The following is a 132,293-nucleotide window of genomic DNA, read 5'->3' as shown; positions in this document are numbered from 1 at the left end:
ATCCTTGTAAGTAGTCGACAAAGGGACTTGAACTCAAGACTTTTCCTTTCTTGGAGATGAAACAATTTAATGTTATAATGTAAAATCAATTTTTTTTATTTTTTTTATACAGCTACTTGGCTTGTGTAATCCCTTTCACACTACTCGAGCCCCAAACTGGGAGAAAAGATGAGGATGGATTAAGATTGATATCCGATGTAAAAAAAAAATCTACCACACTTAACATTAATAGTAGAAATATTATGGTTAAAGATTCTAAAGTATTTAAAGATAGCAAAAGTAGATATGAACATGTTCAATAATATAAAACGTAATTCTAGAGAAAGTGAAATGGAAGAATAAAATTCGTTTAAAAGACCCCAAATCTTTGGAATAAAGCTTTGAGAATGATGACCAGCCAATGAGTCCCACATGACCCATCTTTAAATGCTTTCAAGCTTTAAGGAATTTATGGTTTTATGATGAGAATAAGGATATTTTGTGTAATACTTTTGTTAATTTATATGCATGGAAATGAAGGCACTTGGTTAGTAACATAAGAGAAGGGTACATTGCACTAAGTAGGTTCACAAAGCAAATATGATCTTAAGCTTAAACACATCCTACCCACTCTCCTCAAAAGAGTATTTATCATCATTAGCATGAGTAATTAGTATTTATTGTGTGAGGTTGTATGTTAGATTAATCACAAAGGCCTTGTGGTGAACATTTGTAAACTGGTGCGAATTTGCAAAACTTTGTCACACAAAGTTAACTTTGACATTTTTTATTTGCCATATATTTGCGGGATTTTTAAGTTTAATGAAAAAAAAAAAAAATTATGCAAGATTTCCCAAGGTTATTGTGAGGGTGGAAAAACTTTTGCGGCTACCATCCATGATAGACTGCCAAGCACCTGAAGAGGAACTGAGACAAACCTACGAAAATGTCCATTTTTTCTCATTTCTTTGTCGTCTTGAGGAGGGCATCCATGAAAGGGTTTGGACAAATATACAGGCGTTCAATGACTGTAATTGAATGCATATAGTAAGGTGCACCTAACTTGACCAAATCAAGAATATTTAATGTAGTGTGAGCTAAAGAACATAGTCATACTTTTATGTACTCATAAATACATTGCTTGATTGATAATACACGCAACAATATTTGTTATACTTAGACACGCATTTTGAATAATTTTGATAACTCAAAATTCATATGTGTCAAACTTGAACCACATAAAAAAAAAATAGAGCCGTGATAAATCAACGAAGCAAAACATACGTGTCTAATGGGGCAAGGGTAGAAAATCATAGATCTTTTTCTTTGAGATACACACGGAAAAATATCAACGATTTTGTACTCTCACCACGTTAGCCACTTACAGACCACGTATGTTTTACCACATCGATTTATCATTGGTCCTTGTAATATTATGTTGCTTGGCGCATATTACACACAAATATGTAACCCCCCCTCTCCTCTTAACCACAACACACATGGACAATTGCTATCGTATATCTTAAAGTTTTGGACAAAGATACCATTTATAAAACACCTACTCTTTATCATTTAAGGGGGATGTATCAGCAGAACAAAACAAGAAGTGAGAAAACAATTCCACTCAACATAAAGTTTCTTAATGAAACTTAGTAATCCTTTTAATTTTTTGAGTCGCTATCCTATACGATGTCTTATTCTTATACATAAGAACGGTGTCTACGCGGCACTTTATGGTTGAATAATTAATAGAGAGCTGATAATCTGCCTTAGGCACGTGACAACTCAATCGACTTATCTAACATGACAAACTTGGGAATTTTTTTTTTTTTTTTTTTTTTAAGAAAAAAAAAAATGCAGTGTAGATGTGCACTCGTCGGGATATAAATATACGATTTCTCATAAAAGATGCAGTTTTGTATCCCAAGGAGAGCATGTCTATGATTTTCGAGTTTGCCACATCAGATAAGTTGATTGAGTATGTCACGCGCCTAAGGCAGATTATCACGACTCTAAGTATTAGGCTGCGTGCACACGGATTAGTTAAGAGTCCAGGTATCTTAAACTCCAACTAAAGGTTGTCGAGTAGATACTGCTTCTATTTTATAAGAACGAAACACCGTATTGGAGAACAAAGATTTGCTGTCTCAAATTTTATGTGATAAGCTGGTGAACCAATGGCAATCAGGCCACGTGTCTAGAAAAAAGCAATCATTGTCTGGAAAAAGCAATAGTGATTGGGTTAGTGGAGAGAGAATTTGGGGAGACATTTTCTCAGCGGGTTAAGTGTTTAGATTTTACTTGTTTTTTGTTTCTTCTTTTCTTTGGCTTAGCACTTAAAATTCCAAACAACAAATTTGTGTCGTGCTAGAGTAGCATTAAAATTGACATCAATTTTCACATTGTTGATGTGAATGTATATACGGAATCATAGACCTTTTTCACTTGTATCTCAAGGAAATGCATCTATGATTCCATGTATACATCCATATCAGCAATGTGAGAATAGATGTCAATATTAATGTTACTTCATCAATTTTCAATAAATTTATGATCCGTATTACATATCAAGTCTAATTATTTTTAGGTCAAAGTGCCAAAACCATTAGGGATCATTAAATATTTCTAACCAATAAAATGGTGAAAGTTCAAAAAAACATAAAATCCAACTGATACTATATTTATTCCTCAAGGCAACACATTGTCTCAAAACATTAAATAAGAAATCAACACGATTCACACTTTGAAACCCTTTTCAAATGTTCAAGGTTCAAATTCCTAAAAAAACTTGTCATGACTCATAAAACATACATACGAAGCACTGTAAAAATAAATTTTACAATGAATTACGAACAAAAGGAAAATAAAAGGTAGTTCTCTCAAGTAGCAAGAACTTCCCAAATAAGCTCTGGATCGAATGATGGCATCGTTGCAAGTGAACAACCGTCGAATTCCAATTCCTTTGTGGGCATTGAAGAATCCATTGAAATTGAAGGAGACGAGTTGTCACCTTTGGACAACTCTTCTGAAAATATTTCGTCATACCATGTTTTGTCAGAAATCAACATAGACGACGATGACAATGACGGTGACGGTGACGGTGAATCCATCACCTTTCTCCTTTTCTTATTCTCATCAACATTGCGATTACTTTTACCACTACCAACCTTACTAGCTTTTTGTCTCTTCACCTTCTGGCAAATTGTTTGTATCTTAGCATCTACCGAAGACTTCAAAGCATTAAGCCTTGCCCTATCAGTCAACCCTAATTTCATTTCATCCCCGAGATTTGGAAAATTCAAGCGAGCGTATTCACCTCGTAGTTTATACGCAGCTCGATCATACGCGTACGCTGCTACCTCGGCAGTCTCATATGTTCCTAGCCAAACTCTCATCCTATTTTGAGGAAGTCTAATCTCAGCCACCCATTTGCCCCAATGTCTTTGCCTCACTCCTCTATACAACTTCTTACTCCTACTACTACTACATGTATTTGAATACGTAGATTTTTGAACTCTTTGAGTTTCAGGCGAATTTAGCGCCAAATGATTAACAGCGCCGTTAGTCTTGGTTTCGAGACTAAACTTTTGAAGTTGCTCTCTTTGATGGATATAGACGGAAGAACCTATCGACTCCCGTACGTGGATCAGATCGCCGTTAGAAGGCCAGCAACTAGAGAAGATTGAATCTAAGGTATTCGTACCTCCTGTTAGAATCAATTCTGATAAAGAGGAACGAATGTCGACACCGTCAGAGAAACAATACGGTGGGGAGGTTTCTGGTTTTCCAAACATGATTCCGGTAGGGATTTTGCCGGAAAACAGAGCAGATTTGCAGGAGTTTAAAAAGAGATTCCTTTTTTCTGCGAATTGGGGAGAGAAAAATGAAATTTTGGATGAAATTAGGGTCTAAAGGGGGTTAAAAAGTGAATTTTTGTGGCGAAATGAGATTCAGCAAAGTCGGAGAACAGAGGAGATGAGATTTATAACTGAGAAGCTAAAAGATTGAAAGAAATATGTGGATCTATGAAAAAATTACAATGAGATTAGATTTATAGATTCAAAGATTCAAATTTGAAGCAGAAGAGAAAGAATTGGAGAGAGAATTGGGGGGGTTTGCTGCACTTCTGTATACGCGTCTCTACTTGTCAATCCTTCGAAGTGTATTTATAAACTACACGGACTCTGTTCCCTCTCCGTAGTCTGTTCACATTAAAGTCTAATAAAATGTCTGATGTACCCTTTATTGATAAGAAAGGAAATAAGTTCAAACTATTTCATAAAACGGGTATGATGTCACCATTATATCAGCTTATATTAATAACTTAAAAGTGGGTGGCATGTGCAAGTCACATGTTACAAAAAAAATTTAGGATGAAATGAAACATCTATATTTAAAAAAAAAATTATAATTAGTTTATATCATAATTTATAATTTGCGATATTCCAAAGGTATTTTTATATTTTTAGAATATTAATTATGACAAATTTGAACTAAAACTAGGCCCTTGTTTAATTATAATATTGAAGATAAAAAAATAATTTTAAAACTACATAAATTAACTAACATTGTTATGAGAATATGGTAACTAAGTTCGAATTCCATAATTACTATAGAAGTAGGGATGTCAATGGGTTCCCATTTTTCCAAAATTGAATTGGAACCAAAATGAAAAGTCCAGATTCTAACTCTCTTTTTATTGGAATCAATTAGGGCTAGATTTAATATGGAATCGAATTGATAGAAATAAGGATCATTAGGTTCAATCCGATGGGTACTCAAAATCGTTTTATTTTTATGTTATATGTGATTTTAGATTTTTCTATATTTTAAAATTAACTTTTATTATATAAATTTCTTCAATTTTTCATATAACTTAAATATTGGAGTTTAAACTGAGCCATCTCTTCTCAGAGTTTATTACTAGTAAAGAAGATGAATTTTAATTATTATCTTTTTACATCATTAAATCATGTGTTTTAGTGGAACAAATTACAATTAAGTTGATACTTTGTAGATAATATATTATTTTTTTAAAGAAAATTTTTTTATAATGATTTTGAAATATTTTTTTCCCATTCGATTTTTGAGAATCAGAATCAAGAAAAGTTAAAATCGAAAAAAATATAATGGTTATGATTCTAATTTTCTAAAGAACGAAATCAAAATCGACCAATTAACACCCCTATTCACAGGATGCATGGGTTCAATTCATTAATTAAAAAAAAAAATAGAGAATATGCAAATGGTATTTTTCTATATTTTTTTTAATATAGAAATGGCAAGATTTTATTATTTTTGTAAATATCACAAAATATCATTTTAATTAATTACAGAATGTCATCGTACACTAACAATATGATCAGTTCTTACACTACAAACAAAATGAACTTGTTTTTAAGGATTTTTATAGAATAAAAGTATTTGTATTAGGCATTATTATTCCTCATTTTGAAAATATATATTTTGGAAACTCGGTTATGTTATGTGGGTCATATCTGATTTTTCCCTTGTTGGTGAGAGAAATATACACAATTAAAAATTTTAAAGGGACCAACAAGTTGTAGACCACCCATTATCAATTGCATTTCATTGCTTAAAAATTCCTACTTGCACTTCATTTGTACGATTTCACTCCAAACAAACATTAAGGTGGTGTTTGTTTGCGCTATTTTTCAGTGCTTATTGCTGAAAAAAATTAAATTCAGCACTTTTGTCAAAATAGCGCGTTTGTTTACTCGTGCTTATTGCTGAAAATAAGTGAAAAAAATTCAGCACTATTTTGATGCTGAAAAAAAGTGCTGAAGCGGTAAGCACTTCGCTTTTTCAACACGGACAAGTATGCCCTTTGTTTTTTTGAGCATGGACAACTATGCCCTTATTCTTAAAAGGATATTACCTCTTATATCCCATGGATAAGTATATAGACCACCCCACAAATTAATAAACCCACACCATAGCTAAATTATTTTGTCTTATATGGGTTAAAATTTTTGGAATGAGTTGATTTTTGGTGAGGATGATCTCTACAATGAGGAGATCATTCTCACAAAAAATCAGCACATCTTGAAACTTTTAACCCTATCAATACAAGTTCAAGAATCGTAAATTATCCTTTTTTTTTTTTTTGAAAACTATTTTTAACGAGTTAGAAGTTTCAAAATAAACTGATTTTTGGTGATGATGATCTCTAGACCATATAAATTATCCTCACTAAAAATTTGGTCATTCCAAAAATTTTAATCCATATAAAACAAAACAAAAAATGGCTATAGTGTGGGTTGCCCTTATTAATTCATAGGGTGCTTTTATAATTACACATCCTTCATTTCCATCGAAAATTATTCATAAAAAATTAAGTTCTTTTTAAAGTTGATTTCAAATTTTGGTGACTTGTATGACATTATTATTTTTAATTTGAAATTTGTGGGCTTTTATAAATAGAAATTATTATTTCTAAATCTAAGATTTGAGTATTATTTATTATTTAAAAATAAATTGTATTTTAATTTTATAAGAAATAATATATTTTATTGTGTTTGATAATAAATAAGCATTTAAAACATGTAAACAATGTATAATATGATTGTAAGGGTAACAAAGACAATTTATCAGTTTCAGCAATGTGTAACAAACATGATTCAGCATCTAAACAAACAACTTTTTTAGCACTTAAATTCAGCGCTTATAAGTTTCAGTGCTTAATGCTATTCAGCACTTATTTTTTTCAGTTTAACAAACAGCACCTAAGAAGAAAGGTTGCACTCCCATTTTTCAAATATGCCCACAAAAACCATGTTGGTTCATAAACTTCCCAACAAATCGAGACAGTTTTCCACTAAAGAAAACCATTATGATTCATTAAATAAAATAATAAATATTGAAGACTAGCTAAAGTCATTTTTTTCATTTGAAATACAAGAGATACGCATAAAAAACTTTAATGGTGGTTCATCATTATTTTCAACATAAAAATGGGCACATCCATTTTTGGTATTGTTTTGGACACCTTTTAAAGATAATTTATGGAAAAAAATATATGTGCATTTTAATATTTATTGATTTTATAAGGATATAGAGGTAAATTTATGTCCAAAACATTTTTTTTTTAATATTTATATAAAAAAATTTATAAATAAATCTTTGTATATATATATATAGGGTCAGGTTCAAGGGCCATGTGAGAAAACATGTAAGAAAACTTTCGGCGGTAAATAAAATTTTAAAATATGGGTTAGAAATTTTAGATTGAGCTGATTTTTTGTGAGGATGACCTCTATGATGGGAAGATCATCAAAAAAAAAAAAATCAGCCCAATCTGAAACTTCTAACCCCATTAAAAATGATTTAGAATGTGGACCGTCAATTTTTTTTTCAATTTTTATCACTAATTTGTAAATCACTTTTGATGGATTTAGAGGTTTCTGATTGAGCTGATTTTTTGTGAGGATGATCTTCTCATCATAGTGACCATCATTGCAAAAAATCAGCTCAATCCAAAACCTCTAACCCTTATTTTGAAAAACGAAAGTTTTCTTACATGTTTTCTCACATGGCCCTTGAACCTGACCCATATATATATATATATTTGAGCAATGAATTTACCTTTATACCCTTGTAAAGGTAAATTCAATAAAATGACTATTTAACACATCCTCATTTTCTCTAAAAGTAAATAAATCTAACACCGATAATATATTTATATATATAGCCTTTTGATAGATATTTTAAAAATATTTTTGCAAAACTATAGATAATAAGCTAGGTTTCACAAAGAGAAATCTAATTATTTAAGGTGTTTTATGTAAATTCATTGTTAGATATATGGCGGTGCGTGTGTCATACGATGAGACAGGAGTCCAATAGAGAGAAAGGAAGAAAAAAACGCGAAAAAGATAAAAGTTGAATTTGTGTCTCGTAAGTCTCGATCTTGTAAGATTTTGGTTTCCTGTTTTCTTCCAGGAGTCGGTGGTCCCACCTCATTTCCAAACTTCTGTAAAAGAAAACCCAAAACCTAATTTCTTTTTTGTACTCACAAGCACAGCTGTTATTATTCAAGTACCTTATAGTATCTATTGACACGTGTCATTTTCAGGAGAAATTTGCTTAATTCTTTAGAGATCGGCTTGGCTCATATTCAGCTGAGATTAAACTACCCATTAGAGAAGAACAACGCTTTCTTATACAAAGACTTGCTTATATAATAGCACTGCTCCAACATTGCTTGCTAGGACCATTTTTTGACCCGAGAAGATCAGACGGTTAACATCGATCGTATCCAAACTTATCCTATTTGATGTGGTTCAAAGATCAAAAGCTAATACTAAGAGTTGGTGGCGACTTTCAAAACAATCTCATGTGTTTGATTATCAAGGCATTGGATCCATTGATCATCATAATCAAAATCTAATTTGCTTTTATTTGGTATCTATAGTTCTAGATCTAGGATTTCAGATTCAAGTTCATTCAATTAGGACCAAATTTGATAATTTATTGGATCAATTTTGTACCAATCAAGTACCCATCCTATGGAGATTCGATCCAATATATTTGAAAATTGTGCAAATTATTATATACTGTCATTTTTTTTCATGAAATTTGGATCTCATCCAATTTCCATTGGATATGCTTTGGATCTAAATATGTAAATTCTATTTTTCAATTGAAAAAATCCAATTATATATGCATGTACAATCATCTTTTTTTTTTAAATCCAATTTGATTACGATCTTGGATCCAAATATTGAAACCCAACAAGAATTTGATGGGTTACAGTCCTGATACAATATTTATGAGTCGTAGCTTTTTGGCTCGAAAATGTTCACTCGGACTTTACACTGCTGACATGGCAAGGGCACAAAATCAAGATATTTTTCTTTGGAATACACAAGGAAAACGATAAACCATTTTGAACCCTACCACGTTAGCTGATTACAGATCGAGTGAAAATTTTTGAGTTAGAAAATCATTAGTAAATATTTATTAGATCAATTTCAAATCCAATCAAATTGATACTAAATTTATCTTGGTCAAATTCAATCTAGATCCATTTGACACCACTAGAGTAATGATGTGGTCATCAGTTATGATAGTGTGGCCCAAATGGGTTCGTTGCTTGATCGTGATCAAGATTTGATGATCATCTATTGTCAGTAAAAACTTCGATTTAAGTGTTAACATCATTTTGGATGTCACAGTGGAACATCCAATTATTCATAAACTACCTCAATTAAAGTATTAAATTACGCCAACCCAAGTTGGCTTGAATTCATTGATATACATGTCAAATCAATTTTTTATCCATTTTGCTATGTTTTTCAATGTCGGCCGAGTCCGATCTGACTCAGGCGAGTCAAAATAGATTTGAAAGATGTCAGCCAATGCCGTTCTTCATTCATGACGCCCTTTGAAACGGTCAAAAATTAGTTCAAATCTGTCTATTTTATGAAACTCGGTCGACACAGCCTAGTTTGGCCCTATTTTGATGATAATAAAATAAAAATTTTAATCTTAAAAAAAAATTATAATAATATTAAAACCCTTATTTTCATCTTATAAGATAAAATAAAGTTATAGTTTAAAGAATATGATTTTGAATCTTGTCAATAACACCGTTTAAAATCTCATCAGATTCTAAGATAAATCAAAAATTGTAATTTTAATATAAATTAATAAATCTTTAATAATTTAAAAACTTATCGTGAATTAAGATTGGTAAATTTATAATTAAAAAATATATAATTCAAATTCATTTATTATTTATACAAAAGTTTAATTTCTAATTGAACATCTATCTTATAATAAAATATTGTAATTATTTAATTATAAATACTTACATAAATATATTATTGGTATAAAAATAAAATTTTACCATTTTTATTTTTAACATATCTTGATACAAGCGATGAAGAAAAAAAAAATTATAATTATTTTCTAAAAACTATTATTGATTAAAGTCACTCAGTTGAGTCGGATCGAGCGAGTTCGATCCATTGGATGGACCATGACATCACAACTGACAAAGAGAAGACTTAGAAAGTAGTTGAAAAACAAAAAGGCGAAATTTAATAGAGTAGACCTTTTCTTCAGCTTCATCAAAGCCAAAAGGCAAACATCACATCAAAGTGGGACCTAAGTTTAGAAAGGACATTAAAGACGAAAAGGTAGAAGAGATAAAGTCTAAACGCAGGCAGGATCATACTCACAGATCAGACTCAAGGACATTTGGTAAGCTATTTAGTGAGAAACCAAGAAGAAAGGAGGATAAAAGGTTGGGCTACAGTTGCATGTGAACCCAACCTACTTTTGTTGGGTAGAAAAAGTCAATCCTAATATTTGTTGGTTCCATCTTTGCCCTTTTACATTTATTATTTATTTTATATTAAAAATTTTCACTCTGTCTCTACATGGTTGACGTGACACATGACACATAATCATAGATATTTTTCTTCAAGATACGTAAGAAAAATAATCAATGATTCTGTGTTCTTACTACATCGAATCCAATGAAAAATTTTGAGTCAAAAAATCATTAGTATTTTATATTTTAAATGCAATATAACAGGAAAAATTACAATATTTGATGGTGATTATTTGAGATACGTACCTATGTTTAAAAATTGATTACTTGTTTTCTTGGTCTCGATCTACTCTAGAAGGTAAAAAAGAAAATAAACTAACTGATCTCATCTTCAATCTCGAATCAAAATCAGTGCTTAATCCACTGTCTTTAATATGATTTTTCTTTCAAAAATACTATCTTGTTCGTGAGATTTGAAAGTTGAAGACAAGAATAGCAAAATTTACTCTAGAGACTAAAGGTGATTCGTCTTGGGAGAAAAATGAAGAGGTCTTTTCTAAAGATTTAATACTATCGCATATTATTATTATTATCATTATTATTAGAAGTAGTTAGCTCGGTCGAAAAGGACATACTCGGTAATTTACTCATAAATTATGACCATTGTGGCTAATTGGATAGAAACATCAAACATGAAACAAGATGAGAACACCTTTTTGATAGGCATGGATAATTGATTTCAATTGCTAAAGATTAAGAATAGTATCCTATGAGAGGACTATGTAGAAGGTACGTAGGTGCTTTGTTGGTTTTTTGAATGGTACCATCATTGCGTCATCTAGGGGAAGATAGAGCTCATGATTAATGAGATACCTAAGGGACCAATACACTATCTAACATCTCTGTCAAAATTGCAGATATTTGTGCCACGAGATCTAGGTGCATTAAATAAATACATTTTCTCCCTCTTAAGCAAATATCAAGGTTCTAGAACGGTATACCAATAAATCGACGTTCAATTTTGTAATTGCATTTTCTACTTTCTCGTTTTCCATCCTTCAACCACTAAGTTCTCCTATTCTCTTATATCACAGCAATGACTAAACAACCATTGACTTTATATAAATTAAATTAAAGCCACATTTTCATTAATTATGTAAAATTAGTGAGTTCATATTAAAATATTCAGTCGTACTGGAGTGACCTCAAGATTGTACCTAATATTGTACATCTTGACGTGAAAGTGTGTAGGAATCATAGATGTTTTTTGACTTGTATCTCAATGAAAAACATTTATTGTTTCTACTCGCTTTCACGTCGGGATGTTCGATGCGAGGTACAATCTTGAGGTCACTTCAGCAATATTCTAAAGAATAATGATGAATGCACGCAATTTTGATACGCGGTTGGATACATGGCAAGGGCACATAACCACACACATTTTTTTCTTGTATACCATGATGAAAAAGATTTACGGTTCTGTGCTCTTGCCACGTACCAAAATAGTGTGCATTCATCACGACTCTATTCTAAAACATTCTTCTCTCACTCATCACTTTGAAGTACCATTGTCTTCTTTCACATCATTCTATAATTTATTATGTATGTGCCTTACATATTTTGGTGATAGTGTTCTATTAGTATTTGGGACTCCGTACGAGAGTGATATTACGAGTCTAACTTTGCATTGAGTTGGTTAAGGGAGTAATACGGTATTTGCTCTGAGGTTTGGGGTCTTTGAGTTGCACCCCAAATCGAAATTTTGATGATGAATTTTTTTTATTCAAAGAATCTCTACCTAACAATTTTGTGTTCGTAAGATTTATTTATTCATTATTAAACTATTTTAATGATTTTATTTGAATTTTTTAATTTTTTATGCGAAAAAAGTGGGATCAAGAGGTTATAATTAGGATTTTAATAAAAATAGTGAAAAATCTCATAATCCGTGTAAACTATCTTATTGTACCTAGTAATTTATTTCGTATTATTTCGTTTTGTTTGATTTGCATTTTTGTTTGATTGTTGTTGTTTCTTACCCATACTTTTTTATAACATCGAATGGTTTTTAGATTCTTTTTCTCATTTGGATAGTAAACATAAAATCAATCAAATAATATAAGGTTATTTATGTAATTTGATGTCTCAAAAAAGTATATTTTGGAAGCTTATGTAATTTGACTTTATATCCACAATCACATCAACTCCACCTCCTCTGCCAACCCACCCTAGTGGTCCGACTTTCTGTATCATAACACGTGGGATCTTCACACATCGTTCGCTGCCCTCACCAACTACTTCTCACACGTGTTGCTATTTCATTGGCTGACGTTCTTCATGTAAAAATAACTGTCAAATCATAATTACATCATAAATAAATATAAAAAAAATTGAGATTCCAAAGAAAAGCTTTCAAAAATAAAACTTATATTGCCACCGAATTTCTTATTGCAACACACCGTTCAATGAAAACCAAATTAAGTGTCCAAAGTGGGGATAATTCTTCTATTTTATTTTATTGACCTTACAACCTTTCATTAATTTATTTATTTTTATGATATAAAGAGAATCTCCCAATAAAGAGGACAACGATGATTAAGACACCAATCAAAAAAATAAGGATGGGTATCGATCGATTTCCATCGCTTTAGAGAACGTTAGTTGTAGTGTTGCTACCATATGTAACATCTTTGCTGAGTCGAATTGTCACTTTTTCATTGAATCATGACAGGAAAGATATCTGTTATCTTCTAACTAATAGTTAGTAATTCTTCGAATAATTTACGAATTATACTTGAAATTTTCTAATTATAATTCATGAATTATAGTTTCAAGTGGTCAAAAAGATGTCTGGGCTCATCCTCTATATATACCAACGAATCTCTGTTTAAAATCCTAATCCTAATCCTAATTTTGAAAATCGCACAGAAAAAATAATGTGCTCTTTCAACTTGTTTGATGAGAATTACCTACGATATTAGAGAATAAATTATACTTTTTATTTCCCCCAAACCAAAGTAATAAAAAAAATATAAAAAAAGGGGAGGGGAGAGAGAGTAAAGAGAGATAAGTAGGGACGGAGTTAGGATTTTGCCCACGTGGGGGCAATTTATAGTGAATTTTTTTATGTGTGGGGGCAACTAAGAGTGAAATTTAATTTTTGTGGGGGCAAGTAAAAATGAAAAAAAAAAAAATGGGGTTAGTAGTGGTAGAGTTTTTATTTGCCGTTGTTTTATCGTCACAATAGCCTATACATTCTTAGAGTTTGGAAGTTTTTGTGGGGCAATTGCCCCCACTGTAAATCCGCCCTAGAGATGAGTTCTCGTTGGGTTACAATAAAATGTTTGTATTAGGACTACAATATAGGTATGTTGGAAGGTAGATTCAGACTCAACTCAAGTGGCAAATCCCTCAACCCGGGCTTAAGCTTTTAAACTCAACTCAAGTTAAGGTCGGGTTGAACTATTATAACCCAAGCTCAACTCATATTCTACGTGACTTGGCCCAATCACACCCATCAATCGGGTTGAACCCGGCTCAAGCTTGAGCCAACTCACCCAAGTTATAGCCCTATTTGGTATATTAAATAGGAAAATGCTTAAATGACACGGGTTATTTACTGCGATTCTCACAAGTTTGACGTGGGATGTGCATATAACCATAAATGTGTTTCCTCGCAATACAAGTAAAAACCATCTATGGTTGATGCGTGCATGTCCACGTCAGAATTGTGAGAATCACAGTAAATCCTATGTCACCCCAGCACGACTCTATTAAATAACTTGTGAACTATAATTAAGGGTTGGAAAAAAATTTGGATGGCACAATGAGTTCATCTCAATTTGTTTTTTAAAAACCCATTTAAAAAAAAATGATAATCCTATATAAAGTAAAATTTAGTCATTCTTACACCTCGAGATATATAGAATGAGTTCTTGAGAATCGTATAATTTATTTAATTAAATTTCAAGTCGATCAGATAGCTAATTATGACAATCCGATGCTCAAGTTAAATTATGATTAATGCAATGTTTAAACTATGCTAAGACATTGATTACGAAAGGGACTTTACTTATTTAATTAAAAGAGCTTGCGGCTTGATCTTATTTGGAAGATGCATTAATGTCTCTAAAGAAAAACTTTGAACTTGAATTTCTCTAGATGTCAAAGTATTCTTACAAGAAAATCCAAGATCTAGAGAGGGACAAAAAAACTTGATCTTCTTTAGAGTTGGAGAATCGAAGACCTTTTCGACAAATTATTCATAAACCCATAGTGGAGTTGGCATTTTAATTGTAACCCTAACTTGATGAATTTTTGTTAATTCTTATACATGTTAAATTAGTCTCATTTGAATTTTGGTGGTTTTAGAGAATTAGGATGAATCTTACCCATGTCCTTTGATACAAGACTCATGATTAGGCTATTTGGTTCTCAGGCCAATTTGTGGTTGATAACTTTATTAGCTTGCTAATGGATTGATGATCATAATATGTTTGTAAATAAAGGGTTTGGCATGGATCCCTTGAAAATGTTTGAACAATTGATTTTATGTGACCAATTTGGATATTTGGTTCCATTTATGACTCTAGAAGCATTCTTTGATTTATAAGGGATAGAAGGAATTTGTTGGGTTTAGTCCACATTTGACACAAATTGCTTGTCTTTCTTTTTATAAGCTTTTGGGCTTCTCCACTCATTGCCAACTGATTTTTAGTAGAACCCCCAAACTTATCAGAATTTTTTGCAATTTCATAATTTCTTTGTGTATATAGGTACCCTAAATTAATCACAAATATAAGTTTAATAAAAGGTTGATTGTGGGTGTAAAAATAGAGAGTAGGAATAGGGAGAATCCCTAGACTCCCTACTCTTTGATAAATAACTCATATTGTAATCCTAAAGTCTTGTTGCACTAAGGAATCTTTGATTGCTATGAAAATGTTTTCTTGGAAAAATCAATATTAAAAAAAATAATAAAATCCGGTAATGATTTTCTGACTCGAAAATTTTCACAATAGTACGAGCTTCAAGATTTCTCTATCAAGTTGTGATTTTTTGACTCCCTCTCTCTACTCTCCCGACATATGTGGATTTGTGTATCTTGAGAAAGAAAATCTACGGTTCTCTCACATGCCACGTCGGAAGAGTAGAGGGGGAGCCAGTTAATCATTATTCTTCTCTAATACAAAAGCTTGATGTTATATAATCAAAACCCTCTAAGAATACTCTTGGGCCCACTATCCTATGGGCCAATCTTTTACTGGATCTACGAACAAAAAATAACTTTGAATTATAATTTTGAGTATTTAGATTTTGACCATTTTTCGTTATAGACCTTAGTCATTGGTTCAATAAATGAATCAAAGATATTTTGAAAGAGATCAACGTTTCCGCGCCCTTGCCACATCAGCCATGTACAGACCACGTCGTGTCTATCAATCATTAGTCATTTTGAAAGTTTAACATTGGGAAAATCATGGTCTTAGGAAAATAAATTTTCTCGAAAAAAATATGCAATCAAATGCATGGTGAATTGTAATTTGCGATATTAAAATTATTTTCCCTACACAATCATACAGACCCTAAATGTTTTCTTGGACTGCTTGACATGTGAATTGGACATATAGTTTGTGAGGAATCCAAAATCAATTGTAATTCCCGATTAAGTTATCCTACCAATTATAGCATAAGATTTCCTTAAATCATGACGTCATTTTTGGATTGGAGTCGTTTTCGGATAACTTATCCTAAAAATAAATAAATTGAGTGAGTAAGAAAGGGTCAAACTTGGACTAGGCTTGAAATGGTGTGTTTGGGTGTGACTCATGTCATACCCTACCCTCTTTTTAATTTCAACAATGAGCTGTCTTAGATTGCTCCCTTACTGGAATTGGGCGGTTTGAATTTTGACGACTCCATCAAACCTATCTTAGAAAGAAAAATCTACTTTTAAAACTTTAGACTTTTGAGACTCCACTTATTATTAAGCTTTTTAAAAATCGATTGACAGACACTCACTCTTAAGTGAATTTGATTTTGATTTGGAATCTTTAATGCAAGTATGGATAGTTTCAACTTTATAACACTTGCCATGACGGTAAGTAAAACCCTGGAATTAGGGCAAGTTGACTGATGGACATTCCATGTGGACTGTGGGGGTGGTTTTGTGTGTGGTGCACATGAAGAGAGAGAGAGAGCTTTGAAAAGGATTTGGTTCTATTAAAAGGAGAATTTTGTTATTTTGAGTAATTTAATGGTTTTATCTTTTCTTTGATTAGTCTTTTTCATGAATAATTTTAAAACTTTGACTCGGATAATTCAGAGTAGACCCAGTATCGATCGAGTGAGTTTCCTATTGTGAATTGCTTGACTCGGATAATTTGTTTAAAGGTTTGTTCGAATTTTTTAAAACTCGGTCGAGTCAACTGATTTAACCAGTTTTGATGTTTGTATATGTTAATGATTTTTATAACACATAAAGTTAGGTTTTATGATTTTAGCATTTATAATATTAGATTATATTAAAATTACTTTTGAAATATATACATATATTTTTCAATTTCAATCAACATTTGCCTCAGCCAATTTGGGAAAATTTGACTAGGTGGTTCGTGTCGGATTGGACTGAACAAGTTAAAATGGACTCATAGTGCACCAACCGAGTTTTTAGGTGTGTATTGGTTGCCTCATTGACTCATCCAAAAACCTAGACGATTTGTTCTAGTTTTAAAAATTATCCGGTCAAATTTGAATCAATTTTGGTGTTTTTATTTTTTTATATACTAACTATATGTAATAAATTAAATGTTTATGATTAATAATAACATAAGATTACGCACACACACACAAAAATACATATAATTTTCAATAAATATTGAAACTAATTTAAATTGATTTGGGAGGTTCAACTTTCTCGAGTTCAATTGGATTGGCTGAGTCAAACCAAAGTTTGCGGATTCCAATCCGACGTGAGAAACCTGGTTTTAGAAATATGTTGTCATGACTCATGTTTAAGAACAGCTCCTCTCAAAATTTCAAATTTTATGATTCCTTAATTATCGATTATTCCCAATAAAAATAAACCCTTTAATAAGAATTGAAGGGGAGAGAAAAGAGTCTCAAGTCTTCGACAAGCTTTGGATGATCGCGGATTGTACTGGAAAAGTGGATGACTCAAGTATTTAAAGATGGTATTATCCTATTTAGTTTTTGCTATTGTGGGTATCCCCACCTTTTAGGTGGGAGTAATCCCGTCGTCACACACACTGCCTCCTTGAAAAGTCTTACGTGCAACAGGTTGAGTCGAGGCTCAACTAGACCTTGGAGGGTGTCCCCAATAAATTCATAGTTTCTTGGGTTCAAACACTTGACCTAATTATTTTAGACTAATTATTTCGTTTATGATTGATTTGATTAGGGCACGATTCCAAGATTCATTTTATCTTGATTTTGAGTGTTGTTTAAATCACATATGTATGAATCTACATATCGTATAATAGTGCATGGTTATGGGACGTCATCTATGAATTTATATATATTATTACGTTCAAAATATTTAAGTATCTAACAATGATGTGTGTGGTACACAAATTGTAATCGAGTCTCACATGATTTTAAGATTCGTTCCATTGTATGTTTAAAATTTATTTAATATTCCCCTTCCTGACCTTATATCTTTCTTGACCAAGTCTACCTAGACATGAAAAAATATATCTTTCAAACGTATATCTTTAAATATCTAAGTACCAAGGTTGGTAAGTTGAAATAGTTTTAAGTATAATATCGTACTTGGTTCAATAAATATTTCATTATTATTAATGGGACTCATGGATTCCAAGTTGATTCATCCAAGTCATCTCAAAGACTTGAACACCTCAAAATTTTAAATCGATTTATTAATATATATTTATATTTAAATAATTATAACTTTTTTTTTATACGGATTAGTAGATTCTCAATTACAAAATTTTATTTAATATGGATGATATATATTTAAATTATTAAAATTTTCATCATTATATATATAATGAAAATCCCAATGGATTCAGTTATATTCTCAAAATATCAAACAAGTTGTCTTGGATGTCGGAAGAGGTGACAGACGATTCACATTGACCTTTTTGCCCCATTGCCTCTGAGATTGAGATGACTATTTCGAGTTGTATTGGGTTCAGATTAGTTTTAAAATCGTCGTCCAAACATCAACACTACCAGACCCGAAACCCATTAACAACTCGACTCATATTAATTTCAGAAAAAATAATAATAATATCTCCTTAGGTACATGTCTCAAATTTGGTTTTTAAATAAAGAATCATGCTGGAGTGACCTCATATTGCACATTCTGACGTGAAAGTGTGTGGGAACCATAGATGATTTTTATCGAATAAAAAATGCATCTATGATTCTTACACACTTTCACGTAAGGACGTGCGATATGAGATACAATCATGAGGTCACTTTAGCATTATTTGTTGAATAAATTATTGTCTAGCCAATATAGAGATGTATAAATTTATTAGGAAATTATGAGATTTGACATATTCTCCATCTAAAATAAATTCATCACAAATCTAAATCCATATGGTTGAATTCTATCTTAAATACCTTAGGCACGGGTCTGGTTCAGGTCGGTGCCACCACATCTGGGCCTTAATTGCACAAAGTTGGAATGGTGCTTGAGTGTTGGACTTAATTGTAAGAGTGGAAAAAGTATAGAATTACCTGGGGCATAAAATGGGTCAATCTTGACCCGAAAACTGAGTGATCCGAAAAACCAAATTTAGTGGTTTGGATCTTGGAGTACTCCAAATAAAATGAGTCGAATATGGTTTAATGTTCCTTCTTCCAACTTGATTGACCCAATCTAGGGATGATTTCTCTGAGAATCTAAAGACGTTTCTAATGTGAAATACAATTTAACCCAATCCGACAGATTCGGTACGATCATGATCCGGATCTGAGTCCGGATCCAAATTTATATCCAGATCTGAATATGGATTTACTTAGATCTGTCCTGGATCCGACCATTCTATGCCCTAGAATTACCTTAGAAAATTGGATCAGATCAAATCCTTTGAGGGATAAATTGGGATGTTTATGGTTCGGATCAGATACTTTATTTTGACCCATTTAAATGCTTCTTGGTAGAGGAAGAAAGACAAGAAAGATGATTGCGAATGAGGTAGGATTTGAAAATGGGTGGACCCATAAGATGTTCCGGGCTTGAATTAGAATTGAGCCCTCAAAGTATATGGGCTTGGGCCTGTTAAAATTTCAACAAAGGTCGAACCCAAACATGATTTTTAGAACCGGATTTTGAGATCAGATCGGTACCTGTTGGGCATGGTTTGAACCCTTTGATTCGATCCACCTTAACCGAGTCAAATCGGTTTGAACTTTGAATTGATAAATATATATATATTTTAATATAGAAGTAATAGGTTTTTCATGCTATAAATTGGGTTAATAGATTTATAACAATAAAATCTCATTTCATATAATCATCAATATTACAACAAAAAATTATTGAAATAATAATGAAATATTTAATAATTATTATTAAAAAAATTACCAAAATTTTGAAAAAAGATAACACTCCCCCCCCCCCCCCTCTCTCTCTCTCTCACCCCACCATGTCATGCTCTGAAAACAGACGGTTGAAATTAGGGTTGGATTGGTTCAATATCAAATCAATTACATACCATTATTGATCTGAAATCTTTACCTTATGAACCAAATTTGATCTGATCAGATCAATTAATTGTTGAACTGAATCCGATCCAAATCGAACAATTTTTATGTAAGAAATAACGTTTTAGAAAGGAAAAAAAAAAAACCCTACGATTTGGGCGAGAGAGAGACCTCATTGTGTTAGAGCTGTGAAACCCTAGAAGGGCGCAAAGGTATATATGGTGCCAAAGTTATAACAAAGTCAAAATCTTGGTCTTGGTTGTGATGGTTATAAGAAACCCACTCATTATCCTTTTTTAGGCTCTTTATTATCAATGGAAGATGGATTTGATCAATCTCCTTTGATGGAGAATAGAGAAGGAGAAAGTTGAGGAAAAGAAGAGAATATAAAAGTGGGATTGTAACCCAAAGAAACTTTGAACTCCATTGACATGTTACAGGAAGGAGAGAGGGAGAGATTTACGATCCTTAAGACTTAAAACTTTCCATTCCAGTAACACTTTGATACTTTTGGAGCATGGGTTTGAGTCTTAGCATTTGGTATCAACCATAGGGAGAGAGGTAAAGAGTACATGTGACTTGAAAAGAAGGTCAAGGGGCTTTCCATATTATTATTAGGGGTGAAACTTGGTTCGATTTGGGGCAATTGGAACTGAAAGTTGGTTCCACTAAACTAAACAAAAATGCCATTGGAATCAAACCGAACTAAGGTCAATTTGATTCAATTCGATTCTATGGGTTATTAATATTCTATAAATTGGAAGTAACATTTTTTTTTAATGAAAACATAAAAAAGTCATTAATTTGTCCATAAAAATAATTAATCTATATCCTTAACTCCAAAAATAATTCATAAACATAATGGTTCAGTTCTATACAGATTTATTGGCGTGGCATGTACAAGTATCGTAGATTTTTTCCCTCGGGATACACAATTAAACATCCCCATAAAGATACGCAATTGTGTATCCTAAGGGAAAAAATATACGGTTCTTGCACATGTCATGTCAGTGAGTTTTTGAATTATTTTGTTGGATTGAGAAGAAAATCAGCACCCGTGATAGTATTATAACATAATAACAATATTGATTTATTTAATATTATAATACTCTTATACCATCATTATATAATATTATAATAAAGAATAATACAACATAGAATATTATAGTAACTTTATAATATATAATTGTAAAACATTATTATACGATTATAATATATTATTATACTATTACATAATTATTTTTTGATTGATAAGTTTGACGGCTCAAACCCTACCTAACCCGACCTGTAATTATTTGTCTTAATGGGTCAGCCTACCCCTACCTGAGCCTAGTTCTTTAAGTCCTACAGGGTTGATCCGAACCCATTGCTAGGATGATTGGACCCATTTGGATACATATAAAAAATGTTATTTATTTATTTTTGTAAAATTGAAAAGTGAAATAGTTGTTTGAGTTATTATTAAAAAGTAAATAAAACAATTAATTACTTTCTTATTTTTTTAAAGAACCTTTTTCCAAAGTTAATTTCTCGTACTGCTTTCTACTTTAGTGATAATGATTTTAGAAAGGCTACTAATGGGCTGGGCTAATTAAAATAATATCCAAAACTGTCCAACAAGTATTCGGGTATTTTAAAGGCCACGATATTCATTGAGCCAACTTCCCAAGCCTGGCCCTTATGCTGTATCGGATCTAGTCCACTTATCTCAATAACCTAATGGGCCTACCAATACTATGCAAACCCAATCTATGACGGGCCAGGCCAAAATCTGGCCCATAGACCACTGACAGTTCTAAGCACAATTTGCTTAACATAGGAAAACAATTAAGACTGCAACATGTCAGCTAGGGCTCACTCCACATACATTCAAAATCTAATCTGAGGCTATGTTTGGATTAGTGGGGAGAAGAGAAACTCGTTAAGAGAAGAGAAGAGAAACTCAATTTCTCTCCAGCATGTTTGGATCGACTGGAGAGAACTTGGGATAATTTTGAAAATTTAAAATATCTTAAAAGAGATCTAGGGGCATAGTTGGAATTATAAAATATATTAAAAGGGTTTCTCTCCTCTTCTCTTCTCTCGAATTCTTTTCTCTTCTCTCTCCACTTAACAATTCAAACAAGAGAAATTCATTTATTTTCTCTTCTCTTCTTTCCATTTCTCATAATCCGAACGACCATAAATAAAACATTAGTTGGGTAAAATCTTACGAACACCCACTACCCATCAATTACTTGATAAAATATACAAGTGTTTTTTATAAGAAATAATAATAATAACATGTAATTTCTTATTGAGAATTGATAATAATAATAATAATGAATACTTTGAGCAAATCACATCACATAATGGTAGATCTTTTGCCTCGGGATAGGTAGAATCATAAATCTTTTTTTATGTATCCCGAGGCAAATGATCTATAGTTCTGTGATGGGAGCATATGTCAGAGAGAGCGTCAGATTATCACGACTCTTTTGCCTTTTATCAATAATTATTGTAATATCCCCAATTCCCCATTCTTCTAACCATAAGGTCTCGTTCTAATAAATAAGGGTGAAGATGGTCTATTGTTAGTCAATTATGGTGGACCCTCAGAGATATGATCTAAAGATTCGTGAGTGTTACTACAGTGAACTATGTGCATAATATGTGTAGATGTTGGAACTGGGACCCATATTTTGATCGCTATAAGATGTCTTAAGTCAACTTCAAAAGTTGATTATGACCATTGATCTAGACCCATTTTATGAAACATCAATTATGTTCTTTTACCTTCTGAAAGTATAAGGTTTAAAATCAATTTCAACCTAAAATTGAGAATATTAATGTTTAATATTGAAAATTTGATGTGAAAATGGAGTCATAGACTTTATTAATCCAATTTTAACTTTCTGAAACGAATTGATCGTTGTATTATTCTCCTTGAATTACTAACCATGGACCACAATCCTCTGGCCAGGACTCAAAACTATCGAAGCTTATCAGATTAGATCAAGTCAATCCTATGTTGTCAGGGTTGGCTCTAACTATGTCGAATCGATACAAAACAAATTGATTCTTCGATTCACTCATGGTTCGTAAAACAACAAATCAATGTACCCCTTTATTTTGGTCGATATTACTTATGCCCCTCTTTTGTTTTACCATTAGAGATATGTTTTAGAAAAATTACAATTTACTCCTATTTTTGTCAAATTCTTAACCTAAGTCATATTCCTTAAATAATGTAAATGATCTAAATATTCTTTATGAAACTACCTCTACTAAGAGTACTACATACTCAAATTCAAACAGATTTATTTTTTTAGTTAATTACATAAAATATTTATGAAATTCCAAATATAAAATATATTAATCGAAATTCCTACCAGGTCGACCTGATCCACAATAACCCTTCGTTTAACTGTTTACGGTCTACCCAACTATTGGGAAACGTGAATCGGATTAACGAGATAGAATAAAAAGCGCGGGAATGATGGCGCATCGTAACGGTCAAAAGGGTAAAAGGGGGAGAATAAAATGGTGCGGCCCACATTTGATGCGGACCTTTAACCTTAGCCGGTATTTTGAAAATCGTTCCTTTCCAAAGGACAAGGCCCTATGGGAGCCCATACTTTAAATGGTCATCTGCAGGCCACGCTCCGCCGCTTATTTTATGACACTTGTCATTAAGAGACAGTGCGACTTGTCGTTATTCTGACGTGGACGTTAGGATATATGGTAATCACCCTCATTGGAAGTCGGAAATTTAAAAGATTAAATATTACACGTGTCGTTCTTCAATAGGTTTTCATTCATTTTAGTTTCTTTAATGTTTCAAATTACTTTTTTATCTGACTAAAAGGGTAACGCGGGTAGCACAACCTCTCGGCTCGTGAGCCGTCACGAGCTAGCTTGTGAGTAGCACGTGAATTACGCTTATAAACGCACAGGTGTAACAATGGGCAGACAAATTTGCTGTCGTTCTAAACAGACTTCCTTTGACACTGCGCTGATATGGCAGTTTTAAGAAATTCATAAATTCTTTTCCTTTAGATACACATTCAAAATCTATGGTTATATGCACACTGCCACATAAGCACAGTGTTGAAGGATGTCTGTTCATCATTTTCCCTTGTAAATTTTAGTGTATAAAAATGTATGTGAGACATACTAGTATACCAATACATGATCCCTTTTTTAAGAATAATGATGAATGCATGTGATAAATCATACGCAATATGTAGCAGCTGATGTAGCAAGAGCACAGAATTACAAATCCTTTTTTCTTGTGTATCTCGAAAAAAAAGATCTATGATTTTGTGCCCTTGCCACATCAACCACATACAAAACGCATATGATTTATCACATGCATTCATCACGAATCATTTTTTTTCAAGAGTTGTGTTGGAGTAACATTGAAATGGACATTTTCTGAGACATTGGTGTGCACAAAACAATAGATGCTTCACACTCGTATCTCGATGAAAAATATCTATGATTCTATAGACACATCCACATCAGCAATGTCTGAAACAATGTCAATTTCAATGTTATTTCAGCATTTTTTTAAAGATGACTCGTGATAATGTTTATAGAGGAATTTCTAGAGTAGGGCGCACTGAATGATCGATTTGGTACTTTATGACTCTATTCCTACCATACATTTTGGGCCCACTAACCCATTGTTTGGCCAACTTTCCGTGGACCTACAAACACAAAATGTCCATGATGGAAATGGCTCCAATCCATGTTGGATAAATCACACTCTGTGAAAATTCACACACTAGGATTCCTCTGTATCCTAACACGTGCATGGTTGATGGGTCATTCTCATGCATCTGACGTGCACTTAAAATGGTGATCCCATCCTTCGTGATAGGGTCCCACCAATCAAATGATGGTTCAAAATGAACAGTGTAGATTTGAGTAAACCAACAACAATGGGTCCATTCTAGTCATTTTCCTAGACACTAAGTTAGAGTAAGACCATTACATAATATTTTCTTTCTTCTCTGATTTTTCTTTCCTTCTTTTTGCCTAGAAGTGAATATGTCCTGTTTGAAGGAGCTATGTAGGCTCTTGACCTACTTAATGCATTATTAGTGATTGAGTGATAGGAGTGGTCTTTTTCAAAATACGCTTTAAAGTTTATATTTGTTAAAGTCCTTTCTTGAAAACAATCTTTTCTTAAATCTACGTAGAAGTGCAAGTTTTTTATCAAACAAATTTTTTTCTTTATTTTTACGACGTAAAATTATGATATCTTCATTCGATAATAGAATCAAAACATAATTGTATGGAAGAAAAAGATTCATTCAATCAATATCAAATAATTGGGACACATTAACAATGATGAATTGTGATTGTTGGACTCACTTTGGTGTGACCTATTGGCCTCCACAATTCGCACAAACACTATTTTAGTAATTTTGAATTCTAACAAGAGTTGCGATTGGTTAAACCGCTAAATTACGACAAATTGAAACAAGAAGAAAATGGGGGAAAATTGGGTTTATCCAAGCAAACTTGACACCAATGCAATATTTGCATAGCCCACTAGCATGTTTTTCTCAATTCAAATGTTATTAGGTATGTATGGCTCGGTCCTCATTTAACTCGAATTGTAACTTATTAGTATTATTAACATTAACGATAAGTTTATTTTTACAGACTGTAGACAATATCATCCCTATCCTTGAGATGGGCACAAAAGTCTCCCTACTGCAACCTATTTATATGATAAAACACAACTGTGAATCTCACAGTTGCTCAGGTTATGATCATAAACACCTTTGTCACCCTTTTGTGTGGGTTCCACTTTATTGCCTTCCTTCTTCATCCTTAAACTTTATTATCCCCCCCCCCTCCTTTCTTTCCCAATAATACCCCCTTCACTACTTTTTTTCATGTTTTACCCCCTTTGACTTTAAAGATTTTATAATAATACCCATATAAATTTTTTTTTCTTTTACCCCTTTAACCCCCAAAGAGGAGGCAAAACTCAAATTATTATACATGATAGGTCTTAGTTCCAATCAATTTCTATATTGTAAAAGGTGATTCCAAAATTAGAATAATGGATTCTGGAACATACACTATATGGTTGTTGTATTTGAAAAACGAAGGGGGAAAGATATATTGGATGAGAGCAATGTGGATGTGCGATCAATCAAGTAAGGATAGGATCAAACCTGAAATTTATCAAATCACCGTTGGTGTATCTCAATATTGGGAACCAAATTCGATTCGATAACATAGTTAGTTCAAGACCAAATCGAGTTTGAATCAAATCAAATCGTATTTGATATGCATAATATAAATAAAACTTCATTTATTTAAACAAAAAATAATAATATAATTTATATACTATATCACAATTTAGGGTTGATTTACAATTGATCATATATATGGATCCATATTAGACCCCAAATGCTCGATCTATATCCCAAGTTAGCGGAATTGGTCAGATTCTAGCTTGGAATTGATTGGATTCTAGTCTTATCCAAGCCATCGACAACCCTATTTGACATTATTTATACCTAATATGAAACACAACTATTGGTTTAGCTCTATCTAGCTCATTTTTTTTAACTTATTTATAACAAAATTCTATCATATTCAAATTGTTTTGTTTTTATTTGGTATCAATTAATAAAGTAAACCTTGCGAGATTATAATCTCAAGATGACATAGATTCTAACAAATGAGTGATCTTATATCTCTACATCGTGTCATATAGAAAGCTCTGAAGTATGTAAATTTATCATTCGACAGATGTACTAGATATGACTCATATGTTTAATTATGAAGTCAATGAACTTCACCCTTAGGGGTGTTAATGAGCCGGTTCTATTTTGGTTTCTAATGCACTTAGAACTATGATCATTATATTTTTTTGATTTTTGGTTCTTGTTGGTTTCAATCTTAAAATAAATAAAATCAAAATCGGAACCACTAAAAATCATGGGTACCCATTGGTTCTAGTTTTTAAGAATTGAATGAGGAAAATAGTATTTTGAATTGTAGACACGAGAATGTTCATCTTTGAACCTCAATGCTACATTGTTTGGAGTCGCCACCATTCTTTTTTGGAAATTTGTGTGAATGGGCACCCAAATTAATTATTTTGAAAATTATTTTTTCATGGCATTGTAGTGACTCTTAATCATGAAAAAGGTATGGTCTACCTAAGATTTAGGTAAGGGGATTCGATTAGAGAATGGGGAATGTGTTAAGTATCTCATTCTCTCCACCTATGGTGGTTACATTTAGATTTGGCCATTTTTGAAAAGATTAACATAACAAGTAAAATGCATGATATGCATAAAGTGGGTGGGTGCACATAGTGTATATGTACCCCTTTTGAAAGAGGATTTAATGTTTGTGTAGACATGAGGAATATCCTATAGGAGAGGATATCCCATAAAGTCATCACATTTTTACATGAATTGGAATGTTGGTTTAGGATTTTAAAGAAGTTCCATGAATGGAGTTCCCTTTAGACTCACAACCTTAATGTATGCATGCTTAGCTAGAAATTTAGTGTTTTAGTCCCATCAAAAGAGTTACACAATTCTTCATCATAGCCAAACATGTGTGATGTGTGTGCATAGTGTACATTATGATGCATGACATGAGAATAGGTTAAAAAGGATTTCAACCTCCATCCTTTCAACCAAACCGCCTCAAGCATTCCATGCCCAAGGTTGATGTTCAATCTACTTAGGATAAAGGAGGGTTCTCCATTACATCCTAAAGGCTTCCAAAAATAAAAAGAGAGGGTTAGAAGAAGAAGATGCAAGTTAAAAGAAAATAAATAAATAACTATTATCCCACCTTGTCCCCTTGGAGGTCTTGAATGAACTTGAGCTTGAGAAATGAACTTGAGAGTTGAAGGATGTAGTTGAGGGTTGAGAGATGAGTAGAAATTTTGGTAGAGTTTTAGGTTGAAGGATGGGGGCTTGAGAGCATGAATTGTTCTTAGAAAATGATGGTATTTATAGAGTTTTTTGAGAATTTTTGGGGATAAAGTGGTCCAACCCTAAAAATAATGAGAATAGACATAAGATATAGGTTATTTCTTTTTGGATTTTTCATTTGTATAGGGGTAAAGATGACATTTGTGAAGAAACCCTAAAAGTATTATTTAGTCCTTGATTTTTTGGTAAATAGATGTGAGAGAACAAAAACACTTTTGGGAGGGCGAATAAGGGAGTGACATATGTAAAGGTGGAGTGGTAGGTAAAAAGTAGACCTTAGTTCATTTGTAAATAACTCATAAAGCAATGGTGGAAGTGTATTTTTGAAATGGACCAATGGGAGAACAAAAGTACTTTTGAAAGGGTGAATGGGAGAATGACATGTGTAAATGTGAAGTGGTAGGTGAAAAGTATTACTTGGTTCATTTGTAAATAACTCATAAAGTAAGGGTGAAAGTGTATTTTTGAAATGGACCAATGGGAGAACTTCATGTATGTACTTGAAGATTCCCACCTTTTGAGGGCATAATGGGAAGTTCTCTCACCTTTTATGGACTATTATTAAATACTAAATAACCTTTTTGGTTTGACTAAACTTTTTGAGAATGGCATTCTTGAGTTTTCACAAAAGAAAAGTTGACCTTCCAATTAGATGATACATTGGGTATTGGGGACTTATGAGGTATCAACATGTGTCATCTTGTGAAGGGGTGAGAGAATAGACTTGGAGTGGGCTTGGGTTTGGGTTAGGATATGGACTTGGGTTTAGGCTTAGAATGGATTTGGCTTTAGATTTAGGATATGGACTTGGGTTTTGGACTTATAATGGACTTGGCTTTGGATTTAGGATATGGACTTGAGTTTTGGACTTGGGTTAGGTTGGATGAGGAAATGGACGTGGGTTTTGGACTTGAATTAGGTTGGAGGAGGAAATGGACTTTGGTTATGGTATGGGTGATGGAACGGTGAATGGAGAATGGTTACGGGTTAGGGACAAGGTTGAGCATGCAAACTATATGACACGATGTATGTATGTATGTATGCATGAATAATGATGCCAAGTGGCAATGTGAGTCCGTCAAAGAACTTGAGCTCTAAATCAGAATCAATTCGAAGAAATTTGGATCTTCCTAACGGGTTCATGCAAATTAGGGTGTCTACACAAATCATTATACAAATTTTCCCCTTTAAAAACACTAATATATTATACTAAATATATAAGTTAATGATTTTTTTGGAAAAAACAATTTCTCTAAAAATAATAAAATTTTAGAAGGAATAGTTCATTTTAAACTCCAATACATTGTTTATATGAAAATTTGGAGAACTTTATATAACATGCATTACTTTCAAAATAAAAGAATATCTTAAATCATTTATACTAAAAAAAAAAATGACAAAATAAATCGATTCCGGGAATCCACGGGTACTCATGGAATATAACCTAATGATTTTGGTTCCTATAAGCTTGTTTTCATTTTAGATCAAGCTCTAAAAAGGGAACCCAAATGGGTTTGGTTTCGGTTAAATGGGTAGCCATGGACACGAGTGTGATTTTGTTGACGCACGATTTGTCGACATACTATGACCGCCCAATCCTATTGAAGGATTTTGTGGGATTATTTATTGAGCACACCTTTTTTTTTTTTTTTCTTAAAGTACTCTAACTATTAACTTATTACAAAAAACTTCAATCACGGTGATGTTGAATTACCCATCTATCTTACAAAATCTGAAGAAAAAATAAATTTTTTTATTTTTATTTTTTAACATGAATCTGTATTTGCAGTTGAAAGAAAATGAAGAACCAATATGTGGAGGACTTCTACCAAGGAATAAAATTTTTTTTTGTATTACAAGGATTCAAAGCCATGAAGATTGCTTAGTCTATTATATCTTAGAAGACATTTTGGTCTTCTCTTTTTTTTCTTTTTTCTTTTTATGAATGACATTATTTCACCAAGCGTTATTTTAATTTATAATATAGGTAAGAGGAAAAAAAAATGTTATGAAGTTACGTCATATACATTGAAAAATAAATATTATTAATTCATGTTATGTTTGGTCAATTGATTCATGATTTTGGCATTTTTGTGAAAGGTAACTAACATATTGAAATGATATCCTTTATCATTATCCAATTTCGAGTCCTGGTGTTTTAACAATTATATCCTTAACCATAAAGGGATCATATGAATGTGTTTATATTAGATTCCAATCCCAAGTGTTTTTGCACCATGATCGAAATTCAAATGGAATTGATAGCACCTCAAAAGGCATGTATAATAGGAAAATGTCAGGTGATGCTCAAATACTAATAATGTTTCTTTAATGGGAAAAACTAAAGGTCCTTGGGCTCACCTTGTGACTTCCAAAATCATGATCTGATTATTTATTATTGTAGATAACAAAATTCTATAAATTTAAAAAAAAGAAATTCAAAAATAAAAGATTATTTTTTACTTTTGAATTTCAATTTTAAGTTTGGAAGTTATGAAGAATTTTGATACCTGTCCATTTTCAAAATCTTAGATCAAGTTCAAAACAAATTTTTTTTATAATGAGTTTTTTTATGAAACTTAAAGGGATGTAATGTTGGATGGCTAATGTGGTAATCCATTTTAGTCGAACAACCTTTAGGAAATACTAAATCTTACTATGTTAGTAAAGAAAGTGTTTCTTATTTCAATTTGAAATCATGCTATTTCAAATCAACACCACAATTGATTGGAGTTATTCGTAATAAATTAATAGTTGAAGTACTTAAAAATAAAAAATCAAGTGTGCCCAATGAATAATCCCACAAAATCCTCCAATACGATTGGGCGTCAATAAAATCGCACCCTAGTCTCTAAATAATGTGTCGGTGTTATCAGCATCCACTGGATCTAAGCGGCGCAGAAGCCGAAGCCGAAGCGGAAGCCGAAGCGGAAGTGGGGTTTGTTAAACTATTATTTAATGGTACCTCGGTAGGTCGTATGCTTACGTGGAAGCGCAATATGGGGGACTGAAGGGAGCGCTTAGTACTTTATAAAAAGAGCTTTCCTCTAATTTTTTAGCTCCTAATTAGCAAAATTAAATAACTTTAACATCTAACACTTTTTTTTGAAAAAAAAAAAAATCACCATGACATGAAGAGAGAAAACAGGGGAGGATTATAGAAAAATAAAAGATGAGAGAGATAAAAGAGAGAAAAATACCACCAAAGAAGAACTGTGAGGAAAATGAAAAGCATTGCAATCAATCACTATCATCACTGTGGAGTGTGGTGGTCCTAATTACCACTGATTTAGACCCCTATTAAGAGGGAATTGGCAACCAATCACCCCACCACGCTCTGTTGCTCTATGATCTTTAAAAAAAAAAAAAAAAATCTTGGAATCTACATGGTTTATTCTATAAGAAGATGTTGGTGACTTTGGAATCTTTAGACCCCTCATGAGCTATCATTGGATTAGACCCCCTAACAGGGTTCTTTGTGTGATAATCTGACTACCCCACGTGACACACTCAATCGATTCTTATGATGTGATAAGTTTGAGAACCATAGATATGTATGCTTCAAAATACAAGATTGCACTTCTCCATAAAAATGTGTATCACGATAGAATCGTTGTGTATCCAAAGCCATATAGCTCTACAATTCTCAAATTTGTCACTTCAAGAGAATCAGATTATTATGACTCAATTAGAAATGTAGGAAGGACCCCTTTTATCGATATTATTTAAAGTTCTCAAGGGGGTTGTTATTTTGAACATGCATGTTAGTAGTATTTTTTTGTTTTTCTGATTGGCAGTTTGATAACTTGTATCAAGAAGATCTAATCTCTTGAAAAAGAACTCAAATCCAACGATTAAAAATCATTATTAAGACAATACTATTATAAATGGATGCATATCACCAATCAAACCGATTTTTTGTGTGTATATTCATCGAGGGATGGACCACAAATCCATATGCCCAGTGGAACACCAAAAAATGCCGTGTGGCATAAAATGGAGTGCCACCTAACCTTGGTTAGAAATAAGATTCTACTAATTTTTTTAATATATATGAAAAAATAAATATAAAATTAGTTTGACTAAATTAAACCAAAGTCTAACAACATTTCGACCAATTGATTGATTTTTGGACAAGTCTTAGTTGAAGTATGAAAATATTCTATAAAACTAAAGAGAGGCTCATGTGTTGTATATACTTTCCTCCACTTTTGGGCGAGTCATACTCTAATTAAGCTCCCTTACCATCTTATATTTATAATTATCTCATTTTCCAACAGATCAGTCTTTTGGAGTAGTTGGTTGGTTAACATCATGAATGGATAGTGTAAATTAACTCTAATTCTAACATTTTCTACTCTTTTCATGTATTAGTTCCAATTGAAAAATGCTAAAATGACAAAAAGAATTTACTCTGACTCTCACAAGTCTGACATGGGATGTGCACATAACCATAAATGTGTTTCCTCGCGATACAAGTAAAAATCATCTACAGTTATATATGTATGTCCATGCCAGAATTGTGAGAATCACAATAAATCCTGTGTCACCCCATGACTCCAAATTAATTCCTAAAGGAATTAGATTTAAAATCATTAAATTTCACTAGTTTCAATTATCAAATTAATGAAATCAGAAGTAGAATCATTAAATATTTTATTCTTAAACGGTTCCAATATGTAGTTGCTATTAATTTTGATTCTCAATTGATTCAATCCCAAAATATTTTGAATCAAATTGATTCTAAGAAAAAAGGATCAAAACTAGGGTTTTCGATTCCGGGTTAAATGGGTACCATTGACATTTCACACCCATAGCCTATATATATTTTTGCTAAATTTAATAGTTAATTAATTAATAATAATAATACCCTGTTAAAGTTTAAATTTATTTTTTCGAAAAAAAATAATTAGAGAAGTCTTTCGAAAAAAAGAGTATAAAAGCCAGGCAATGGTCTAGTTTGGTGAGATTTTTTAGCCTTTCTCTTCGTCGTCTCTTTCAACTAGGCTTTCAATGAGGTCGCAGAGAAACCTGACACCATCATTCGCGCTGAAAAGCAAAAAACCCTAAAAGATATCGAACGATTCCATTCACGGAGCAAAGAAATTCTCTACTAATCTCAACTTCGACGACTGTAAATCTCGAATTCACGTTTTCTCTTCTTTATTTTGATCTAAATTTCGTTAGATTGAGTAAGATAAAGCTCTGGAACTGTAATGCACTTGTATGTCAATGGAGATAGTGTAGAACAGTAGTGAAAGTTACATATTTTCGTACTTTTTATCGTTTTTGTTTGATTTTTTGCTGGATTTATGGATTCTGTATTCGTAAAGCTTGATTTCTCCATCTCGTTTCTGAAACCGGAAGCTCTGATGAGTTGAGGATTCTGTATTCTTCGACATGAAGTTGTTTCAGAGATTTCTGAGATTTTGCTGTAGATGATTGCTAAATCCTATTTTGCATGTTTTTCTTCGTCAATTTGGGAGCTTTAGGAGTGCTTTTTGGTATTATTTACAGATTTTGTTGAACTAGAGTAGCTCTCGGGGCATATGAACTAGTCGTTGAATTTTCAAGCTTGTTTCTGATGTGGGAAGTTGTAGAGTTATGGAATTAAAGAAATCTAAAATTCTCACAAAGTTTTTGTCAATGTTACTGTTGAAGCGGTCAGAATCCAGACTTTGGTGTAGGGTTTTTCATTTAAATTTTTTTTGTTTGACAGAATATCATATGTTATATCAAACTATCAATTCTGTATCTGTTGTCTGTTATTATATTTTTTTTGGGGGTATTTGCTGTCAAGTAGGCCATTCATGCGGAAGTGAAGATACTGTTGGCTTGTAATTGTATTATGTTTTCCTCTCTATTTGGATAGTTGGGTATTTCTCGAGTTTCTATAATTGCTCTTGTTTTGATTGGTTTATGTGCTTTACGATATTTGGACGTGTGGGAAAGGATATCTGTTTGCATAATTATTATTTAGATTAATTCCTTTCAAAGGATATCTGTTCACATATTTATTATTGAGATTAATTCCTTTCGAACGTTCAATCCTTGTTAATACTTCACATTGTATCAATTTGTCCTATCGCAATTAAGCATGGTAAAATCATGCTTATTAAATTAGATTAGATTCCATGTTGCATTTTGTTGTTGCACTGAATGCAATAATACATGACTTGATTTCCTTTTTTGACAATTACCGGATAAAATCTTTTTGAACATTCCATTTATGTCGCATTGTTGCTAATTGGTGCATCCACATAACCATGATTTTTTGTCAGATTCATTATATAGTTTTTCTGTTTCAACACTTCTCTGTTTATGATATGCGGGTTTAAGTAGAAAAAACTTTTTCTTTTTTCTTTCATTAGTTTTCCCTTGTGCATGGGATTTTAGTTATTAAAGCAGTATGGTAGAAAATCGTGGAGATTTGGGTTGTTCTATGATTGGAAGATATGTTGAAAAACACTTTTAGTCATTTTCACTATTCACATGGAAGGAGCAAAACATACGTCTATTCGATGGTATCCTGCAATCATTGCAGGAGGTTGTCATCAACATTCTAGTGATTATGTTAGAGGTTCAAACCCTTCAACTAATTTAAAGGTTTTCCATACGAGGACTTCTTATTTAGATGGTAATTTCAAGAAAAAAAAAGTTAAGAAAGGAAGGGAGGGAATAGGGCATGTTCTACTGCTAACATATCCTAGCCCAGGTCACATAAACCCACTCCTCCAATTTGCCAAATGATTAGCGTCTAAAGGTCTCAAAGCCACCCTTGCCACCACTCATTACACTGTGAAGTCCATTTGTGCCTTAGGAGTCCAGGTTGAGGATCCAAAGAGGCTAGAGATCCTTATTTAGTAACATAGATGTTTGATAATTAGTGTACAATAATTTGGGTTGCTAAGTAGTAGTGAATAGTCACAAATCTCATCCTCTGGTAGTTTTTTGACAAGTTGAATTCTCAAGAAAAATGAATGGAGGAATATGATTTGTTCTTCCAACTCCAATTTTTTGGGGATTGGGCTTTGCTGCTGTGATGAAGAAGAATTTTCAAGCAATTTATTTATTGGTAATTTTCAAGCGATTTTACGTGTTTTTATTGAGAAAACCTCAAGAAAATTTAGAAATGGCAAAAAAAAAAGTACATGTAAAGAAAAAAAAATTATATATTTTATTCATTGAATCATAAGTGTCAAAATGTGATGATAGGTTAGGCAAGTCTTTGTTAAGATACTACTAAAATGTCAATTTCTTGTGAGATATTAATGTCCTAATTTGGGCAAATAAACTTACCGAAGAGTTTTCCTCAGGTTTCACCAAATAATATCATGGGATTCTTGAAAATATTGAAGATATGTGTGATAATTGAATCTTTTTACAGTGCAGATTATAGCCTTCCACAGTCAATCTTCTCTCTTTTAATCTTTAATAGCGCATGTGACTTGGTACCAAATTTTTTTGTCTTTGTTTCCCTAGTTATCCAACATCAATGAAGCTGCTAGGTGTTTCCTTAATATTTCACTTCTTAAAGTTTCGAAACATATTTAACTTATCAGATAGCAACCCTTTACATCACACTGCATGTACTAGCATTTCTAGACTAAGAACTATGCGCTTGCTAGGCCTATTTAATTGTGTAGTTGCAATGCGCCTGCTACCAGGACTGCATTCTTGAGACGAGCCTTCAAAGAGTTGAATCCAGCTTGTTTAGGATAGTTTCTCCAATTCAAGCACTTCACACTGTTTTTATCTTTGATGAATGGTACTAAACAATGTTATCTTAAACGAGTTTCAAGAAAGAAGCATGCGCACTGCACCCCATGTGATAATAGACCATCACAATAGGTCCAAGATTGTCTTTACTGGCAAGGTTCAAGTCATCTATCTCACCGTCTCAGTGAATTGATGGAGTGAGACGATCAATTGAAATGAAACAATGCAATGGAGTAATATTTCTTGATAAGATTAAACCAAGTTTAGTGCTTAACCAAGTGAAAAATTGTTGTTTGTCTATAATGAGTTATAAAAGACACATTATGAAAACAAGATTCTAAACATATTAATATTTCTACCATAAGACCATCTGATACATGATGATAAGTACCCTTGTGTATAATCCGGTTACCTTACTGGAATGAGATTGCACCACCAAGATGGCCTGAGACGAAGCAAGATTTTTAGCCATGTTTAAGGCAATGTCATGATGATCATTGAGTCATATTGAATTAATCTCAACTCTCTAGTTTCTTAATGGGCCTGCAGCTTGTCACTTAATTTAAATCTAATGGCTGAAACACAGACTTCCATTAGTTTTCATTCTCATTGAAATCCCATCAACTGCCAACACAGAGATTTTGCACTGGCAATGAGCTTTAGTTTTTTCCTTTTCCCGATTAGTCATACTGCATGTAGTATTACTTGGAGATGGACTCTTCCAATTCTGGTTCTCTACTAGAAGATTTTCCTTTCGTTTAAGTTAGTATTGTAATAGATACACGCTTTTAAAAATCTTTGAGCACATTTGCTGTAGGATGATAACTTAACTAGACTAATCCTCCTTTTGGATTTCTATTGTTTTCTTTCTCAGATAAAAACTGGTGCAAGCTTATGCATATTTTAAATCCGGGATCGCATTGGTGATGAAGACATCTGAACTGAACCAAGTGACTCCTATCAGTATGCCTTGAACTGAAATGAAGACCTTGCAGGTGTTGATACTCACTGTAACATCACACTTTACTGAGAAATTTTTTTTCAGCATTTCTTTTGTTTATAATATTATCTTTAGGGAAAGTTGTAGAAAGGGACAACTTTTGAAAGTTATTGCAACTAAGAATGGAAATTTGAAAATATGGCACCCAAGGATTACCTTTTACATAAATAATTGCACCAAGCCCTTTTTTCTCTCAAATCCAACTTTTACATCTCACTCTGCCTTCTTTCGAAATATAAAAAAGGGCAGTCTACCAGTCACTGTTCGTATAAGAAATATCCCAAGTGCAAAACAAAAGGGCATGATTAAAAAATAATTGAAAAATGGAACGTGATTACGGTTGCTAGTTGAACATAACTTCACCATTTTATTTTTTTCAAAGTAGTTTGTATATAGAAGGCCAAAAATGGAACTTAAGTTTGACTTGAGAGGACTTTGGTGCAATTATTATTTTTTGCATTTTCCCATATCTTTATCTCATTGATTCATTAATTTTCTGAAGGAAAACACTAGCCACAACCCATGTTTGAGAGTCTCCATTAAACAATCGTTTAGATGCTAAGGATTCCCAAGAAAAATGTATCCCTAAAAGGTTTATGTTATGCCCTAGAAAACAAATACTGATCTCTAGAAGATTTTCTTTTTCTTTCCCTTTATCTATTAATGGAGAGCCTCAAATGTGGGCTGAGGCTAGAGAAGTCCTTTTCCAAATCTTATCTGACTTGCTTAATGCGGAGTTCAAAAGCCCAGATTTCAAAACTCGCAAACTGCATCAAACTATACAAGTTCTATTCAAATTAGGGGTCATGAGTTGTTAGTACAAGGTAAAATTGTTAAGATGAATCTTGACATACCATAGTGACCAAAAAATTCCGCACATGTTTGACTGTGGCTAGTTATTACAACTTGAACAAGTCTTAAAAACTTTTTCATCATTCACCCTATCTTGAACTGTTGTCTTCTTTTCAAATTACTCCTCTAAATTTCAAGAAATTTGAGAGTGATTCAACAGGACCCACAGAGCATGCAAGAAATACAACCCTCATCACAAATGTCACATGAGTCACAGGGTGACCAACAGAATAATGTTACGAGTGAGGCTCCTACCGCAGACCCGGGTTCAATATCCATTTCAGGCAATGAAGGCAGGAAAATTTCTCATGATGATATTGAACTTGTAAGACAAACCATTTAAAACTTGTTTTTGATAATTTATAAGTTGGTGTTGCTTTTTTGAATGAATTCAAATGAGCTTGACTTTTGTCTAATCAAAGTTCAGTTCAAAGTTATAATGTCTCCTGGGTTTATTGGCTTTTGTAGGTTCAGAACTTGATAGAGCGGTGTCTACAGTTGTATATGAATAGGGATGAGGTGGTAAAAACTCTCTTGAATCGAGCAAGAATAGAGCCTGGTTTTACAACTTTGGGTAGGTTTCTTAAGCTTTTCCTTTGTGAAGTATCTTGTTTTGCCTACCTAGAAATCAAGATAAGGGCTTTGCCAGGCAGGTATGATAGGGTATAAGCTAATTTTGTACATGAACTTGTATTGAATAAAGGAACCGGATGTGGTTGCTGAGGTGAGATTATAATTTTTAACACCCTTGATACCTTGCAATACATGTGGAATCACCCATCAATACACATGTGACACAAGACTCCAACCAGATTCTCTGATTATCGACTGTTACTCCCATCCTATTTATTTATTTATTCTGATACTTTTGACCACATGTAAGTAGGCTACTGGTTTTGCTTGTTAGAGAGAGCCAGCCAATCTGAGTCTGGACTACCTGCACTCCAGGAGGTGGCATATCTATGAATGGTCCAGATGGATAATATGTGTGGCATATCTGATACACTTCTTTTTCTTCCTTTTTCTTCTTTGTTGTAAGTATGGCAGAAACTGGAAGAAGAAAATGCCGATTTTTTCAGGGCCTATTACATAAGGTTAAAGCTGAAGAAACAGATTATCTCGTTCAATCATTTACTTGAGCATCAATACCATCTTATGAAATATCATGTACCACCCAAAGTTCCATTGGCCCCAATACAAAATGGGATTCATCCTATGCCTGGTAAGTTCTCACTTCAAAACGTCCATTATGTTTTAACAAAGTAAAAGAACAGGAAAACCAAATATTTTGATAGATGCACAAGCACTCAGTTTGCAGTCATATTACCTACACGAGTTAAAATAACCAAACTGCCAAATAAGTTCTCAAAAATGAAATTGAAAGTTAAAAAATTGAAAAAAGATCAAGTTTCACTTCTTATCAGTGTTTTACCTTGGCTGATTTATTTTGATTGGCTACAGCCATTTTTTTTTTCTATGCCTTCGGTCTTGTTTCGAATCCCCAATAACTTTAGCAATTTTTTTGAGCAAATACCTAGTATATTGTTTTGTTTGGTAAGCCTGTTTTTAATGAGGTCAGCAACTCAGTGAAAGCAGGAATTGAATCCAGGCCTAGCCTTTATTTTACATTTTTGAGGCTTTGGCTTTGATTTAACTGACGTGCTCATTTTTATCTGTTGCCTCTAGTCACGAAATCTTATGATAATCTAAATTCTTATTCATTTTCGATTTTGAAACTGTATGTTCATAGTTATCTAAATTCTAAAAAATGAAGAAAGAAAATTATAGATATAGAAGATGACATCTGTAATGTGTGATCATAAAAATAAAGGGTCGTTCGGCTAGTCTGCTATGTCAAATATAATTTTATCTTTATCATATAGAGATTTTCTTGGAGTTGTATAAGTATCCAAAAATGTATTAGTAGCTATTTGTAGTCATCTTATATCATTAGTATCATTCTTATTCAATGCCAACCCTTTTGCAGTGCAGTTAACAATTTACCTATGGGATACCCCATACTGCAGCAGCCTTCAATTCCATCTGCTGGTCAGCTCCATTTTGATTCCATAGGTTGTGGTATTTCCAATTGTCATGTGGTAAATGGAGTCCCTGCACCAGGAAATTTCCATCCCATCCGGGTGAATACTGGAAACGAGTAAGAACTTTTTTTTAGCTCCTGTTCGTTTTGTCTTTTATTTCCATTATCCTTAATTTTATCTTTGTTTTTCAATTCCAATCTTTTAATTTATTTTACTTTCCCATTATGTATGAAACCGATGGTTGATGGATTGTAATTACCTATGGGAAAAAATATTTTTTTTTGGTTCTATATTCGAGTATTATCCTGCATAGTAGTTGTATTATATATATATATATACATTTATGTAGATAATTCTTTATGTTTAATAATATAACTTCGAGTGCTAATACACAATCAGATTACCATACAGACTATATACATGATGTATGTTGGGTTGTTGTATCTAACACCAAATGTGTGTGTCTAGATAATTATTTATGTTCAATAATATATCTTTGAGTGCTAATATACAACCAATAATACCATACAGGCCATATACATGTTTGAATGTTGGGATGCTGTGTTTTACACCAAATGTTTGATGACTGGATCTTCCAAACTTCTAAATTAGAGCAGGATATGTCTTTTACAGTGTTTAAAGAGCAACATTACCTGGCCAAATTCTCAATGTTTTCATTGACTAATTTGACTTACCAAAATATCTTTAGTTGACTTACTTTACAATTGATCTTTGTACCTCTTATGTTTGTTTCGTTTTTCTAAATAAGTAATTAGAGAAAACTAGGGATGTTTTGACCATGGTTCAAAATATCATATGATATCAGAATGTGTCAGCTGGTACATACTGATTTTTTAAGATTCTGATACGAAACATTCGTGGAATTAAATGTTTTTGTTGGTGATGGTTTGTATTTGGAATGTTTTGGTTTTGTATTGGTATGTGATGTTTCTATCGAATCATTTTGAAACAAACATAAATTAGATAAAGAAACAAAAAATGTTTATAACTAACAATGGAATCTCTCCCAAAAAAAAGAAGGAAAAAGCAACAGTCTGTAAAAAAAAAGTATTTTATATTTGTCCTTTCGAATCTCTAATTTTTTTTTTTTTTTTTGAATAATGCTGAAGTGACCTCAAGCTGGAACCTCATACTGCATATCTTGACTTGAAAGTGTATGGGAACCATAGATGCTCTTCATCGAGATACGAGTGAAAAAGTATCTATGGTTCCTATCCACTTTCACGTCAAGAAGTGTGATATGAGGTTCCAGCTTCAGGTCACTCCAGCACGACTCTTTCTTTTTTTTCATTTGCAGAGAAAGAGTTGCATTTTAAAGAGCCATTCTCAAATGAAATCCAGAAGAAAAGAGCCCAAAATCTTCTGATAAACTCCTTTCTTTAAAATGATCCCTGTTGTATTTTTTTAGTTGGAGTGTGTTGATTGAGTGTATTTGCTAATGAAAGTTTCTTTGGTCTTTTGTTGAAGTATGGTAATGGAGAGCAGTGCTGCTGAGATGGCACCTGTTATCCCACGAAGCAGTGCCATGTCATCCATTTCAGAGATGGCTGTAAGTCCTGCATCAGTGGCATCTAATGGCCATTTTCCGTTCACCCCTTCAGAGATATCAGGAATGAGTGTAGACACATCAGCACTTGACTCAGCATTCACATCCGATGTGGTGAGTTCAGTAGGGTTGCAGCTTGGACCGGATTGTGGGACTGGGAATGGAAGGGATTCCCTTAGATCATTGGCCAATATCCCTTGGAATTTCAGTCTATCAGATCTAACAGCTGATTTGTCTAACTTGGGAGGTAATCTTGCTAATCTTTTTCTGTGTAGAATCAACATTTGGACGTTCAGTTTTGTGCTGCAGTGGTATACGTTGTCTTATATTTTTTTTGGGATAACTGGGTATCCCTGTAGACAGCGGACCGGGCCCGTATCTGGGCTTTGCCCAGTCCATAGACCATGGTCTTGTCCAAGGACTAGTCCCGGGGCATGTGCAACGCCCACACATCACACACACCAGGTAAGTGAGGGTGCGCCCTCGCTGGTGGCCCCTGAGGAATTAATGCTCATACTGGGCATCGAACTCACGACCTACGGGAATTAACCTTTTATCGGTCCGAAATTGCCATTTAGTCAACCCCTTGGGGTTGAGATGTATATGTTATCTATAGTAAGTATAACTTAACATAGAAACATAAAATGCTATTATGAGCAAATGTTTTCTGAAAGTTTCACTTTTATGCTATTTTGGAATTATTCTCAGATCTTGGAGTTCTGGGTAACTATCCTTGTCTACCATTCCTGAATTCAGATTCAGATCTTTTGCTTGATTCTCCTGAACAAGATGTTATAGGTATGGAAAATTGTATATCCTTTTATGTTTCCCCCTTTATTGACTGTTCTACTAAATATTAACGGGTGGATGTAAATCTTTCTCCTTTATTTTTCTTGATTATTAGTGCTTGAAATATATTGTACATGGACTTACTAGGTGTGTGACATTAGTACATAAGCAAGCTAATTAAAGAATAAATGTAGCATATACCTTTGGTCTGATTATCCTACATCATATGGAAACATTTGAACTGGAAGAATACTTGTAGCTGCATTTGGCACAAATATAAAGGGGACCAGAACCAACATAGTTTTAATTGCATTGAAACTTACAAGTGTGCCACAGTAGTGCATGGGTTCGTACCTTGAAACTTAGCTGAATCGACACAATTTATTCGACCCTTAAGTACCAACTTCACGCCCAGAACTTCGGAAAACATCATGAAGATATGGGACAAACTTTAAACTGGAAGAAGATATCATTACGACATGGACATTAATTATCCCGACATTTAGAACATATAATGAACTTTTATAGATGCTATGCTATCTTTCCTGTTTCAAAATTCAGAATATCTAGTAGTTTTCGTTGTAGAAATTCAGTATGAAAATAGCTTAGTTTTCTCTTGTTTTGTATACTGGAATTAATATTAATTTATTCCTTGTTTCAGTAGAGGATTTTTTCGTTGATTCCATCCACGGGCAGTGCTCTCAATCTGATGAAGAGAAAAAAATCCTAGATGACTAAGGTGAGCCTTTCCGTATTTGTTTAATCTTAAAGCTTATATGTTAGATTTAATGTAAAATGAAATGCTAAAGAAGCTAACTTAGAGACTATTTCGTTGCTAATTATTAGTACATTTCGGCAGTTTAGTTCGCCTCAATAAGATTTACACAGTAGCTTGTGGATAGAAACTAAGTCGCGTTGTTATTTATATTGTTTATTTTTATTTTTGTAAGTAAAAATTTCTTGAAAGAGAACAGTTATTTCTTTCAAACCCATAAAAAAAGAAAAAAAACAAAAGAAACAAATTGTTTTTGAAGCCAAAGAAGAGGTTCAATTTGAATCCCAGATACGTATAAAAAACTGTTGGATGCTATGAAATGGATTGCCCATATTCGAGATTGGCCCTCCATTGTTTATTTCATTCTAAAAGCTATCTTTTTTGTTGACTTCCCCAAGTCTAAATGAATGATGCCACATTCAAAGAGGGAATTTATTTTCAAGAACGGTAAGATTTAAATTTAAAAGCTTATTCTTTAAATTCAGAGTTTATAGAGAACCGATATTTCTTAGGACTTGTAACATGGCAAATTAATGAAGACTAATGATTTTCTGACTCCCCTGTAACCTGAGGCAAATTTCTGTCCCAGACAACGTCAATTTGAATGTTACTCCAGCACGACTCTTAATGGAATTATGTACAACACATCAAATACAATTGTAGACATACCAAATATGGGAACCAAAATATTGCCAAGAAGCAAAGAGGAATTCCTGGAGAACCGTGGATTCATCTTTTGGGGGATTTAAGAAGTCTAGAGGATCAGAAAGTGACCCTCAGGATTTAAAATGATTACTCAAGAAGGTTAACACATCATCATTCAAAAGTTTGAATAACGATGGAAATCAAGGGATTCATTCATGTGCAATTTAATTCTCTCAAGAAGAATACAAAGAGAATTTAGATAGTCAGATATAAATTGAGATAAAGCTTAATTTTTTATTCGAACGATTCCATTGAAAATTTCTGTGGATCTGATTTAGGCATCAGTGTTTCTTTCGTACATATCATTTTGATGTTTAAACACGGATTTTTTTTTTGCAAGATTCAATTGACAAGGACGAGAGAGAGAGAGAGTAAACTTGTACTTATTAATTTGAAGCCTTAGTAAGCAATCCAGCACCTAGATTCGTGGGAAAACTCGAATTGCACAACCGAAAAATACAAACAAATTTTTTATTTTGAGTAATGCTGGGGTGACGTTGGGATTACTGAGAATCTCACATTTCTCACATGGAGGCGTGCACATTTCCATATATGCTTTTTTACTTGTATCTCGAGGAAATACATCAACGTCTATCACATTGATGCAGTGAAAAACAAAGTCCCCCCAAGGATTTTTCATTTTTTTTTTGGTTGTCTTGATCCAAGGTTTTGAATATAAACTGCCACTTAGCTCCTAAAATTAAAATTAAAATTCAAGAAAAATAATTGTTTTTGAATTTTTTTTCCCCAAAGTCCATAGAATTTGCTCTACAATTAAGACTGCAACTTGAGAAGGCAAAACCTGCATCCGTTGGGTTAAACCTGACCTTCGGTCAGGTTTGTGCATAACTAACTTTGGGTTCAACCTTGAAGTTTGAGAAATATAAAAAATGCTCAATTCAAATCGGGTTAGGTACAGATGAAGTTATCGGCAAACTCGATTTACCCCAAATCCAAACTTAATATGATTATAATTTAAAAATATTTCTTATCTTCGATTTATTTTACACTCATAATTCATATTTCAATATATATGTTTTTATTTATCTATACATAAAAACTAATTTGTGATTATTTTGATTGCATAAATAATAATTGTTTTGTTATTAATGCACTCAGTTAAATGTAATTTTACATTGTCATTACAACTTTAAATGTTTTTCTTTTCATGAAAATTATGATTATTAATAATAAATAATTATTTTAATTGATCTTATTTTTCTTCTCTATGAATTTGCTTATAATTTTATTTTTATAAACTTTTGAAACACAATTTTATTATAAATTTCAAGTTCTTTTACACGTCACTTATCTTTATACAAACCATTACCAATACTAAATTACCTAGTATTAATGAGGGATGAATTAACTTGACCAACCCAACTTGGCTATTGTTCGGGTTGAGCATTTCATGTCTGAGTTGCAGCCCACCCTTGGTAAGGGTGAAATCTTTTGTAAGGCCTTTCAGACTCTTTGGATAGTTGTGCCTGGATCAAATATGGTCATGTCCTCTTTAATTTAGTAAAATCTGGTTTAGGAATAGGTTATGAACAGGATGAAGATTGGTTACTAATCATGGACCAAATTTTCATCAATGAGAGTCCAAAAATGATTTTCAAACAAAAAAAATGACAAAATCATGGAAGTAAATCACTTGCAAACATAAATAAGAGGAAGGACGAAACAAGATTTAGCCAACCCTAAATAATTAGAACAGCTTCTATGGCAATATGATAGTCACATAAACGAACAAAGAGAAGCTAAAAAGCGAAAGAAGCTTCAATTTTACGAAATTAGAACACCAGGAAATAAGGTGTCCCTACCAGGTCTCCATACACACATATAGACAAACAGCAAAAGATATAAGAGGTCCATGTTTGCCCCCCCAGTATCACCCAAATTAGAGAAAAAAAAAAAAAGAACTTTAGAAATAAACAGAACACCTGCCTCGCTGGTCATATGCATGCGGGCGACTATGCACATGTAGATTTCCTGTGGAAATGTATGAAATACTGGATAATATTAGATATGGAAATGAACATGTTCTTTCTAAACCTGAGCCAACCCTGGGTCCAACTCTGAGTCTGATTTTTCACGGTGAAATCGCACCACTATGCAGGTGATGTTGTCAGCACTGCCCCGGGTAAAAGCAGTCTCTGTCAACTTTCGAGCTGCTGCCTCAGCTTCTTCTTCTGTTCTTGCAAGGGAAACAGCATCCTGACATTTGATAACACCAGAAAATACAACCAACCATCATAATGGATCAACCTTATGAAAACTCTACAATAACTGAAACAACATAATTTCCCTTATGTCACCAACAACAAGTCTACATGTGAGAGGAAAAATCAGTAAAACAAGACCAAAAATAGTATAATCAACAGCTTACCACATGTTTTTCTCCATTTCATATTTCTAAGATGGGAAAAAAAAAAACAGCACATGTGTGAAATGGGTCCTTTATGCGCATGTTGATCTACTGAGTGATGAATGATAAGTGAACAACCTGGAGTAATAAAGAGAGATAAAAAGAGGCGGAACTTATAGTGAGTAGTGACAGACCAGCCGTTTTATAACGTACCAAATAAAGAAATTAATTGTGGCTTTTGAGGTATCCAATCATTCTATTTTTCAATAACCTCACCTCCTTTCCATTTCTATCCTCCAAAGAATCTCTTCGATTTGGGTTCGTTTCTACTCAACGTGAGACACCCTCTTCGAGCTCAAAAGGGATTGCAGGCAAATTGCCATCACAGCTGCTGCTCCTGCCCTTCTTTCTTTTGTTTCAGAACCCCTTTTGGTGTGTCTATCTTTGTTTTTTGTCATATTATTTCATTAATTGGTTGTTATAAACAGGTTATTGTGACAATATAAGCTCTCTAAAACAAAACTAGTAACAAAGCCATGTCGTATGCATGTCTGAAACACCCCAACAAATGGCCAATACTCTTCATTTTGGTTCTAGATCCTAGCCCCTGATTTCACTCAAGAGTTTAAAGTCAGAGAGTCAATTCTGGCAGATGCCATGGTTTGCCTACTGAACATAAGGAGAAAATTATCACTCATTTGAGAGAGAGAAAAAGAAGAAGGAGAAGCTGACCTCATTCGGAACAACATCCCAGAGTCCATCAGTAGCCAGCACCAGAAACTCAAGTTCATCATCAATCTCTTGTTCCTGAAAACAAGCAATTACTACTAAGTTATACTCTTATACCTATTAGTTTCTTCGTGATATGCAGCTCCAATTAATAGGCAAACTACCATATCATCCTAAAAATCCATGGCAAACATTTTTTTTTAGTAAATAATTTTTTTTATAAAAAAGAAGATGAGATGACCTCACAAAGAAACAGACAAACAAAGTTAACTCCTTTTACAAACTAAATAACATCTGAAAAAGAAACCTCTAAACTCTCTCAACTGCTCACACCACCAAAAAATGAAGCCTAAGATAGTTTTTTTATATTATTTATAAGCAAAGAGATTTTATTAAAGAAGAAAGAAAAGGGAGGTCAAGGTGACCAGCCCGAAAGCACAAGAGCAAAAGAACAACGAAAGAAACATACGACCCCCAACACAAAACTAACTTGCTTCTAAGTTACACACCCTCTCCCATCTTACAAGAAAATCCTCAAAAAAGACACTCCTAAAATCCTTGAAAAGCTTACACAAAATATACAACAAAGCCAACGAAGAGACAATGAGATCATGTAAAGAGGACTCCTTTCCATAAAAAATATGGTTGTTTCTCTTGAAGGGAGAGCTCTTTCCCCTGCTCCTTTCCTTTTATAAACCCCAAAAAATGGCAAAGGGAACATGATTCCAGATAATCCTCTCCGTGGATAGAGCGCCGAGGAATTCCAAACTTGAATCATTTGGAGGATCAAATGACGATGACACCAAGAAATATGGAACAAAGAAAGAAAGAAAACAGACCATACTAAATGCAAAAAATAAAACAGCTGTATTAACTATTGGCTTCATAACAAGCAAGTTCTAGTTTAGTAGGCAGGCCATCTCATCAGCAGCCCTGGTGTACGGATCAAGGTGCAACTTATTGATGGGAGGCAGAACAGTGTGCAAACATTGACTCGGTGAAGATCAACCATGCTATGAAGCAGATCATTTTTTTAACACGGAAAGTCAAATATTCCTCATTATCCAGGGGAGGTCAAAAACTCTTTTACTATCATATATGGCATATATTTAAGGATCTTAAATTTCTACTTTCACCATTGAATGGAGCAATCATTTTATAAATCATATAATGCCAACTCCTAAGGTCAAAAGCAAACCCAAGTGGATAAAATAACAAGAATTTGAGGACTTTTACCAATTGTTCTACACATTTTCTCACTATCCAAAACCAATGATAGGATGGTTGCATGGTTTGGATAATCCAATCAGGTTGTTTTCCATATAAGTCCTTTTCACCCATCTAATGGTGGGTCCACCTCCAATGATTGGTGACATTTATGTATGAAAATTTATACGAACATAAAGGATATTGTTTGTTTGTTACTTTCTTTATGCTGGTTACTTCAACCAGTTTTTTCATTAACCATATATTTCTCTTTTACTAATAAAAAAGAAAAAGAAAAAAATATTTTGTTAGTTTGTTACTTGCAGAAACCAAAGTGAGGAAAGGATTAAGGTGAAGTATAGATGCAATCCAAGACTATGAACAGGGGTAGAGCAAGGATTTTGTTGTAGTGGGGGAAAACCATAGTTAGTGCTAAGGTTGAAGAACTTGAAGATGAATGGTTTTGGGGACAAAATTGGAAGGTTTTTGTTAGAGGTAGAAGAAAATGGTATTTAGATCATTTCCAATTAGTCTATGAGAGAAGGCCCAAGTCAAGGGGCAATGTCATCTTCAAAACATTGAGAGGGGGGAAGGGGGAAGGGGGGGGGGGGCAAAAATTGGAGGAAGGTGAGGGAGTGGGGGGCAAATGGGTTGAAAATGCAGGGGTATCTCAAATTAAAGCATAGATGCAAAGGTATCCAAAGCATCCAAAAAAAAATTGAGTGGGGGAAATTGCCCCCACTAACTCCTAACTAACCCCACCCCTAACTATGAATTAAATAAACTCAACACCTCAAAGTACCTGAATCTCAGGATCTGCCACAACAAACTGTTTAAGTAAACGGTTCCCAAAAGCACGGGACATTGCCAAAACACCTCCCACCCTCCAAGTCCCTGAAAGACACAAATTAGAAACAACCAACAAACATATCTTAAACTAAGAGATACCCAACGCTTGATTATTCATCTCTCTTTATGAGGAATACTCGAGAGAAAAACCATGCCACACATGGGCTGCACCTTAATGTCCAAAACGAAGGAAGACTCACCAGCCCACATGACAACTCCTCCAGCACTTTCAATTCTCTTCCTCTCATCACTTCTATTTGGTTTATGATCATCAGAGAGAGGTATAGCTGCCAAGTAGTAGGAAAAATGAAAGGATTTATGTTGCAAAGAACCACTCCATTTCAGTGCATACTCATCATAACAGAATAAAACATTAGTCATACAAGTGTCTCAAATACCATAAATGACAAATCCTGTAGACAAATTCCAGTAGATTTGGAAAAACAAAAGAACCATGAATAACATGCTTGCTAAGGATACGAGCAACAATATATATATATATATATATGAGTAGCGTTCAATGGCCAACAGTTTGGCAAACATTTTGGCAAACACATTTTTCAAAACATGGGTTAGAGGTCTTGGAATGGGCTGATTTTTGGTGAGGATGATCTCTATGGTGAGGAGATCATCATCACCAAAAATCAGCCCATTCCAAAACTTCTAACCTCATCAAAAATGGTTTACAAAAAAGGACGGTTCACGATTTTTCAACTTGTAAAATGGGGCTAGAAGTTTTGGAATGAGTTGATTTTTGGTGAGGATGATCTCCTCACCGTAGAGATCATCCTCACCAAAAATCAGCCCATTCCAAGACCTCTAACCCATGTTTTGAAAAAGTGTTTGCCAAAATGTTTGCCAAACTGTTGGCCACGGATAGGGACCCTATATATATATATATATATATATATATATATATATAGTTTGGGGGGGTGGGGAAGATGCAAGCTGTTATGGTTCCACATTTTCTGTGTCCATCTTCGTTTATTTCAGTCCATGCCCTATATATGCATGCAAGCATAACCATTTTTACTCCCCTAAAGTAGACAAAACAAAAGCACTTTTTTTGCCTCGTTTGACCAATCTCCATATACCTCGCCAAACTTTGGCCATTATAACATAAACTGAAAATTCCAAGAAACAAGTACCATTCCCATGCAATGAAGCTATTGTTCTTTTTCTTTTCTATTTTCCATGCACCGAGCAACTTTCCAATGCAGAGAAGCTCATGGTGGACATATTTCGATAAATATTACCCTATATATAAAAGAGTTTAACATCGCTGAAATGTACATCATCCAAGTTGCCTTATAAAACTGCATCATCCAAGCTTCCCAAGATCATGCACCTTTCACGCATCTATGACCTAACATTTAAACTCCTCTAGCAAAGATTACTAGAAACGAATAAGTAATCTAAAAAATGCAACATCCCATGTTCAAGTATCAGCCTTATAAAACTGCGTCATCCAAGCTTCCCAAGATCATGCACCTCTCACTTATCTATGACCTAACATTTAAACTCCTCTAGCAAAGATTACTACTAGAAACGAATAAGTAATCTAAAAAATGCAACATCCGACGTTCAAGTATCAGCCTACCTGACAAATTTATTTAAAAACATTCTCAGTTACCCCAACAAACTGAAATACAAAACCTGAAGAGTACCTTTGCCTGCCTTTGATATTATTGTCCTCGAATCTCCAACATTTGCTACATATAGATGGTTCCCAACCATCACTGCTGTCGTGGCTGTTGAACCATCATCTCGGTAAGTATTTCTTTCAGTATCCAAGAAGTCCATATCAGTCCTTCGATATGTTTCACCTGCAACTTGCCCAAAATTACCAAATAAAATGAATCAAGCATATATTAATACAAGGACAACCAAATCCCTTCCAATAAAAAATTTATTACACGCATTTAAACCGATTACTGCACTTAAATTGACACAACTTGTAGCAATATGGTGTTGGAAAACCTTCACTCACTTATGGCTAATTTGGTGTCCGTCATAAATTGTGGGTGCTTCATGAGATTCTCAAATAAATGCTCTTTCAAAAACTCCGCAGCACGAGAACCGCCATGACCTGTCAGACGCGTCATAATAAAAAAAAAATGTGGATCTCTGTTGAAGGTTTAATATAAGTTCATGTGAAAGAATATAGACGATTTCCGTCTATAACTTGAACATCAGGATAAAGTTACACGCAAAGGCTCGGGATAGACCCTTCGTAGGGTCCTCTATAAGAGAACTTTTAGGTCAAACGTCAAACTTACGTTATACACATGATCCCAAGGTAATGTATATCTTTTAGGATGTTCACCTGATTTCTACTGACTGCCCAAATGAAATTGGAAATCAGATGGTTGTGATCGTCATATCAGATTGACATTTGGCCTAGGATATCTCCTAGGTTTGACCAATCAGATAGTGGTTGCACAACCCTGATATCCAAAGTATAAATAATTACAAAAATGTAATACTCAAGATCGAAGATGACGAGCAAAATCTAACCATCAAAAATCCCAAACATACAGACTGTTTGGCCATCAATCTTGGTCATTTTAACATCATAGAAGTCCTCCATGCTAGCCCTCTTTCCTCTAAAACTCGAAAATCCACAGCTGAGCCTTCCATCTTCGCTGCCAAACAGTCCAAAGATCCATTTAACAAACTTATTGAGGCCCTCAAAATTAAGAAGCACATCACAAGAATACAGAACTTTAATTCATGGATAAAATCAGACGAGAGACGTATCACAGATCATAATTGACATCTATCATTACCATCCAATAAATACACCCGCATATCAATTTAGACAGACCAGTCAATGGGTCGTTAGTTTTCAAGGAGTCTTTGATGATCTTGTTTTAAAGGGTAATGGTTGTAAGTTTCGGATCCATAATTCATTAGCTTTCCTTTGGCGCTAGTTTTCTCGACCTCATCATTCTTTATGTATTATTTATTTTTCTTTAATGAAATCTCCTTTTATCTATAAAAATAAAATAAAATAAAAGATCTGCCTAGATTGCCTGCAAGAAATTTTTTGCTCACGAACTTTGTCCTCATAGGCTCTCCACTGCGTGACATGACCCCTAACGAGGGTAGTTTTGTAAATTCGGGGATACCTCAATACATGCGGCTAATGTGATTGGTTCATCTCAGATCCTGTGAGGAAAAAAGTCTCTAAGCAAAAAAGAAAATCATTAGCCCACTTGTCCTCTCACGTCTTGACATCCCTCAAAACAAAAACAGCAGATTCCCATGCACGTATTTCACTCACTCAAATTATATAGTAAGGCGATCCTAGCTTGTTAATTTGTATTAACAGCTCTTGACAAATATAGTTGATCAGGGAAATTCTCAATCCCTATGTTCATGAATCTTTCACCGTATTACATCTCAAAAACACCTCATACTAAAACAAATCTCCCAATTTCCACACAAAACTGTGAATAAATGGTGGAACTCACAAACCTCATACATAATTACTGTAAACATATAAGGAAAATTCACAGCTGAAGATGCATCCAATGGGCCTTCCAAGGAAAGGTTGGATAATCACCATGCTTAAAATTATTCTAAGATTAGGTTATTAACAATGGGTGTATATTGAAAATTATGCAAACGTAATAAAAATTCTTCAAAACTAAAAATAAATCATAAAAAATACAACTAAATTCGAAAGAGAAAAATATGAGCAATCAATTGTTCGTTCATACATGCAGAAAGTTATGGAGGGATTAGGTTATTAAGAGGGTGCATTTTGAAAAAAACATTTAAAAATCAAAAAAATTCTTCCAAACTACAACTAAATCATAAAAAAATACAGCTAAATTCAAAGGAGAAAAAAAATGTGAGCAATCAATTGCTCCTGCATAAGGTTATGGAAAGATTAGGTTATTAAGAGATTGCATTTTCAAAAAAAAAAAAAAAATCATAAATCATAAAAAATTCTTCAAAACTACAAAAAAATCAACTAAATTGCAACATAAATAAAATGTGAGTACCTTCTATATCCTCCGCTAGCATATCCACCATCTTCGTCATCCTTCTCGGACAACAAATCAAGGGATCTTGCTCCAGCCATTGAACCGCTATCAACCATCATTGTTACGAGTCCTCTAAATTTTAATGTTTGATTCCAAGTATACGAGCTACTCAATCTTGCCTTCCAATTCGTCCCAAAATTCTTCAATTGTTCTCTCCCATTAGAGAAATTCCCTATACGCCCAACTTGAACAACTATATTCCTCAATCCAATGTTGTATAACATCTAAAATCGTAATGCTGTGGATCGATCACCACAAAAACAAAGTAAATCTACACTGAAGAGTCCTGTAAGAAAATCAACAACTAATCAGAGAAAAAAAAAAAACGAAATCCAACGCACTTAGCTTACAAAAACACGGTTTCGATCTCTAGATTGTTAGAATCATGTTAAGAACCGGATCCATTAACAGATTCGGCTAAAATCGATTCAAATTATAAAATAAAATAAAAAATTAGATCAATCTCTCTGGAAAAAATTCTTCGAATGAGTCCAGATTTCTCACTGATATCTTCGATTTTTCGTTCAAAATATGATCGGATCGAATCAGAAAGAGTTAAAGATTTCGAAATCCAAAGATCTGGTCAGGATGATCGAGAGATCTCAGCTTCCTGGAGATTCATTTTTTAGATCCAGCTTGAATTCGCACTGGCTTTTCGGGCAAGAAAGGAGGAGAGAGAAGAAACTTTCTCTCTCTGTTACAAATCTGGAAACCCTAGAGAGAAGAACTCTTTATTTACAGCGAAGAGTGAGAGAGAGCCGCATAGCCCTATGTTGGTTGGCACGAAAGACAACTGCAACGTGGCACTCTTCATGCAATTTTCTCTCTCTACTCTCACGTGTATGTACCCACGTGTATTGTACTTCTGGGTCCCAGGAAAATGAAAAAGAGTCTGATAAACCTTATTAAGATAATGAGGAAAAAAAAGACCTTACTAAGCCTCATCCACTGTCAAAACGACCTCGAGATGTAATTAAAAAGTCTTCCAGATTTTAATAAATCCCGAGGTCTTAATGTTAAGGTCCTTTCGACGGTTGATGAGACTTAGTAAGACCTTTTTCCTCACTGTTACAGTAAGGAAAGGGTTTCTCAAAAAAAAATTGAAAATCCGACGTACTATATTGCGTGTGGGTAATGTACGTAGTGTGGTCCAACGACATGAATGGTGAATTCGTATAACGGGGCCATTGAAATTGACCAATCCTCCCATGCCACGTGGCACTTATCCGATTTGTGGATCGCAAAAAGGACCGGAAAAAATAAGTAAGGGACTAGTGCCTTGTTAGCATTCACCCATTTAATTCTTGAAAAATTCATTAATTTTTTATTTTTTATTTTTTCCGGATTATTGAATTATTTTGAATAATTCACAAATTTTAAGTTTATATATATATATATATATATTATGATTTTCATGAATTTTTATAAAATTGACGGAAAATAAAATGTTATTATAACTTGTAGTATGTTGCAAAGTGTAAACTTATAAGTTGTGACGTGTAACATAAGTTGACTTTAAAATGGCTATACTTCAAAATTTTGGAAGAATCCACATTTTTACGTGACAAAGGTCCTTTTTATCTTTAAAAAAATAATGACACGACTCTTTACATTCATTTGAGATTACACTTTAATTTTTTAAATTAATGATTTGTCCCTTGACTTTGGTCTTTAAAAAAAAAATCAATAGAACAATAACCTCGATATCCTCATTATCACTCCCATCATTATTACCATCACCAATTTTATCATTAACATCATTATCATATGGCCGGATTTTTTATTTTCGAATTTTTGAAATAAAACGGATAATATATGTATGGAACATATGTCATGTATTTTCCATTTATCGAATTTTAGATCGGATTTTTGCAATCCAAAATCAAATAGAATTCAAATTTTTCACAAATCAAAATTTTGCCATATTCTGAATTGCTAACAAGGGACAAGTGTTACTGAGTTAGTAAGAATTTCATCTTTATTTAGCCTTTGAGCTCTACTTGTAGTGTTAAAAAAAAAAAACATGATATGATGCTTCAGGATTGTAAAGGATAGACTTCAACGAACATTGTAAAAAAATTCACTTTTGAATTTTAATTTCAAGTTTGAGAGTTAGTAGAAGTTCAATAGCCGTCCATTTTCAAAATATTGGATCAAGTTCTTTAAAAAAAAATTTTGGGATATTAATTTTTCGATTGAAATTTAGAGGGTTGTGGAGTTGGATTTCTGATTTGATTATTCATTCGAGGAAAGTGTTTCTCAAAATATAATTGAAAATCTGATGCATATATTACGTGTAGGTAGTGTGTACGTCGTGTGGTCCAACGACATGAATTGTGATGTCAAATAACTGGGGCCATTGAATTTTAGTGATCCTACAATGCCACATGCAAGACATAGCCAAGATTTTTAGTCAGTGGGGGCTATGCAGGGGTGGAGTTAGTAAGGAGCCTGTGGGGGCAATTTGGCCCATATAATTTTGAGATAACCCTGTATTTTCAACTAATTACATGCCTCGTTTACCCCCATTGCCTTACCTCCCTTTGCCCCCATCCCCTTTATCTCCTTCCAATTTTTGCCCCCTCCCCCTCTTTTAGTTTTGAAGACGACATTGCCTCTTGGTTGAGCTTCTCTCATAGACTAATTGAGAAAGACCTAAATATATATATATTTCCAATTTTTAATGGTAGTTTAGAGAGAGAGATTATATAATAGGTATTTGATTTAAATAAATAAAATATATTATAAGTACATAATCTTTAAAAACACTTTCCTTACTAACTTAGCAAGGTTTCAAATCTTAGTAAGAATTGTTGATCTCAAATGGATTACCAAATTGGCAAATCCAACACCATAGGCCTCTAGATTTCATGGAAAAATTAGATTAAAAAATAAATATTTTTGGGGAGCTTATACAAGGTTTTGAAAATGGACAGCTGCAAAAATCTTACCAAACTCCCAAATTTAACAATGAAAAATAATTTTTTTTATAAAAAAATTCAGCATCTATAGAATTTGTCCCCTACATCCCATGGCATGAGAATATGTTTTTTGAATGCCACAAGGTGAGATCAACAACCCTTAGTAAGATTTGAGATCTTACTAAGTTAGTAAGGTTGGCCTTACTCTTTAATCTTTAGAAATATTTACAAACCTAATTGTTGTATTTAAGTACAAAGACAACTCCAAGGAACCTTACTTTATCAAGTCAGTTACCCAGCAAACCTTTGAGTGAGGATCTACGAAATATTCAAATTGATTCATTAATTTGTTACACAAAAAACCTTAGGAATTTTTTTTCCCCCTTTTGAATTTGAGTTTCACTATGAAATCTAGAAGGTTGTGATGTTGGATTGCCAATTTTATAATCCATGTGGGCCCAACAACTTTGAGTAAGAGTTGAAATCTTACCAAGTTAGTCTTGCTAGCTTGATTCATAAAGTAAGGTTTGTTCGGTAAGAAACTTGATAAAGTAATGGAGTTGTGTAATAAAATTGCAACATATATGTTTGTGGAGTAAATCTCTCTAATCGTTAACTATAATTCCCACTCCAAGATTTGTTGAATAATAAACTTGATAGAATAAGATTCCTTTGGAAGTTGTCAGAACTTCAAAGAAGTCTTTTTTTATTATAATAAAAATGAAACAAATAGGTCTGCTCAGTAAAACTCTTTGTTTAAAATCAATGGAGACTTGCCAGTCTTTTATTTGAAGAACAAATGGGGCATCTCTAATATCAATTAAAATATAGGGTGTTAATCATCAAAAAAAATTCTTCAAGAAGTTCAATGGGAGCTTTATATCCCCGCTCATCCCTACTTCGCTTCGTCCTTGGACACATGGCACCCATATCAACCCATCACATAGAATCATCAAGATGTAAATTTCCCAATAAAGTATTTGAAAATGAAATCTCGAAGGAACACTCCGTTGAAGCCAACTTGCATGTTAATGTAAGAATCGTACCCTCTTGATACTCCTACAGTTCCCATGACAGTGCAAAAGAGAAAAAAGTATGATATTTAGTATTCTAAGAGAGAAAGCCAACCACTAAAAACATCCATAATTGACCGAGCCATAATTGTTGAATATCCAGTAAAGACAATAGACAAGTTACATTATTAAATGAAAATGTTACTGATTGATTCACTATTGCACATGGGACAAAAAAAAAAAGTGATTAAGATCTAAGTAGAAACCTTCGCAATGGCTACACAAAATCCAAAATAGTAGATGGTCTTTGGGATTTGAGAGCGTGAATCGTAGGATGATTTATAGTATGTCGTCAAAAGCCGCCACAATTGAGTAATAAAATATAGAAAAATACCTGTCTTAGTAAGACTTTAAGTCTTAGTATACTAACTTACTTTTGTTAAAATAAATTACCACAGTAACGATCCAACAACAACTCTCTAATTTCATGAAAAAATTCAAATCCAAAAAATAAAAACTCAATAAATAAATAAATAAATTGGGCTTCATCCAAGGTTTTGAAAAAAGCCACTATCGAATTTTCACGGAACTTCAAAATTTGACATTAAAATTAATGGAAAAAATATATATAACATATATATTTTTTTTGGAATTTTGTTGAAGTTCATAAAACGATGATAGTTGCAAAATATTTCACTGTAACTGAATTTGTGAAGAATCATTTTGACTAGTACGATTGATGCGAAGACCTCCTGAACACACAATAAAATGCCTACCATATAGGCTTACTATCTTTATTAATATCACAATTGAGGTTTAGTGGCACTTAGTTCGTGGATGGTTATGACTTTCTGCAATTTTCTCTTTGGAGGGGATGGTATTTTAATATTTAAAAACAATATTAGTAATAATTTAAGAAATGATGCTTTTTGATGGTACCAGGGGTGGCAAAAGTGATACTCCTTTATTGACTTATGTAGGTGAAAGTTATATCAATCTGATGGAAAATTTGCAACATCCTAGAAGGGATTAGAACAGCTTGCAAGCACAATACAAGGAAGATTGGCATTAAATCTACTTGGGCATGTAGTTCTTAAAAACATAAAATATAAAATTAAGGCTTTTGATATTGGCTTCTAAATTCCAAGTATAATTTTGTTTTTTGGATGATTTCGTATCTATTTTTAAATATTTCAGCAAGTTGTTGGGGATGGTGGCAAGGTTGTGAATAATTTCATTTCATTTTTTTTCTTAATTAATTTATTTGATGAGTCTTGCTCCATCCCAACATACCCATTGTTTCTATCATAGTCAGATGTCAAGTTATAGTTGTTTCTTTGGAATAATCATTTTTAGTCATTCACTTTGCTCTATTATGAGTAATTAGTCATAGTACTCCAAAAAAGAAGAGGTATAGAATTCAACTCTTCTCGATGGCCACCTACAAGGATTTATCCTTACTTATTTGGTATGTGTGGTTTGTGGGATATTACATGTACTGAGAGGATTTGGGCAAATATAATATTCTAAGAGGCCAACTACCTTGTTCCTACTAGTTGGGTTTACGATTCTGGAATCTTGTCAATTTTTTTTTTTTTAATTATGGTGAATCTCATCTTAGGATAATGATACCATTTCCCAATTTTCCAAAACACAAGGATTGCTTTGGGTCTCCATTTGGAGGAACTTACTTTTGTTCGACCATAGCTAAACAATTGATGATGCTTTCGCTTCCTTGAGTGCTTTCTATTGATCTAGTTTCCAGTACGTAAGACTCTACGTAATTTTTAATCTTAACACAAGCATTTATAGTTAAGATTTATAAAATATTAGAATTTGCCTATGCCTACTAACACCGACATCCTCTTTGTATTAAGGGGGCAGAAAAGAAAATATAATAAAGTTGGAGGTATACATTGAAAAAGGGGAGAATGGATTTAAAATGCAATGCATAAAATTGAAAGGGAATATTAAAAAAAGGAGGAGATGAAAGGCAATGTACAAAATTGAAAGAGTATTCTTGTAAAGAAGGGGGAGGAGAAGAGATCAAATTAGATGTTATCCTCGAGATTTGTGTCACAATTAAATCTCAAACCCCTCTTAATGAGAGGGGATAAAGATTAAAATGAAGGGGAGACAATTGTCCTTTTCTATTATATATATAGATTTTTTTGGTATTACAATCTTTTAAAAAATAATAGGGAGAATATACTAAATAAGATTAATTTTGATGGAGGGCTCTTTGGTTAAATTCATGAAAAGGTTGGTACGTATGCATGTGGACCGAAAGAACACGCACAGCCTGGACAGATGTCCTCATTTGATCCACATGAACTCTCATGTTGGCGCAAAACAAAACTTTTTTTTATTAAAAAAGTTGCCTAATCGATTACGAACTCCTAAATTTAAAAAATTCTTAAAAATTTGTGCTCTACTACTACAGTCGAGCAGCACGTGACCATGTTTCTTGTGCCACGTCGATGAGCAGTCAGGATAGATAGGTGGTGTTTCAGTCCACACGCACAAACCACATTAGAGGTCTTAATTGGAGAAGGCTGTGCGTCCTCCCATTTGTATGCCTTTTTTTTTTTAATTTAATTTATATTGTTTTGGATTATTGCCACTATATATATATATATATATATATATATATATATATATATAAAATTATTTTTTTTACATCAATGATGATTTTTTATATCTAAATCTCCTAAATATAAATTGGAGAAATTACAAATGTTAGAATGAGTTGAACAATATATATATATATAATTATTTTTTTTACATCAATGATGATTTTTTATATCTAAATCTCCTAAATATAAATTGGAGAAATTACAAATGTTAGAATGAGTTGAACAATAATTTTATCGTGTGAAATAAGTAAACCAATAAATAAAAGATTTGAAAAATTGTGAATTCACTACTTTGATATCCATAGGTTGTGTGTTCAATACCCAATACAAGCATTGGCTTCTCAAAGTCACCAGTGAGAGTGTACTTTCACTTACATGGTGTGTGTGATGTGCGGGCATTACACGTACCCAGGAGAGGGATCCATATGCTTTGGTCTAGGCCCTGGAACACTCGATCCCACTAGTGGGACGTAAGTTCAATACCCTGTAGACACCCCATTTTTGCATCCGCCTGATTAATCAACTCGTCAATCCGATTGCAATGATTCCCAATGATGGATGTGTATTTCATTGTTTTATTTTGTTATCAGATGTGTTTCAGAAATCCGGATGAGGTATCTTAAACTAACAAAACCTTAGAAACTATGCTACGCTAGGAAAATACGACCCCAAAAATATAGAAATCATCATCTTGCAGACCAAAAAGAAGCTTCACGATAGAAATCACTAAAAATTGACCAAATTACCAAAACCCCCTAACCTCAAAACAACCTTAGAGCCTACGTTGCGCTTAGGAAAACTCTCTCGAACACATAAAATAACAAATCGAAACCAAATAAATCATTTCACCATTTTAACAGAATTTAACAAAATTACGAAAATGCCCCTCATAAAGTTCACAACCATTTCACACAAAAAATTTCATAAATGACACAAACTAATATTTCCATTGAATTTCTTACGAAAAATTGATTCTAAAACATCCTAAAACATTAAAAACCGACTTAAAACGTGAAAAGTCCTCTCCGGGGGCAAAACAGTAATTCACAATTTTCATAATTAAAAATTCGAAATTAATAAATAAAAATGAAATAATTAAAGTGAAATATTAATGAAATTAATTTAAAATTTTGAATCAAAGAATCGATAAATCGAGCTCTCAAGCAAAATTGTTGAGGGTTCGTGAGATATCTCTTTAAGGACCCCTCCATTTGGGGGTCCAAAGAATTAAAGAAATAATGGAAAGGGGTTCTCTAAAAATTAAAAGTAAATCAAGCAAGACTAAAGTTAAGGTATTAAAGTCAATCAAGTGAGACTGAAGTCAAAATTAAAGTCAATTAAGCAAGACTGGAGTCAAGATATTAAAAGTCAATCAATTAAGACTGAAGTCAAAACATTAAAAGTCAATCAAATAAGACCAAAAGTCATAATAGAGATCTAATTAAATAATAACTTTATCTAATAGAGTTCTAACTAAAAAACAAATCCACCTAAAACAATTCTAACTTAAAAACAATTCTACCTAAAATAATTCTAATTAAAACACAATTCTACCTAAAATAAGTCTAATTAAAACACAACTCTAATTAAAAGATCTCTAATTAAACACTAACTCTATCCAAATCAACCCCTAAAAACATCTATAAATAGAGGTGCTCACACCCTATTTTCGTATCAAATCATAAACCCTAGGAAAAGTAGGTCTAGAAACTGCCCTAGCCCCCATAAACCCTAGTTTTGGAGCCCCAACTCCTTACCTAACATCCCTCCTTCAATTTTAGTCTAGAAAACACCTAAAATCCCTCCAAAAACACCCCCAAATCCGCAACAAACTTGAAGAGTTCAGATTAAAAAACAAGGAGATACCTTGATCTAGGAGATCCGAAGTCAAATCCGGAGACAGAACGAAGCAAAGGAGTACAGTACAATGAGTTCTTTTTGTCAGATCTGAGGGAGCAAAATCCTTGCTATCGGAAAGGTATCAGTTTTTTTTTTTATTTTTATTTCTATCTAGGTTTTTAGCAATGTGATTTACTTGGAAAGTTAGTAGAGACCGGCTTTGGTCGGGCGGGGTTGGTGCCTAACACCTTCCAACCCCGCGAACATGATCCCCGGACTCTTTTTCTCTTTCGTAGATTAGTTTGCCTTTTTTAGAGTCAGTTTGGTTCCTAGACCTTAACAACTAGGTGGCGACTCCCAAATCTCAAGGGTCAAAAGCGGATCCGAGGGCGCTTTCATACCCCGCGGATCGAGGGCGCTTTCATACCCCATTAACACAAAATAATAATAATAATAATAATAATAATAATAATAATAATGAATTCATTGTTTGTGGTTACCAAGTAGTGAAATCATTATTGGTACACTGAGTTTTGTTAATATCAAGGAGACATAATTTTAGAAAGAAAAATTTATAAAAATATTTGATTAAAAATGAATATTGCACTTCATCGTGGAATATTTTTATGCGTTATTCTTCATTCACCATTAGAATATCTTTTTAGTTAAGAGATACAATCATGGACAAGTAAGCTTATGTAAATACCTTTTGCTAGTTTAGATTTTCTTGTAAAGTAAAAGGGCATTAGTTGAAATTTTTATTAATTAGATTATTAAGTTATCATCCAAAAGTTAGGGGCATTAAGAAAAAAAATCCTCACATTGGAACATATTACATGATTTTACTTTATCTTAAATCAAATCGACCAACTTCATAACCTGCACCTCCAATCTCTCTTCAAGTGAGAGCAAGTTTTGAACCTAAGGTTGTGGTAATAGAAGTCATACACTTCGCACATTTATTTTTGTTAATTAAGATGTCAGACATATTGACTATCGATCATGCTCAACAAAACTAATGTCAAATATCTCAGATGATACCAAGTCATTGAACCTCTCGATTGTTTTAGTTAAGACGTTGGATTTGTGGAGTCCATTTCCATCACACCTAAAGATAAAGACACTCTCCCTGCCTAGACCCACAACTCCAACCTTGAATTCAAGTACTTTAGCTTGGAAAATACCTAAACAGTAGAGGAATCAAATTTTTAAGGACCAACACATGGGATCAACCTTGAATAGTTGAAAAATCAAGAACAACAGGAACAAAGTGACGCAAAAAGACAAAATAAGGTTCAACAATGAAGCTAAATCTCTTCATGTAATGCATAATCCACAAGTACAAATCGATGTGACGCTGACATCGACGTCTTCTGACTCACCAACTCTAAAATAGTAAGTTCAAATAAGTTTAGTAATCAATGCATTGAGACACCTCAAATCAAAATTAAGTATAAACATTAATGAAACGTGAGAACAAAATTCTAGACTTCAACTAGCTACATTAGCCAACTTATAACCTACAAGGTTGATACACCTAGGTAAGTTATGTGGTGACATTTGTCCAAACATGGGACTATAAAACCCCCACTCAAAGTAAGGCAGGGGAGAGATTCTAAAAGGAAAATCAGGCTTAACAAAATCACCCTTCTAAGATCGCCATTCATGATCTCCTTTAAACTATTTGAATTCATGTTTATCTTCTAGTATCACCCCAATCTAATTTAATCTTTAGAGAATCATTGGCAGGCACCACAATGGAGCCCTATTCTTCTCACCTTCTTCCTTTCACTCGTCCTAAGGATGTCTAATGAGCAAGGGAAAGTCAAGTCGTCGTCCTGATGCAAAATAAAGAGGAAAATATGAGAGAATTGAGGTCAAATCCAATAATAAAAGAAATCATTAAAGTTAATACCATCAACATGGGAAGAATGAGCTGACTAGCTAGAGGTGTGAGCCGAAATGGCAATGAGATAAAGAGAGTCATTCACTTGAAGGAGGTAGAAAATTGTATGTCAAATCCAAGATTTCCAATCGAATAAGATAACCGAGCCTGCACTTGCAACGAAGGGATCTAGCCTACTTGCCTATTATAGAGGGAGGATGGCATCGATAACAAGCTAAAAGTGAATCAAAACATCTCCCAAAAGAAAAGTCAAGGACTCAAACAGAAATCGAAGCCTTCAGTTGAGGAAGTTGGTCCTATTGCCAAATATAAAAGACCAACACCTTGGGTCAACTAAAACGAATGAATAAAAGAGTCGAGGATAATCAAGTCAACACCAACCAACGACCCGAGGAAAGTCAGTCAACCACCACTAGACGAAAAGACCAGAAGACTGAGCCCGACCTCAAAAGACGGCTTATATCTTAAGATGAAAAAAAGCGAGCCGCTTGAATTGAACGGGACCTATTATCTATTTTCTTAATGGGATAGGAGGCAAAGCTAAATAGGAAAGGAAAGGGGGCTGAGCTAACTGATGAGTGCCTTTTTAGTCTTTAGAAAAGACTCTCATGTGAAGCTAACATGACTGGCTACAAGTAGAGCCAAATCAAGATGAGACAAGATGAACGGTTAAAGGCCACAACGGGATTACCATAGGAAAGACCGCCCCCGCTAGCTAACATAAATATTTATTCCTGTATAGCAGTAGTGTAGACACCCCATTTTTGCATCCGCCTGATTAATCAACTCGTCAACCCGATCGCAATGATTCCCAATGATGGATGTGTATTCTATTGCTTTATTTTGTTACCAGATGTGTTTCAAAAATTCGGATGAGGTATCTCGAACTGACAAAACCTTAGAAACCATGCTACGCTAGGAAAATACGACCCCAGAAACATAGAAATCATCATCTTGCAGACCAAAAAGAAGCTTCACGATAAAAATCACTAAAAACTATCAAATTACCAAAATACCCCTAACCTCAAAACAACCCTAGAGCCTACGTTACGCTTAGAAAAACTCATTCAAACACATAAAACAACAAAAATCGAAACAAATAAATCATTTCGCCAATTTTCACAGAATTCAACAAAATTACGAAAATGCCCCTCATAAAGTTCACACCATTTCACACAAAAAATTTCATAAATAACACAAAATAATATTTCCATTGAATTCCTTACGAAAAATCGATTCTAAAACATCCTAGAACATTAAAACCGACTTAAAACGTGAAAAGTCTTCTCCGGGGGCAAAACGGTAATTTCACAATTTTCATAATTAAAAAATTCGAAATTAATAAATAAAACATTAAATAATTAAAGTGAAACATTAATGAAATTAATTTAAAAATTTGAACCTAAAAAATCGATTAATCGGACTCTCAGGCAAAATTGTTGAGGGTTCGTGAGATATTTCTTTAAGGTCCCCTCCATTTGGGGGTCCAAAGAATTAAAGAAATAATGGAAGGGGGTTCTCCAAAAATAAAAGTAAATCAAGCAAGACTGAAGTCAAGGTAGTAAAGTCAATTAAGTGAGACTGAAGTCAAAATTAAAGTCAATTAAGCAAGACTGAAGTCAAGATATTAAAAGTCAATCAATTAAGACTAAAGTCAAAACATTAAAAGTCAATCAAATAAGACCAAAAGTCATAATAGAATTCTAATTAAATAATAACTCTATCTAATAGAGTTCTAACTTAAAAACAATTCTACCTAAAATAATTCTAATTAAAACACAATTCTACCTAAAACAATTTTAACTAAAACACAACTCTAATTAAAAGATCTCTAATTAAACACTAACTCTATCCAAATCAACCCTAAAAAAACATCTATAAATAGAGGTGCTCACACCCTATTTTCGTATCAAATCATAAACCCTAGGAGAAGTAGGTCTAGAAGCTCCCCTAGTCCCCCATAAACCCTTGTTTTGAAGCCCCAACTCCTTACCTAACATCCCCCCTTCAATTTTAGTCTAGAAAACACCTAAAATCCCTTCAAAAATATCCATAAATCCGCAACAAACTTGAAGAGTTCAGATTCAGAAACAAGGAGATACCTTGATCTAGGAGATCCGAAGTCAAATCCGGAGGCAGAACGAAGCAAGGGAGTACAGTACAAGGAGCTCTTTTTGTCAGATCTGAGGGAGCAAAATCTTTGCTATCGAAAAGGTACAAAATTTTTATTTTTGTTTTTATCTAGGTTTTTAGCAATGTGATATATTTGGGAAGTTAGTAGAGACTGGCTTTGGCCGGGTGGGGTTGGTGCCTAACACCTTCCAACCCCGTAACATGATCCCCGAACTCAGATTTTTTATGGTAGATTAGTTCTTTTTATCCATGTTAGAGTCATTTTGGTTCCTAGACCACAATAACTAGGTGGCGACTCCCAAACCTCAAGGGTCAAAAGCGGATCCGCGCACTCCGCGGATCAAGGGCGCTTTCAAGTAGTCTCTATTAGAATCTCTTCCCGACTAGGCTAGGTCAAATCGGACCACCACTTGGGATGGGAATAGCTCAACCCACATGCATCATTTGATGAAAGCACAATGGCCTAAAAAACCACGCACAAAACTCGTTAGCTATCGATTATGTTCAACAAAATTAATGCCAACTCATGAAAATTTTTTTAGTTGAGATGTTAAACATAAACACAAATATTAGCATGACCTAACATGATTTTAAATCTTGTTCGAGATCGAGACAACTCGTTTGAGTTGTCTCAATATTATTTACCAATGATACGAGTTGGCAAGTTGTCTTAAAGACATGATTTGTTCTAATTCTAAGGTTTTTTTTTTAAATCTAATATGAGATTGTAGATACCCCAATTTGTTTGGGCCCTACTCGAAAAAGGTAAAAAAAAACGTATTTTTATCAAAATGGGCCTAAGGGCCCAAAACCCTCAATATAATGGTTTTATTTCAAATAAATGCCTAAGATCCATAGTTTGACCCATGGGCTAATAAAAACGATAGATCACCCCCTACCTCATCTTTCAACCCAACCCAATCTTATACATACCGTAACCTAATCCAATCCAACCCCTAAATCCATTTGACCTAAACTAATCCAATCCAATTTAAATCATTATCATATCCTAAGCCCAAGCCCCTACTCAAACCCATACCCATGTCCATGATCACCACCAATCATCATAAGAAATCAAAGATCATCAAAATAAAACACATGTCACTACCACAACTTACCTCTCTAATCTATCTACCAATCCCATTACCTTTCTTTAAAAAACTAACATGCCCACATCTCAAACCCACACCCATGTCATAACTTACTTTCATCATTCTCTCTAAATCTTTCATCACAAGCCACCCCCACATTTTTTCTCCCTAATCAACTCACCTAACATACACACCCCATATTTTTAGGACACATGTCACCATCTTCTTTACCCTCCAAAAAATATCAACAACCACCCACTTACATCACTATTCTTCTAACCAAAATCCTCTCCTTCCAACTTACCGAACATTCAACTAAAATGGATTTCAAAAGCTACCCATTTACATCCCCTTCAACAAATACTGTTCTCCCAACTCTAAATTGCACACACCTTATTCATAAACCTCATACCAATCTACATTTTTTCACAATTTCACATCATTCTACCATTAAAAGTCACCTCCAAAATCCTATAAACCCTTATTCCACAAAACTAAAAACTCCTACAAGTCTCAATTCTCCCTCAACTCTCTCTCCATCTCTCATAATCTCCATACCTACCTTCAATCGCTAAAAAAATCCAAACATCAAGACTAAGATCAAGGCTCATCATTTGAAGGTCAGGAAAAAAGATAAAAAAGAAAGAAGAACATGGTATAGGATAAGAACTAAAAAATAAATAAATAAATAATTCTCTATTTTTTCTCCTCTTCTACTTCTCCCCTCCCCTTCTTTATAATTTTATTTTTCTTTTAGATCAACCTTAAGATGTGATACACACCCTTCTCTACTTCCGATCGATTGGGTTTCAACTCGATCAAAAAGATAGAAGTTGAAAATCATTTTAACAAGTCCATGTACTAATGCATCCACCACAAAAAATGTTTTGAGATTAAAGCCATAGGCCATTTCCCTATGGAAATGGGTCATTGACCAAAGAGTCCAAAGTTTTTCAAAATATCCAAAGGTATGGACCATAAAAAGGGCCCTTCCTCAATAAGAAAATTCTTAATGGTTTAAACCGAAATCAAAGCCCCTCGCACTTTAAGGCACAAATAAGATTTTTTAAACTTTTTTATTTATTTTTCAAATTGACCGAATCCGAGGTTACTACAAATGGTGGAGGGAATAAGATGCATAACACCTTCCATATTCCTTAACATGGATCCCTTTATTTAGATCTTAGATAGACCAACATGTTTATTCTTACAAGAGTCACTACAAACAAAATAAAATTTTTAAAATTATTTTTCAGGTGTCCATTCACATCATTTTCTAAAAAAGAATAATGACGATTCAAAATCTAAGTGGTCGAGATATTCAGATTTGAAAATCTCATAGCTACAGAAACTACTCAATAAATTGGATATCTCATCCGAGACGACTCGATCTCATTCATGGACGAGATGTCAAAACGAATTTTTAAACCATGTGACCAAGACTCCAAGAGATGGCTGGATGGGCCATTCAACGGGCCTCACTCCTAACAAGCCCGAAGCCGCCCCATCTAATTTATTATTCGGGCATGATCCGATCCAACTTTAAATCAAACCGAGCCTTATATCCATACCGGCCCATGTGGAGCATAGACATCTGAACCGAAACCCGACCTGTTGACCGACCCAGACTCTTCTCGCCGTCTCGCTACGTGCGCATCACGCAAGAGCATTTCTATGACTGTCTGACTGATCCTGGTCTTCCTGGTATCACTCAGTCGTTCCTTGAGAGAGAGAGAGGTGAGAGACCCTAATATATGAATTCGACGCAGTAAAAGATCGAAGAAGTTCTTCAAATCTGCATACCCTAGAAATGGAGAACGAAGCAATCGAGATCGAGAGCGGCCTCGTTCGTCTCTGCATTAAAGCTGCAAGTGAAAGCAGTGAGAGCATTGAGAAATGGCGGAGGCAGCGAAGGACTCTTGAACGGATGCCTACGCAGCTCGCTGAGGCTCTTCTTCGTCGTCTCCTCCATCGTCGACTTCTGTCTCCTTCGTTGCTCGAGTAAGTCTTGATTTGTTGTTCAAATTGTTTTCATGATTGCATTTAATTGCCTCTAATATAAAGATGGATATAGTTCGGTGGATTTTAGTTGAATTTCGATGTTTTTAGAGGTTATTGATCGAAATCGATGTTTTTTCCAGGTTATTGATCGAAATTCTGCCATTTTAAAGGAAATTTAGGATTTTTTGTGGTTAAAAACTCAAAATACACTTTAATTGACTGGTAATTAGTGTTGAACATGAATTAGGAATTGGATCCTCGATTTTCTAACTCGAAATTAGTCATATTAATGATAATTTGAGTATCTAAAATTGTTCCTAAATTCCTAGTTGAGGATTAAAATTAGAATGTGTGATTTTTAGATCTTAAATAGCTATATTTTCTGCATTTCCTCTAGTTATTTGTAGGGAAATGGCTTTTTCCCCCTCTAAAAGCTGTAAATGTAGTTTTTAGGACAATGAGCTCATGTGATGCCACCTCAAAATCACTATAATTCGGTTGGAAAACATGCCTTGAGATGCATTTTTTCAGCTTCCTGACCTTGATAGAGATGAAAGTTTGATTTCATTATAGATCTATAACTCATTATTTCTGCATCCTTTGTAGATTGTAAGTTTCTACAACGATGCTCTATCTTGGAATTTGGGGAACACGTAATGTTCATGGAGTTTAGACTAGATTCTAGATTTAAGCATTTTATGTCAACGTGGTTAATGTAGGTGAGATGACTAGAGCTTAGTCATTTGCTTCTAACATAGAGCTTGTGCTTAAATAGAGTTCCTATGTGATACTAGCTATGATGCTTGGATGCAGATACAGATATGGTTATGGACGCATATGGGGGAAGTGGGGGGATGACTTGATTTTCCTGAAATGTAGGCATTTGTTATTGGGTACCCTACCATTCCCAAAATTCTATGATATAGATACCTTCACATGTAATGTTTTAAATCATACATACATACATACATAAGAATACAAACGTGTATGTATAAACATACAATAAAAAGTCTATGATATTTAAATGAGTGTTTTAACAACTTTATTTTAGAAAATTAACAAAGTTGAAATATTGACTCAATATGATACAAATATTTATATGTTATTTTGTTGTAAATAAATATCTTAAGTATCCTTCCCATATCCAGGTTGGTCCTACTGATATTGGTACTTTGATCATACATGCGGATTTTATGTATGATGGGATACCAGGACTTATTGCAAGTGAACCCATAGAATAATGACCGATACAATGTTTTTAGATGTTGAAGTTTGCATTAACTTGCATTTATACTTCTATTTTGTATTCTCCTATCCATTCTTACAAGAATTGGATTCTTTGCTTTCCAGCAAGATCTTGTTTTTCTTCCTGAAGGGGAGTTGGCTTTGGCTTGTTCTTTTTCGATTTATGAGCTTGGTTACCCATTATCCATATTTGTGTATGCAGAGTTTTTCAACATTGTGTAGAGGAGATTGATTTCAGCAGTGTGAACACCGTGGATGCAGAATGGATGGCTTACTTGGGTGCCTTTCGCTACCTGCGTACGTTGAATATATCCAATTGCCGGGGTATCAATAATTCTGCCCTTTGGGCTATTACCGGTAGGCACTTTGTGTTCTACTACGTCAATTAATGGGTTAGATAGGAAATTCTCTTCACTAGGCTCTTACTGATTCTCTTTTTGATATTTTCTCATTTTGGGGGAAAAAATGAAGTTTTAATTGGATGGAAAAATCTTTCTTTGATTGTCTATGTTGTCAATAGCTGCTTGAACTAAATTACATGGTTCAGATACATCATGCATCAGTGTCTAATTTGCAGCTTGGATCTATTTTTTTTAATTGTTAAATGACCCGTTTCTTTAATTCTCTGACAGACAACTTCTCTGCCCGTTTTGTATAAGACATGGCCTTGGATGTAGTTCTTGGTGTCATTTTTTCAGATAGAAGACAAGTTGGTTGGAGTTTGACTGCATATTTACCTCTTTTCTGTTTTCCTGGTTTTAGGTATGGATTGTTTAAAGGAACTGGATCTTTCTAGATGCTTGAAGGTTACTGATGCTGGTGTTGAGCATCTTCTTTCAATTTCAAAGTTGGAGAAATTGTATCTTTCTGAAACTGGTCTGACTGTGGATGGGATTACACTGCTCTCTTCGCTTAGAAACCTGTCTGTATTGGATTTGGGAGGTCTACCTGTTACTGACCTGGCACTGCAGCCACTCCAGGTTTGTTGTTTTTTCTCTTGCTTTATGCAGTTTGCTTCTAGTGTCCTTCATTGATTGTTTGATTGTAAACCATCGCTTTTTTCTTCCTTTTGTTCATATTGATGCTGGCCATGAAATTTTTGTTTTATGTAGATCTATACTGATTTTTTTTTTAATTATTTTTTTGGGATCATTTATTGGGTATTTTTAGTAAAAGTTTTAGCTTTCTCTAAATTGTGAAGTGAGTTAACCTGTAATATTGTTACCAAGCCAAGTGTAGTGGATGGGAATTTGGGACTCGCTGTTAAATAGGTCTCCACCAACTGGATTGTATGATCACAATCATCTGATATGAGATTGGTAGCAGTCTCAGTTAGAAGTAACGTGCAAGTTTAAGATTCTAAAAGAGCGAGAGGTAGGCAAAAAGGACGTGGATTGAGGTTGAGAGCGGATTGATTACACTTGAATTGACAAGAGGTATGGCTTTAGACAGAATTGAGTTGTGGAACAATGCTTGTTCAGCAGATCCCCAAAATTTTTGGGTAGGGCTTTGAGTAGATCGTCTCTCACATGGGTCATCAAATTTTGGTCTTGATCTCCACATGAAAACCATGATTTCTTGTTTGTTATATCCAATTCCTATACTAGCAATTTATCTTATATAATTTCTAGGGAGTGAATGATAACTTGATTGACACTTCTCTCTACTTTTGGTATTTCCCACTCTTGTTGAGTATGAAAGGCATCACTTCCTGAATATCTTTTTTTCCAGTTGAGATTTTATATTGCCGTTACCCACACTGTTTTTCAACACTGAGATTCTTGAAGGTAATCTATCTTGCTTTTTGTTGTTGTTAGGTGTTGACAAAACTGGAATATCTGGACTTGTGGGGAAGTAAAATATCTAACGAAGGAGCTATTGTTCTCAAAATGTTCCTGAAGTTGACTTTCCTGAATCTTGCTTGGACCAAGGTTACAAAGTTACCATGCTTGCCTTCTCTTACATGCTTAAATATGAGTAATTGCACCATCCATTCTATATTTGAAGGAGATAACGGAGCTAAAGCTCTTCATCTGGCAAAGCTTTTGGTCCATGGAGCTACATTCAAAGATGTTAATGAAGTATTTTCTTCTATTGAACCAAGTCTACTGTCCCTCTTGGATTTATCCAAGGCTTCATTTTATGATTTCCAGTTTTTGGTTAACATGGAGGCACTCGAGCATTTGGATCTCAGCTTTAGCAGAATGGGAGATGATTCAATTGAATTGATCAATCATGTTGGATCAAACTTGAGAGTTCTGAATCTCAGCAACACAAGAGTTAGCTCTGCTGGGGTAGGAATTTTAGCTGGAAATGCTCCAATTGTCGAAATCTTAATATTATCTCACACATTGATCGATGATGTTTCTCTGTCATATATTGGCATGATACCTTCTTTGAGGGTTATCGACTTGAGCAATACAAATATTAAAGGTATGCCTTCTCCACTGAAACAATTTAGGATATCCACTTTATTCCCATAATGTAATATTACTGCTTTTGGGTACTATCTGCATTGTATGAAACGGAGAGAATGAGGGGGGAAAAGAGGGGTGCTTGTCTCACGTACTGATGGTTGCTGTTCGTATTTGCTAGTCTCAAGATCAGGCCATTGGGACGATCCTTGCCATTTGATAGTCTATTCTTGATCATTGCCTATGTTCTTTGTAAGGAAATTGAAGGTATTTGAGGTTATACTGTAAGGATCTATGTTACCTGGTTTGTTGATTTGCTTCGTTCAAATTTGGGTTTGTGGTTCACCACTCTTGAACGAACCCAGTTTGTGGGGGTAGGGAAAGGTAATTTTTACCGGTTCATGGGTTCAGTCTAGTAGAAATCTGGTAACACAGGTTAGGATAGTATATCAATGGTATACTGGTATTTTAGACATGTAAGTGAGCTGTGGATCCCCACTGTTTTATGGGACAACATGGAAGATCCCTTACACCAAAAAAAATAACAAAGGAAAAATCACCAGAATAGATGCTTGTACCATTGGATATGGCCATGCTTTTGGGAAGAGATAATATATGGACAAGGGTTTATTACAAGGAGACTCTGTTTATAAATCATATCACTAATGGGTTCACTTTGTACTGGTTCCCTGTTCAGTCTAGTAAAAAAATCCGGCAACACAGTTTAGGATACTATATCAATGGCATACTGTTTTGTTAGATATGTAAGTGAGCTGTGGGACCCTGCTGTTTCATTGGACCACATCGAAGGTCCCTTACACAAAAAAGATCACCAGAATTGATGCTTGTACCATTGGATATGTTAATGCCTTTGGGAAGTCATAAAATAAATGGACAAGGGTTTAGTACAAGAAATACTTTGTTTATAAGATTTTTCTGTGTTGGATTCTTGCAACGGAACCTGTCTAGTTGGGATAAGGCTTTTGATGATGATTATTATGTAACATGGACGCTGCCTTTTGATTCCAGGGCAAACACATTTTAACGCTCTTTTTCAAACAAATAATTACTTAGGCAGTTATTTTATTTTGGTTATTCATATACTTTTTATATGTTTTAGCTTATGTAAGAATATTCTTTTTATATTGTGGTAAATAGAATACAGAACTTCTCTGCGTCCACACTATGAATCTTGAATCATATTATTTACTCTTCAACAAAGGAAACATGGACCTCCTCCATAGAAGAACCATTTTGTATACGTATTAGTTTTTTATTGGTTGTATAGTCAATAATCATCATTATTTCGATAGGTTATATCCTATAATTAAAATGAACTGAAGAATATTATAAAATGTAGGGATGTGTCGATGGATCAGGTTGGGATCAGTGTGTCTATCAATTTGCAGTAGTGTCTTGACGTTGATGCATGTGTCCACTTTATGTTTTATATAAGTTATGATCATTCTGGGGTTGGTTTAGATTGTGATCGTTCCATCGACTTCATTTTTTGGTTGGGTTCTCTCTTGGCCATGAGTTTTTTGACCGACTATTTGTTTGTTGGAATCATTTACTATGAATCATTCATATAGAAACAAGTTTGGCACTTGGTGCAATAGTATACCATCAGTCAATCTCCTCCAAACTACAGACAACTGACTCATTTCTTGCGTTTATAATCAGGTTTCACTGACTGGGCAGGGCATGAGCCTGATAGGGTTCTATCACTAACAACATTACAGAATCTCAATCATTTGGAGAGATTGGATTTGCAAGAAACCCAAGTTAGAGACGAGGCTTTGCAGCCTCTCTCTAGTTTGCAAAAGTTAAAGATTTTGTCTCTCAAAAGTGATTTTCTTACTAATATTTCATTGCTTACCTCATCATCCCTCCTAAAGCTAAAATTTCTTGGGATTCGTGGTGCTGTATTAACCAATGCTGGACTCCATTCGTTCAACCCGCCACCAATGCTGGAGATTCTTGATCTCAGGGATTGTTGGCTTTTAACCGAGGATACCATCACAAATTTTTGTGAGAATCACCCTCAAATCGAAGTGAGACATGAACACGCTAAGAATTGTTCCAAAGATCAAAATGCCAATGATCATTCTTCTCCATCTCATCGAACTGTCAGGACTCCTCATTTGAGATCAAAGAGGGGCAAAATGTCTCCAGCCCAGTGTAGTTTCCAAAAGGCGAATTTTTTAGGTAAGTATTCTCTGTGATTATTTCCTTGAGAAAGCAGCTTTACTAACCCCGTCTAATTTTCTTTCTCATTGAATTGAATTTTAATAGATGAAAGGCTGAAGTATAGCAGGCAGGAACTACTGGAGTTGCAGTTCTCATCTTTATCGCTCGTTTCTCCTCATAATAGCAGTATTGTGCTACCGAAGGCGCTAATGGAGTAATTCTAAATCTTTGGTACCTTTATGTTTTAATTGTTTGAGTAGTTAAAACATCGATTGTGTTTTCGCTCTAATGATGTTTCCACCATGAATCCAATTTGTATTCTGTTTCATGTTTCTGTAACAAGTTTAACTTTTCAACAAGAAGAGCAGCATTAGAAAAATGAACATAATGTTTTAGTTTTTGTATATGATTAATATATGGAATCTATTTTCATTATTTGATAAATAAGTGGAACCATTACTATTCACTTGTACATCATATCAGTATTTGTCCATCGTTTATTATAGCCATCACCACATTCACTATATATTGGTCATTTCTTACAACTATATGATCAGTATTTATCGGTCATCATTTGCATTACTGGTAAGTTGTCTTTTAGAACAAATATGGACTTCCTTCTCACTAGGTAGGTAGTGATCATCTTGTTACGTACAAGACCAGTGGATGGACAATTTGAATATCAATGAAAGGTTCTCTGTGATACCGCTTGAATAATGATAATCAGAGTGAAAGGCCTTAAAGAGAAAGCTTTAGCAACACCACCCCCATTTAGAAAGAAGGGTCGAAGGTACCTTAATGGGCGGCATGGGGGAGTGATGAACCAAGCTCTCGAGGTTTGTTTAAGGCCATAGATAGCCTTATGTAGGTGACATACATGAGATGGATGAGTAGGATCGGCGAATGGCTCTTCAGTGGAGGAGTAGAAGCGCTGGTCCCCTTCGGTCAAGTTGCTTGTGCCTGCTGTTACCTACCGTAGGACCTCCGTCCCCGAAGCGAAGAAAGAGGAGCAGGAACAACAGGTTGTCCTCTACCGGCCCAGTAGTTCCGCAACTACTACTGTCCAATGGGGAAGAGGGATGAAGGAAAACAAAGAAGGAAGAATCAGAAAAAAATAGAATTGAACAAACGTACAGATGCATATGGTTCTGCAATGGATTATTCAATTCAGGAGGAGATCTGGTTGGCTAAATACGGCCCTTTATTTCAAGACTTCAGTACTTGCCTGCCCTCTCCAAATCTCCAATTCCATTTCCCAAGAAGAGTCACATTCATTTGTCTAATGCTTCTAATTCCCAATCCTCGATTCTTTGCAGAGCAAATTTGCTTCTAATTTACCAAATGATATATATATTTTCTCTTAGGAAATCGTGAAAGAATTTTTCTAAACAAAGCTCAACAGACCTGGGAATTGAGAACAAGGAGGGAAAATTCAGTAAAATGGTAGAGTGCTCTTAATGAGAGTAGGTCCCTTCCCTCCTGAGAGAGATCGCTTTCGAGGAACTTAACCTTTCCCCACTCTCTTTGAGACCGGATCCCAATTTTGAAAGCTTGGATGTGGAATGATTCCACTTGACAACCCAAACAACCTGTCAAGACAAGAATGCTAGGAACCACTTTCACTCTGATGATCTTACGCTTTTGTATGTTAATACTCAAACCAGAAACAAGTAACCTCAAAACAAATAAGAACACTAAAAAATCCATCCTTTTTTTTTTCTTTCTTATCATGGGTTTCCCCACCCTTTAGGTGAGACTAATCCGAGTCACACGCACTGCACCCTCGGGAAGTCCTACGTGCAACTGATTGAGTCAGGGGTCAACTGGACCCCGGATGGTGGCTCCAAGGAATTCCTAGTTTCATGGGGTTTCGAACACATGACCCACCCTTCCTGAGGAGCTTATCAAGGCTCTGCTTGCAAAAATGAAACACCAAGGAACCCTCAACAACTTCAATTCCTGACAACTCCCTCATCTACACTGCTCTCCGCATTAATTTACCGCTACATGTCAAATAAGATGTAGTAAACTGTGAAAAGAAATCACATTAATTGCGAACCAGTTGAACTTCGCTTAAAATATTCCACAACTAGTGGCAACTGATCACACACAACTATTTTCCTCCAGAATAAAAGATTTTAAGAGCGGGCTTACATGTCAATAAATCGAAGATAGTGAGTTGTTAGTGGTGAAGCATGGTTGCCATTTCTTAGGCTTATGTTAGGCAAATGCAAGCTACTTGGGTTTCCTCATTAGGTCTAAGTACAACCTTTGATGTCACAGACATCCTTGACACATCTGTTTACACCAAAGTTGAATCCGACTAACCTTGCTGGACCCATGAAAGTTCAGCTTGATCAGGCTCTCTCCACTAGTGTCATGGTTGTACTTGTTGTGATACTAAATTGTGCAGTAGCACTAAAAATGTTGTGACTCTCGTGACTAAGAGTGAAGAACCCACACACAAGGCACACAAACAACACGAGAGGTACAATGATGGACAACTGTGTCCTAAACACAACTTTCAACATCTGAATGTCAATTTACAATGCAAGACACTGTACACAGAACTGTTTCAAGGCTTAAACGAGGTTGACCATCACCAGCAAACCCCTCTTATTTGTATCTTTATCGGTTCACTGATTGGAGTTCAGGTTCTGCATTGAGCATGGATTCTATCTTTAAGAGTTCAATTTGATTGAATAGCTTTTAGGTGTTGAGGACGACTGATTCTGAATAATATGAGCATTACTAGGGCTGTAAACAGATTGATTTAGGACCTGTCCAATAAGAAGGACCGATCTCATATTGGATTGTATCTCAATATTTTGATCTAAATCCATTTCTTAACAAATGGATTATATCCGAAAAGAAGAAATAGGAAGGATCCATCCAAAAAAACCTTTCCCTTACCTTGTTCCAGATCAAAGCTAATTTGATATACTAAATACAGGTATATAATATATCTAAAGAAATTATATTATAACTTACAGATGCAAATATGGTTGATCCAAGCTTTATGTGTAGAAACTCTCGACCCAAGTTTTTATTGGATTGAAACAGATCAGGGGTATGTATTTTTGAAAGAGAGAATAAATCCCAAATCCTTGATTTAGATCCTAAGCGATCCAAGTATCAGATTGGATCAGAATGGATTTTGGGCCATGCTTGATTCATTGATCTGCAAACCATGAAATATACCATAAGACCTGTTTGTAGTTTTGTGATTTATGTCCAGCCACTTCTTTCAACGCAACAAATTATTCATGTTTACTTTCCCTATCTCTGCATGTAGTCACCATCTTTTCAAAATCATTAAAGCCATAATCAAAGAGTGCATCCACTCTACCAAATGTAATTTAATTAACAAAAGGGTTGTATTGGTTTACATGAGAACATCAACATTGATATTCACACAGGAGATTTTTTGCTATACAGAAACTTAAATGGCAGTTACAAATGGACTTGAATTTTTAAAAACATATAATTTATAAATATTCTAACAAAGTTTTGCATCTGAAAGAACTCCGTCGCCGTCGCCGCCACCCGTGAACTCCCAACCAGCATCAGATGGCTTACTTGGCACCTTTGGCTTTGTACATGCTGCCAATGACGCTCTACAAGCACACACAGTTCTTCAGTCAGTACTTAATTGCCAAAACATAAACATAAACATATACAATCATAAAGGCATGAATGCATGCATGTGAACTAATTAAGCATGTCATTATGAACACTGTTAAGGGTCAATGAAGTGTGTCTGTGATGAATCATCAAGGCCTTACCCCAAAACTTAGGGTCCACTAAAGGAATCTTCTTGTTCCTCTGCTCAATTCCTGACTAAAGCCATGTCTTCTGTTTGTTCTAATGCATTCATATCCGTTCGCACCATCTCAACCCATGCGGCGTTTCTTTTTTGAGTTCCTCTCTCTTAGAACCCTTAGACTTGCACATTACCTTCTATCTGGTTTTGTAAGTGGCCTAAGTAGCACACACATACCAAATCTCAATTAATTTTCCATTAGTTTATCACCAAATTTCCCGAATGAGCATTTCATTTCTCATTTTATATTTCCCACTATTTCAACTCAAACCATCTCAGCATCCTCACCAAAGTACAAATTTTTTGGCTAACTAGGTCAGTTGTATCATCCCGTTAAATCCAAAACAACATCAATGGGATGATCCTAACCCTCCAATATATGTTACACTTCTCCTAAGCATAAAAGAAAATTTCTTAAGATGACCAAGTTTTAACTCTAAATTGCTAAGTTCAGATTTCTCAATCATTATACCTCCACAGAGTTTAACAGCCATGTGCGAACCTTTATGGTGCCAGAAGCCCCACAATATTTCACTTCCAACTAATTAGCAAATAGAAATTACAAGGTTAGGTAGAAAAACTATTAGGATTTTTGTCATGTCTGGCATGCAACGATGCATATGTTTGACACACATCCTAACATAAGGTGGTGATGCCCTTTATTTTCATGGTTTTCTCTAAAATTGACTTCTGAAAGAGGGTTGATGTAATCTATCTACATATGGATATTAATTTGCTACAAACAACCATGAATTCAGATTAACTACTTTTATTATTTACTTATGGTATATCGAAATATCTTTTCTTTAATTTACTTCCCATATATTTCTTTCCTTTTATTTTAAATAAATAGCTAACCTATGTAATGATCCAAACCCAATAAATTTGTCGGTCATCTTGGATGGTGGATAGCAGTAACACCAATGTTAGTTAGATCATTAGCTCACTAAGATCTAGTTGTGTATCAGATGGTCAAGATTGTTTTGGGGCTATGTTCCATCGAAGAGTCAATCCTGAATTGATACAAGTCCAGAATGATACACAAATTACAAAAAGGACCAAATTCATGGTTATAGGATGCGTTCTAATGTTCCCTACAAAGGTATAAATGTAATTGTAGCTAACCTGATAGTATTTGAGCAACTGAGGCCTCTTCTTCTTGAAAGTTGGGGTAAGAAGGTCACGCTCCATGTCAAATGGCACTGGGTCAAGGTGTACAGCTCTGACAAACTCAAAACCTTTTAGCTGTTGAAAGAACAACATATTAGATCACCAAGGTTTTAAGAATTTTTTGGGAAATTCAATAGCAAGGATAAAGTTTAAAAATACTGAGAACAAGAAAACAAAACCTTCTTTGCTTTTCCAATCTTGCCGAGTTCCCCAATGATGTATTCCTTGGACTTGGGATTCTCACAGAGAGAAGCAAAATCACCAGTTATTCCATTCTCTTCAGCCCAACGCTCAAGGGCTTGCTTGTTAGGGTTGACAACAGCAACAAGGAAGGACTCAAAGCTGTTCCCATATATCCATATCTGAAAAAACTCTTTACCATTAATTCAATGATGTCTTGTGCAAGTCAAAGTGGATTATTTGATGTAGACATCTGCTGTGCTCAATGTTCTTAAAAACAGCTAGTGTTCCAGGTCTAGAAACAGTGAATTAACAGAAAAAGGAAAAGATGGAGAGAAGTATTAAAATAAAAAATAAAAAATAAAGATAGCTATCAAGGATCTCTATCTAATAAAGGATAAAATTGGCCTTTTTTTTGCCTACCTCTTAGATCTCATTCATATCCAAATATCTGTGCACAAGAGTTGAGATACATACCGAATCAATATCAGAAACAAGACCATAAATGTTCTCTAGGTTCTCAACCGCAACATATTCTCCTTGTGAAAGCTTGAAAATGTTCTTCTTCCGGTCAATAATTTTCATGCTTCCATCTGGTTGCCACTCACCAACATCCCCTGATTACAGAAATTTATTAAGAGAAATGTTAATGAAAAACCTTTGGAAATAGAGGGCCCACATGTAATTGACAAATGACAAACAAATGCTTAGATGGACATATACCTGTGTGGAACCATCCATCAACCAAAACCTCTTTGGTGAGGTCTTCACGTTTGTAGTATCCTGAGAACAGTGTATTTCCCCGTATACAAATTTCTCCGCGTGGTGTGCTTGAAAGGGCATCATAACCCATTTCGGGAACAGACTCCAAGCACACATCCACATTTGGTACAGGAGGGCCAACTGTACCAAGCTGCGATAATTCATTTGGAAGCGAGACAAACGTCCCCGCACAGCTTTCTGTCAGACCTATATAAACGATGACACGTGTTCAACCATCCAACAACATCATGTACTAATGCTGTTATCAATTCAAAAGACTGGCAGATTGGATAGTCATTGCTGCTGTTTAAATTAAAACACCAATAGCTGTTGGCCACCATGTTTAAGTCTCGGGTGGGGAGCTAATGGCCTAAAATATGAGGCATAAGTATCAAGGCATAGGGTGTAAGCATCAAAAGTATGCTTGATGCACCTAAGCTACACTGAATCAAACATCTCAACAGACAGTAGGAGAAGAAGAAAGAGAGCGACAAGAAGGTTCTAGAATATATGTATGGGAATGCCAACATCCAAGACTTCATGAGGATATTAGCAACCGGTGGAACCATCATTCTTCCATAAATGCCCCTAAAAAGAGAATTTTCTTTTAGTGATAATGCAAGGTTTTTCTTGTCACTACAAAAAGGCATTTTTGCAAATAACTTTAGGAGATTTTGTAATATTTACAAAAATGTCATTTCACAATGATAATTACACTTGCTTTTTTGCACTAAAAAGACAATAGTGGACTTTTTTAGGGACAATTATGGTCTAGATTGATGGATGTTTGTGTTGTCTGTATCAAAACCACGTCATGTGTGGGGAGTTCTTTGCACATCATGTACAGAAAACTTTAACCTCAATACTCCATTTACATAACATTAATAATAGAAAAGGCTTTGAAATAATCAGCCTAGATTTTATGCTACAAATTCCACCCAAAGTATCCAGATTTCAGCAAACACTCCTACCATCCAAATTGTTAAAAAGAAAAGAAACAAAATGGCATTTCAAAATAAGGCGATTGAAGCTAGCAAGATGCCTAAATGGTGGAGAAACATAAGCGGCCATCCCTAATGATTCTTCTTTTTACCTTTTTATTAAAATGATAATTGTATGCACAAGAATTTACAATAATAAAATCAGAGAAACTACATTTTATACAAAGTAATGAATTGCTTACTTTACATACTAAGATATGCATTTTATTCGAGGTAATGAAGTGCATACAAAGACATGAATTTTAAATAGAATGCATACCGTATCCTTGCAGAACATGAGCACATGCTACCACTCGTAGAAAAGATTCCACATGGGTAGCAAGAGGTGCTCCTCCAGATAGAATAAGCCGTACGTTTCCTCCCAATCCTTCCTTTACCTGAAGTCACAAAAATCAAGATTAAAGTGTACCGAGTAGAGCTTAGATGAGTGCACAGTTTAGAAGGAACCGGCTACTGGTATATATTTTGCTACCTTACTGAAAACAACTTTGTCACAAATTGGAGCCGCTTCTTGATGTTTATGACCCTTTTTCATGTTGTAATGTTTACTGCAGCATTACCAAACAGTAGATTAAGACCACATATGAAAAAAAGGCAATTCAGTAATATACTTCACAGTGCAATAGGGTACCCCCAATAAAGTCTGTCAGGCTGATCAATTCAGTAATACATGGACGCAATTCCACTTTGGGTAGGGGTTAAAAATCGTGACCACATTTTAATTTTTTGACTGCTAAACATTTGGATGGTCTGTGGAAGATCACATGTTCAATCATATTTTTTTATGGTTGGCTGAATAGTTTGTCAACGATCTAGTTACCAAGTCAACACAGTTAACTTGAGGGCGAGTTTTATACCAGTTCTCTTCAAAGGATTTATCCTTATCAAAACTTTGAGACAAAGAGTTGAACTTACTATGAGTATGCGAAATTAAAGAGTTTGTTCTTCAAGAAACCCCCAGAAGAGATCTTCTCCGTCAAACCTGAAAATAAGAGCAACATCTAAACTATTAGTATACACTCTTCTTACCTATCAAAATTTTCATTGATCCTTTAAGGTTTAATGGAGGTATACACTCTTCTCAGTCCTTTTTGTAAGCTATGAACAAGAAATAAGACCCAATTGAGATCAAGAATCCGTTGTCTAATATGTTTACTTTCATAAACAGTAAATAAATTTGCCTGCACATAAAATATTCACTAATGCTGGGGTGACATTGGATTTACTGCGATTCTCACATTTCTGACATGGAGGAGGACACATAACCATAGATGCTTTTACTCGTATATTGAGGAAACACACCTACGGTTATGTGCACACCCCACGTCAGATATGTGAGAATCGCAGTAAATCCCAATATCACCCCAGCATGACTCTAAAATATTTCAGGGAAAGCAAATATTCCCATGTATTCACTTGGGAGTTGGTTGCCTCAGGAGGGAGAATGTCCCTGCCTCAGTGGCACAAATGGACATTGTCTGGAGTCTGGACCGAACACTTACTGGGTCCCAGATAGGATATCTACTACATAAATTGACAAAACTAGAAAATCCAAGCCAACCAACCTACCCCAATTCTTATATAGTCAGTAAGATATGAGAGAGAGCCCAGAAACAAAGAGGCCTAAAAAGTTCTGAACTTCACCTGAGTAGATCCTATCCAACACACGTGGAACCGCACAGAAAATAGTTGGTTTTAGCTCCCCAATGTCTTCGATCAATAATTTGGCATCCTGAAGATGCAACCAGTGGACAATATTAAGTTGGGATCTTACTCAATAGGGGAATATTCCATACTCAACTTACCCCACGCCAGAATCCTATTGAGGCACCGTGATTAATAAATAACTCCTCAATCACCCGATCGAATATATGCGCCATAGGGAGATATGACAGATAAACATCTGTTTCGTGCAACTGTTTCATATGAAAAACATAATTTTTATATGATAAAAATCAATTCCCAAACCTCGTACACCCAAGCATGTGAAATGAGTTTACCCCTTCATCGACGCTCTCTAGCAGTCGTTTTACACCAGCTATAAGAGTAACAATGCTATCATTGGAAATCATTACTCCCTTGGGGTCGCCCGTTGTTCCACTAGTGTACATTATTGTGCATATGTCAGTTTTCTTTGTTACTGGAAGATCAAACTGCTTGTTCTCCCCCTGTAAACAAAACACATACATACAAATATGCTCATGGACAATCTTACACCCAAAAATACTCATTGAGAAGAAAGTGATATCTTGAATGGTATGAGACACAATACTAATAACCAACCACAACTCAAATATCTAGACAAAATCCTAGGATGAGTTCTGCTAAATGGAAATATATGCAAGTAAGAATGCATATAGAAAAAATGCAGTAATATCAACTTGATGTTAACAGAGGCAATAAATGTAGCAGAAAAGAAATTTTTTGCATCCAAATGAAGGTACTCCAGCAGCTGACATGATGAGGCTTTTTGATTTCAATCTTTTACATTAGCCATACTATTTAAGAACCATAACATGTAGAGGACCTTTGAACCATTAACTAGAAGGAAGAAAGTTCCAGTGTAAAAGAGAGAAGACTTGGCACTATAACATGGAAGTATAGTGAACAAAGAACAAACATGTTATTTTCATGTAATTTTCTACTGTTATGCTGAATAAAAAAAAATAAGAGTAAAATCTCCCTTGAATCAACGTGTTGCGGAGTCAGACCCTCCTATCTGTCCATGGGAGGAGAATAAGATCTTTGAACTCGTATCCCCCGTGACCATAGTCACCAACTCAGGGTTTGGGATAATAAACATGGGGGCAATTTGGAAAATCCAGAATTTTTTTGAGAAATAATCGGCAAAAATGGGGCTAGTGTAACTGTTCTTATTAAGTTGTGTTCTCATATTATATCATCAAATCTCATATTAAGCTACAATAATAGATCACCTAATCCCATATTAACAAAAATTAGCCATGAGTCCACAACACATTCAAGGTTTACATCGCTTATAATATAAAAAGATCACAATCATGAAAACCTGTTAGAATTCATCAATTGATAAAAAATAAAATATATATATATATATAATCATCATATGCAATGCCATCCTAAATTGCATCCTCATCGCTTCGTCACTAAAATGGTCACCATCATCTTATCAATATCATCCCCTCTTAGTAGTGCATCATATGGGACTGGATAAATTTTATCAAGACTAACATACTCCAAATTACGAAAACAATACTAAAATGCCTCTTTTTCATGTTTTTCCTGATTTAATCCCGTAATTCATAAAAATCAGAACTTGTTAAGAAATTTGCAATTAAATTGTGATTTAATCAGCGAAGGGAAAAGTCACAAGTCAATCACGGCTTTTTCAATAAGTGGTCAAATTTGGTGACAATGCCCTTGGCTACATCTCAATTACCTTCACAAAAGAAGTCCCATTACATGTGAAACTGAAAGAGTTCCCTTATGATGGTTCACAATTAAATGAATTACAAAAACAAAGAATTAGATATTCTAGTTGCTGTTAAGGTTCAGAAGTCCATGCATAGTTCAGATTTTTTTGTAATACTAAAAAGAAATGAGAAATGTATAGAGATGCAATAACGACTACTAAGCAAATGGTTTTGAAAAAACATTCAGGTATCATATAAACAAAGGCATCTATTACATAGAAATTCACCATGATTAACAAACCTACACGAGTAGACTTAAAGTTCATGGCAATCAACGTACCAGTAGCAGAAATTCATCCCAAGAATATATTGCCACGCCAATCTTTTCAACTTCTTCTCTTTGCTCATGTGTAACCTTGCCAAAGCTCACAAGTGCTTTATATACAAAGGTAAAATATCAAGACTTTATGCCACATACACCATGTTCAAGAAAGAAATAGAAGAAAAGCTTTTTAATCATTAGGAAAGAACTGAAAATGTGCAACTTACTTTTCAAGTATTCTGTTGTATTGGGAAGTATTTTGAGCACCTGAAAAAAGAAAGGATCAACTAAGAATAAAATAGTACATTATGGTAAATAAAACCAAGTTTACAACCTATGGAATTGTACCAGAGATTTACTGTAAATTATCCACTACATCAACCAGAAATAAATGATTCTAGAGTAGAAACATGTGATATGTCCAGCTCTTGTACCATATGAAACATTCTCATCAGCAACAAAAGAAAATTTATCGTAAAAAGACAAAGAATATTGAATAACACATACCTCAGAAATCTTTTTCTCTTCTACAAAAGCAATAGAAATCTCTGCATGACATATAATGAACTCCACGGCAGTGGCACCTATATCCATAAATGTGAAGCAGTCAAACAGTAATTTCCAAAAAGAAGATCCTATCATGTGCACGGATGAATCTTCAGATCAGTAGGTATCTATCCTATATTTTGGGAAAGAAGTTAAATCACACCAACTTTTGCTAACGCTACCCCCAGATGTGTACCAATTCTTTGGTGATGTACATAGGAATTGCGGTGGCAATAGAATCTCTGAAAAAAGAGAGCATATTTTTAAGAAATCAATTTATTTGTGATTTGCCAACCCTAAATCTTTGGGATAGGGCCTTGATGATGATGGTGCTGATTTATTTATGATTTAAGGAAATGTCAACCACAACTAGTTAGGAGAAAGCTTGGATGATGCAGATGATGATAGTACTTTGAAAATAATTAAGTCAATCAACGTGAAAAGTTACAAAAATGCATACCGAGAGTATCATACAAAGGAACACAATAAACCCCGTGAGCATTACAGGCCTGCAGAAATTTTATAGTGTTAGACTACAAAATAATTTCGTAATTGTCCTTATATAAGAACTGCCTGAACCTAAAGCTCAACGCACCATGGATATAGTTCACTATTGCTTTTGCAAACAAAATCAACTTCATAGAAAGAAAACTAGTACCTCCATACTCATAATCCACTCTGGACTATTCACACCGTATATACCACATCGCCCTCCCTAGAATTGAGAAATCAAAAAAATTAAATTCCAAGTTGTATGTAATGAGCATGAAAAATATATGAAGCAAAATATTACAGACAAATGATTTGTCTAATGCTAATCTGCTGAAACCAAAGAAAACAACAAGATACAAAATTCAAAATATTGCCAGCCAAACAAAAAGTGAAAATTATACAAGGACTCCCAATAATATAACTCGCGATGAAGACATTAATGATCAAACTAATATCAGCTACAAGGATATAAGAATATTGCAAAGCCATATTTCCTCCAGAAACACATTGGTATGACCACTTTCTTTTCAAAATACTAAATCTGGGGTCAGATTCCATTATAGCGACACACAAACCCTACAAGAGGTATTAGCGTTTCTTGCTTCACCGAAATGACTCCTCATAAGAGCACACTAGCTGATCATTTCAAATTTAGTAAAAATGTTTATTTCAAATGCAAATTATACCTCTACAATCAGATTATGAAGACCTAGACAACAACTGAATCTCTTCTCTCAGACCTAGATTCCCAACCCCTAAACTAGGGTTCTAGTGGTTCATTATCAAGTTCTTACACATTCATCTAACAACTTATAGTAGGTCTTCCTATTTCATCTTATGTCCTTAAACTAAAGTTTAGACCTATATTTCTTATGAAAATAGAATATATATATATATATATAACAGAAATTGTTAAACAGGAACAGAAAATTAGGACTAAACTTTTCATTTCTTGGCAGAACATCATATGACTTCTGAAACCATTGACTCTCTATTTTCAGCCTCGATGTGCAAAACTTTAATAGGATAGAGTAATGAAACTTACCTTCTCAACACCGCAACTGCGAATGGCAAATCCAACTTTCATTACTATGTCGTATACTTCCTTATAAGTTAGCCACACATATTTACCTGGCTGCACATACAGATAGAGCAATATTATAACAATTATTAAGCCTGGAAAGTTTTAAACAAAAGTAGAAGTTGTGGCTTCCAAGAAGATTAACCTTCCCATCAATAATCTCACGGCGACCGAGCATTCGGTTTCCTGGACACTTCTCAACAGAAATGCTGTAACAGAAACATAATCACCATGGTTATCAACCCTCAATATGTTGTGCAAAAATACAAGATAAGCTGAATTGATCGAGCAACGTGCAGATGGGCATATAATTTTCAATGGATATATGACATTCAAATCAAATAACAAATTCAGTCAAAAATGCAACCCTATTAATTAGGCACTAAAAGCGATAAAATAGGTGCAATTTGTGCAGATGGGAGGAAATTGAATCACCATTAGAGAGCTTCCCATCAACTGGTCCAACAGGATAATTTTAATTGAAAATTCTAAATGACTAGGGGATATGCGAGCATAATTTTCAAAGGGTATATGACATTCAAGATCCTCTATAACCAGTTGCACATCAACCAAACTTAATGCAACCCCATTAAGCTTAAGGTGCCAGCTAACTTAGTTGGTAAAATCTATTGGTTACGATAACGTGGACATTAGTTCAATTACCATCATGACTGAGTTACCGATCTCATTAAAAACAAGCTTACGATCATTATCCCAAAAATCTACAAATAAATAAAATTTAAAACAAGAATTATGTATTATTATCAACCCAAAATCCAGCTGAGAACAATTTATTCAAATTCCTTTAACCAAAGCAGTAACAAATGAATATACAGCTAATGAATCATGAATGTTACCATCTTCTTTAACCTCTCCCAACACTTAGGATCACTTACACATAAACGCCAAACTAATGTCTCTTGTTGACCAAAAAGGAAGAATTTTTTACGTAATCAGCAAAACAGTGTATCCACACAACACAGCAATATACTCAATTTAGCACAAATTTTTCCAAGTCAAACACTTAGGTTCAGAAAAAAAAAATCTAAATTTTTCGATTCTAAAACACATGAAAACAAATCCAATTCATCAAAAAATCTAAGAATTTTCGATTTTAAAAAAAAAAGTTACCGAAAAACATCCCAACAATTCTCCATTCCTTCGACTGGCGGAGGAAATCCATTCTTTGCGAACACACTCCTGTAAACAGGTCCCATCGAATTCCTCCCATCCTTCGATTCCTTCGCCTTCTCGATCTCAAACACATATTTCTTCTCCGCCATCTCTCTCTCTCTCTCTCTCTCCTCTCTATTTCTGAATCTCTGAATCTCTGAAACTCCTGGAACTCTGCTATTTGAAGAGAAGACAGAGAAAAAGTCGAGTCAAAGAAACAATATTTTTAATGAGTTTTGACAACGAAACACGATTAGAGAGAGATTTACAGAGCTTTATTAGGCTAACTCTATAATTGACTTGCAGAGACGAGAGGACCTTTGGTTTCTATCATACAGATAGGTTAGGTTAGGTTAGTTCAATCTAACTATGGTAGAAAAGACTTTTAACCATGGTTAGGTGAGAGTCTGATCAACAACTTGTGGATTTCATCTTGACTGTACGATCATGGGCCTACACTATCGATGTCCGAATAATCAGCAAATATGGAAGTAGTCCACTCAACGGACTTTTGCTTCCTATATAAATATGACTTTGAGAGAGTAGTGTCGATCTTATACATCGAAGTTCACAGTTTTAAGTAGCAACCAAACTCTTCATACCTCTATGGAGCCACGTGGCACAACTTTGCTTCAAGAAGTGATTCTTTGGCCCATTTTGTGCGCTCTTCTTCTATCAAAAATCAGCCCTACTAATAATTTTGGCAACTAAATTTAAGTTTGAATGGGACGATTTATTTAATTATATATACCCCTGACATTTTGGCAAATATTACATGCCCCTTGACCTAGGTTTTGTATGAAAGACTAATATAAAATGACTTATATATTCTTGTCTCCATCCTTTAGTCAAAATTCCTTGTTTTTCCTTAAAGAAATTTATCATCTTCGAGTGGTTAGTCATTCAGGATAAATTATTTTTAACCTAATCAATATTATCTTTAATTTAACCTTAATTTTCTTTTTTCTTCCCCAAAAATCATATCTTAGATTTGAAGGTTAAAAAACTTTACCCTAAAACTGAAGAAAATTAGTTCTGTGAAGAAAATCTGGGAGTTTTTGGATAAAGATTAAATAGGGGTATTTAGGTCATTTAAGTTAGTTTCTCACAATAGACCTGGTTCCTCCTCGAATTCTAAGAAAGCCTTCTAGATGAAATTGAATTTGATTAATATTCAACCACTTGTGGTCCAAGATCACAACTCCTTATAAAAATAGACAATGTTGAAATTGTTGTCGGCATACGTTTGCATAGAATTTTCATCATCGGAGGACTACTCTAGGGATCATATAGTTTAGGATTAGAAACAGATTGATTCGGTAATGGATCAGTCCCCACTCCGATTCAATCCGATTTTTTAAAAAATATACCTAATCCAAATGGATTAATGAATGTGTGAATCGAATCCGATCCGTTTCATTTCACTTTTAATTTAAAACTCGTTCGTTTCAATCCGAACACATGCATTATTTTCAAATTATTAATGTTCAAAAATTTTAAAAAATATACTTTCCTACTACAAATATAAAGGGAAATAAAAAAGACTCAAAACATTTTATCTATATGTGTTTATATAAAATTAAGAATAATAACAAAAAAAATTTATTGAAATATGTTCAGATTGAATTGTGATAGATCCGAATCCGATCTGAAATTATTTCGGATCTAAGATTTCAATATGAATCTGAATCGAAATTCCGATTTTTCATGTTTTTTTGAATCAAACCGGATCGGACATTGAGTATATTTCGAATCATTGTCAGTCCTAATGTATGCTAGTTCTTTAGTGATTAATGTATCAATTGGGGTGGCGTTAGCAAAAGTTGGTGTGACAATGGTCTCTTTCATATTAATTAGTAATAGATATTTTAACGCTAATGGTTTTCTAACTCAAAGGCACAGAACCATTGATCTTTTCCTTATGTATCCCAAAGAAAAATATCTATGGTTTTGTGCCCTTATCACATCAGCTGTGTACACAAACGGAGTGAAACCTTTCGAGTAAAAGAATCATGACTCATATTTTAATTATAAAAATGTGATGATCACGTGATTAAGAAAGTTATAGGGGTGTGAATGTCAATAGGTTGGTTCTGGTTATGTTCTTCAAGCAATGGGAACTCCTAAATTTTCTCCTTAAATGGTTCAATTATTGGTTCCAATGGATTTTTATTGATTTCAACTCTCAATTGGTTGGATTTCAATAAGGTTGTCAATGGATTGGATCAGGGTCATTTTGGTATCGATCCAATAAGGATCGGATCCAATCTCGGGCTGATCCGATAAGAATTGAATTGAACTATTATCGGAATGGATTTTTATTGGATCTCTATATTAATATCTACATCTGATCCATTAACAATCGAATAAATAATGGATCGGGTCAACTTTGATTTTATATAAAATAAATTTTCTACATCTCAATAAATATATAATATAATTTATATACTTTCTAGTATATTAACTAATCAGGTCTTTATAGGAATCCAAAACATCGTCATCCAGACCCAAAGTTATCAAATTAGAACAAATCAGATTTTGAATCTGATCCAATCCATTGATAGTCCTAGATTCTAAGAGGTATAATTTTAATTAATACAAATAAAATATCAGAGTATTTGAATTCGATTTCGAACAAATGGGTACCATTGATACTCATAAAGAGATGACTTTTTTGGAGTCCGCTTCGGCCACAAAAATTTTCTCCTTCAACCACAACACCGTAAAAAAAATTAAGATTCCGAATTCTTTGATGAAAATCTCAAATCAAATAGACAAAAACCATTAATCACATTGACTTTCGTAATTAGGCCCACCAAAGTGTATGGGACCAAAATGATCGTGCAATTTGGCATGACAACCACCACCAATTTAAAGGGAAAAAAAATGCAGTAATAGTCACTCAGCAAGGACAAAACATGCCACAAGTCACACTCTTTTGGCCCATTGATACATGAATGTTTGGTCCAACATTCATTAAATTAACAAATTACGTGCGCGTATAGACGATTATTAGTCGCTGATTTTGACCAACTCTGATCAAAAAGTGTTTATTGTGGTTAAAATTAATAGGATTTAAAATCCTCGATGAAAGATGTGTCATAATCAAATCAATTCAATGTATTTGTATTTGTCTTCCTTCTGGATTTCTGGACCATTTAGAGAAAAAGAGAACAACGGTCCAAATTGAATTATTGACCTTGTTTTATATCTTTCTTTGTATCTATTAATATTTCCAACTTCAAGCAAGAATGGTCTCATAGTAGTTGTGATGTTTCTCAATATTTATTTGTTAAATTTGTTTGGATAACCTCTAGTCTATTTTAATATTTCTTTTGTTTGACTAGCGAAAATAATTTCTGTGATTGGTCTATGATTTTTCTTAATATTGGAGATTTGAAATTATTGCACTCTTTTGATTTTGACTTAGCGGCACGTAGTTTAAAAAAGAGTCGTGATAATATGGCGCCCCCTTGACACACACCCCCATCACAGAACCGTAGATCAATTGTCTCGGGATGCACAAGAAAAAAATTTTGCAGTATGAGTATCTCGAGGCAAATGATCTATGATTATATGATGGAGGTGTGTGTTAGAGGGAGGGAGGGGGGGTGTGTCAGAAAATCATTACACTTAAAAAAAATGAGTCGTGATAAGACATGATATATGTACGCGGTTGATGTGGCAAGTGCACAAAATCATAGATCTTTTTCTTCGGGATACACAAGGAAAAAGATCTACAATTATATTCACTTGTCGCGAATAGAGCGCGTATGTTTTAACGTGTCATTTTATCCTTAGTCTTCAAAAATTACAATCCGACTCTTACCACAATGCCTATAGTAAATGCATATATCAACAATCTAATTGATTTCTGAAGTCTATGTCCACCAAAGGTCCATGGTAGCATTCTCGTTTTAAAGATCCATTTTTTCGAAAAGTTTCGCTGGCTACCCATACCATAGCCCAGGAAAAATTTCAGGAATAATTGGGGGAAACTTATGAAAAATATTGATGTGATGAAATCAAAAACAAGTGGCAAAAAAAGAGAGAAATTGGATGGTTATAGTTATAAGAGATCAAATCGTTTGATTATCAAAGAATAACAAATTGTATTAGTAATAGTAGGGGTGTTAATGGTTGGTTTCAAATCAATTCCTAAAGGAATTAGAACCAAAATTGCTACATTTTGTTAGTTTGGGTTCCTATCAATTCAAGTTCGGAAACTAATGGAACCAAAACTATAATTAAATTCATTTTCTCTTTAAATGGATTTGACTCTCAATTCCTACACGTTTTTATCAATTCTTGTTCTCAATTTATTCGATTGATAGAGACCTGATTCTAATTGGTTCTAATAAAAACGGGGGGCGGGGGCTCATACACTTTGGAAATTGGATTTTGTATCAAAAATGCCCTTACAAAAATACCATTGGATGCTTATTCTCAGGTGTATTTATTGCACTTTAACATATGCCCTTAGGCCACACATTAACAATACCCTAAAAAGGGATCCAAAACCAAGGTAGTGTGTTATGTATTTCACTAGGGATTACCATTCATTCAAGAGTCAAAGCTGAAGTACCATTGATATTGACATCGTTTCACACATTGGTGATATGCTTCGCACTCGTATCTTGATGAAAATTATTAATGGCTCTGTGCACACATTCACATCAGCAATGTATGAAATGATGTCAATTTCAATGTTACTTCAGCATTTTCTTTCATTCACTGAGTCCCATTTTGATGGTTTTGAAATATTAGATTAATTTCATTGTCACGAGTTTCTTAATAAAGAATTTGGTTGCCCACATAATAAATAGAGGTCATGTGAACAATTAATGTAAAACATGTAATTGACAATTAGTGTCCCCTAAGTCTTTTCTCAATTTAAATGCCTCTACATTTAGTATCATTATCTCTATCTACATCTTTATAGATCTACCTTTCTATTTTCAAAACTTCGACGCGTATGCTCCTCTTTGTTAGTACTATCATTTATTTTTATATTTTTACATAATTAAATAAGGAAAAATTACTTAAAAGACCCAGGCGAAGGATTTTTTTTCTTCTTCTAAATAATCCATAAGTTTTAGGCAGTCTCCCAATAGTCCATTTAGCAAATTAACTTTTCTTTCTTAATGGTCACTGGACCACATCTCACCTGCATAAGGCTTTTGAAATACCCAAACCACCATTTTCTCATCTTCTTCATATAGTTAGGTTTCCAAACGACAATTACGATTATTTTCAATGATCTTCGATCATGAATAACGAATGGAGAATAATATTCTCTTAATTTTGAACATTTAGACTTTTTTTTTCGATGATTTATAAAAGAAGTTTAGATTCATTTTTTTTTTTAATGATTAAACTGTAATTTTTTATTTGCAACTATGATTTATGTATTTTGGGTGTTTCGTCAAGATTTATCCAATATCGAACTCAAAAAACAAAAATAATAAATAAATATGATTCACATTCATAGTCTCGAGTTCACCATTTAATTACTATTGAGTTTGACAATAGTCTGGATAGTAATTAAATAAAAAGTGGTGAACTCGACACTTATTGTCGAATTAACCACTTTTTATTTTATTACTGTTGAGTTCAACAATATTTTCATAAGAAAAAATGGTCGAACTCGACAATAATTAAATGGTGAAATCGACATTGTAGTGTGAACTAGATTTATGATTTTTTTCTTATGAAAATATATAAGTGTCGAGTTCACCACAGTTCGACGATATTAAATGGTGAACTCAGTGTTGTGATTTGAAATAAAATTTTCATTTTTTTCAACTTTGATATTTGGTAAATCTCCTCGAAACAATCAAAATGCATAAATCATAGTTGCAAATCAAAAGTTACAATGCAATCATATAAAATAAAATAAAAAATTCAAATCTTAATTTTGTTCTTCATTTTTTTTATTAAAAATCCTCAAAATAAGAAAAATACGTCTAGATGTTCAAAATCAAAGAATTACATTCCCATTTGTCAGTCATTATCAAAGATCGTTGGAAATGATCACAATCGCCATTATAAAATCTAACTATATGAAGAAGATGAGAAAATGATAATTTGAGTATTTCAAAGACCTTATACAAGAGAGATGAGGTCCAAATACCATTAAAGAAAAGAAAAATTTACTAAATGGACTATTAATAGACCACCTAAAACTTAAGGACTACTTAGAAAAAGTCCCTTTGCCAGAGGCCTTTAAGTAATTTTCCCATTAAATAATTACAACCAACTTTTCATGACAAAATAAGTGAAGAATTATATAAAGGGTTCAATTCCGTTGACATATGAATAAATACAACATCAAACTGCCAAGAATTACCATAAGGATACGTGGTACAACCCAATTGTTGTATTTCATACTTTAATGATCAAGATTTTGTCTTTCTTTTTTCACGAGACTATATTACCCTTACGTATGCGTGCAAAATGCATTTAATGTATCTAACAAAAAAAAAAAGGGAAAATGATGGTAATTTCGAATCGATAACAGGTGAAAGTCCGCAAGTCGTGAGCTCGATATCCAGTATGAACATTAATTCCTCAGGAATCACTCAAGAGGGCTCACCCTCACTTACCTGGTGGGTGTGATGTGCGGGCGTTGCACGTGCCCTAGGAATAGTCCTTGGATAAGACCATAATATATGGATTGGGCAAAGCCCAAATACAGTCCGGTTCGATGTCTATAGGAATAGCCCGTTATATATATAAGGAAAAATGATGGTAAAAGCCTCTTTATTGAGAATACGTACAAAAAAAAGTCTCCAAGCAAAAACTACAAGCCATTAAAGACTCATTTAATAAAGGGTCAGGATCCCTTAACTCCTAAGAATGACTCAAGAAAAAACACATGATCTCAACCCTTTAAATGCAAAATCCAATGGTTTGAGATTTATTATCGGGATAAGTATTTTCGAGATTTGTATTATCAAGATACTCATAAATCTCAATCATTGGATTTTGTGTTTAGAGGGTTGGGATCATTATTAGGAGTCATTGAATCCCCTGACTCTTTAATAAAATATTAGTCTACTAAGAATCTTTTAAGGATTTTTTTTTTAAGGAAGATATCATAAATACCCTTTAACTACTTTAGAAATTCAGGGAACTGTGCTTTTATTGAGAGGTCCAGAAACATTTAATCTAATAAATATTTTATTATTAATTTTTATTTTTGAAATATTCGTAAATTTCATTTGACTCAATTGAGTCAATTTGCAAGTTCTTGAGTTGATTCAATTCAAATTTTAAAATTATGTTATGAATATTTAAAATTATTATTATATATTTTAATAAATCTAATGTATATAAACCAAATCAGTTTGATGATGATCCTCATCATCATGGTTGCCGTCGTCATTATCAAAATGAGTTGAAGATGACAATTTTTTGTAAGAGCAAAGAATTTTGTTTTGTTTTGTTTTGTTCATTTAGATGTTTTTTTTTTTTTTAATTAATCTATAAGAGATCATTGTAATCAAGGGGCATGTCAATGATTTTAAAACATAGTGGCACCTTAAATATTCATCAAAATGTGGAGGGGTAACCTCTCACAGACTCACACATTAAGGTATTTTTGCTTCAAAATCCTTCTTAGACTACTATTTGATAAAGTGAGTTCTAAGAAGTCCAAATATTTGTAGAGGATACTTTTTGGTACATATTTTTAAAAAGAGTGTTGATTTTATAACTCAACCTGATAAATAACTCAAAACTCATTGACGTTGCTTGTGCAAGAACCGTAGATTTTTTTCCTATCGGAGTTCTGAAGGCAGTCTTTTCCGTATCCACAGGGTTCATCTTATTTGGTTGTAGCCGCTATACCCATCCATGAATGAGAACATCTCATGCCCTGCTGTTGCGTCTATGAGCAGATCCATGTTTGGCAAAGGCAAGTCATCTTTCGGACAAGCTTTATTTAGGTCTAAAAAATCAACACAGCAGCGGATTTGCCCATTCTTCTTGACAAGGACTATGTTTGTCAAACAAATGGGGTGTTGTATGGGCTTTATGAAACCAACCTTCAATAGCTTCTCAATCTCTTTTTTAATTTCTTTCTCTATTTCAGGCTTGAAGGCTTTGCAAACGTCACATCAATGAGTTTTTGAGTTATTATGTTAGAATTGAGTTGGAAAATCATTACACTTTTTTGAAAATAGGCTCGTCGTTGTCCTTACGAAAAAAATCATAATTTAAATATTTTCTATATTTAAATCAGGAGAGCTGATAATACGATGGACTTGATGCACGCAAACATGAAAGCACATGACTTATTTAAAAAAAAATAAAAAAATTCTCTCTCTTACCCGTTCTCTGCTCACGTATTTATTTTTTTTTATTATCACATTGACAATCCAACAACACATACATCTAAATTTCATGAAAATATTCATGTTAAAAGAAAAAAAATTAAAAACAACTTTTTTTCGTACTTTATCCATGGTGATTAAAATGGACGGCTACGAGCACCCACGTTTAAAAATAAAATTTAACGGTGTAAAATAATTGTTTATTTATTTATTTTAAAGGTCATATTATTTTATCTTCTACAACATCATTTCATCAAATCATGATTTTACATGTCACAAGGTGATCAGATTTGAAAGTTTCTTTTTTTACGATAGGTAGGAGAGAGAAACCCTCTTTTAATTTTTTTATATTTTTAATAAATTACGTGCTTTCATGTCAGCGTGCGTCAAGTCCCTCCATCAAAAGTATGATCAGATTAGCTGTACTCTTAGTTTAGAGAATGTAGTTGTCCTAACAAATTAAAAACAATTTTGATATTCTTAAGGTGTATTTATTGCATTTTAATGTGTGTCCTTACGATACACGTTAACAAATGAAGACCATGTATGAAAAGCAAATTACACCTGTTTTTCTTTCCTCTTTCGTGCCTTGTATGCCTCGTCATTCAATACCTCCTCATTAAACTCAGAAATTTAAAGCTGAGAGACTTTGCGTCACAATCGCTGCAATCAATTAAAGAACCCTTCTCAATACGTTTATCACCTTCCCACTCTCTCCGATAATTAATTATTTAACACCACTCAGATAAAAAAAAAATAAATTAAAAAATAAATAAATTTTGACTTTGATCTAAGATTTTGAAAATGGACGGCTACTGATCTCCCATCGAATTTCAAATTTTAAAACTAAAATTTAAAGGGTGAGAAAACTTATTTTTTGTAAGTGTTTTTTTTTTTTTTTTGTCTTCTTCTTTCCTGGGTTCATTATATAAACCTTTTTCATTTTATTTTACATATTATTTTGGATTTATTCTTGACCTATAAATTCCTATACTTATTTGTAAATTTTTGTGTGGGACTCACTTTAATCATTTTATCCCTCAACTTTATATCTTACCTAATCATGTTGGTACATTATTTTTTCTCTTTGCCCCTCAATTTTACTTCATTTAATTAATTTATTTATTATTTTTCATCTTTTACCTCTTTTAATCTAAGGGTGCACATGATTCGGATTTATGACAAAATCAGAACTTAACTAAATATGATCGGTTCTACAAAGTTGAAATCGAACCAATCCAAACCAACCTTGGTTCGGATTGGTTCTCGGTTCTCATACTTATTATTTATAATAATAAAATTAAAATTTAAAATTAAGAAAAATAAACATTAACAAAGCATCATACATAACATATAATATATATAAACAAAGCATCAACATACTTATTATTTGAACATAAACAAAGCATTACGCATAAGGTATTAAAAATAAAATTCATGAAAAAATTAGAAAATAGATGAAATAAACTAAGAAAAGTGGCGAGGTGAGAGAAACAAACGGCTAGGTTTTCTTCAAAGAACTTGAAGAAGAGAGAATAGATGAAATAAACTAAGAAAGGGATTTGATACTTTGAGTATTGTTTGAAGATTTATATTTTTTGCCTTTTAAGATTATATTATATATATTATAATAAATATAAAAATTGGTTTGGCTCTCGGATTAGTCCGGTTCTATTATACCTTTAATTCGGAATCGAACCAAATCAATTGTTTTTTTACAATCCGTTCCCGAACAAAACCATACTCAATCCAAACTGAACCAATTCAATCCAAAAGATTTCGGATTGGTTCGATTCTTGGATTTACCAGATCTAGTGTGCACTCCTACTTTAACCTCAAAATTCTTTAATAATACCATTTCAACGTTTTTTTTTTTTTTTTTTTTCATTTTTTATGCTCTCAACCCTCCCATTAAACTATAATTTTGTGGGACACATTTCATTTCTTTTACACTTCACCTCTGTAATATTAATATATTTATTCTTTTACCCATTTAACTTATTTTATTATTTTTCATATTTTACTTCTTTAATTTTAAAAAATTTCAATAATACTTTAGACCCAATTAGACTTGACCCAAGCCCAATAATTTATTGTCATGTTCGTAAGTCATGTTAAAATTGTCACTACGTACTCTAACTTTATTTTTTTCGCCCCTTAATCCAAGAGAGGATGTTCATGCCATAGGCACAAGTGAATTCTAGTTTTCTATGTTAAAAGACTCAGAATTGGAAAAAACCTTGAAGCAAGCAGGTCACTACAAAATTTTGAAGAAATCCTTTCCATTGGCTTAGATGTGACATTTCTAAGGAGGTATTTCAAAATTTGATGGAAATATAAGGGTGTAAAATAAATTCTAAATGCCACTTATTCAAGAGGTTAGTTGGACTGTTAAATATCTAAAATGAATCACCAACAACCAAAACTATTACATGGGACATCTTATTATCTTTCTCACTAAAGTTTAGTTGGCTTTAAATCTATTTTTTCTAGATCAGATGAAGTTCACTTTCAAATTGTAATTCATTTCATATTCTAATTTAGAAAAAGAAAAAAAAAAACATGAATCAAAGCTTTGATTGATTAAAATTTTGTGCATTAGTCTTTTTATTCCTTTGTAGATAACAAGATTCGTTGGAGAGGGGATTATGCTTTATGTGAAGGAAATAAAGACAATTTTGGATCTGTTGAAAGGACTGGCTAAGGATGGGAATCATATAATTGTTTTTTAAACTTCTATTGTCACACCAACTTTTACTAATGCCACACTAATTCTTATAATTTACAAAAAAAATTGCACAGAGTTGGTGTGGCATTAGTAATAGTTAGTGTGAAAATAGTAATTCCCTTTTTAAACAGATTTTGATATAAGGATGAATTTGATCGATCCTTTAAATGACAATTAGTCTAGCATGTGTAATGCACGTACCTTTTACTAATTCTTTAAAGGAAAATTATATCAAAAGGATACGTCAAATATTTTATAAAGTGAGTCTTAAATAGATCGTATTCTTATTCACGAGACTGTTTGATAAGAACTTTGACAATGTGTCCTACCCAAACTTATTAAAATTATGTCCCTATTTAGTGTGCTTGCAAATTATCAAAAAATGTTGAAATTGCATTTTTGAGGACTTTGTTATTTGTGGGTGCTTGGTTACAATATTGTAAACTGAGTTGCATGTAAATTATCGTAAAGCCCTGTAAAAAATAGAGAAAAATGCACGATTTGTCACAATTAAAAAAATAATCTTGCAAAAGGTTAAAAAATAGTCCATTCCTTAGAAAAATTGGTAAGTGGCCAAAAGAATATGTAAAAATTATTATAAAAATCAATATTATTTAATTATTAACGTTAATGATAATTAATTTATTTAAGTACTAATTAATTGAAAATTATAAATAGTAGAGATATTGTAAATTTGAAAAAAAAATGGCAAGGGAACAAAAAAATGGGTAAACAATTTCAAGCACGAAAATCCAAACATTTACTTACTAATCATTATTACTTTGTTTAAATAAAAATCAATTTAAATTCATAAAATGGTAAAAAAATTATCATAAATCTCGAAAAAAATTTGGCGAGTAGTACAAAATGTTCTTGCAATATTTTCAACCAAAACATTTGTCAATTATGTTGAGCTCGTCTTGTATAATTTTTTTTTTTGCTAACCGAGTGTCCGGGCCAGCTTGCGCGCACCACGACTAATCTCAGGGAGGACTACCACAATTACCTACCGCCATGGTCCCCCAGTTAAAACTCGTCTTGCATGTTGAACTCATCTTGGAATGAAATTTTCAAAAGATCCACCTATAACATTACCTCATCGACCATGCGTGACACACCACCAAATATGCATGGCTTGACCCTATTGGGCCAAGCAGGACAGAGCATGTTAGGACTTTGTCATACTAGGTAGTTACTCTACTTGTATGTATCTAATTCGGTATTCGTCTATCATGTTGAACACCACTCAAAATAAGTTTTCCCGAAAATTTCCCATGTGATTTTTATAGATGTGTGAATTTCGACTTCTGCAAACTACTTTGTATTTCAGGATTTTTGGTTCTTTGGAGTCACTACCATTCATTATATTTTTTAATTGTGAATGATCACCCAAAATTAGGACTCTTTATTGAGTCTTCGATTCACAAATCTGAGTAATGTGGTTCGGTTGAAAAATGATTGATGGAATTAAACAATCCTTTCATTTCGAGCCCGCAAAGCTAGGGTCAGATTTAATAATTTTTAACCCATTAAATCCGGGTTGGACTAGGACCTTACAGTGCTCAACCTGGTCTGACCCGCTACTTAATCTTATAGAAATATTTATAATATATTTAGTTATAAAAATATTTTTTTAATATAAGCAAAATATATTGTCTAATTACGATTTAACTCTTATCTATAAATTTTATATAGGTTAATAAGACATTAATTTGAACTTCGATTGGATAATCTTCAAACATGCACAATTTTTTTTTTTTTTGGAAAATACATTTTTTCATTAAAAATAATGAATTTGAGAAATCAGCCCGAGTCAAATCTGTTAGGGCCGGTCTAGGGCTTAGTCGACTTAGGCCCGATGTTAGTATAGAGCTAGTTTAGGTAGTACCGACCTCCTCTTTAGGGTCGGGTTAGGGCTCAAGCAAGCTTACTTAAACCCGCCTATTTGAATTTTAAGGTTTTGATTAGAATGATGCACACTTATTTTACATTGAACATCTCAAGTAATGATATTTAATGTAAATAAATGATTATCCCTTTTGGATCAAATAAAAATAGTCCTAAAACGGATAAAATCTTAATTTTTCAATTCTAGAACCAAATACAAATTTTAGCGACATTGCCAATATTCCAAATTTCAAATGCTTAACATTTAAAAAAAAAAATCTTAAAAGCCCATCAATTTTTTCATGTTAGAAGATTACCAAAATATCAAAAACTAGTAAAAATATTTTATTAAAGATGATATTCAATTCGAGCTCTAATACTAATTGTTGGATTATAGAATCAGATAACAAGAATCATCCTCTAATGCAATTTAAATAAATATCACATATACTTGAAAATTAGAAGAGAATGAGAGATGATCTGAATAGAAACTGAATTGAGACCTTATAGCTTGTTCTTGCTCAATAACCTACAAAACAAATCAATGATAGTGTACCTCACTCTTTAATGGACTGTCACGACGATGGGAGCAAAACAACAATGCATAGGAGGGGGATGACTACCTATTATTATGAATATTCTCACACCTGTGACCATCGTGGAGGTAGGTTCAACTTCTTTGATTCATTGAGATCACTCCCACATAAAAGAAATCTAAAGATTGCATTTAGATTAATCTAAACCTTATCGTTTTAGATCACTTAATCAAGGGCTTTTTTTATTTTATTGCAAGCGCATATGTTTGAAGGGTTTATTTGTAATTTAAAATTAATTAAATGGTGATTTTGAATTTTTGGATTTTTCCTGACTCAAAATTTTCACTCGGTTGATATGGCAAGTGCATAGAATCATATATTTTTTTCTTTGGGACACACAAAAAAAAAATCTACAATTCTGTGCACTTGTCACGTTGACCGAGTGAAAATTTTCGAGTCAGATTATCACTGGTCAATTTGAAAACTAACAAATATGATCTCAAGGACTTTGAAATTGTATTTTTCTAAGATTTTGATCAATCTGACTTTGATTACATTAAGTTTAAAGAGTTATGATAAAACGACATGCTCTCTACGCGATTAACGAGGTAAGTGTACAAAACCATAGATCTTTTCCTTTTTCTTCGGGTACACAAAGAAATGATCTATGATCATGTGCACTTCTCACGTACAGACTACATCAAGTTTAACGCCTCATTTTATCATTAGAATAATGTTGAAGTGACCTCAAGATTGGACCTCATGTTGCACACTCTAATGTGAAAGTATATGGGAACCATAAATGCTTTTTTTGAGATGCGAGTGAAAAAGCATCTATACTTTCCAATCACCTTCACATCAAGATGTGTGATATGAGGTCTAATCTTAAGGTGACTCCACCACCACTCTTATCCGTATTCAAGTTTAAATGTTAGGATGGGGCATGTTTGGAATCCAAATTTTGGTGTCCAATCACTTCTACTCTACCTTCTCTCGTTATAATAGCAAAGATATGGAGGTTTTTATAATTATGAAATTCTTTTAACCGTTTTACAAGAAGTGACAAGTGACTCAATCGGAATACAACGTGGGCCAAGGCCTTATGATCTTGATCTGATTAGACCCAAAATCTGATCTGAATCCTTAATAACAATTTTTACACTTGAATCTAGACCCAATACAATTGGTACCCGTTAGGGTCGGAAGAACAGGACCCAATCTAACTTTTTGTCATATCCGTTTCAGTTTGTCTAAATCCGATCCATTAACAGACCCAGTCGGTGCCATGTGTAATAAAATCCTTTTAGGAACAGAATAAGAAGCTCGCACCATCAATCCACTAAATCTAACTGTATAAAGAATGCTTCTATTGCCACAACAACTTTTACTAAGAGCACCCCAAGATACATGCTAATTATGCAGTGGTTTAGTTGGCACACCAACTTTTACTTATTACATCTGAATTTAAAAATAAAATAAATGGAGCAAATCTTTAATTTTGTGTGTTGAATGTGACAAAATTCCTAGTTCGATGCCCTATTTATTTTAATTATCAAAATGTATTTTTTCAGTGAATTCGTCACTTTTATAATTTACTTTTAATATCAACGAATTCATAGATAAAATATCAATGATTTTGCCATAATAACAATCTTGTTGATTATAAAAGTGAGGAATTCAATGGAAAACACATGTTTTGGGAATTAAAAGGAATAGCGTACCAAAATCAAAATTTTGATATTAATTGCACACATTTTGAAAAAAATCCCTAAAAAATAAGTGAACTATTATTAAGTAAAAGTTGGGGTGTTGATGGAAGCTCTCTCATTTTTATTTTTTTTTGCTTTGAGTGTTAATAATGTTTTGTTATAATTATAAAAGGAGAGTTGCTATTGCCACACCAACTTGTGTAATGCTTCTTGTGATTTATATAAGAATTGATGTGGCATCATTAAAAGTTGGTGTGGCAATAGTAATTGTATTGTAAAAAACCTAATAAAATTATTTGAAAGAGTGTTATAATGTTTAGTGTTGAGAATTGAGATTAAAATTTGAGCCAAACCATTGCGAGAAATTGAGTGTAATAAGTAAAAATTGTTTGCTAATTGCAGTTTTTTTAAGATATGGATTGGGATGTTCTTAGCAAAAGTTGGCGTGAAAATAGACTCTCTCTATTCAAAGAGTCGGTTTTTTTTTTTTTTGTTTGATGGCAGACTCGTCGGTGTTTGCGACGTAAGTATACAAGGGTAGTTTTGTAATTAACAAGGGTACTTTTGTAAATTGGGTATATGTGATTGGTGGATCCCAGATTCCTGGGAGGAAATTTTTTTTCCTATTCAAAGCACGAACGCTCTTTATTATTATTATTATTTTTTAAAGATTATCTGGTAAAGGCAGACCCAAACCAGCTACAACCTCACAACCAGAGAGCTCGAAACCCTACACTAATGGCGATCTTCCAAACCTTCGTCAAACTCTTAGACGGAAAAACTGCAACCCTAACGTTCTCTTCCCCAACCATATCCGGAGAATCAATAAAGAAACATCTTTACAAGATAACTCAAATCCCTCCTCATTACCAGCGATTAATCACCGGTTGTCAACAAATCGAAGAAGAAACCCTAATTAACGCCTCTAAAGATGGATTCTTTCCCACAATTCATCTCCTTCTACGTCTTCATGGAGGTAAAGGTGGATTCGGATCTCTCCTACGAGGCGCCGCAACGAAAGCTGGACAGAAGAAGACCAACAACTTCGATGCTTGCAGAGATATGAGCGGTCGAAGAATTCGACACGTAAATGCGGAGAAGAAATTGGAGGAGTGGAAATTAGAGGCAGAAGATCGGAAATTGGAGAAGATTGCAGAGGATTTCATCAAGAAGAAGGTGAAAGCTGTGAAGAAATCAGGGTCGAAGGATTCGGAGAAGTATATAGAGAAGTATAGAGAGGATTCGGCTAGGTGTATGGAGGAGGTCGAAGCGTCTGTGAGGGAATCTTTCCTTCTTTATGAGAATTCGAAGCGGAAGATCTTGCCTGCATCGGGTTCGGCATCCAAGAGGTTGAAGATTTGGTAAGATTTTTTAGGTTTTGTTCGTTTCTTGGTTTTCTAGGGTTTGATTTTGCTTTGTTTTGAGTTTGATTTGTGGAATTGTGGTTGATTTTGTTAGGATGGAGAAGGAAAATGTAGACGAAGGGGATAGCGATGACGAGGATGAGAGTGATGAAGAGAAATCTGTTGTTTTGGATGATCAAAGTCATCTGGTGCGAAATAAAGACGGTGAGGGGAGTTCAGGTTCGGTTTCTGGATGTTCTTCAAATAACAATGTAGAAGAAGAAAATGGGATTGTTTTGGGATGTTTTGAATCAGAGGAAGTTTGTGGAAATGGAGCAATTCGTGCTCAAGCAGATGTTGTAGTTGAACCAAGTTTGACAATTCACTCAGAAATGGTTTCTGGTTCTGAGGTGAATGAAGTTTCTGGAATTGAAGTTGATTGTGCTAAAGAAGATGGTTCTCTTCAACTTGAAACTGGAGTTTGCCATGAAACACTTGGCAAAAAAAATGGTTCTGATGAATCTAGATCGGGTGTTTATGAGGAATTGGCTGTTAAGAGCACAAACATTTCAGATTTTCAAAAGCCCTTGAATTTTGATGAGTTTAACACAGCGGCAGAGATGGAGGTATGTCGATTATGATCTTTTTTTGATGTCTTCTGAATTTTTCTTTCCTTGTGTTTGTTAACACAGTTCGATGTTAATGTCTTACATTACAAATTTCTGTTCTTTCGTACTAAGGACCAGTTTTGGGAGTGTAAGAAACAATATCAATCCATCAAAACAAATTTGGCTACCAAAGAGATAGAAACTGTGTTCTTAAGGATGTAATTTATCCAAATCATTAGAGGTTTGTCTGAATTTCTGGAAACCCCTCTAAATCCCAAGGCAGTACAAACCAAGTTTGAACTTAAAAATTTGGACATTTGTAAATTTAAGAATAGGTCTAGTTATTGCTGGCTGTAGATCTTGGCAATGAGGGAAACAGACAAAAAGTAGTACTGATTGAATATATGGACAGCTAGTTTTTCTAAGGTTCATAAGGTAATTGAGGCTTTGTTTCAATGCTGGTTCAATAGGATATGGTGATGTTCTAGTGTTTGGGCAGGCTAATACATTTTTTTTTTCCTTCTTTGTTTGATATGTAAAGCACATCAAATATATTAATAAGAAAATAAGAGAAAAGCGAGGCCTTTAATACAAAGGTGAAAAAGAACTTTGTAGAGTTAAGGACCACGATGAAATACGGCATGTTCTCAGCAGAGTTAAGGACCACTTTGAAGAGAGGCATTTGATACTGAATGAGGGTAAACTCAGATTCATGAGGAAGCAGAGTTTCATAATAGTTTTTTAAGAATATGTTTTGTTAGCCTCAACTTCTCACTATTTGATGTTGATCACCCGGATAGGTAGATGTGCTCAACTGAATAATTTCAGCAGTTCAATCACATTCTAGAAGGTCAAATTAGTAAGCCTTACACCTTATGAGAGATGTTATTCCATGGTTCTGTTGGCTAGAAAAAACCATGTGCAAACTAACATGGCCAAAGGTTTCCATGTGCATTGTGCATGCACTTCGAACCACCTGAAGCAAAGATCTAAGTGGAGAACATCCTTTGTATGCAGTGATCAAACGTAGTTTAAACAATTGGTTAATCACAAAGTTCGATTTCCCAAAAACTAGGTCAATTTTTCTTTTTCTCTGGATTGTTGGATGACATATGAGCTGGAGTCAAGATTTTCTAACCACAGTAGCCCACACGGTTGATTTGGCTTTGCTTTATACGGAATCCAATGCTACTTAACGACATTAATCATGATTTTATTTATCTAATCTTGTGCCATTGACAAAAACCATGCCACCCTACTCCAATTTCAGGGAAAACATCAACTGAAGGCACAACAAAGGAATATTTTTTAATTGTGATGAGAGGTTCACTCCCAGCAATAAATGTAAGATATAACTTGCAATACCTGAAGGGTTTGAATTGGATTAAATTGACAAATAAAACATGAGTCAAGTGATGTTAGGGTTCTTAGATCAAGAAGAAGAAGATTAAGAAGAGAGAGCGATAAAGAAGAAGAAGAGTTTATTGAAATTGAGAGGAGGAAGACACAAATTTATTATTATTCCTTGCTTCATACTAAGATCAATCCACTTATACGTAATGATCTAACACAACTACTTGCCAACTTTGGCTACAACTCTAAAATAGAATAATTTTAATTTAACTCTAAAACCTAATTAGACTCCTACTAAACTTCTAATAACTTAGAAATTGCAACTCTCTAAAATAATACTGAGTCGAATTAGAAACTAAAATAAATAGGAAACAAAATAAAATAAGGTCCTAACAAGTGAAGACAAACCACCACAAATTTTAGGCACACTCTTTTTTAAAGAGCCGCCAACCCTAGGGACAATGGTTGTTTGAGAGGAAGGGGATGTTATGCACCCCGATTAGTGCCCTGCAATACACAGTTTTAGAACATATTTTCCATGGCAGAGCACTACCAAATTAGAGCACATTCCTTATCAAAGCATTCTCCTATGCTTAGCAATATATTTAGTAAATGCCGTTACCATCTTAGTTATTATTTTGTTACTATTTGGGTGATTATTCTGTTACTATTTTGGATAATCTGCCATTTTTTGAATTGGAAGAAAATTAATTATATAATTCATGTAGTCCTTGAAGAACTTAGGCTTGAATACAACTGTTCCAAGGGAACTTTATGAGGACTCGCCTTCCTAAAGAAAATTATCTTCTCTCTTCTGTTCTTTTTCTTAATTTTTTTTGCTTCTAAACCTTTGTGATCAGAGGATCACACTATGGAAATCCTTGATTGCATACGAGGTATAGCGTGTATATATGAGTTTGCTTTTACTGGGTTTGTTCTGGTCTCATTTGGGAACTTTTGTTCTTTCTAGGACGGTCTTGTCGGCTTCCTTCTGATTGCATTAATTGCCTGATTTTAATGAAATCTAATATTTATCGTAAAAAAGAAATGAAACAAAGAGAGGATAGATGGACATGAAGTGGAAGAATGGTAAATTCTAGAAAGCGTTATTTGATGAAGATACCATCGAAGTGGAAAATCTCTGCTCCAATTGAACACCACACCTGGCAGCAATGCTACCAATATGCATTTTTCTTCTTTGACTTGTTAAAACAAGAATACATGATTTTAAAGCTTTACGTAGACTACTAGTGTTTCGCATCACTTACTCTGATAAATGCAAGAGAAACAAAAGAAGAAAATATCTATTCTTGAATGGAATTTGGATCTTGATTTTAAAGTAAATACACATATTTGCAGAGCTTGAGGTTGTGTGATTGGAGGGGTTTTAGAGTTGAACTGAATATCTATGAGGACAGCCGATTTGTAGGTTAGGGGATGTGGAAGATTCCCCGTGTTGAAGATTTTCTGGTCATATTTCTTCTTCTTCTATTTTTGTTGAAGAGGAGTAATGAAAGCTAACCTACGTTTTAGATTTAGATCTGCAATTCTAATTTAATATGGTAACTGTTTCAATCTCTTGTTTTCCTCTTGTTGTTGTTGTTGCTAATGTCAATTATTATTGGTCTTAGGATCTTGGTATGGAAAGGTTAAAAGCTGAGTTGCAAGCACGGGGATTGAAATGTGGTGGTACTTTGCAAGAGCGTGCATCCCGACTTTTTCTTCTCAAAACTACACCTGTAGAGATGCTTCCCAAGAAGTTACTTGCCAAGAAGTGACTTAATTCAGTATGCTTTCTCTGACTTTATACTGTTACAGACATAAAAGTATGTATCTTTATGGTCTTGACACCCACTCCACCATATAGCAAGTTTAAAACACTGATATGCTTGAAAAATAGCTTCTTTTTTATGATTGGAGGTTGGTTTCAGATCAATTGCACAATGAATTTTATCATTGGGTACGGCAATTCTGTTTGGTTTAGTAATCAAATGAACATATTAGTAAATATGCTTAGTAGATTACTAATTCAATCTACTAAGTGCATTAGGGAGGGTTTCAAGTGCAGTCGATTCAAATGTTGATGGCAACAACACTTTAGGCTTTAGGAGACATCGCACTCTGAAAAGAAACAAAAAATAAGAGTAAGATGTTTAGCTTCAAGTTTGATAGGTCGTTACATATTGGACATGCTTATCTTTTGTTTTTTTTTCGTAATTAGCACAATCTTGTCAATTAACCAAAAACCAAGTCGCTTTTTGACATTTTTCTCAGGTAGAATCAAACACCGGCAAACTTTTTCTGAGGAAGTCCATTTCCTCATGATTATTTTCCCGCGGAATCATTCTCTGCTACCATACACACCCGTAGTGTCTCCCTGTGGTCACTTTAGTCTTTTTTGTTGCAAGAAAACCAGGCACTTAAGTGATGAGTTCTGGAATTAACTCGAGAAATGTACATCAACATGACATTACCGGTGGGAGTATTGTTTATAGAAGAAATAATACCCGCATTTCCAAGAGAATCTTACATACCACAATGATCCTCTTTTTCTTTTTTTCATGAATTCTCTTTTGCCATTCAACTCTAGATAATTCCATGAGTATTTGTTTATAGAAGAAATAATCCCCACGCTTCCAAGGAAAAAGCTCTAATACATGATGATTATCTCCTGCAACAAGGATTCCTTCCCATCAAACACACCACTATTCCTGTTACTTCAAATATCCGAGCCCAACAAAGTTGTTTAAGATCCACTGAAACAATTTCTATTTATTTTACGAGTTATTTAAGAATTCTTGTTTTTGAGGATTTCTTCCCATCAAACACTCGACTATTTGTTTCACCTCAAATATCCCAACACAGCAAAGTTGTTTAAGATCCATTGAAACAGTTTTTTATTTTTTATTTTACAAATTATGTAAGAAAAGTAAAGATTTCTTTTTCAAGTGTTTGTTTGTTAGGTGGGATTTTGTAAGTAGTGAGGAGTCTTAGTGGGTCTTCTGCTTCTTAGACTCATTGCTATTGACTTCCTCTATCTTTTGTTTTTGTTTTTTTTTATTTTTTTTTGTAACTCTACAGATTGGTCTCCTCGATTACACCTTCCTTGGATGTGTTTTTCCCTTTTCAATTAAATCTCTTTAGCTGTTAAAAAATACGAAAGTAAAGTGTAAATTATAAAAAAAAAAAAAAAAAAAGTCGTGATAAAAGGACGCGGTAAAACGTACGTGGTTGACATGGCAAATGCTCGGAAACGTAACTGTCAATTAATGATTCAAAATGCACCCAGTTTTTGGGCGGTCAGTTAGTAAAATCTGTTTCTTAATACTCCTCACCTCAATGAAATGACCAACTCAAATAATTGAGATTGTCATTTCAATGATTCATGTTCAAACGCTGAGATTGATGTTTGTAAAAAGTTTGATCTTGACAATTTGAATCATTAATCTCAATGATTCATATTAGAACGTCATTGATTTATTATTGTTAATCTTGACTGTTGTAAAAGGTCGATCTCAATGATTGGATCAAAGGTTCATATCAATGATTTGACTTGTCCATCTTGATAATTTGAATCATGGATTGCACCAATTGAAAGAAGGGCGGTGAGGAGTATTAAGAAAGCGGAACTTTACTAACTATCAAGGGCCTGTACACCTTTCTGTGCAAGAGCAAAAGCTCAATCACTCCCTGCAAGAGCAAAAAATCTTTTCGCGGAAGAACAGGTTTTTAGAGCTTTTCAACAAAGAGTAAAAAACCTCTTCCCGCGAGAGCAAAAATCTCTCTACGTAAAAATAAAAATCTATCCAAACGTTTGCTAGCTCTCCACAGGAGTAGAAGTCCTCAAGAAGCTTTATCCAAACGCAGTGCAAGTAATCAAGTTATTGCTGAAAAGTTGGGTGTGTTTTAGAAGGAAATCCCTCTGTCAAGGTTCATTAAGTAATAATTTTTAGACCGTTATTACCACGGCCCACTCCCAAAATTAAAAACTAACTCTGTTTTTGACATTTTTCATCGTGCAATCAAACACCAACAAACATATTTTATAATGAAATCAATTCTTCCGAGACAATTTTCTTGGGAAATTTGTTTTTCGTGAAAAACATTTTTCTTTGAAATTATACCCACTAAGCTCGCATTAGACAATTGGAAATTCAAATAATAACTCCAAAACCCATAGTAAATAAAGACGGTTTCCAAATCAGGAATTATCTTATCCTAAATGTAAACAGAACAGATTTCAATTTCGTTACCAAAAACTTCAAGAGAATACAACTTCTACACCCAAAATTCTAACTGTACAGTACACAATGCTACTACTAAATAGTACAAGAAAGATTAAAAGCTAAAAAGACAAGAATCCCCATTAGTGTTTCTAACTTAGAATTTACAAAATCACACAAATAAGAAGGAAAACCAAATAATAAGAAAGAGTCGTGCATCGTTTCACACATAGGCGTGCACAGAACAATAGATGCTTTTCACTCGTATCTCGATGAAAAGCATCTACGGTTCTGTACACACATCCACATCAGTAATGTGTGAAACAATGTCAATTTCAATGTTACTTCAGCATTTTCGTAAAAGAAAACCAGCATGAGATTCAGAGTGTCAATATGACCCTCATCAGATTGGGTTGGTTTTGGCCCATTCATTACATCATGTAGCATGGTCAAGACGTGGTGATGCATGGGGAGAAGTCCGACAGATGGGACATGTGGCATTCATACGAAGCCACTCATCAATGCAATCTGCGTGGAAACAGTGTTTACATTCGGGCATGGTCCTTAGTGTCTCCTTGGCCCTGTATTCCGAAAGGCATATAGGGCAAGTGTTGTCGTCGGGTTTGGGCAGTCGTCGACTCTCACCAAGAACCACCTTCGGATAGGATTCGATCGTGGGCTCATCTAGGCCCATCACGATGATTGTGGGTTGTGGCATCACCATGGAAGAGGATTCACTATTTGATTGGTGTTGCCCTCGACTAATTGTCTTCACCCTGGCACAGGCATAGCATGCTAGTCCAATGGCGCACATTAGTGCAGGTATGCCCACTCCAATGGTGATCACGTAGCGTACACTTCTAGGAAGACCTGGAAACAAATTTGGCTTAAAAAATTGGACAAATGACTGCAAAGATCATACTTTTGAAAATATAAATCAGACAAATAAAACAATACCAGCCTGTTTAATTGACTTAGGATCTAAGCTGAATATACCAAATCCAATTTGAAAATTTATTGAATCGGACCCCTATTGGATAGAGACATGGTTGATCCAGAATTGATCTCATACTAACTATCATAACAATCTATTGGAACCCAAATCCTCAATCCGGATAAAATGTTATCAGATCAGAATGGATTGGATTCTGGGTGTTATCCGATCCGTTGGTCGCACTAGTTGTAATTGGGACCACCATGTTATGGTTCCATATAAGAGCTTTCCTGAATATTGGCTAACAAAATTTTGATCAAACGGTCCAAAAAAGTTTACAGATATGATGATTACAATCATGGTGATCAAAGTCAACTTCAATACTTTAGAACATTATTAGACAAAATAAATCTTGCTTATCCAAAAAGTTATTAGAGAAGATAACAAAGTCCAAGTCAACTACTCAAAACCCTCCAATAGATTACTGGGAGATTGCTTTTCTTAGTGGAATGATTTGATGCTTAAGTTTGAACCAACACACATATCAATCAAGAAAACCTTGACCATTTCCTGATCGATTATCAAATTGATTAAAAATCATTAAAAATTAATAATATCTTATTTTATTAGACAATCCTATTAATTAAACAAATTAAAAATTAAATCAAGTAACGTATTCCATGACATCTCGATGACATTGACACGCGAACTACTCACACGGTTTTTTATAATGGCGTTTAGAAGTCTATAACAATATAATTTAAGTTGTCCGACTCCTGAACCCTATCATACAAAGAGATTAAGTAGAATGTTATTTATTGGATCAAATGTACTTCTGTAAGTACTATGAGATCAGCATATACAAATCAAAATTAAAATAAAACATTTTTAAGATAAAATATGATCGGTAAGTATATCAAATTAATAGAGTAAATGTAGCAAAGATGAAGCTGTTGAGATTAATGAATGGAGTCACTAGAAATGATAAAATTAGAAATGAACGCATTTGAAAAAATTAGAAATAACTCTTAAACTAAAAGAAAGTCAATTGATGTTAAGTTGGTAGGATAAACAAGTGTCGATAATATGACATGATGCCATGACATGGGTTCAAACCCATTGATACATTATAGTACTTATGTGAATAATTTACGCTTTGTAGATTAAATAAATAGAGTGACTAGAAACGATAAAATTAAAAATGAACCATTGAAATATGAATAAATTGGAAATAACAAGGGGTTTTGAAAATAAATATAAATAAAAGGAAAAAATAATGATAATTATAAGGAATTAGGTTTGGATATAGAAAATTTAGTTGAGGAGAATACTAGCGTCAATCAACGACGGAGATGTAAGGATATTCTTAGAGATTCCAAAAGAACCCTATGTTGATCTCTGTGAACTCTCTGGTTTTCACATCAGGTTTAGTGTATTTTCCTAGAACTAAGGTCAACTATATACATAATATCAAAAAGTCAACCTCCAATCAAATTCAACTATAATAGAGAACACTAGCATCAAACAATGGCTGAGATGTAAGGATATTCATAGAAATTCCAAAAAATAAAAAACCCATATATTATTCACTGTGAACCCTCTGATTTTCACATCGAGTTTAGTGTATACATAACAAAAAAAAAGTCAACCTCTAATCGAATGTCAACTATAATGTAGAATATGAAAAAGTCAACTCACTTATAATGGTTGACCAAATAAATCTTCTTAAACAAATTACGTTTTTTTGACAAGATTTTTAACAATAATTTTAGAAGATTCTATTGTCATGCCAACTTTTGCTAATGCCACCCAAGTCATATGTAAATCACCAAAGAATCATTCCACATTTGGGGTGGTGTTAGCAAAAGTTGGAACCATTTAAAATATATCGAATCTCATCTTCACATAATCGTTTTCAACCTCGCCTTAGTCATTTAAAATCCATATGTGATATATAATTCTTTTTTTAATAAATAAAAATAATTTTAAAATTGAAAATTATAAAATTATTTATATAAAATAATTTTAATATATTTTATTGAGTGGTTGGAACCAACTCATTGGCTGAATCAAGTTTTCTAATTTTAAAACCTTGATTTTAGCCAAGTTTATTGAACCAACCAAATAATTGAGTATGTTTAATCTACAAAACGTAATTTATTTATTTTTTGTTGATGTTAGTCAACTATATAATTAAATTTTTATCTCAAAATTTTAATATAAAGCTTTGATGTCTGTTGATGACCACAAATATATTCAAACCTATAAAATAGTTGTTACTTAACTCCTTGGCATGATCGTCGAGGCTTAACGACTAAACAATATTTTAGGGGCGTGAACCGTAGACTCGTGAAAAAATTATATTTATTATTTATCGAAAAGGAATATCAATATAATACATAACTTGGTTGAGCTTCTAAGCCAACTTGGTGGGATTTGGAGGTGATACTATACATAAACATTTTTGAGTTAGAATCAAGTTACCAAAATTTAAAATGTGTTTTGGAGAGAAATTTCAACTACCTCGAGAGAAACATTTTCAAATATTCCAAAAGAGTAATGATTTTCTGACTCCCCCACGTGGCATATCTAAAATACTCTCTAGAACCATAGATTATATGCCTTGAGATACACATCTGCACATCCCCATATATTTTACGCAAATGTGTATCCCGATGCATAAAATCTATGGTTCTAACACATGCCACGTGAGGGAGTCAAGTTATCACGATTCATTCCAAAACATTCTGAAACAATTTAAAATATTTAATATGTCAGTATCAATGTTTAGTCATGGACTCAGTCAAAATCGAAATATTCCATTAAAACATTTAGAAATGGCACCAAACTTTAACCATGTGAATCACCGAAATTTCTATATATGCGAGTTTGAGGCAACTCAATGTACGCTATTTTATTTGATTAATTTAGAGACCCCATGGAGCTTAATATACAGCACATCTAGAATTTTTCAAATATACATAATATGATCAATGAGAGAATTTCCAAAAATTATTCAATTTTTGGTGCATGTTTTGATAAATTAGCCTAATATAATTATATAATAATATATATTATCTTTACAGATTTAGAAAGGTTGGAAATAAAATACGAAAGTAAGAAGGAAAAAAAAAAAAAATTCAAATGTTTCACAGTGAAAAGGATCCAACACCTTGACTGGTAATATTTTGATTATTTTAAAGCCATCCTCTTCTCCATTATCAATCAAAGTTTTCTTAAAAGAAATAATAAAATTAAACACAAAAAAACAAAATCGTTTTATAAAAAAAAAATGTAATAAATATAGGATCTCATTATCAACTAGAATTTATTTTGATAATGGAAGGAAGAAGAGCAGTAGGTCCCACCTAAGAAGATCCCAGGCGCCAACATTGACCTGATCAACTGAATCTGTTTACTCCATTTTGTTTTATTATTATCTATTTATACTTTTGGAACAAAATAGTTGGTTATGGTCATGGTTTTTAAACTTGGTATCGCGTCTCGTCTCGTTTAGCTCCGATGCCATGTTGTCTCGGACGAATTTTCCGATACGTTTGAGACGTCTCATGAGATAACTCAAAAAATTACACTGTGAGACATAAAACTCGGTCAAAAAATGACTTTGTGAGTTGGTCTCATTCAGCTCTGATACCGAGTTAACTCGGGCGATACGTCTCGATCTCGAACGAGTTTAAAAACCATGGTTATGGTAGATATTTAATAAATATATATATTTGTAAACAGCGGACTGGGCCCATATTTGGGCTTTGCCTAGTCCATAGATCATGATCTTGTCCAAAGACTAATCTCAGGACATGTGCAACACCCGCACATCACACACAGTGGGTTAGTGAGGGTGTGCCCTTGAGGAATTGATGCTCTTACTCGGTATAGAACTCAATCGAGCTCAAAATGAAACATGAATGTTTTAGATTGTCTTGAATTCTATTAAATAATTTTAAGTTTTATACTACCTCGAAATGCTTCAATCGAGAAATTTCAATTGAGATCAGAACGAAACATTGAATGTTTTAGATTGTCTTGAATTCTATCAAATAATTTTAAATTTTGAATTTTTTTTAAAACTTTGTGAAGGCTAAGGAAGGAAGTTACCTCGTCGACCAAGATTGTAACACCCGACTTCACGACTTACATTATTACTCTCAAATCCACATGTCCCACCTCGAGCGACACAGTCTCCACAATAGGGTTCAGTCCATGTAAGAAGAAGATCTCGATTAAGGTTGGGTATGTAGGAAAACTCTCGTACTGGCCATGGAAGTGGAAGAGAAAATTTCCCAATTAATTGGCATCTACCAGTCATATATCCAGCAAGCCTCGAAGAAAACGTAACAAACACCGAATAATTTGTGCCACAAAGACAACTAATTTGTCTAAATTGAGATGTTGGAATCTCCTTGGACGAGCAATTAAGGAATGAGAAATCTCGATATTCAACACCCTTGAATGGAGTATCCGACAGATTAAGATTAAGATTAAGAAGGCGTTTCGGAATGCAATTATCTTCATCATAAATCTCGATCTCTTGTGCAACATAATTGATGTCTCGAACTAAAAATTTCCCTGAAGATCCGCCAAGATCAAGAACCGTCTTATCCTGATTAGAACAAACAAGATCAAATCCTGGATAGCCACAGCTTTCATGTTGACGAGCTTCTAATCTGAAAGGAAATTGAATTAATGGGCTTTCCTTACCACACATAGAATTTGAACAATATTCTTCACTTGATGCCATGGTTGAAGAAAGGAGGAAGAAGGAGAGGAAGATGAACAAGGTACCCATAATTATTTGATTGGTGATTGGTAGGTTTGAAGTAGATAAAGATGACAAGTAGAAGAAGAGGAAGAAGAAGAATAAAGAGTAAATAGTTGGCTTTCACTCACTATTTCATGCAAAAGTCTTCTCTTAAAGGTTTAGTGTCTCTATTTGCCTTTTAAAAAGGTCTTAAGGATGTGGAATTTATTCAAGAGGGGTATATTGGTCAAAAACGTGTTAAACCCACATCATAATTTGTTATACTTCAATGCAATTCCTTTTTTTTTTTTACAGAAAATTTTTTGGTGGATTGTGAAGAAGTTCTTGGTTTTTGAGTGATTTATGCATAGCCCTCCAAAATATGGTGAATATTTGAGATAGCCCCATATTTTCAAATTGAAGACATACCATTGACCATGATCTTTATAAGAGGACTAATAGAAAATAACCGAAAGAGCCTAGATGTGAACTTTGCTTTATTTGACAACCCTTATATTTTTTCCTAAGATTTGATTTTTAACTTAAGAATTCACTTAGTATTTGTAATCCTTGAATTATTTTTTTTCCCGGTTGATTTATAAGACAAAAATAATGTAGAAAAGTTGAGTAACTAATCAAATTGTATGGTGAGCAAGTAGAGATATTATTTCCAAAACCCATTGAAAGAAGGGTTTTAGAAAAATCAATCGTTTAATTTGTCAAAAGATTGAAGATAAGGGTGTTTCAGTCATTTTCTGTTAATCTCTCATAGAAGATCACTGTCAAGAGGAATATGCCATCGGGTTTGAAAATAACAGGATATCTCAAATATTCACCAAAATTTGGAGGGGTACGTCAGAATCTTTGCCAAATATAGAAAATTCTAACGTCCCAAAGCCTCCAACAACAACAAATGGCTGACATCTTAAAAATATTCTAGGGAAACTGATCCCTAGGAAACCTGTTTTTTTTTTTTTTTTCTTCTTCTTATCTGTGCAATTTGTTGAACGCACAGCAACCTTGTTGAACTTTGAACACTAACTTCTTGAATCATGATTATATATTACCTATACTGATTTTAAAATTTGATAGAGAAAATAGACTTGGTCAAGTAAAGGAGAACAGCTCCATGTGAGATCATCCTATAACACTTTTTCCTCAATCAAAAAAGCTCCACCCTGAATAAAAAAATGAGTCGTGATAATATGAACCCCCCCTCAGACACACATCCTTTATGTTTCATCATATAATTGTAGATCATTTGTCTCGAGATACATAAGAAAAATTTAAGATTATGTATATCCTCAGGCAATTGTCTATGGTTCTGTGATGGGGGTGGCAGAAAACCATTATACAAAAAAATCTCAATCCTTTAGAGTTCATGGTTAGGTCAGATAAAAATGATACGGATTTTTATTTTTTTGCCAGATCAAAGATTTTGAAAATTGACATTCATTTTATATATATATATATACATTACAATTCACCCATGCCTAGAGCATGGGGATTCTCTTTGGGGTTTAAGGTGAAGGAGGAAAGACAATAAATTTGAAAGAGTATTATTGGAAAATGAGTCATAAGAGTGAGGTCCAATTTAGGATTAAAGAGATAAAAGAAGAAAGATAATGAAGTTAGATAGGATATTATTAAAAAAAGATGATAAAATAGAAGAGATAATAAAATTAAAGGGATATTATTAAAAAAAAAGATGAATAGGAAAGGAAAGACGAAAAAAGTTGAGGGGTGAGCAGAGGAAAGATAACATTGTAGATGAGAGGATATTTATCCCTTCACAAGAAGGCCTCACCGTCATGTTTTATTTTATATATACATAGAGGGTCGGGTTCCGTAGACAAAGTGTTTTGTCCCATATGGGCTAAAAGTTTCGAAATGACCTAATTTTTTGTGAGAATGATCTCTATGGCGAGGAGATCATCCTCATAAAAAATTAGCCCATTCCAAAAAAATTTAGTCATATAGGACAAAACTTTGTCTATAATTTTGCTACCAATATATATATATATATAGATTCTTTCGAAAGAAGTATACTTACAAAAAAACAAAAGATTGGTGGAATTTTTTTTTGAAAAAAATACGATTTGCATGTGTATGATCGCATATTTTGAAGGAAATCTTTCCCAAGAGAACAATTTCCCTTCTCGGTGGTAACATATTTTACATCCCAACAACTCCTTTAAGAATGATTTCCTGATTTGCATAAGAAAATTCTAATGTTATCCTTTCATAATTACTCCTACCAAAATTAAAAAAACAATTCACTTTTTGACATTTTCCTAGATCCAATCAAACACCAGTAAATATATTTTTTCATGATCATTTTTTTTTTCAAATTGATTTTTAAGAAAGTATTTTCTCAGCAATTATTTACACCCTTATATCCTTGAAATCTTTTGCAATTTTATTGTTGCAAACGTGTACGCTAGAACATTCAAATTTTGATATATACTTTCTAAGTATCACAATGATTTCTAGTCATGTTTGGCCTTTTTTTCAGGAAAAAAAAAAAAAAAAAAACATACTTAGTTTAGGTAAATTAATATATATCAGTTTTAGAAGGATTGATATTTGTCCAACAACCTAACAAATCCTTCTAAATCAACTTTCCATGTACACGCCATTCTAAAGTCCTTAGAAGAAGATTTCAAGTAGTCACCTACCTCTTAGATTACTGTAGATTTGTTCAATGCCCTCAAAGCTATGTTTCAAAACTCCAAAAGTCAGTGTTGGTATGTATGGTTGAAGCAAATCAACTTTATTTTATTATTTTAATTTACAAAAATAGGATAAGTTGCACTTAAATTTTTTTGATGAAAATCATTTAACCCTTCTTCAAAGATGTTATTCTTTTTTATGGACTATAAAATTGAGGGGTTTAGGGTGAGAATGCATAGACAGGGAGCGAATCCTCTCTGGTACGCTTTCTTTGTAGTTCTTATAGTGGTATTTACGGTTGAAGGAGAGCCACGTCACACACCATAAAAATTCTCTTTGCTTAAAAATTGGAGGTCATGGACCATCCATTTTCAATTTGATACACAACAATCCATACACGACTAAAGTGGCAGATTTTATTTTCAAGATGTCAAGCTCTACTACTTAATTGACACTATAGGGGACTATAGGAAAAATGTATTACAAGGAGCCGCTCCCTACATAAGGAAAGAAGATCTATGATTCTCTTCACATGTCACGTTAGAGAGTGTACAAAAAACGTCAATTTGTCCAAAATAATATTTGAACATTACTGCTCTATTTAACAGGAATGGTAAGTGCAATTGTCATAACGTTAGATGATTGCCATAAAATTATGCCACATGAGGGAAGAAGAATGTTATTACCCTGTAAAATATTATAATGAGAGAAAGATGAGTAATTTTGACACAAATTCACAATAATTAATTATTTTAAATTATACAAATATCTTTATGTATCTTTGTCCAGCAGTGTTGTAATGTTAAATATTACTATCAACATAGGTGGGTAGGGTCCACATGAATGTTTGTTTACCAGCCCAAAAGAGAAGAATTAAGGTGATGACTTTGGGGGAGTGTGAGAGAGATATGTAGAAGTAGAAGAGAATATTCTGAGGGCCTTAGATAACTTTCAAGGCTCTCTGCTTGTATTACTCTATCTATATTGGGACTTCAACCACATTGAACATTATGTGTCTAACAAATTACTCAGATGGGGAAAGATTTTCTAGAGATCAGTTTCCTTGGGAATTCTTAGGAATCTATTACCCATCTCAGCCGTCCTTGTGAGTCCAACATGTCATTATTGGACGTTGGAACCTTTCTTCATGTGGAATTCTATACATGTAATCCAATATCAAGAGCATTTTTCTATTGTCTGAGTAAGATGGGAAGAAATTTCAACGTATTGTCACATTCAAAATAGAAGCCATTGTTGAAAAAAATGGGGTAAAGGTTCACTTCGAATTGCACAATAAATAAAAGACAAAATCACAAATATGTTACTCTCTTGACTCTTGAGCATTAAATAATGGATGTGAATAAAAAATCCTAGATCTTGAAGCTTATGTAACAAGTGTGTGAAATACAAGGGGAAAATGTTGTAGTAAGTTTAATTTACAAGGGAATTAGTGAGTTCTCAAGATTGGATAACCTAATATTCGATTCAATGTCTCTAGACCAAATTAAAAAAATAAAAATAATTTTTTTTGGGCCTAATCAAATGTTTGAAAATGACGGTCAAGTGAACTCTCAATTTAAATAAAATTAATATTGTGTACTAATGATATGGCACACTCTTACGTGATGTTTGATTCATCTTTACAACATCGCTCATGCATTTTTAAGGGTCAAAAATGTAATTTTTCAATGTGATTATAATTTAATAATAAATAAAAAATCACATTTATATATCCTATATTTTAACGCGATTTGGACGAGCAGGATATCAATAGCTTTTCATATACACGTTTGCGAGAGAAGTAACTATTGTAAAAAAACGATTCCAACGAAATGACTAAAATAACCTTCGAGAAATCAAAATATTACAAATTATATCCTAATTCTTATACATCTTCTTCGTCCAAAACCTACTCATCTTTTTCAACATACCCTAAAATCGACAACCAGATGTGATCATCTAAGTTGAGCCTTTGATTGACGACAACCGATCTCGCATCTCTCTTTAGCATATCTAACTCTGATCAATGCACCAAATACAGGTATTCTTGAATAAATTAACTGAAATTTTCTCGGGTTTTAGGTCGACTGAATCTTAAGGGTTTATAAATTTATGAAAAAATCTTAAATATTGTGATTTTAAAGTTCGATTGATGGAAAAAATCTGAAATCTTGTGGTTTTAATGTTGGATTCCAAATTTTCATGGGTTTTTGATTGACCAAACCTTGTGGGTTGTTTCATTGATGAAAAAATCTAAAATCTTGTGATTTTAATATAAATTTATAATATATATAGTGTAATTATATATTTATTAGGGTATTATAATCATTTTACCAGAATATAATAGGATTCAATTGCTGTATCAAACAATAATTATCAAATTCTGATAAACATCACAATACTTTTATATGAATTTATCAAATAAATTTTTCAGTATTTTAATTTTTTTATAGTTGTTTCTAACAATTGTTTTTAGTCACAGAATTCGACAATATTATCACACAGGGCCTTAATCATTCATAAATGCTATAGAAAACTATAAGAAAAAAAAATGCTAGAGAGGACTCACTCCCTATGAAGCTCATTTATTTTCTCAATGACTTAGAAACTCTACTTTTGGATACTTATCACTTTGAGTCTCAAATAATTGGCATGGGGGGGTTGAAAGGCATAGTAACGTGTTGACTGAAAAAGGGTATAAGTGAGGCATGTCCATGTAAGTCCAAGGATGAAGACATTAACAAGCTTCCAAATTACAATTCCAAAAATCATAATCTTTCCAACCAGCCTTCCTAGCAAGTTCCCTCCACGAAACCTGTCCTGTCAGTTATCTGTCTTGCATCAGATCCAAGTCATCACCGCGGCTCCCCAGGTTTACGTTAATTGATTGCTGATTTTGAAAATGTTGGAAAGGTTTGATATTGACCACGACCGATTCTCATGTGTAGAAAATAGGTTGATAACAATCAAATTAAAAATAAAGATAACGTGACACATAACCATAGGTGATGATGACATCCTTTCATTACAACCATGAAAACTCCAGGGTGACAATCTCTTAATTACGACTGCCTTAAGAAGGTCAGTTCTATCTAAAATAGTCTTATACTCCTATCGGGCCTATGGTGACTAAGCCTAAGCTTGGTCCTAATTGGCTTGGCTAAATAAAATGTCTATAATTCTATTTTTTTAAATGAAAAATTTGTATGTTTTTTCAATATATATATATATATATATATATATATATATCAACCGAATTCACAAGTCATGTTTTATCACTCTACAATTGTTATAAATGATAGTTAAATTATAATTATACAATATATTTTATTTTTATTAAAAAAATATTAATCTAATTAAATATTTTATGAATATTTCTAAAAGATATAATAACTACTCTCAATCTCATTCCTCTTGAAAAAAAAATGCTGAAAATCACTCGCAAAAACAAGTTAGCGATAGATATATGATCTGTATAAAAACGAAATAACCACGGTGCCACGAGTTACGAAATTGAGTAAAACTGGACCTGTGGAATCCGATGTAGCTGATTTACAGCCTCATATGCCAATACAAAATACTTCCAACAGAAGACAAGGCACAGACATAACACCATGATATAGGCAATTCAACAATTCCTTTGGTACTTAGCAATTCAACAATTAATAGTATTAATGTGAGGCTCTTAGCTCCACTTTTTTTCGAGCACGTTTATCTTTCTTAGATCCCCAAATCAGGACACAAGTTTTGTGCTGTTTTTAGTTCTTCGATTATATCATATAAGGCACATGAGTGAAAAACAAAAATTGTGAATTATGTCTTGTAAGTTGAAGACGTTAAAATTATTTTACCCCACGTTACTCTAGATGTTGAAGAGGCTGAAGATCTCAACTATGGGTTGAAGTTGAAGTCATTTATGCCATTTTTGTTAGTATTTTAGAGTAGACTGAGGTCAAGGGATTTGTAATTAGTTTAAAAATGCAAGTTAACTCAAATATTCAGCACAAAATGGAGGAATATGTTTAAAATACTTTTTAAAATTTAATAAGTAAATCTAGTTTCAAGGAAGAAAGTTATTTTGGTAAATTTTAAAATTAGTAAGTATAATATTCGGGTGGTTTTCGAATTTTAAAATTGTGGTCCAATTGGACCCATTAAATTTCAGCCCACTCCTTGGTGGACCTTTACACCAAAAATCAACTTGATTGATAATTTCTAGCCGTTGAATTTGAACACTTTTCATTAATGAGTTAAAGCCCCAATGCTTTATCCACCAATTATAGTTTTTATCATAAAAAACAATCGAAATTTGATACCAAGAAATCATCAATTATGTTTATTTTTGGTGCAAAGGTCCACATGAAGTGGGCTCAAAATACATGGGATCAATGAGTTATGAACCCATGTGACAAGCATCTTAGCCCAATATGTCAAGTTTTGTCGTTTTATGCATGAAGAAAAATATATCCAGTACAATTATCATCGTGAAGATTGGCGAGGAATGGTTTATGATTATAGCATTTTGTCATTGAACCAATTTATTGACAATGTAGTAATATAATGATATTGTTTGACTATATCATGATGAAGTCATTATCGCCATCATCATCGCTATCAATGCTTTCTTCCAAAAAAATGGAATCAATTAAATGAATCCCTATCTTCTATTTAATGTTATCTAAATCTATGCATATTAATTCAACTGTGTACACATCCGCTATAATTACTTCAAAATACATTAATCTTTCGTTCATTCTTATAGAACCTTCATATTATAGGTTTCCACACACCCTTTTGGGATGGGACTAGCGCTTACCATTTCAAGTTGCACGCCCCAACCCCAACCAACATAGTTTCCCAACATACAATAGGGTGAGTAAGGAGGCTACCCAGTCTCGAACACACGATCAGAAGGAGCATACCATTATCGCTAGTTTTCTCATTGAAACAACTCATAGGGATTTTTTAGGGCATTAGAGCAATTCCAACTCACGTCTCTAAAATTTGACTCCAAATTGGCATATTCTCTAAATTTAGAGAATATGCTTTCTTCCGAACCAATTTGAACTCTAACTATTCCCTCTTTAAATCACTATTTATTTTCTAAATCTAGGATTTAATGAAAAGCAATAAGGGTAAAAAATGATTAAAATATATTTTATGGAAAGATAGAAGTCAAAATGATATTTATGTATTTTTTTTAAAATTGAGTATTAAAAATAATGAATAGTGATTTAGAGACATACTCTAAAATTTCCTAACATCTCTAGATTTAGAGCCATGAATAGTGAATTAGATGGGCGGTAAGAGATTTAGAGACCGATTGGAGCTAGGTTCTGATGTCTCTATCCCTAAATTTAGAGATCGATTCGAGTTGCTCTTATTCAAGGCTCTTTCTAGCGGTAAGCACTTCTTTTTTTTCAACACGGACAAGTATGCCCTTTGTTTTTTTGAGCATGGACAAGTATGCCCTTATTCTTAAAAGGATATTACCTCTTATATCCCATGGATAAGTATATAAACACCCTACAAATTAATAAATCCACACCATAGCTAAATTATTTTGTCTTATATGCGTTAAAAGTTTTGGAATGAGTTGATTTTTGGTGAGGATGATCTCTACAATGAGGAGATTATCCTCACAAAAAATCAGCACATCTTAAAACTTCTAACCCTATCAAAACAAGTTCAAGAACCGTAAATTGTCCTTTTTTTTTTTTTTGAAAACTATTTTTAACAAGTTTGAAGTTTCAAAATAGGTTGATTTTTGGTGAGGATGATCTCTATATCATATAAACCATCCTCACTAAAAATTTGCTCATTCCAAAAACTTTAATCCATATAAAACAAAACAAAAAATGGCTATAGTGTGGGTTGCCCTTATTAATTCATAGGGTGCTTTTATAATTACACATCCTTCATTTCCATCGAATCTTATTCATCCAAAATTAAGTTCTTTTAAAATTGATTTCAAATTTTGGTGATTTGTATGACATTATTATTTTTAATTTGAAATTTGTGGGCTTTTATAAATAGAAATTATTATTTATGAATTGAAGATTTGAGTATTATTTATTATTTAAAAATAAATTATATTTTAATTTTATAAGAAATAATATATTTTATTGTGTTTGATAATAAATAAGCATTTGAAACATGTAAATAATGTATAATATGATTGTAAGGGTAACAAAGACAATTTATCAATTTCAGCAATGTGTAACAAATATGATTCAGCATCTAAACAAACAACTTTTTCAGCACTTAAATTCAGCGCTTATAAGTTTCAGCGCTTAATGCTATTCAGCACTTATTTTTTTCAGTTTAACAAACAGCACCATACTCTAAAATTTCCTAACATCTCTAGATTTAGAGCCATGAATAGTGAATTAGATGGGCGGTAAGAGATTTAGAGACCGATTGGAGCTAGGTTCTGATGTCTCTATCCCTAAATTTAGAGATCGATTCGAGTTGCTCTTATTCAAGGCTCTTTCTAGTTGGGGTTGTTAAATAAGTTAATTTATGATAAATGGATAGTTACCTTCTTTTGATGAGGTGACAATTTTTATTATATTTGTAACTTGTGAACCTCTTGTAGAGCCATCATGTAATATTTAAAGTGGTTGGATATATTTGGGCTATTGGGCTGGGTTGGTTATATATATAGCTATTGGAAAATTCAAGGTTTCTGACATGGATAATTTTCACTAAGACCATTTGCCACCTTGGTAGGGGATTTTTGGGCCAAAACTGGGAAAATCATACGTACCCGTACCCTTTCACGTTCTTGCCTATCATCATTCCACGCATGAGGAAACCAAATGGTGAACACTTTTTTTTTTTTTTCTCATCAACTTCTACTTCTATCGTTTGAATAGATAATTAACACTTTAGTGGGGGAAAATGTTGCCGAAAAGGTCTACCAAATAGATTGCTGATTCATTGATTAAGTTGAGAAAATTGGCATTTAAAAAGAAAAAAGAAAAGAAAAAAACTCTGTGATTAATATAAAATATTGTAAATTTTCTCAAAAATTCAAAAAAAAAAAAAAAAGTCTGAATTTATCTAAATTAACCGAACTGGCCCCTCGTCAAATAATTGCTGAAATCCAAACTTGATTTTTATGCTTTCGAGTAAGCCAACTAGCCAAGGGAGTCCATACACACAAGCAATGATAGGAAATGTTATACAGGTTACTTTTATTAGAGCTTATAAGGCAACGTTTTGTAAATAGAAAGTTTTGCAAGTCAATAATGAATTTCATGTTGAGCAACTCTTAATGCTCAGTTTCAATCTTTTTCTTCAAAGGGGATGCTAATCCTTTCACTTTGAGATAAAATATGAGAGTTGCTATTGCACCTCAAATTTTTACTAACACCACACCGACTGTGTGCATTTTTTGATGATTTATATAAGAATTGGTGTGGCATTAGTAAAAGTTGGTGCGGTAATGGTAGTCTTCCAAATTGGGCTTTTACAAGATCAACCTGCAGGTATGGCCGACTCGTGCGAACTCCCCAACCTCGAGTTCTGCATAACTTTTGTGAGTGAAATTAAACACCTTAAGGATATTGAAGATTTCCTCATTAATTAGATGGAAGCTTTCTTTATATATATATATATGTCGGGAGAAGTATGCGTGTGTTGCTTTCTTTGTGTTTGTCTTGTTGGATCTCGGTGGTTGTTTTTGTTTAGGAAGGTCTTCTCGGTCTCTTTCTTTTGTGCACTTATTTTATGATATCATTAGAAAAACATGTACAGTGGGACGATTAAATTGACACCTCGACTGATCATTAACTTGGCACACATCTCGATGCATAATCATGTCACATGAAATTATTAAGATTTGGTTGGAAAATAGTGATACATTAATCTCCACCTTTGAGAAAGAGTTATTATGGGAGGATAAAATTGACATCTCATTTGAATCATTCATTCGACACACATCTTGAGGTATAATCATGCCACATGGAATTATTAAGATTGGTGTTTATTTCATTAGGAAATAATCCCGGTAGGAAAAGATTATTTCCCTGGAGGTAATTGTTATAATAGGATAACTATTATACTTGAGTAAGGGCAAATCGGACAGTTATAATCTAAAGAAGATTTGGTTCATTTTTGGAATTAAGGTTTCTTGTTTATAAAATGAGGAAAAATTATTGTAAAAGGGGACAAAGAAATATAGGAGAAATCACATGGAATGATTTCCCAAGCCCGTGGATGTAGGTATATTTGTCAAACCACGAAAATTTTAGTATTCTTCTTCTCTTTCCCCTTTCTTTGGTTATTTTTATGTGGTTTATTTGTTATATCTTAATCCAAATCAAGATCTCGAGGTATATAATCAAAAATGGCTAGTACATGTATTAATAAAAATAAATAAAAGAGTCGGACTAGCCTTACTAAGTCAAGAAGGATTTTACTCTTACTAAGGATCCTTGGGTCACCTTGTGACATCCAAAAATAGGATCTAATACTTTAGTGTTCTCGAGGACAAAATTCTATGAATTTTAAAAAATCTAAAAAAAAAAAAAAGGTGTTTTTCACTGTTGAATTTTAATTTTGGGAGTTAAGTGGAAGTTCAATATCCCTCCATTTTCAAAACCTTGGATCAACCCCAAAACAAATTGTTTTTTTTTTTTAAATGTTGGATCCGAGTTTTACGATAAAATTTAGAGGGCTGTAGTGTTGGATTGTTAATGTAGTAATCCATTTGAGTAAAACGACTCTTAGTAAGTTAAAATCTTATTATGTTAGTAAGGAAAGTGTTTTAAAAAAAAAAGAAAAAATCCCTTAATATATTTTCTAAGAGTGGTGATAATTTGACAGATGAAACACATAACTTATTAAAAAAAAAATTTTCTCTCTCTTGCCCATTCTCTGCCCACATATTTATTTTTTTAGATTTCAAATCTTAAAAAAGATCGTTGGGCCTACACTAATTGTCACATTGACAATCCAACAAAACAACCATCTAGATTTAATGAAAATATTCATATTCAAAAAAGTATATTTAAACAATTTTCAAGTTTAATCCAAGGTGTTTAAAATGGACAGTTACCGAACACCCAAATTTAAAATTAAAATTAAATAGTAAAAATTAATTTTTTTTTTCTTTTTTAAAACTTCATATAATTTTATCCTCTACAACCCTATTTCATCAGGTCATGATTTTGAATGTCACAAGGTGATTAGATCTGAAAGTTTCTTATTTTCACTATGGTATATATATATATTCACTAAGGTGGTGTTTGTTTGCGCTATTTTTCAGTGCTTATTGCTGAAAAAAATTAAATTCAGCACTTTTGTCAAAATAGCGCGTTTGTTTACTCGTGCTTATTGCTGAAAATAAGTGAAAAAAATTCAGCACTATTTTGATGCTGAAAAAAAGTGCTGAAGCGGTAAGCACTTCGCTTTTTCAACACGGACAAGTATGCCCTTTGTTTTTTTGAGCATGGACAACTATGCCCTTATTCTTAAAAGGATATTACCTCTTATATCCCATGGATAAGTATATAGACACCCCACAAATTAATAAACCCACACCATAGCTAAATTATTTTGTCTTATATGGGTTAAAATTTTTGGAATGAGTTGATTTTTGGTGAGGATGATCTCTACAATGAGGAGATCATTCTCACAAAAAATCAGCACATCTTGAAACTTTTAACCCTATCAAAACAAGTTCAAGAATCGTAAATTGTCCATTTTTTTTTGAAAACTATTTTTAACGAGTTAGAAGTTTCAAAATAAACTGATTTTTGGTGAGGATGATCTCTAGACCATATAAATTATCCTCACTAAAAATTGGTCATTCCAAAAATTTTAATCCATATAAAACAGAACAAAAAATGGCTATAGTGTGGGTTGCCCTTATTAATTCATAGGGTGCTTTTATAATTACACATCCTTCATTTCCATCGAAAATTATTCATAAAAAATTAAGTTCTTTTTAAAGTTGATTTCAAATTTTGGTGACTTGTATGACATTATTATTTTTAATTTGAAATTTGTGGGCTTTTATAAATAGAAATTATTATTTATAAATTGAAGATTTGAGTATTATTTATTATTAAAAATAAATTGTATTTTAATTTTATAAGAAATAATATATTTTATTGTGTTTGATAATAAATAAGCATTTAAAACATGCAAACAATGTATAATATGATTGTAAGGGTAACAAAGACAATTTATCAGTTTCAGCAATGTGTAACAAACATGATTCAGCATCTAAACAAACAACTTTTTTAGCACTTAAATTCAGCGCTTATAAGTTTCAGCGCTTAATGCTATTCAGCACTTATTTTTTTCAGTTTAACAAACAGCACCTAAGTTATGTGCTTCCACGTCTGTGTGAGCACCAAAAATATGTCAAATTATCAGCACTCATTTTCTAACAGATAAAATGGATAAATGGATTGTGATATGTGAAGTCATGAAGAGAAACTCATAAATAAAAACGCAATCCCCAAAATGTTAAACATACAGTCTGGGCTTTATCTTAAGGATACCCAATTGAGCTAACCAAGAAATAAATTATCCTTCCCTACAACTATGAGTGGGATTCCTGATCTGTCAAGTAGCAAATCCCTAGAAATCCCACCGGTTTGAGTAGACTCGGTCAAGTTTGAGGTGACTCGACGAGTCATGCATTTAGAATGTCATTTGGTTGTTATGATTACATCATCATCATATTTAAATATGAAAGTATTGTTTACCCAATTGTAGTCGGTAAATCGGAAACGAATCTATGACCTATAATCACAAGACTTGACCCAAATTAATCAAGTTATAATAATCAACAGCCCTTTTCTTTGAATTTTTGTGGGCCACACCCAGGATTGGACTTGTGATGAACACGTGGCATATCTTCTAATGGCCACATCATGCTTTAAAACATTGTTTGGTTATAGGCCATAGTCGATATACAGTGCTGGTTCGGGTCTATGAAAAAATCACTTGAGAATCCTGTGGGATATTTGTTTTAAGGAAAATGTTGAAATAACATTGAAATTGACATTATTTTACACATTGTTGATGTGGATGTGTGTACAGAATCATAAATGCTTTTCATCAAGATAGGAGTGAGAAGAGTCGTGCTAGAACAACATTAAAATTGACTTGAATTCTCATAGTGCTTGTGTGGAGGTGCACTTTTCATTTGTATCTCGATGAAAAGCATCTATGATTTCATATGTACATTGATGTCAGCAATGTGAGAATCGATGTTAATTTTAATGTTATTTCAACATTTTCCATTTGGATTTCATTTAAAAATGAGTAGTTGAGTTGGAATTGAGCTTGTTACAATGACTCAAAGTAGCACTGCATGCTTAGAGTACTATCGATCTTCCTCAAGCGTATAACACCAATATCTTAAGAAAAAATATCTATGTTTTATACAAACTCAAGTACAATCTCAATGCCTGCTTCAAGAGTGTTATTTCAAGTCACTTTTGGATTTTCTATAGATAATGTAATTGGGTTTTGAAGTCCACCCATTACAGACTCCAAAGAAAGAGAAGTTTTATGAGGGAAAAAAAAAAGGTTTCTTCTTTGAATTGTTTTGTATGTTCGGGTTGGGTTGTTCCCCGTGAAAGGCTCCAAAAACAAAGTCAAGGGTGAAAAAAAAAAATTCTTTTAAATGATTTTTCAATTTGACTTGGTATCTCACGCGCAAAAGACTCCCAAGAAATTGAAGTTGTTTGAAAAAATCAATCTCTCTCGCTTTCTCTCTCTCTCTCATTTTCATTAGTAATAAATAGGGCCCTGCTGGGGTGACACAATTTACTGTGATTCTCACAAGTCTAACATGGACATGCATACATAACTATAATTGGTTTTTACTCGTATCACGAGAAAATACATCTATGATTATATGCACATCCCACATCAGACTTGTGAGAATTGCAGTAAATACTTTTTATCATTTCAGCATTTTCTTAATAAATAATAAAAATAATTTGAAATTAAAAAAGAACAAAACATGTATGAGCTAAACATGGGTTCCTTTTCCTCGTTCAAATCATGGGTCTATTCCACTCTTTAATACCATTAATGTTTGTAAATACAACATGACTAGGGCCCACTCAATGACTAGTGATTCAACTTAAGTGAGTTCTGATTGTTAGATTAGGATAGAAATAATTTATGATTTTTAATTTGTTAGAATTATATTACAGAAATTGATTTCCAGAATGTGGAATCTTGTTTGGTTAAATTATTTCTTGAAATTGATTCCACAAATCTAGAATTAAAATCTCATTAATCTTTAAAAAAAAAAAGGTGACTTCTGGTAAAATACAATAAACGGATTCTGGAATCCTAAAAAAAATGGGACCTGCCCTTTTTATGATTTTAACAGATTTCTTATTCTAATTATGGGAGAATCACTTTTTGATCGGAACCCAATTTAATATTGCAATATAAAATCAGATCATGAACATGAATCGATTTGTAGAATTTAATTTGAAAAAAATACCCCAGAAAATTTTGTGTAAATAATTATAAACTAGTTCATGAATAAATGCTTAAAGGATGTCTTGTCTCACAAGTCTAATCTTCTTGCAAATGAAGATCCGGAACAACTTGTGCAAGGTTAGAATTGTCTAAATGAATAACTGGTGGAATGCATGTGTGAGAAATCTGAATAATATGCAAGAGTTTTAGAAGCTTTTAGGGCATAAAATGGGTGGGATTTTATCGGAATCCGAGTTATCCAAATTTAACGGGTTTAGACCCTTGGAATTGACCCGAAAAAAATAGGTCAAATATGGGTTGATGTCCCTTAGTCCAAGTCAGATTTAGATCAGATATGGATCCACCCTGATATCCACCTAGTTTCAAATGATATAATACTTTTTAAAAAAAAATTATGTTTTTCAAAATATTTTTTTTACTACTTTTTTATAACATGAATTCTTATCAAATAAAAGAATTATAATAGTAAAATAAAATAGTATATATAGCAATTGGAAAAGAAATATAGCAAAAAATTGATGAATAAGACAGAATTATTCGACCCAAATCAAATAATTTAATCAGGTCAAATCCGAATCTAAATTTAGTGAAAGAAAAATGATTCAACTATGATTTTAGCGAAAAGGTTCCGAGTCAAATTCAAATACGAATTCAATTAAAAAATTGGATCTTGATATGGATATAATCATATCCAACCTAAACCCGACCCATTTTAAACCTTAGAAGCTTTGATGAATCTTGTAGATTTGATATCAATCTTTAGTCCAACACCATCAATAATAACATTTTATT

At 33.4% G+C, this 132,293-nt stretch overlaps 7 protein-coding genes across 10 annotated transcripts; 3 read left to right on the top strand and 4 right to left on the bottom strand.

Annotated features, from left to right (window-relative positions):
- Positions 1-2,649: 2,649 nt before the first annotated feature.
- On the bottom strand, positions 2,650-4,137 carry LOC147407943 (Integrase-type DNA-binding superfamily protein). Its single transcript, XM_086436742.1, has one exon. It carries the CDS (start codon positions 3,771-3,773, stop codon positions 2,859-2,861), a length of 915 nt encoding a protein of 304 aa, XP_086292868.1. The 5' UTR covers positions 3,774-4,137; the 3' UTR covers positions 2,650-2,858.
- A 28,756-nt stretch (positions 4,138-32,893) lies between these two features.
- On the top strand, positions 32,894-42,879 carry LOC147407942 (uncharacterized). 3 transcript variants are annotated; one of them, XM_086436739.1, is made up of 9 exons: positions 32,894-33,073; positions 36,533-36,653; positions 37,671-37,835; positions 37,979-38,084; positions 38,550-38,732; positions 39,503-39,668; positions 41,041-41,366; positions 41,828-41,917; positions 42,573-42,879. In XM_086436739.1, exons 2-9 carry the CDS (start codon positions 36,639-36,641, stop codon positions 42,644-42,646), a joined length of 1,125 nt encoding a protein of 374 aa, XP_086292865.1. In that variant the 5' UTR covers positions 32,894-33,073; positions 36,533-36,638; the 3' UTR covers positions 42,647-42,879. The 3 variants fall into 3 exon arrangements, with proteins under 3 accessions (XP_086292865.1, XP_086292864.1, XP_086292866.1); XM_086436738.1 differs by having other exon boundaries at positions 42,570-42,879; XM_086436740.1 differs by lacking the exon at positions 32,894-33,073 and having other exon boundaries at positions 37,649-37,835; positions 42,570-42,879.
- Positions 42,880-45,157: 2,278 nt separating this feature from the next.
- Positions 45,158-53,344, bottom strand: LOC147407941 (putative protein phosphatase 2C 76). The gene is made up of 9 exons (XM_086436737.1): positions 53,100-53,344; positions 52,554-52,881; positions 51,058-51,185; positions 50,531-50,629; positions 50,208-50,366; positions 48,741-48,827; positions 48,494-48,585; positions 46,489-46,563; positions 45,158-45,605 (listed from the first exon to the last, which is right to left on the bottom strand). Exons 2-9 carry the CDS (start codon positions 52,817-52,819, stop codon positions 45,438-45,440), a joined length of 1,074 nt encoding a protein of 357 aa, XP_086292863.1. The 5' UTR covers positions 52,820-52,881; positions 53,100-53,344; the 3' UTR covers positions 45,158-45,437.
- A 14,472-nt stretch (positions 53,345-67,816) lies between these two features.
- Positions 67,817-74,384, top strand: LOC147407940 (Leucine-rich repeat (LRR) family protein). Its single transcript, XM_086436736.1, has 6 exons — positions 67,817-68,135; positions 69,583-69,737; positions 70,143-70,360; positions 71,198-71,813; positions 73,478-74,002; positions 74,090-74,384. The coding sequence occupies exons 1-6, from the start codon at positions 67,945-67,947 to the stop codon at positions 74,200-74,202; spliced, it is 1,818 nt and encodes a 605-aa protein (XP_086292862.1). The 5' UTR covers positions 67,817-67,944; the 3' UTR covers positions 74,203-74,384.
- Positions 74,385-77,308: 2,924 nt separating this feature from the next.
- LOC147407939 (long chain acyl-CoA synthetase 4-like) lies at positions 77,309-88,236 on the bottom strand. The gene is made up of 19 exons (XM_086436735.1): positions 87,885-88,236; positions 86,899-86,962; positions 86,718-86,807; positions 85,839-85,895; positions 85,641-85,689; positions 85,142-85,218; positions 84,862-84,901; positions 84,653-84,747; positions 82,921-83,088; positions 82,726-82,836; positions 82,565-82,652; positions 81,836-81,902; positions 81,393-81,468; positions 81,180-81,297; positions 79,881-80,126; positions 79,635-79,774; positions 79,157-79,339; positions 78,933-79,052; positions 77,309-77,601 (listed from the first exon to the last, which is right to left on the bottom strand). Exons 1-19 carry the CDS (start codon positions 88,034-88,036, stop codon positions 77,560-77,562), a joined length of 1,983 nt encoding a protein of 660 aa, XP_086292861.1. The 5' UTR covers positions 88,037-88,236; the 3' UTR covers positions 77,309-77,559.
- Positions 88,237-103,779: 15,543 nt separating this feature from the next.
- On the top strand, positions 103,780-109,494 carry LOC147407938 (uncharacterized). Of its 2 annotated transcripts, XM_086436734.1 has the most exons (4): positions 103,780-104,483; positions 104,581-105,091; positions 108,058-108,213; positions 108,477-109,494. In XM_086436734.1, exons 1-3 carry the CDS (start codon positions 103,861-103,863, stop codon positions 108,202-108,204), a joined length of 1,281 nt encoding a protein of 426 aa, XP_086292860.1. In that variant the 5' UTR covers positions 103,780-103,860; the 3' UTR covers positions 108,205-108,213; positions 108,477-109,494. The 2 variants fall into 2 exon arrangements, with proteins under 2 accessions (XP_086292860.1, XP_086292859.1); XM_086436733.1 differs by lacking the exon at positions 108,477-109,494 and having other exon boundaries at positions 108,058-108,337.
- A 1,175-nt stretch (positions 109,495-110,669) lies between these two features.
- Positions 110,670-116,516, bottom strand: LOC147407937 (RING/U-box superfamily protein). The gene is made up of 2 exons (XM_086436732.1): positions 115,700-116,516; positions 110,670-111,519 (listed from the first exon to the last, which is right to left on the bottom strand). Exons 1-2 carry the CDS (start codon positions 116,388-116,390, stop codon positions 111,086-111,088), a joined length of 1,125 nt encoding a protein of 374 aa, XP_086292858.1. The 5' UTR covers positions 116,391-116,516; the 3' UTR covers positions 110,670-111,085.
- Positions 116,517-132,293: the final 15,777 nt, after the last annotated feature.

The sequence above is a fragment of the Akebia trifoliata genome, chromosome 3 (assembly GCF_017979445.1).
Source record: "Akebia trifoliata isolate Shusen 1 chromosome 3, ASM1797944v1, whole genome shotgun sequence".
Classification (NCBI taxonomy): domain Eukaryota; kingdom Viridiplantae; phylum Streptophyta; class Magnoliopsida; order Ranunculales; family Lardizabalaceae; genus Akebia; species Akebia trifoliata.
This window is presented reverse-complemented; position numbering and strand designations above follow the sequence as displayed.

Excerpts from the sequence above, each read along its gene's own strand:
- LOC147407943 (XM_086436742.1), bottom strand. The coding sequence starts at position 3,773 with ATGTTTGGAAAACCAGAAACCTCCCCACCGTATTGTTTCTCTGACGGT.
- LOC147407942 (XM_086436738.1), top strand. Across the intron at positions 38,085-38,549 it reads GCCTGGTTTTACAACTTTGG|TATGGCAGAAACTGGAAGAA; the intron begins GTAGGTTTCTTA and ends CTTTGTTGTAAG. Across the intron at positions 41,918-42,569 it reads TCCTGAACAAGATGTTATAG|TAGAGGATTTTTTCGTTGAT; the intron begins GTATGGAAAATT and ends TCCTTGTTTCAG.
- LOC147407941 (XM_086436737.1), bottom strand. The coding sequence starts at position 52,819 with ATGTTATACAACATTGGATTGAGGAATATAGTTGTTCAAGTTGGGCGT. Across the intron at positions 50,367-50,530 it reads GGACACCAAATTAGCCATAA|GTGAAACATATCGAAGGACT; the intron begins GTGAGTGAAGGT and ends GGCAAGTTGCAG. Across the intron at positions 48,586-48,740 it reads AGGAGTTGTCATGTGGGCTG|GGACTTGGAGGGTGGGAGGT; the intron begins GTGAGTCTTCCT and ends TGTGTCTTTCAG.
- LOC147407940 (XM_086436736.1), top strand. The coding sequence starts at position 67,945 with ATGGAGAACGAAGCAATCGAGATCGAGAGCGGCCTCGTTCGTCTCTGC. Across the intron at positions 69,738-70,142 it reads TGCCCTTTGGGCTATTACCG|GTATGGATTGTTTAAAGGAA; the intron begins GTAGGCACTTTG and ends TCCTGGTTTTAG. Across the intron at positions 70,361-71,197 it reads TGGCACTGCAGCCACTCCAG|GTGTTGACAAAACTGGAATA; the intron begins GTTTGTTGTTTT and ends TGTTGTTGTTAG.
- LOC147407939 (XM_086436735.1), bottom strand. The coding sequence starts at position 88,036 with ATGGCGGAGAAGAAATATGTGTTTGAGATCGAGAAGGCGAAGGAATCG. Across the intron at positions 86,963-87,884 it reads AATTGTTGGGATGTTTTTCG|CATTTCTGTTGAGAAGTGTC; the intron begins GTAACTTTTTTT and ends TTTCTGTTACAG. Across the intron at positions 85,690-85,838 it reads AGTGGATTATGAGTATGGAG|GCCTGTAATGCTCACGGGGT; the intron begins GTACTAGTTTTC and ends AAATTTCTGCAG.
- LOC147407938 (XM_086436734.1), top strand. The coding sequence starts at position 103,861 with ATGGCGATCTTCCAAACCTTCGTCAAACTCTTAGACGGAAAAACTGCA. Across the intron at positions 104,484-104,580 it reads TCCAAGAGGTTGAAGATTTG|GATGGAGAAGGAAAATGTAG; the intron begins GTAAGATTTTTT and ends TGATTTTGTTAG. Across the intron at positions 105,092-108,057 it reads ACACAGCGGCAGAGATGGAG|GATCTTGGTATGGAAAGGTT; the intron begins GTATGTCGATTA and ends TATTGGTCTTAG.
- LOC147407937 (XM_086436732.1), bottom strand. The coding sequence starts at position 116,390 with ATGGGTACCTTGTTCATCTTCCTCTCCTTCTTCCTCCTTTCTTCAACC. Across the intron at positions 111,520-115,699 it reads TTACAATCTTGGTCGACGAG|GTCTTCCTAGAAGTGTACGC; the intron begins GTAACTTCCTTC and ends ATTTGTTTCCAG.